Raw genomic sequence first — 130,835 nt, 5'->3', positions numbered from 1 at the left:
TCGCTGCTGGTGTGTGAGTGCTCCGCGGCTCCGTGCGGGTGCCCCTGCGCCCGGGTGGGTCGGGCAGGCTCTGGCGGCCACAGCTACGCACGTGTGGAGGAAACCGGGTTGTTGGCACCGGCGGGGCTGCGCTGCCTTCATCTCCTGGTCTTGCCGCTGCATAACGTGAGACCCAACGAATGGGTTGGGGCTGGCTGCATCCCGGAGCCCTGTGTCCAACAGCGTCTGCGTGCGGCTGGATCGGTCCCTCCTGGGTCTGGTGAAGAGCTAAAAGCTGCAGCTTTCTACTTTTTAACCACGAAATGACGCTCCCGAAGACTATGTTTGCTCCGCAGCTTACCAAGGATATGTGATTCCATCCCTGTTCCTGTGGAGCGTGGGTACACTTTGTGTGCGCTGCCTGATGGAAATAGAAGTGCTCTGATACAGAAGCCGAGGCAAACTCACTCTGGGGCCGAGTGTTCTCTCTTGCTGGACCTGCCCGGTGGAAGCAGTGCTGCTTCTCGTGTGGATTGTGATTTCCTTCCGTGGGTTTGGCAGTAGCGACGGCTCCTCTTTGCTGGATGCGGAGTGTAACCTAGTGTGAAGGAGGTGGAATTGTTCCAGAGAGGCTGTGGCAGCCCCATCCCTGGCAGTGTCCCCTGGAACTGACGTTGTTCCAGCCCCTGCCACGGGCAGGGACACCTTCCACTAGAGCAGCTTGCTCCAAGCCCCTGTGTCCAACCTGCCCTTGAGCACTGCCAGGGATGGGGCAGCTGCAGCTTCTCTGGGCACCCTGTGCCAGCGCCTCAGCACCCTCATGGGGAGAACTTCTGCCCAATGCCTGGCCTAAAACTACCCTCTATTTGCATAGCACACAGCAGAAACTAAGCACCTGGGACAGATGCTTGTGTTTACTGCAGCAATAATCACAAGCTTGGGTTTAGCTGAAAATAAATGCATTTTTCCTGCTGCTGCATTGGCCATGATCTGTGTGCATAAGATATGGACAGAGGGTCCAGGGTTAAGAACAGATGTGCATCTCATTGAAACATAAATGCCACTCCAAGAAATGAAGCTTTTTCTTCATGAATTTGGGCTGTTGGTGACTGTTGAGGGTTTGGGTGTTGTGAACAGGGTTAGTCCAACCCGGAGGAACAATGAATGACCAGGATGCACTAGGGCTGGCAGGGAGGAGAGAAGAATCCCTTCTTTTGTGTCCCCTGTGCCTGTGGGATGGAGGGGTGGCTATTCATGCCATCAGCCATTCCAGAGCCATCGAGGAGACCCAGAACAATAAGCCCTCTATGGCCTCTTCTCTGAGTAAAGCACCATCCTTGCAGCCTTACCAGTTTCAAGCTTCAGATTTTGGTTGCTCTGCTCCAGAATTGCCTGATCATGCAGATGACGTGGCATGGACTTGTCACTGGTGCCATCAGTTACTCTGCAGATGAGATGTACCACAACCTGCAATGTTCCTCAGTGAGAGCAGCCCAAGAGGAGCAGCTGGTTGGGGTTGTACCAGGTACCAGCCACTCACCACAACACTTTCTGCATCAAAGGCTCTGTTCAAACAGGGCCCTTCAGTCACTTAACTCCATCCAGCTCCACTGTAGCACTTCACAAGAGGTGGATTTACCAGTGGGAGGAACTAAACCTGTTCAGGCACTTGTGGATGCGCCAGTGCAGGGCTGGACCAGGAGGCTGCTTTCTCACCTGCCCATTCTTGTTACACAAAATCCCCTTCTTGTCAGTCTTGGTGCAGTAAGGCCACACACACGTTCCAGTAGCTATCCATTGTATGTTTCAGGATAGATTTCTTACATTAAAATCACAAAAGTGACTGAATTTGCATAACCTGCCAGAGGGGAGATTGAGATGAGCTCTTAGGCAGATGCTCTTCTCTATGAGGGTGCTGAGGCTCTGGCCCAGAGTGCCCAGAGAAGCTGTGGCTGCCCCATCCCTGGCAGTGTTCAAGGCCAGGTTGGACACAGGGGCTTGGAGCAAGCTGCTCTAGTGGAAGGTGTCCCTGCCCATGGCAGGCAGTTGGAACTGGATGCAGTTTAAGGTCCCTTCCAGCCCAAACCAGTCTGTGACTGATTCTATGAACGTTAATCTTAATGCATCCTTTGGAAAGGGACTTACAAAAGGAACATCGAGAACTAGACAGAAAAACCCCACCACCAGGTGACTACCTCCAAAAAAAGGAACGTTCAAGTGGCAGTCAGGATTTCATCTGTCTTGCTCAGGAATCCACACCACCACATGTGAAATCACTGGAGCTCAGAATGGCTAAGTTCCCCTCCCGGTTTATGACACTGAATGCTAAGCATAACAAAAGAACCTTACACCCTGCAAGTTTAGTGCAGTCACCTCCCCTTTACACCCAGTGACAGCTTCCTTGAGACAACACAACTCCTGTGTAAAGGGGTCTCTACACAGATACCATTTCCCCTACCTTTTCTTACAGCTTTACCTGTAAAGTTATCACACCAAGGGTAAGCGGTGATTCCTTTGCTGTAACTAACGAAAGCAGGGCAGTTCTGTCCAGGACTGCCTGCCTAGGACTACAGCATTACTTTGCAATAACACTTAACACCAAGACAGTGGATTATTTCTAAGCAGTTACTGAACAGTGAAGAGACTGAGCAGTTTATTTGACATAGTTGCAGGCCACAGTATAATTGGAGTAATTTGGATTACGTTGGCCAAAGCATACATACAGTCTTCAACGCTGCTTTACACCACAATCAGCATTGGCCGTGTACATTCAGTGTCGGCTCAGTTATCGTGCTTAAGCTCCTTGATCTTATGCTTATGGCGCTCGATTTCTTTCTGCAGCCGCTCTATCTCTTTCTGGTGGTGATCAATCTCCTCCTCATGGTGCTTCCGCAGGGCAGAGATCTGCTCCCTCTCTTTCTCCCTGCAAGGAAAGGGCGGCCCACGCTGCAGCACCCGCACCCGGCGGTGGCTGCGGCCGAGGCCCAGGGCCCTGCTCACCTGAAGTACCGCTCCTCCTCCGCCGCCTGCTTCTTCCCGAAGGCCCCGCCGGCCTCACGGATGGCGCCGCCGCCGCCGCCGCCCTTCCCGGCGCCTTTGCCCAGCTCACCCAGCTGCGGGGAGAGAGGCGGTGAGCGGGGCACGGCGGGGAGGGGCGCACCGGGAGCCCCCAACCCGCCCGCCGCTCCCCCACCTGGTCAGCGCCCGAGCCCGAGCTCCAGCGCTGCTGCTGCAGCACCAGGGCCCCGCGCAGGCCGCCCCGCGCCGCTGCTGCCGCCGCCGCCATCGCCCGCTGCCCTTGGAGCGCCGCGCGGACGGGACCCGCCCCCCCTCCCGCCGCTGCGTCACGGCGCGCGCCTGCGCAGACACCGCCTCCGCCTCCTCCTCGTACCTCCCGGCTGCGGTGCTGCTGGCCGGGGCGGAGCGCACGGAACGCGGCCGGGAAGAGGCGGCTCCTCCCCCACCCCGGACCGGGCCGCTCCGCTCCGTCCGTTCAGGAGGCACCGGGGGCGGGGAGCGAGGAGAGCGGAGTCTGCCGCTAATAGCCCTGCGCCGCGGTCACGTGCCGAGGGCCTCCCGCCCCTTCCCTCGCCGTAGTCACGTGCGGTCGCGTTGCGTCGCGTCACGTGGCGGTGGCGGCAATGGCGGCGGCGGCTGGGGAGCCCGGGGCGGGCGGCGCCGCGGAGGAGGCGTTCCTCACCTTCTACAGCGAGGTACTGGGACCCGTGCCGCGGCCTCGGCCCACCCCTTACCCCCCCTTCCTGCTCCGACACCCGGCCTGTGCGGCCCCGCCGCACCGAGCGGGGCCCTGCCTCTGCCGGGGCGGGCCTTGGGGCCGCGGGAGGGCGGTGGGTGGAGGGAAGAGAAGGGGGCGAGCTGCCGGGGCCGGCGGGCGTTCGAGGCGGAGCTGTTCTCGCTTCCTTCTGGAGCAGCCCCTGTGGTGCCCGGGGAAGGAGCGGAGCGCTCAGCGCCTATGGGAGCCCTCCCGGAGCTTTCCTCCACCGTGCGCCGCTGCTCGGCCTTTTACCGGGACGAGCTCTTCCGTCAGCCCGGGCTCTCTGGGCAGCGCTGGGAGGTGTCCGCCGAGCCCGCCCGCAGAACGTGGTGCCGGTTGTTGGGTGCTTGTTTGTCTAAATAAAGGTGAACGCTGAGTGTTAAAAGCACGGTTTGGTTTGGTAATGCTGCAACCTGAACAGGGCTACGTAAGCTGTGCCAGAGTGAAGTGGGCTTGGGTACGTGCGCCAGTGTCACTTAAGGTGTTCAATAGGATATATCCCATTACAGTGGGTTGAAAGCAGTGGCAAAGTAGATTTCCAAGGAATCGGGATGACAGCGATGGTGTAGGAGCAAAGTGAGGGGCAAAGCCGCAGCTGTAGTAGAAACAGGCACAAGTGCTTTTCTACAGTTAAAATATAATGTTAAAAACACTGTCTTGCTGTCAAATTGGCTAAAAACTGTGCTCTGCTGGTGCGTGAGTAAAATGCATGCTTCAGATGCGCAAGGGGGTTGTGATTTGTAGCACACAACAGTGATGAGTGGTGTAGTAATCACTGGGGAAGGCAGGTAAGCATGTCGCGCTGGTCAGTTGATGTCAGCCTCTCTTGTTCTTCAGGTAAAGCAAATTGAAAAACGAGACTCGGTTTTAACATCCAAAAACCAAATCGACCGGCTCACCCGACCTGGATCTTCCTATTTCAACCTGAACCCTTTTGAGGTTGGTTTGAATGCTTTATCCTCCCTTCTGACTCGGTGTCCCGACTTCCCCATTTCCTGGGTACTTATGTCAGTGGAAAGACTGAAGGTAAAGACAGGAAGAAGTTCTCTGGGTGTAGGTTACAGCGCAGGAGCTTTCAGAAGGCAGGAGGATGATGTGTATGTTTGTCACTGGTTTACATTGGCTGCAAATTATACTCTTTTGACTCATTTCCCTCATGCAACAGCACAGGAAGGTTTGGGAGATCAGTGCTAGGGAGCCTGAATGAGAGCACAGCAGCTACAGGTGGCATGTTCTGAGCACTCGACTCAGCACTTCCAGTTCTGCCTTTTGTTTTGGATGCTCATAGGATAAGAGGAGGAGTCTGGCTGCTCACACTAGTGAGCAACCTTTGAGGAGTCACTGGAACAAGGGTAATTCCCTTGCCCATCACACTCTTTTGGTTCCAGTTGCAGTCAGTGACAAAGTCTCAATGAGTATGAAAGCCTGAGGAAGAGGGTAAATAAACTAACCTGGCATTCTTCTGGAGCTGGCTTTTCCTGCGTGCATTCCTGCTTGAGATCATCCTCATCTGCCTTCTTAAAACCTCAGGTGCTTTGTAGTCCCAGTTTAGGGCTGGTCAGCCACATCAATCAGCACATTCACCTTGACCATGTCCAGTTCTGTGTAGATCTTAGTACATGACCTGGGGGGTAAATCAGGAAAGCCATTTAGAAGTAGACTGTAGCTTTTGTTCCTGTCATAACAGCACGTGTTTGCATTGAGCAGGCTCACTTGTTGCATAGGACTTCTGTTCAACAAATAAATTCACAAAAGAGCTCCAAAACTCTGCCACATCCCTAAAGATGTGTAGACAAAGATCTGAGCTCATTCATGGAGACCAAACAGTAAAACTCTCCTGCCTTCTTTCAAAATGATAACATGAAGATGTTCTGCCCAAAGGGTCAGCTGTGAAGGATCTGACAGGATCAAAGGCACCCTGTGCTTCAGTTTCTGCCAGGCTAAGCATTGCTACAGGACTAGTTGGAGGCTTAGAGCAATTGTGGCTATTCAGGGATGGCAGCTGTCCACATGAGACTTGAGTGTGGAAAGGACGCTGGCATAGTCAGAGGAGTCTGTGCACACACAAGCAGTGTCCCAGATGTGGTGTCTGATTGAAAATCTGGTCTACTGGATGAAAACTCAGGTCCTGAAGCAGTTCCCTGATGGGGGAAGCTTTCTGGTGTCAAGTCTGTGCACCAGGAGCCAGGTGTTTAGAGCTTGCTCTCAGAACATGAAACATGGGGAGTATCATCGAACTCTTATCCTCTTATGGTCTCTTTTAGGTCCTGCAGATGGATCCTGAAGCCACAGATGAAGAGATAAAGAAAAGATTCCGGCAGGTATTTGGCTTTTGCACTTGGAGCCTCTGGAAGGAAACTTGAAGCTCTGTAGAGATTATTGTGCAGCTGTGCCTGGGGACAAGGCAGATGGTGGTAAAGCTGTGTCTGGGTAGAGGAGTAGCTGTTTTGGGAAGAAGTGCCTAAAACAGTCTTTGTATCAACAAGAGGAGAGCTGCAGAAGTGTCCCTTTGCCTGTGAAGTGTGTGGTGGGGCTATTGCAAACCAGATTATTGAACTTCAGCTCAAAGAGAAGGTCAGGATCTCTCGGAAGAGCTGACAAAAGGTATTTTTCTCAAATACATGGATTTGGATCCAGAAGTGTATTTGCTTTGAGGTTTCTTTAAGAACTGCAGTGGTCAGTTTTGGTGGCTGAGTTACCTGGAGCAGGTAGAAACAGGGAGAACGGAATGGAATCGTGTATTGATGAACTCTACCACCTCAATACGGAGTGTGGAACAGCCAACAGGAGGAAAAAGACATTGGCACAGCAAATCATGGAGTAAATGAGCAGTATGCTGCTGTTTGGTACCAGAAGCAAACCTTTGCCCTGTGAACTAGAAAGCGCCATCTGTAGGGTTCAGGAAGTCATCACTTTGCATTCTTCAGCCCTGCTGCAATGTCGGTTGCCACACTGTGGCTGGTTTTGAACCAGGAAAGATGCAGACAAACTTGAGAGGCCACATAGCAACAGCGAAACTCGGGAGTCTGGAAAACAAGCCATATGGAGAAGGTTTGAAGAGGAAGGTAGAGGATGTGCTTTCCAGACCAGTTAGGATGTCCTAGGGATTGTAGTGAGCAATGTCCTGCCTCTCTCTTGGATAGAGAGTACAGGAAGGAGTTTTCTTGACTTTCAGTAAAGGAGCCTAAGGAAAAACTTAATCAGTTTGATATTTGAACAGCCTTGGGGATACTGGAGACCTTCTTAGGATGCTGATTAAAAGGTTAACTTGGGTTGAGGATGATCTTTGTAGGTTTGTTGCTTCTTAAGACCAAGGATACGAGATTTGGGTGACCAAGGGGTTCCTGTCAACCCCAAGCACTGCAGCTGAAGGATGTTCATGTTCTGGACATCTCAGCCAGCCTGTTTATTATGGGGATTGTGTTTGATTTATAAGCTTTTACTGATGCATACCGGTGCATGTTGTCAGCTGGCTTGTCTGTGTACAAAGGAACGTGATCCCCTGTGATTCCTTCTATGTCAGACTATTCCCTCATCCCACAAAAATCTCTGAAATGCTCTCCCATCTTTTACAACGATCTTGATAGCAAGATCCTTTCTCTTGCAGTTGTCAATATTGGTGCATCCAGACAAAAACCAAGATGATGCAGATAGAGCCCAGAAGGCGTTTGAAGGTAATGCTCTCACCCTTTCCTCGGGCTGCTGTACGGCAGTAGCTGGACAGCTATTTCTGTGTAGCTGGTGTTGGGGTTTATTAGGGGTGGAGGCCCTGCTGAGGGGCAGAACTGCTGTAGAGGCTCTTTACATGAGGCAGGAGCCGAGGTGTGGGGTGGCATTTCAGCACCAAGTGTCACTAGGTGGCGATAATGGCACTGTCAGCTGGCACCGGGGACAGCCGCATCCCTGGGTCTTCGAGGTTGTGCAAGAGAAACTTTAATCTGGGCATTAGATTTTATTCCAAGACCATATGGCAGAAGTAATGCCATGGGTTTAGGTGTCTGCTTTGCATTAGGCACCTTAAACTTACATAATTCCCTAGGACTACATCACTTGGTAGGACTGATGCTTTCACCCTGCCAGCTCCAAAGGTGTGTGACAGTTTCTGTCCCTACTGTACCCCAAAACTCAGTTAATGGTGATATCACATACCCAGATGTATTTAAAGAAAGCCATACACAAAACCCCCCAAAACCTGACCAAACGAGACCCCCCAAACTCTAGGAGGCAAAAGTTGTACGGTCAAGAAGTAGCAATCTTGTGGTGCTTTGTGAATGGGATTACTGGTGCTATTAATGCTGATGCTTTTTGCTAGCTGTAGATAAAGCGTACAAGTTGCTGCTAGATCAGGAGCAGAAGAAGAGAGCCTTGGATGTGATCCAGGCAGGAAAAGAATATGTGGAACACACTGTAAGTATTCCATAGGAACATCCAGGAGTGGGGGTGAGGGGTAACCAGTCATTTCTCCTTTACTTTTTGGTACATTAGGCCATTAAAAGATGAGCTGAGCAAAGCTGTGCAGGTGGCCTCTGAGCTCTTGCTGGCATGAACAAAACGTGCTTTGTCCAAGACTGCTGTTGAGCTCAGTGCAAGATAATGCAGTGAAATTCAGTACTTGAAATAATTAGGTCAGACCACAGGATCTGACCTACATATGGGGTTTTTTCAGGTCTGTAAATGGATGATGCAGTTCAGCTGTCTGTAGGTGGAAGAAAATAAGTGGTGACAGCAAGAGAAGTTGGGGGGAAATGACCTATAAGATAAGGAGCTTGGATTGCATTAGCCAAGAAGTTAGTTGAGTGATGTGGGTGGACTAAAACACAACAAGCTTGAGAAAGCAGATGATAAGGGAGCAGTCAGATACTCTAAACCAAGGAACACTTCATTTTCTGCTTCTTGTTGTTAGTCTTTTGACTATTACAGACCAAAAGAGACTTCCTCCTGGTTTGGATGGTGTGTATTGGATTTAAAAATAACTTAAGAACAAAGCCCACCAGAGGGATTGGGTTGAATAAATAGTGTCTATTGTGGTATTTTTAATGACTACAGTTCATGTGGTAGTGATCTCATATGTGTTTATGTGGATCTAGGACCAGGAGGTTTTGGTCTAAAACGAAGTACTGATCCACATCAAGAAATCACTGTCATCCAGAGAGCTTCCCACACAGTGGAGCAGGGATGCAGAACTATTTGGGCACAGTTCTGCAAGCCCTATAAAACCTTTTGTCTCTCACTTCTGTTCCTAATCTGTAGGTGAAAGAAAAAAAGAAGCAGTTGAAGAAGGATGGGAAACCAGCCACTGTAGAAGAGGATGATCCTGAAGTTGTAAGTCATTTACTGGGCAGAGAAACTGGGGAGGACAAAATCTGTTTCAAGAGTACCATGTGTTGGGTAATACCTGTATATGTTAGAAAATAATGTAACTGTAGTGTAAAGAGTAAATCTATCCTGAGATTACATAGATCAAAATACCATGTTCTTTGGAGCAAGTCTTCATGGCTTGTGCACCATGCTGTCTTTTTGTGTTGAATTTCTTGTATTTTGAATGCAGGAACTGTGGTGTTCTTGATGCCAGTATAGAACCCACTGCAGCGAGTCTAAACATGCTGTTAGTGGTGTTTTGCAGTAAGAGCTGTTCTGGCTGTTTCTTCTAAATAGCACTTGAGGATAGATGTGCTGTTAGGCCACAAATCACGTTTCATATAAAAGGCATGACCTAAAACCTGGTTGTTCTTACCTGAGTTCTAGTCTGAAAAGTTATCCTAGAGGCTTGAACAGAACGACGGATGATTATCACACACTGACAGCGCTGGTCTTGCCATTGCCATCTTTCTCTTTTCCCTCTTGATTTCACCACAGTAATCCCATCACAATTGTACTTTCCATTGATGTTTAGAAATCTCTTGCTGTTCTTTAATAATGAAGTTTAAGTATACTGATATTCCCTACTGGAAAGCCAGTGCCTTTTACAGCCCATCAAGATGATCTGCTGGGAAGTTACTGAACAGTGACCGATTTGCCTTTCTCATATCTCACTGCTACTGACTACTCTCAAGGCAGAATATGGGCGTTTATGAGCATATGGTTCACCTCCTTTTTATGCTTCTTACATTCTTATGTAAAGCAGTCTTCTCTACCTGTGTTAGTGGGCATTATTGTAAGGCTGGGTTTGTGTTCCGCAGTTCAAACAAGCCGTATACAAGCAGACGATGAAGCTCTTTGCTGAACTGGAAATTAAGAGGAAAGAAAGAGAAGCGAAAGAAATGCACGAAAGGTATGAGCAGCATTCTGCTTGTGCAGTTCAGGCTCTTCCCCCTTCATGCTTCCTCAGGGAAGATAAGGAATCACAGAGTCTTGGAAAAGTCTAAGTCTGGGAGGTAGTTGCAGGGCACTGCTTTTGATGGCAGGTGAGCATTCATTCTTGCCTTGCATGCTCAGGTGTTTATTCACTTCTCACAGCGTGTGTTCTCAACACTTACTTATCACTAGCTATAAAGGAGTCCAACTTGTTCTACTGAGCAAAAGAAGCTGACTCCCTAGTTGAGTACATGTGTGCTGTCAGTGGTGCCAAACCACCGTCTCTGCTCCTGTTCTTCCATGCTGTTTGCTGTCTCAGGGCTGTGTATTTGTCTCTTCTGATCTGAGAAGCGCTTTAATCTGCCAGGAAATCGGAAGAGCTGCCCAAGGTGTTTTGAAAGCAATTCCGTGTTTCTTTAAAGCAGATGTTGTGGGTTCAGAACTTCTTTGTGGTTTCCCTTCCAGGAAGCGGCAGAGGGAAGAGGAAATAGAGGCACAAGAGAAAGCTAAACGAGAGCGAGAATGGCAGAAGAACTTTGAGGTAATCAGCCAGGGAGGGGAGGAAAGAGTGCACCAGAGACCTTTCCTCATTGTGTCTTTGTGTCAAAGCTTGGGGCAAGGAGAGGGAGAGAAGGCAGAGGTTTCCCTTCTCTCTCCTCTCTGACTTACAGCTGCAGCACTAGGGGAGCCATCTCAAGGATGTGAGGCCAGAGTAAGAAGATGGCACGTTCTGTGCTGACAGATTAGGAAAATCCCCTGGAGATGAGGTTTCTTGTTTCCTTTGCACACCAGAGGACTCAGTAGGCTGTAGTGGGGACGGCACAACCCAAGCTGCTTGCTTCTGAAACAAGAAACCAGCATGGGGCTTGCACTGGTGCTTGTGGTGTAAACTCAGTTGTAGTTTCACTGGGCTGTCTTCACAGTGTGTGTCCCAGCAGCTGGGGCGCTACATGCTGCATAAGGGGGACATTGCTGTTATGATCTCTTATACATAGCAGACATTCTCTGGCTCTTGGACTTCTTAACTCTCTGCCTCCTCCCTGTTGTTCCCAGGAAAGCCGGGATGGTCGTGTGGACAGCTGGAGGAATTTCCAGGCCAATACAAAGGGGAAGAAAGAGAAGAAAAACAGGACCTTCCTGAGACCTCCCAAAGTAAAAATGGAGCAACGGGAATGATCCTGGCACTGCCCAGGCGCAGCTCCTCAGTCCCCTCCCTGCTTTTAAGGACTCATTGGCACCTAGAGTAAGAATTGCTTTTCAGTTGAGTTTGGTTTCAGTATAATTATTGGTCGAAGTATTTTTTTTGTACTCTGTCCATTTGAACTAGGGCCATAGTAGGAAGTCAGCCAGGACCCCGCTACATGTAGAGCACTTGGCTTAGGAGGTCCCCACCATTATTGCTGTCCTGTTTGTCTGCTGCCCTGTAACTCGATGTTTTGTACTTCACACACATTGTGTGTTTCACCACTTCCGTTTCCAGTTTGAGAGCTGAACAAAGCACTGGAAATGCATCCGTGCCTTTCCAGGCATCATCTTTCTCAGCAGGTTCAGCTTCGGAAAGGTCCGAGCTGACTCTGGGAATCTGCTTCCAGCACTATGCAGTGCGTCTGACCTGCAGTTTGAGTCCTGCAGCTCTCACTGAACTGGGTGGTGCTTGGAAAGACGCCTCCCCACACACCCCAAGATCTGATTTCCAACCTAAAATCCCAGCTCTCAGGCTTAGACTTCTGTTAATCTCAGGCCAGCTGGTCCCTTCCTGTAAAGGAAAAATAACTTCTCTTGATTCATAGTTCAGTTGCAGTGGTCTGTATGTAAAATAAATTTTTACCCAAGTTACCAGGGCTGCTTTTTCTTGGAATTACTCCAAACTACAGCTGAAAGGTGTGAATGGAGTGCTGGCCACTGGGGTGCGTGCTGCTGCTCTCCAGCAGGAACGTTGCCCTGGTAAGGACCTGCTCTCATCCCAAAGTCTGTTGCGATGGAACTGTGACTGTGACAGTCCAAGTGGCACCAGGAGGACGGGGGGAGGATCTCCCTTCTCTGGATGCTGCCCGGGTGGATGCTGGTGGGACAGAGTCTGTGCTGAAAGCTAAGCTTCTTGCTGTGCCTCTGGGGAGTGGTGATGGGTTGGGAGGACTTGGGCATCTGTTAGGAGTGTAGCTCCCTAGAGCTATGGGATGAGCTCAGACACAAGTTTGGTTTGTAAACTCCTACTTTGTGTGTGCCCTGAAAGCCTTTAAGGGATTCTCAGCTGTTTAAAGGTGTTGAAAGTGGAGTGTGCTGTGGATTCATGTGCCTGGCAGACTCCTCTGGAGACCTTCCATCTGTCCTAATGGTCGTCCTCATATTTGGGTCCTGTGGGGAGCTGTTTCCATGAAGATACTGCTCTTCTTTCTCCTTGCTGCCGTTAGCCAGCTCCTTTCACTTGGATGTGCTGTCTGTGTACCCTCATCTTTAAAGGAGCACAATCCTTTGTGCTGCTCTGTGTCTCAGGCAAGGTCTCTCTGGAAAGATTGGTTCTGCTGCCCCTACATCTTCTGGTGTCTCAACTCTTAAGTTTTGATTAATTGCCTTCTATTTCTGCCTGCTGGGGAGGAGCAACGCCATCGAGCTGTGTTACCACACAGATTGCTGCAGGAAAAGCAGCTCCCAAGGAAGGTTCTGCTGCCTGACAGCGCCCAGGACTGAGGCGATCTGCTGAAAGGTGGCTGGTGCTCTCAACACGCCTTTGTTTCTTCTTTTCTTCTCATGTACTGGTCCGTGTGACCAGATGTAAAATGGAACATCCTTCTCTAGTAAAAGTAAGGTATTTGGTGTTTTATACATTAACTAGTTCTTGGAGCAGTAGGATACAGTTCCTATTTTCTATGTAAGCAAAGGAATGCAGTTTTGTCACCTTACTTGGTGCTGAGGCACAGAGAAGCTGTGGCTGCCCCATCCCTGGCAGTGTTCAAGGTCAGGTTGGACACAGGGGCTTGGAGCAAGCTGCTCTAGTGAAGGTGTCTCTGCCCATGGTAGGGGATTGGAACTGGATGAGCTTTGAGGTCCCTTCTAACCCAAACCAGTCTGGGATTCTATTTGTCCTGCCATGCATCACCTGCTAGTTAGAGAGCTTGAGCTGACTGATGGAACTCACCTTCCAGTAGCTCTTCAGATAGCTCAGGATGAGTTCTGTGAGAACTTGCAGTGTTTGTAAGACCCATGTTATGCTTTGGGTTCTGCCTCTCGATGCTGTGTGTGTATGAGCCTTTGGGCCATGGTGGGGCCTGCCCCAGGCTCTCTTGCAGTGTCTGTGGCCAGAGCCCTGTAGCTCCCATGGGACCTGCTGTGTTGGTGTTGTTTCTTGCCCCGGGCATGACTAGGTTAAGGCAGCAGAATATGTAGCTTAGGACAAGGCTGTTTCATTCCCAGTTTAGCTGTTCCTGTTTCCTTTCCTTCTGTCCTGCCTCTGATACGCTTCTGTGTCTGATGATGCAGTGTTTGTCCTGTCTTATCTACTCGGCCAAGGGCTGCAAAGCTTCCCATCGGCCAGCCAGGCTGCAGCAGCAGGAGGGAAATACCCAGCCTTTGCTAGAGGTTCCTCTGTTCCCCTGGAGGGGACCTGGGAAGCTTTGATCCCTCAGCCCGTGGTGGCAGCTCTCTTGCCAGTGCCGCTCCCGTTCTGCACCTCCCTTTTGAGCTGCACACCCTGGTTTAGGTGCAGCATTTTCAGCCTCTGCTGAGAAAGGCCACAGTAGAGCCGGTGCAGCTTTGCTGTAGGGTGGGGAATTGGGGTATGTGTCTGGCAGCCTTAGATGGGGCACTAGAGGACGTGCCAACAGCCTCCTAGCAGCAGCGCAGGTTGTACCTGCTCTCATGGGCTCTCACAGGCTTTCACCACCCAGCTGTGACTGTGAGGCCCTTGGGGGCTGTCTCGGAAACCTTGCAGAAACCAGTGCCAGTTTTTACCAGCAAAGAAAAGCCAACGTTTCCTTGTCGAGCAGCCCTTGTGTAACACGGGTGACTCAGGTGGATGTTATGTGGTACCACAGCAGGCATCTGGGGAAATCCCACCTGAGAGCAGAACTAGGGCAGAGCTGGGGCTGCGGCAGGCAGAGCAGCAGGTCCCCGTGTGCCCACCCACCCTGTCTTTCCAGGCTGAAGAAGCACAACTGAGGGGGGTTATGATGCTGCAGAGAGGGCAGGAAACTGCCTGCCCCAGCCCAGAATGACTCACGCAGCAAAGTGGTCTCATCCTGACGCTTTGCCCTGCGGCAGCCAAGGGGAAGTCTTCACCTTCAATAGCAGCAGTTGAACAAGGACTTGATGCTGTGCTGGCTCCCAGTCCTAGTGTCTGGAAAGAAACGAGAAGCCCAGAGGATGGATCTGCTGAAGGTGCTGACCCCCTTACCAAGCCCACACCACCCCTGCCTGGCCAGGGAATGCCCCTGCCCTGGAGCTGCTGCAGGCAGGGCCTGCGAGGCTCGGGGTAACAGGAGCAGGATGAGCCCCTGGCCAGGACAGAAGCCTCTGCTGCTCAAGGAAGGGCCTCGGGAGCTGGTGTCAAGCTCCAGGGTGCAGCCGGGGCAGGTCTGAGCCGTGTTGCAAGTGCCAAGAGGGAAGTGAGTCACATGGAGCGAGCGGCACCCTCCTTCCGCACGAGCCTGCTCCTGGGCAGAGGCTCCGGTGGCTCCGCTTGCGGAGCGGGTGCTGTGTCCCCAAGGTAAGAGACTTCTTCCCCTTTGCTTGCTCTCCCTCCCCGTGCTCCACAGGCTCCTTCTGCTCCTCGGTGTCTCAGGACATGAGCAGGCTGCACGTCCCTCCTGGATCCGTCAGAGCCATCTCGTGGTCCCCGTTGGGGTGCGCTGGGAGGATGCGTGTGTGCTCACTCCCCGCGCTCAGGAAGCGGGGATGAGTCAGGCTGGCACTACCATTGCCTTTGGGGCTGTGTGGATGGGGACTGCCCTCATCAAGGTCCCATCTCACCATGCTGGGTGGCAAGAACAGCTTTGGACACTGCAGAGTGGGGTGAGGAGCCCTGCTTTAGACCTTCAGGCAATGCTCGGAGCCTCTCCAGGAGCCCTCATCCTGCTCGTGCATGGCCCTGGTCAGGCAGGTACCTTACCCCTCTGCCAGGAGGTAACTTGCAGCGGGAGCAGTGCCCTGGCCATGGGGGCTTCATGAAGCCTTTCTCCTCCAGCAGAGCCACCACAGCCGGGGCTGTGAACACAAGTCCTGATGCAGTGGTCCATGGAGCTCACCTTCTGCCCTGTGCAGCGCGGCTGCCAAAGCCAGCCCAGCTCCAGCTGTGCTGTTCCCTGCAGTTCAGGGGGGATGGCACTGTTCACAGCCTTTCCCCATTGCCGTGGCTCTGGAAGTGCAGAATCTGGGCCCTCTTCAGCTTTTCATGTTTTCAATGCAAGAGCTGAAAATGGAGCTGAAGAGGAAGGGAACTCCCCCAGCATTAAGAGGTGGACAAGTGCAAAGCGTGGCAAGAGGCTGGTGTACACAACGCAGGGGCTGTTCTGGGTGCTTCCGTGCATCTCAATAGCTTGAGGCCTCGCTGAGCATTGGAGGCAAAGGTGGAGAATGAGTAAGTTTGGGGAGCAGCGAGGGGGCACTGGGGAGCACCGTCCCGGTCCCGGGGCGAGGTGTCCTGCCTGCAGTGGGAGTGCTTGATTCAGAAAGCAGAGCTTGTGAAAGCACCAGTGAGAGCTTCCAGCCCTGAGGGGTCCATCAGCACCGAGCCTGCCTGGTCCCTGCTGGTGGCTCTGTGGGGTTTACAACAGCTCCCCTGTGCTGGCCGTGGGTAACGTGCGTGGGCCCTGCCCGGCGGAGCTGTCACGGGGCTGAGCAGAGGAAGGATGGACATTTCTGATGGGAGCTCCAACCCAGCCCCAGGGCTTTCATTTCCTCTAAGCACTTGGCTGCAGCAGGACAGGAGCTTTGTTTGGCCATTGCTGCAGGCTTTGCCAGCGCTCCCCTTCCCTCCTGACCTGGCTGCTGTTGACAAAGGCACAAACTGGCTGCCAGCCACCCTCATCAGCACGCTTGTGTTTTGGTTTGGACTGAAGCTCCCTGAAGCACCTGAGGCACAACTGGGGCTCTGTCCAGTCCACAAAGGTCAGGTTCCTTGGCCCATCCTTACAGCAGTTAACAGAGGAGGAGGAAAGAGGGAGGGCACCACTGACAGAGCATCCTCCTCATGAGCTGGGGACACGGGGCACTGATGGTGGGGACAAGGTGGATGGCAGCAATGCTGCTCTGCCAAGATGCTGAGGTTGGCTTGCCTGGCCTCAGGCACCTCAACACAATGGGCTGTGCAGCATCGGGGCAGCCAAAGCGGTGCTGGAAGCCACCCTCTGTCTATGCTGGGAGCTGGATGTCCCCAACCCAGCACTGCTCTGGGCTTCTCTTCCTGGGTCAGCTCCTTTCCAAAGGTGCAGCCGGACTTCCCCAGGACCATTCCAGAGCAATCTGCTGCACCAAGCGGGATGTCCTGCTGCTCCAGGCCCGGAACACCCAGAGGGGCACGGGCACCACAGCCCTGAGCTGCTGCAGGGTCACCCTTGTACCCCACAGCAGCAGCAGTGTGGGGTGTCCAAGGGGGTCGGGAGCCACTTGAGCTGAGCAGGACCCAACCTCCCCCAGCACGAGGCAGCTGCAGTGACAGCACCAGCGCTGTGTGGTGGGAGACCCTGCACTGCCTGCACTGGCTGTATGGAGCTGGGGACCAGGGGACAGCCAGGCTTTGGCTCTGTCAGGCCACGCTGGGGGGACCTGAAGGGTGAGATGAGGCTCCTGCAGTGATTATAGGTCTGTGTGGTGTCTTGGTGTCTGCTCAAGGTCCCAGAGATAAAAAAGGGACTTGGGATGGCTGGATCCTGGGTCTGTTTAGCTCCAGCACAAGTGTGAGTGAGACTCTGCTAGGGAATGGCTCTGTCCATGGGATGTATGAGTTTCCTGGCACTTCCTTTCCTCGAAGTTACTAAGTGAAAGCTCCCGGCTTCTGTCATTCATAGGCTGGAAGGATGCTCAGATGCTGTCTAATCCCAGATCTAACCAGGGACACAAAGTGGATTCCTATTCTGCCTTTAGGAGGAAAATCCCAACTTTGCCCTCTTCTAGGATCACGAGAAGCAGCGGTACTTGGAGGAAGCAGCTTTAAGGGCTTTCCAGATCTTTGCTGCGGTTAATTGCCTTTCCTCTACGGCCTATTTTATTTCTCATTTCCTTTGAGCTGATGTCACCCGTTTCCTCTTCTCTAGTGACTCTGCAGTCAGGCTGCAGTTGCTCCCGTTCTTGGTGTCCTGTTCTTGAGAGCTGCCTGCGTGGAGACCTTCCAGCCCCAGGTCAGAGAAAATAATGCTTGGAAGAAGATCAAGCATCTTCAGTAAAACACCCATCACCGCTCTACTGAAGCTGAAGATGGACAAATCGTGCTGAAGCCTTTCGACTCTGGTAAGCACAAAACCACACTTCATTAGTATAACTCCTCTTGGAATATACTATTGCTGATGGCATAGCTTGTGTTAGCGTGGGTTTTGCACTCTGCAGCCATAAGCTTATAAATCCTCATCGGGAGAGCATGGCCCAGGGTGCAGACTGGGCGCAGAGTCCGCTCCTGGAACCTCTGGTTCTGCATAGAGTGGAGATGATGCTATAAACCACTTGGGATTACCAGCTGGGGTACTGGGGTACTGGTAGTGGCTTGGGCTTGGCTTGGGTTTAGGCTCAAGTTTCCAGGGATTTGGGTAAGGCAGCAGCACTGGCTGCTGCAGCAGAGCACAGGACCCCCACCTTCCAGCCCCACTCTAACCACTGCACCCCTCCTCCTTTCTGCTGGCATGGACAATATTGACCTGCTTTATTCAAAGGGAGAGGCTGAGTGAGATGCCCCAGACCATGCTCCAGTGTCTAGGGTTTAGGACAGCTCACAAGTACATGGGACACGTAAGCCTGAGGTCCTCCGACTGAAGAGGGAAGTGGGAATTGAGTACATTTAGGGGAATGGTGCCACACTCTCTTCTAGCTGCATTCTGTTGAGTATCTGGCTTAAAGCAGGAAGGGAAAAACAACACTCCCGTGATTCCCTGGAGGACCTTGGCACTGGCACTGCACAGCCGCTGCTGCAAACCTGATGAGCTCTACCAAGTGCTGTTGTGGCCAGGAGACACCACGGCCGTCTCCCACAGCCCACCTCTGCCAGAGATTTCTGTCAGACTTAAAACCAGAGCACGTCCTTGCATTCATCTCATGCAGCCCCATAGCTCAAACCCACCTGCAGTGCAGGGCTTGCTTTTCGCTCTCCAGGCCACAGGGTTTCAAACACAGAGCTCCCCATTAGCTTCTCCTACCCCTGCACGGCCTCACCCCCTCCCTGAATGTCTGCATCTGGTAGGTGCCATCCCAAGCTCAGAGATGCAAACCCTTCTTTACCTTAGATGGTCCCGCAGTGGGTGGGAGAGTTGGGCTTAGACACTGACATTCATTTAAGGCCATGTTGTGACAATGACTTTTCCTATCCAGATGAGGGTGTGGAAACATCCATGAGATGACCAGTAGGACCTGCCTTGGGTCCTGTGTGAATCAAAGGCAGAGCAGGGAATGGAGGTGGTCCCCTGCCTCCTCTGGGACCTCTCCTCAGGGATGTGCCAGACCTGTGTGGCCAGACCCCGAGGTGTCATAGCTCAGAGCATCCTCACCTCCTGGGTACCACCCCCAGTTGGCTACTGCCCTCTAGATGTCTCAGCAAGGTGGGAGAGGACAAACACATCTGTCCCCTGGCCAACCACTGGCACTGTCACACCTACTTATTAATTCACAGGGAACCTGCCTCAAAGATTAAAGGCACCCAAACCCCAGTGCTGCCTGAAGGTCCAAGAGCACGTTGTGGATATCCTGAGTTGTTCTTAGGGGACCTGTGAGGGTCAAGGAGGGACAGGCTTGGCAAGATGACTCTTGTCTTCCTCTCTTAACAAGTGGAAAGAGATAGTGAGGGGGTTGCAGAGTCTGCTGAAGAAAGGGAGAGCTTTCCTGAGCTAGAGCTGACTTCCCCATCTGCAGTGGGAAGTTGCAAATGGGGAACCAACAACACATGGACATGAGAAAGAGACTCAGCCCAGGGAGGGTGCGATGGGGGCTCATGCCACTACCGCTGGGGAAGATCCAGAGAGTTTTGAGGCAGGATGGTGCCTTCTCAGGAGGCAGCAAGTCTTTGGGAGGAAATGCTGTAGAGCTGGCAGAGCCAAGGCAAGTACATTGCAACGTGCAGCACTCCAGGAAGGAAGAGGGAGACAAAACCAAGCTGATCTGCAGGGTTGTGTCCATCAGAGGAGAGGTGAGTCCATCAGACAGGGAGTTGGCACCAGGGCCAAGAGCAGGTGTGTACATCCTCTGGATGGTGAAAGCAGCAGCTGGAACTATACAAGAGATTAGACCCAATCCATGTAAGTCTGAGCCAGGAACACATACAGGAGTGGTGAGGTAGGAATTTGGTACGTCCAAACTCAAGCAAGAGTTGAAGAAATGCCAACTGAGGTGGGGACATCTCTTTAGGGACAGTGTCTGTCAGCCTCACCAGTGACACAGGAACTGCTGCTGCTGACACTTGCATCTGCTCCAGAAACAAGGGGAAGGGAGACAAATGGGTTTGATGGCAGCTCAAAATGATGGCATGATAGATAACAGCCAGGATTTGAAGAGAGAGAAACTGTAGGAAAAATCAGTGATGTACCACAAAACACCACCCTTTAGGATTAGTAACTCATTTTGTACATCACTCAGTGAAAAAACTGGGAGGTCTGGTAGTCTATGAAGTGAATGTGAAATCATTGAGTCATAGAATGACTTTGGTTTGTGTTGAAGGGACCTTAAGGCTCCTCCAGTTCCAACCCCTGCCACGGGCAGGGACCCCTTCCACTAGAGCAGCTTGCTCCAAGCCCCTGTGTCCAACCTGGCCTTGAACACTGCCAGGGATGGGGCAGCCACAGCTTCTCTGGGCACCCTGTGCCAGTGCCTCAGCACCCTCACAGGGAAGAGCTTCTGCCTAAGAGCTCATCTCAGTCTCCCCTCTGCCAGGTTAAAGCCGTTCCCCTTGGCCTGGCTCTACAGGCCCTTGTCCAAAGCCCCTCTCCAGGTTTCTTCAAGGCCCCCTTCAGGTGCTTGCAACTAAGGAAGTACAAGTGTAAGCAGGAATATATCAGAAAACACTAGAGAGCAACTCTGGAAATGGCACTAGTTGGATGTTTTTACCAGATATTGTTTCACTTCAGGAATTTCTAGGTTAAAACAAATGTAGGCAAGTTAGAAAGCAGTAGGAACCACAGCGGGGAAACAGGACCCAGAAAACCTGTTTGCTTATAGTCAAAGATTAAGAAGCTTCAGATGGAGCAGACTAACGTGATTTAAATGATCTTATCTAAGAACCCTCAAGCAGAAAAGCCTTTTGAGATTAGACATGTGTGATCTGCGATCCTCACTGCAGCAAACAACACTGCTTGAAGAGAAAAGCTCTCCTGTGTTCTGTTGCGTGTCCTGTCACACAAGCAGGGGTCCTGGGGTCACAGAGAGCTCAAAAGGAAAGGTGGGGTTTGGCTCAGCAATGGCACCTATGAACTCATTTTATGCTGTATGTTTTCAGGTGAGAAGGGAAGCTACAGCAGGGAATTCTACTTCAAACGTGCCCGCTCAGCACCACGATGGCTGGAAAGGATAAAGGCGGTGCTGCAGGTGGTGCTGGTTCCTACATTTCCTGCTACATCGACTCAGAGTTTCGCTACAACCTCTTCACTGTTTTCTACAGCATCATTTTCATTCTGGGCTTTGCTGCCAACTGCTACGTGCTCTGGATTTTCAGCCGCATTTACCCCACCAAGAAACTCAATGAGATCAAGATATTCATGGTGAACCTGACAGTAGCTGACCTGCTCTTCTTGGTTACGATGCCAATGTGGATTGTTTACTATCACCACCGTGGAGACTGGATCATGCCCGAGTTCCTCTGTAACGTGGCTGGCACTCTATTTTTTGTGAACACCTACTCTTCTGTTGCCTTCCTGATGGTCATCACATACAACCGTTACCAAGCTGTGACTAACCCCATTAAAGCTGCTCAGTTTACCACCCAGCGAAGGGGGATCTACTTATCAGCAGCTATCTGGATTATAATCGTGGGCAGCTCTTTGTATTACCTTTTTGACAATAATACTAACAAGGAGGAGGTCAAATCTAGGAATGTCACGCGGTGCTTTGAGCACTATGACTCTTCTGGCAGTGTTTCAGCTGTTCTCGCCATCCACGTCATCATCTGCATCCTCTTCTATATCATTTTCATCTTTATACTAGGCTGGAACATCATCATTATCAGGACCCTGTTCTCCAAACCAACACAGCCACGGAAGAGTGCTCATGTCAAGCAAAGGGCACTCTGGATGGTGTGCACAGTGCTAGCTGTGTTCATCATAAGCTTTGTACCTCATCACCTGGTGCATCTGCCCTGGACCCTGACTGTTCTGGAGCAGTGGAAGAGAGAAAACTGCCAGTTGCGCCAACAGCTCAATGATGCTCACCAGGTGACTTTGTGCCTCTTGAGTACAAACTGTGTGTTGGACCCTATCATTTACTGCTTCCTCACCAAGAAGTTCCAGAAGCATCTTTCAGAAAAACTGAAAAGCATGAAAGGGAGTCGCAAGTGCTCCAGGCAAACCACAGACACAGTGATTGAGGGCACCATTCACCAGGAGGATGCCATTGGGATCTAGCTCAGCCCTGCTCCGACTGCAGATTGAGATGTGTGAGTGAGTCACCCATCTTTTCTCAAGGAGAGGCACTGAGGGACACAGCAGAGCAGCAGGATCTTACATTTCCTTTTTCCCATTAGACAGAAGAATGGATGCTCATTTCTTCTATCACATGCAACTGGCAGAACTGGAGCCTGCAGCAGTCTGGCAGAAAAGCACCTTCTGTCTGGGCTGATGTTCTCATGGGCACCCAGAACAGTTCACATGGTCTGCTTTTATGTGAGAGAAATGTGTCACCAGGTCTGTGCGCTGAGCAGGTAGAAGCTGAGTGCACTGAAATCCCCCCAGCACCGTCCCTGGTCCTCTGCCTGCCCAGCTCCCATGAAGAATCCAGCATCAGAGACTCCTAAAAGACCTGGAAGAACAGAGCTGCTCATCTCGAGTGACTTTTGTAAGCACGGTTCTGTGAAGAGAGTCTGAGCTGTTCTTGAGTGCCTAGAGGGGTTGTAGTCCAAAGAGTTCCTCAAATGCCTTCAAAGAAGAGATCTGCACCTCTGATCCCTTCTTGCCTACTTGCATGGTCTGGTGGGGCCCAGACCTGACGTGCCTGGCAGGAGCTATCACAGACTTTTGCCTCTGCTCCCAGCTCTTGGATCAGTTTAGTAACCCCAGGCTGACTGCATGTGTCCGTGGAAATCCAGTCTCACTTTGGAGGCTCTAGATAACAGAAGGTTATTGTCAGCATGGGCATTATGCTAAGAACAGCTTAAAATGCTTCAATATCTTTGTTCTTGTTTATTTTGATTAGGGCTGTAGCAAGCAACTTTGCCTTAATCCTTCCCCCCAGTCTTTCTATTGCTGCTGTGAAGAAATGAAGCTGAGTAGTTCTTGAGATGCTACCACAAGTGAAGTACCAGGTCATGGCCACCTTCTGAGTGCATCAGAGCTGTGCAGTGATACAGCACACATGACACACACGTAACTCATGTACTCTGACAAGGCTGGAGACCCCTCGCTCAGGGCTGCCTGCAGTCAGTTGGGGCAAAGTGGTTTTCCAAGGGTGCTGAGTTCAGTTACCAATCATGAGACACTGCAGGTTCTTTTTCTAACCCAAATTGCTCAATCCAGCACAGGAAATTGGGCAAGGACGGGAACTTACGTGTTTGCACAACAGTTTTTGGTTCCCTAAACTACAGCAGAGAGTCTGTTTGATGACAGGAGAAGTGCATTGACCTGTGGCACGGATTAATCACGGGCAAGGACAGCAGCCTGCCCACACACACCAGAGAATGTGAAAGATAAGCCCCAGTCTTTCCAAAGATAGATAGGACTAACATCTGTATGAGGCCTTGCCTACATTCAGTGGAGATACGAGTCCTTCAGAGGCATCTCCTGAAGATCCTCAGGCAGCTTATGCTGTCCTGTGCCAACAGGCAAAGGAAATGAGATGATTCTTCCTCTAATGCCATGTGCCAGGGCCAGCCAGGCACTCGAGACCCAGTGCCAGGCAGAGGAAAGAATCCGATCACACTGGATTCCAATGGCAATTCCAATTGGATGCCACAATTTGATCCAATTGCATTTCCCTCCTGGCCCTGGACCCTGCTCCAGTAATGGTCACCCATAAAGATGCCCGGCTGGCACCTCTTGGCAGAGGGAGAACTCCTTGACCGTGCCCCTCAGCCACGAGCAAAGCTTTGCCCTGCATGTGCAGCCATCCGAGCCACGGCACACAGCAAGGGGAATGATTCCTGGAATTCAAATCCCAATTCCTGCTTGCTAAAGGAACCTACCTCTGGATTTCTGCCCTCCCTGGGTAGCACCTTCTGCCTGAGGAGCTCCTGTAGTGGCAGAGGAGGAGCTTTGGAGCGCTCCTCTCCTCCCTTTGCCAGCCGGTGAGCCAGCCGAGCGCGCCTGCTGCACAGCCCCCAGAGCACCGAACAGATGGAGCCTGGCAGGGCTTGGAGGAGATAGGAAGGGATTTTACGTGGGGATCTGGTAAATACGAGATCTTCTGTTCATTCCTGGAAAGCCTGGAACAGAGCTTGCAGCTTAGCTTGCTCGCCGGGGGTAAACAGCATGCTGCACTCCCCAGAAAACAGCTGTGAGGCCAGCGGGGGCTCAGAGAACAAATATAAACCTGTATCGGAGGAAAAGGGTAAGTGGGAGGAAGAAGCCCTGAGGATGCTTCAGGAGATGTGCAGTAATGCGTTCCTAAACACCAGCCTGAGCTTCTGCTTCCGTTCCTGGAATCCCTGTCGGTTTTACCGCGCTGTTGCATGGCTCTGCTTTACCTTGCAATAAAATGGATCCTCAGAAGTTCTTTTAAATAAAGCGTGGTCCTCAAGCGTTTTGTCCTTTAACTTCTCATCTTTCTGCGTTTATACCCAAGGGATGAGCCTTGGTACCGCGCTGCATCCCCAGTGTGAGCAGCAGCGTGCTCTGGGGTGACCCCCCTGCAGTCCTGGTCCGGCTCTGGGGCAACAGCACAAGAGGGACATGGAGCTGTTGGAGCAAGGCCAGAGGAGGCCATGGAGATGCTGCGAGGGCTGGAGCAGCTCTGCTCTGGAGCCAGGCTGAGAGAGCTGGGCTGGGTCAGCCTGGGGAAGAGAAGGCTCCTGAAGGGGAGACCTGAGAGCAGCTCCAGTGCCTGAAGGGGTGCAGGAAACATGGAGAGGGGCTTTGGACAAGGGCCTGTAGGGCCAGGCCAAGGGGAATGGCTTTAACCTGCCAGAGGGGAGACTGAGATGAGCTCTTAGGCAGAAGCTCTTCCCTGTGAGGGTGCTGAGGCGCTGGCCCAGGGTGCCCAGAGAAGCTGTGGCTGCCCCATCCCTGCCGCTGTGCAGTGACTGTTTTAAGGCTTTTCTGCTTGAGGGTTCTTAGATAAGATCATTTAAATCACGTTAGTCTGCTGCACCTGGAGCTTCTTAGACTATAAGCAAACAGGTTTTCTGGGTCCTGTTTCCCCGCTGTGGTTCCTACTGCTTTCTAACTTGCCTACATTTGTTTTAACCTAGACATTCCTGAAGTAAAACAGTATCTGGTAAAAACATCCCACCAGTGCCATTTTTGAAAGCACCTGAAGGGGGTCTTGAAGAAGCCTTGAGGGGCTTTGAGCAAGGGGAATGGCTTTAACCTGCCCGAGGTGAGACTGAGGTGAGCTCTGAGGCAGAAGCTCTTCCCTGTGAGGGTGCTGAGGCGCTGGCCCAGGGTGCCCAGAGCAGCAGTGTCCGCCCCATCCCTGCTTTAAGTGACCCCAACAGCGCTGAGGCAGCAACCGCAGCCCCAACCCCATCGAAGCGCCCGACCCCGAGCCCAGCACGGACGAAGCCCCCTCAGCTCCGCGCCCCGCGGGCCGGCTCGTCACTTCCGCGGCCGAGCGCTGCTTCCGGGCGGCGCTGAGGAGAGGGAGGGGCTGCCATGTCCGCTGCGGGACGCGCTGCCGGGCCCGGCGCCGGAGCCGCCTCTCGGTAAGAGCCCGCCCCGAGCACGGTTGTCCCCGTGGGCGACGAGATGGGGCCCGCGGGCCGGTGGCCCGCGGGCCCCATCTCGCCGCCCACGGGGACTCGCGGGGACCACGCGTGTGCGGAGTGGACGCTCCCGCCCGCGGGCCTGTGGAGCCGATGAGGCCGCAGCGCAGCCGACCCCCGCTTCCCTGCCCGCCTCCCGCTGGTGCCGGTGGCCCAGCCGCTGGTGAGAGACAGCCATGAGGTGCAGAAAGAGCCCCTTGGCGGTGATGAGGGGATGCTTGTGCCCGGGATAAAGAGCTCGGCCTGGGCCCCCCTCCCCGTGGGGTTGTGGGGAGCCCCACTCAAACCGAGCAAGAAAGCGTTTAAACATCTGCAGTGGTTAGTGTTGGATGGGGCTGGTTGCTTGTACCGGAGGTTGTGCATACAAGTTCGAGAGGAGGTGTTTGGTCTGGGTAGAGTCGTGACCAGTTGGGCTTCACAACGTGTGTTGGACCCAGATGAACTCTCCTGGATGCTCCTGGTTCTGGGAATGCTGTGCAGAGCTGCTGAAGCTTCGTGTGAAGGCAGCTCAAGCGCAGTATGGCTTATTTGGTTTGTACTCTGCATGGTATGGCTAAATCGTTTCCAGACGGGAGCTAGTTCTTGGTGTGCCATAGCTGTGGTAATTCACAGAATCAACAGAGCGGTTGGAAAAGACCTTAGGATCATTCAGTTCCAACCCCCTGCCACAGCCAGGGACACCTCACCTAAACCATGACCCCCAAGGCTCTGTGCATCCTGGCCTTGAATGCTGCCAGGGATGGAGCATTCACCCCTGGCAGTGTTCAAGGAGGTGAACGTTCATTCAGATGGAGCATTGTACAGAAAAGTCCTGGTGGACTTTGCTTTCGCTATGGAGCTAAGCTCTGCTTCTGTGAGGCACTCAGTCGGTAGTGTAATAACTTCCAGCTGGTAATTAAAAGCCAACTATACTGATTAAGATAAGATTCCTGTGATTACTGTGATCTGCCTGTGTTGTGTGGTTTCCTTCAGCTTTGTCTGTTGCAGATTATCTTAAGTTCATGATACTGAGTGAGGTTTGTTGAGAATCACAGCAATTCACATGCCTCCAGTCACTGTTTTTGTAATAGCTACTTATAAAAGTGCATATAAAGATAGTGGCTTCCTGCAAAACTGCTGACCTCTGAGCCTGTACCTGTCATGTTTAGGGGTTCCATTTATCACCTTGTGGTGCGATACTTCTTGCTTGTGCAGTTCTGCAGTCTCATTTTTGCCAGGCAAGCAGCAATACGCAGGCACCGTCTGTGTCCAGCAGCCAGCAGAGGTGAAGGTGTCACTGTTTACAAGCCACCTGGATTGTTCTACAGAGTCTTCCTGCAGCGTTTGCCTCCTCCTTGGCTCTTCCATGCAACCCCAGCAGTAGTTGTGGCACCTCAATGACTATTGGGTTGTGCAACAAATGGGATTGAAAACCCCAGTCACCTGCCCATCACAACTGTGTGCAAGAGCTGTAATAATTCCTGAGTAATTGGTGACTTGGGAAGGACTTACAGCTTCTCAGAACTTTGCTCTTTAAATATCCAGACGTTGAATGTGTTTGGAATTCAATATGTTGGAGTACACTTTATTAAATGGGTTTCCTTGTAGTGGGTTGGACTACCTCTAAATATCCAGATGTTGAATGGGTTTGGAATTGAATATGTTGGAGTACACTTTATTAAACGGGTTTCCATGTAATGGGTTGGACTACCTCTATGGCAGTTTAATGTATGATTTCCTAACTTTTGTGTACCAAAGGGTAGTTATATATGACTAAACATAAAACTGGATAAACTATACTGCAATGTTTCAATTGAATTAAGAGCCTGGCAAGTGTGTTCCCCTGTGCAAGTCATGGTGTGCCTGAAGATTCAAAGCTTAAAGCAGATGATCAGTTGAGACCAGCCTACAGGAGCTGTCCACATCCCAGGAGCTTCTTCTGAGGTCTTGAAATTTGTGTTGCTTTTGTTTAGATGCTGACAGTGCTGTTCCTCTGAGAGTCCTTAACTGGAACACAGCATAAAGTAGATGGCAGCTCTAAACCTTGGGGGATGGTTCATATTTCTATAACTATCATACCATCACCTGTACGTCCATTCTGAAGATCCTACAAATCAGTCTCATATTAATGTCCTTTCTGTGACAGGTTTTTTTCTATTCTATTTGAGAGAGTTTAAGAAAATCTTCATTAAACATGATTGATTTTTAAGATGATCAGGACAGGAAAATGCTTATTCTGGACCAGGATCATTTGAAAAAGGAGGTGATTGTTCTTCGGAGCTGAAATTAGAGCAGCAGCTGTCCTCAGAACCACGTGGAGGTATTCTCAGTCACCAGTGTCCCACCAGTTTCTTCATGCTGCTTTCCTGGTAAAGGCACCATTGTTCTCCTCTACCTATTGGGGAAGATGCTGTCACAGAAAACAACCCTGCTGGTTCAAGGCTTTGAAGTTTAACACAGAAGTCTGGTCCCCTTTGCAGTCTGATGTTTTGTTCCATGCCTTTAGAATAGCTCTTGAGATTTCAGAAGCTGTTGCCTTGATTATACTGTGTACTTAAACCCCCGTTTCCTGTCCATTGAGAACTTCTGGGGTGTCAGGAGTGGAGCTGGCCTTTCTACAAGATGAAGGGACTCGGAGATAACTTTTTTCTTCGTTATCTTGAAGTGTTACCTTGGTACTCTGCAGAACTACAAAGACACCTGAGGTTTAATGCTTTCCTACCGTAGTATTTTGTCTTTTGTTAGCTCTCATGCCAAGCCTGCTGCTACATTAACCTTTCTGGATATGAGGAAAAATGAATTCTTCTGGCTTAAAGAAAAGGAAGTTACAAAATACTCACTTTTGCCTGACCTGAAGAAAGCAAAAAAAGTCCCCATGAGTCAATGGTACCACTGCTCTCAGCATTTCCAAACAAGATAGCAAAAGTAGTTTGACAGTTCTGTGAAATGTTAACCTGTGCAGTGGCTTTCCAGGAACTAAATAATTCAACTTTATGCTGAAGAAAAAACAGCACCAAGCTGTTGAGGAAGTTTCTGTGATCTTTGAGTGAAATGACCTTTTTCTATGGATGCTGTTCTAAAAAGCACACGTAACTGGTCTTTACTGAAAGCGTTCTTGCTGAACTGCCACCAGAATCCAGTGTGTGTCATGCAGCTCCTTTTTACAGTTGATGGTAAAGCCTGAAGCAAGGAAGGCACTGGATACCTCCACCTTTCCAGTGTCCTTAGCCAGTATGTCACCTTCCATAGAATCATGGAATGGTTTGGGTTGGAAAGGACCTTAAGGCTCATCCAGTTCCAGCCCCCTGCCTCTGGCAGGGACACCTTCCACTAGAGCAGCTTGCTCCAAGCCCCTGTGTCCAACCTGGCCTTGAACACTGCCAGGGATGGGGCAGTCACAGCTTCTCTGGGCACCCTGTGCCAGCACCTCAGCACCCTCGGAGTAAAGGCTATAGTATGTGCAGCTCTGGTCAATGTGTCTCAAGAGGGAGCAGAGAGAGGCAGAACAGTGACCGTAGGGGATGGAGCAGATGTCTTCTGGAGGGGTGTTGGAAGTTGGGACTCTGATTTGGAGAGAGATTGTAACCAAGGTGTACAAAATCCTGGAGGCAGGGGATGTGCTGAGAGCAGAGCTGCTCGCCCAATCCTGCTGTACCAGGACTGATGGCACTCAGAAACTCACTGGAGACGGCTGTGAGCCAGCCACGTTCTCCTTGTGACAGGTCATGAACTGCCCTGGGTGGCTGTGGGAGCTTCAGAGAGGGAGTGGACGGTGGGGAACAGGTCTGTGAGTGAGTGCTGGAGGACAAGCAGGGATGTGGCTCCCGGTTGGGGGGGTGGTGGCCAGGCTCCCTTTATCACCACTGGTGGCTTTTCCTGGAGGGACCATTTGTCTGCCCAGCGCTCCCGGCTGGCTCTGCCAGCAGGACTGATGCGGTGTGAAGCAAATGGTGCAGTCAGTCTGCTTGATGAAAAAGCAGCGGGTGTTAGCAAGCAGCTGAGCATCAAACACCAGCATTTAAACCGGGTTTTAAACCCAGTAAAATATCTCAAATATCCAGCACTTCATTCTTTAATTTTTCGAGCAGGTTACTCTAGCAACTGTTGTTGCTAAGACACAAATAGCTACAGATGTGCTCAGAACTGATGGCACTGTGATAAATACCATGGCTCCTCTAATGCAAAATAACAAATTTGCTGGAGTCACAACCTTTTTAATAAAATCCTGGTGCAGGTTGAGAAACTGAAGCAGTTTCTCTGCTAGAACTGTGGATTAATTTCCTGGTACTATTTACATGACTTTTTGATATGTATTTAGGGTGCTGAGGCGCTGGCACAGGGTGCCCAGAGAAGCTGTGGCTGCCCCATCCCTGGCAGCGCTCAAGGCCAGGTTGGACTGGGGAGCAAGCTGCTGTAGTGGAAGGTGACCCTGCCCATGGCAGGGTTTGGAACTGGATGAGCTTTAAGGTTCTTTCCAACCCAAACCAGGCTGGGATGCTATGATGGAGTTTTCTACTTTGCTTCCATTTGCATAAATTCCTGTGATGTGTTTTGTAGCTAGAAGGTTAATGGCAGTTTGTGCCATATTAGCTCTAGCTAGAAGAGATTGCTGACTTCTTTCTGGGCTCAGTGGGAGTTGTTTTTCTCAAGTATGAAGTTGTTATTTCCAAATCTTCCTTTTGTGCAAACAGTTCTTTTCCCCATTAAAAAAATCCCTGCTGTGATTCAAAATCCAATTGAAAAGGATTGTGTAAGGACTGGGCAGCCAGTGCATGGTCTATGTGAAGCGACTGCCCAGAGCCGTGCTGGTGACAGCCCTTCAAGGATTCCTATTAATGAAACAGGCATTGCTTAGGGTAGGATGTATTTGTGCTACCACATGTTATGTCAGTAATTTTCTCACTTTATAAATACTTTTTTTAATATTTTCATTTCCATTTTAAGATTATGACATTTTAATCAAACCCTGGTTTTCCATCCCATCAGGACTGTGCTTGTTATAGCCTCTCGTACCTACAATTAGGACATCCCCTCTGCCTCCCACCAAACTTTCCATAGAATCATAGAATTACAGAATGGCTTGGGTTGGAAAGGGGCTTAAGATCATCCAGTTCCAACCCCCTGCCATGGGCAGGGCCGCATCACACTACACCATGTCGCCCAAGGCTCTGTCCAACCTGCCCTTGAACACTGCCAGGGATGGAGCATTCACAACCTCCCTGGGCAACCCATTCCAGCGCCTCACCACCCTTACAGTAAAGAAGGGAAGAGGGCCTGCAGGGGGAGCAGACAGCAAACCCACAGAGATTTATCCTTCGCTATTCTCCACGGTGTTTTGAGACTATCCATGTGTTGTGCGTGTGTATCTGGGGGTGTGAGATGTGCAGAGGATAGCAGGTAAATTTTTGCTGGGAGGTGCACTGGATTTGTTCCGATGGGAGATGAGCAGACTGGTGAGCAGCACAGCTTTCATTCATTAACTCTATCCCATTTTCTTGGTTTTAAACAGCTGCTCTTTGCTGCTGGAAAAGGAACTGAGGAGAGAGCTGTGCTACAAAGGGGGTGGATGTAACAGGCAAAGCTTGAAGATGGATGTGAGAAGGAATTTTTCACAGTTGTTCTGGAGAGCAAGACTGTTGTCTGAGTTGGTTGTTGTGTAATAAAGTAGGGTTTGAAGTTAGAAACCTGAGTTCCTTTTCCCTCTTACCTCATTTGTCTGTTCAAACACTGGAGTAACACACCTCTTCAGTTCCGCTTGGCTGTCAGGTACTGCATGAGCAGCCATAACAAGTAGGCCATTTATAAATGAACATGTGAATGCAGTAGGAAGGAAATCATGCATTGTGATACCTGCAGGAATTTGTGAGAGCAAGTGATTTGTCTTAAATATTTTGTTCCTTAATGGAGGAGAGAAGCTGGATGAGCCCCTCCTCTCCTGCTCACCACTGTCTGTCTCTTTGCACATCACTGGGTGGCATGAGTGTTTTAAAAACTGTGATTCCCTTCTCTTTAAAGTATCTTTAAAGCTTTTGGAGTTTGTAGTCAGCCTCGCCAGATAGAACATTTTACACACCCAGGAATCTATTTACTCCCTCGTTTTGTTGCATCATTGTGATGGTACAACCTTATGAAGAATTTCCATTAACTCGGTTTTGCCTGAAGGAAGGAAAAATGCAGCTTTAGTATAAAAACTGTTCAGTTCCTGACAGCTCCTTAAGGGGCTGGTTTATTGCACAGCCCAACTGGGACCCAAGCTGATGCTATCATTTCGTGTCAGCTTTAATTAAGCTGTTTCAAAACTGGGAGATTCTTCCAAACTTCAGGGAATGCCTGGTTTTGCCAAACCCTCACGAGAGATCCCTGCAGGAGCCGGCAGCAGGCTGGCTCTCGCTGGAGTCACAGCTTTGCCTATGATGGATACCAGGTCTGAAGTATATCAGCAGCTTGGCTGATGAAACATTATCACAGTTGGATGTAGGAATGCTGAGATATGGAGGAGGATAAAACTGTGGAGGGACTTTGCTGTGGAGTGAGGGGGTTCTATGCATTCGCCTGCTCACATCCTGGTGTGGGGGGCAAAGGTTGCTGCCACCATGGGGAGATTGTCAGTAGCGTTCTTTGCCTGAAGATTAGACCTTCAGTTATAAACCTGCAGAATAAAAAGCAGTCGGTGCTGTGCAGTGCACAGCAATGTCACAGTGTGCATCTTTTCACTCTTTATTTCTTTATGTGTTTTTAATTAAATTGAAAACCAAGAAGGGACTGGGGAATCCACCACTTCCCACCGTGCCAAGTTGTGCTCTTCCCTGAACGAAGCGGTTTGTCACGTGCGGAGTGGCACAGGGTAAAAGCACATTGCAAGGAAAAACCCAGCTCTGGTTGGGGGGATGCCATAGGTCGCTTTGGCTGCGCTCTCTGATCCCGTGTGCGTGGGATAGATTAGCATGAAATGCTCCGCTGGAAGCATTAGACTCTTCTGCTGGTGCTTAATTCACATATTCTTTGCTATTCATGGTAAGGTGCTGGTCCTTGAGTGAAAAGGAGTGGTGATAACTGCATAGGTGACATTATTATGCATACAAAACATTATAGGTACTGCTGCAAGAGACAATTAAAAATGTTTTTGTAAATACTTTGGCAACAAAAGGGTGGCTAAGGACACTCTCCAACCTTTATTGGATGTGGGGGGAATTGTAGTGACAACGAGGAAAAAAACGTGGTACTTAATGCCTTCTTTCACTCTGTCTTTAATAGTAAGACTAGTTGTTCTTGGGATACCTGTGCCCCTGTGCTGGGAGACAGGGATGGGGAGTAGAATGAAGCCCCCATATGGTCAGTGACCTGCTACATCACTGAGACACACAGAGTCTAGGGCTGCATGGGGTCCACCCAAGGGTGCTGGGGGAGCTGGAGGTGCTCACCGAGCCACGTTCCATCACTGATCAGCAGTTATGGCTCACTGGGGAGGTCCCAGTTCACTGGAGGTTACCAAATGTGATGCCCATTTACAGGAAGTGCTGGAAGGAGGCAACTTCAGGCCTGTTAGCATGACCTCAGTGCCCCCTGTACTGGGCACTGGTGAGGCTGCACCTCGAATCCTGTGCTCAGTTCTGTGCCCCTCACTACAAGAGAGACATTGAGGTGCTGGAGCAGGGCCAGAGAAGGGTACTGGAGCTGGTGCAGGGCCTGGAGCACAAGTGTGATGGGGAGCAGCTGAGGGACCTGGGGGGTTCAGTCTGGAGAAGAGAAGGCTCAGGGGGGACCTGATGGCTCCCTACAACTGCCTGAGAGGAGGATGGAGCCAGGAGGGGCTGGGCTCTGCTCCCAAGGAGCAAGGGGTGGGACAAGAGGAAACGGCCTCAAGCTGCACCAGGGCAGGTTTAGATGGAGCTGAGGAAGAATTCCTGCCCCAAAGGGTGCTCAGGCATTGGAACAGGCTGCCCAGGGCAGGGCTGCAGTCACCGGCCCTGCAAGTGTTCACACATGGTGGAGACGAGGCCTCAGTGCCATGGGGTAGTGGTGGCCTTGGCAGTGCTGGGGAACGGTTGGACTTTGTGATCCTAAAGGTCTTTTCCAACCTAAATGATTCTATTATTTTATTTTCACTTTCTGTATAACACCTATAATTTAGTTAACCAAAGCTTTGTTCTTGGGGAAAGTGGCTATTTGAAAGTAATGTAATCCCCTATTCAAACAGGCTTTTTTTCTACTCAGTATAATTACTGCTCATTACCCAAACTATTCTGTGATCCTATGATTCATTCATTTGCTTCCAGGTGCTCCAGGATGCCCTACTCATTTGGGAAGAGAGTTTTGTCACAAGTGTAACTAACGTGTTCTGGGAATCTTCTTGTCTTTCTAATTATTTAAGTCCTTCTCAAAACTAAAACTGCTGCTCAGAGCTTTTAAACAGAGCATAGAATGGGAAGTTACTGCTGTATGGATCAAAGTGTGATGTGAGACCTTCTTCGTAGAATCAGACTGGTAACAAGAAACAGGACAGGACCCATTGGTACCTATTTCATATATTCTTGCTGTTGGCCGTTGTACTTTACACTGCTCTTCATGATCTTTGACTGCCAGGGTTTCTTTCCAGCCTTGATTTTTCTCTGTTATACCTGCAAGTTTAAAGGAAACAAGCTTTGATTTGTAAAATAAATGCAATTAAAAGTGATGAGGGGGAAACCTGGAATACTAACAGTAGTACTTTGTATTGTAGACTGCTTTGTGTGCGGTGTGAGTAGGGTCATTTCAAAAGCGCTGTTGAATAGAGTTCTTGTGACTTCAGTTGATTTACAGTTGAGGGAATACAGGTAAGTCTTTGGTTAGGGGAGGCAGCTGTTAGGGGAGGAGAACATTTAACCCTCAATGAAATTTTACCCTGGCATATGTGGCATGCCAGACCCTGACCTGTCATCGAATAAGGGAGAAGGAATCCTTTGTGTTTTCCTGGTTAATAGGGCATTATCCCAGCTGCAAAGCATCCCTGCGCTCGGCACGTGGGGCTGGCTGCAGGCTGCCTACACGTGCAGGGAGCTTAAGTAGGTCTGGAAGGGCCAGGATGGGAAAGAGCAAGTGCTTTTAGGGCACCAGAGAGTTGAGTTCTTCAGTCACTTTGCATGGGGACAGTCTCATGATGTGTTGGTGAATGCTCCAGACAGGTTGGGAAAACAAAGAGGTGAAGAGCCTCTGCATTCCCACTGAAGTTTACAGCCCAACTTCTGTGGCTGTGGAGGCAGGAATAGGTTGAACCTCAGCACAAAACGTCACTGTATTTGATTTCTTACAAACCACAAAGTGTTGTTGAGCATGTCTCCCTTGCTGCTTCTCTGTTAAAACCTCGGAAGTCCAGTCAGTAACTGGTAAGAAAATTGTGGGAAGTACTCTATGATCAGCCCTCCAAGCTCTGTGTTATGGATAGATCCTCTGCTGATCTTCTCCCCATACACAGTGATTGATTTCCAAAAGGGGGGTTGGAACTGGGTGATCTTTAAGGTCCCTTCCAACCCAAACTGTTCTGTGATGATGTGATTTCTCCTGGTTTCTGTAACCCATTGAATTTGTCCTCTGTGTGCAGTAGTGTACATGTGTGCATGTGGAAGAGCCAGCTCTGCTGGGCTGGGAGGGGAGGCTCCTGCTGGCCTTTGGTGCAGTGGAGATGGGGCTTGGCTGAAGCGGTCAGGGTTGGTTTTAATGAACTGGGTGAGAAATGAGAGGGTGAAAGGGGAGCAGCAGGGTCCCACTGTTGGTGAGCACTAGTTGGGTGAGGGGGAAGCAGTGGAGGACATGGACCTTTCTCTTTTGCCTAGCAAGCTGCAAAACTGAATCAGGTTGTGCAAGTAATCTGCAAAATTCCCTTTTCCTGTTTTTAAAACGCAGGGGATAGCAGCTCCGGTGTTAGGATGTGGGATCCCTCTGCTCAGCACTACTGGGGTACCTTAGCTTCCAACATAAAAATGCTTTTATAAATGTTCATCAAACTTCTCCTTCTGAAGGGTGCACTTGAAGCAACCACCTTGCTCGGTGACTTTGGCAATGAGCACTCCTGCATCTGAATGCATTTAGGTGTAGAGGCTTGTCCTGGTTTTTTTTTTGTTCGTTATATAAATGTTCTAAATTAAAACAGGTTAGATTGAATCACGCTGTTTACTGACCTACTAGACCAGGCTTGATCATTTAAAGTGTGTTTCAAATCACGGGGCACATGTCTGATTGATACTTTAGCTTCTGGAGTCAGTGTGGCACAAGTAAATGATGCAGAAATGTGCCACGTGCGTAAAAAAATCTGGCTCTTGGAAGCTTAAAGCTAAATCCCTTGTTTATGAAATCTTTCCATATATGAATTTTGTCTTTTATTTGGGAGATGGCAACATGAGTTTGGAAAGCTGGTGGGTGGAATATGTAACAATTAATGTTCTCTGATAGCCTAAATGATAAGCCCCCCAAAAAAGTACATAAAGCTATGAACACCTTTTTTTGACAGGCTTTGAAGACTGCCAAGAACACACGATTCGACTCATTTAAGCATTAAAATAGTAATACCCATGGAAGAGCCTCAAGACTTACCCGAACAACCAGTAAGTACATTTGAAAAGGCTAAAAATGAGCATTGGTGATCTCCCAAATGCAGTGTAGCGTTACTGTGATTAAGAATGGAAAATAAGGCTTATTCTGAGTATATTTATCTAGAGGTAAAGAATCATTTTGCTCTTAGTAAAATGTGTTGTGCACTTAATTTACTACAATTTTACAGGCAATAGTAAGAAAAGGAATAGTTATGTGTGCTTGAACTCTGTAATGTTGCTGTGTCAAATAATTACTTGTTATGCTCAGAAAACCAGACTGTTTCAAGCCTGTTGTAGAGAAATGAAAATTCACTATTTCAATGACAGAAGCAGCATGTTACAGTGTGAATAGTCTGTAATTCTTCTTGGGCTTGGGACGTTGAAAAGATGCTATGATCCATCAGCTCCACAGGGGGAAAGCATTTTAGTTCTTTATTTAACAGTGAGTTTGAGCAGGGAAGCGTGTCTTAGGCTAAAAGCTGTTGTCCAAACATCTTACCTCTTCGTGATCCTGCCTGTGTTATCAGTAGCTGATAACATCACCTTGCAGGAGCTTCATAGAGCTGTTACTAATACAGTATGATACGAAGTTAAATTTGTATGTCTAAAACATGACAGCCCAGGAATTAAACGATAAAGTTTGTATTAATGTAATAGTCCCAAATTAAACTTGATGTGAACTCCGCAAGCAGTTGCCACGTTACCATGAGAGTGAAGCTGATTTTCATTTTGGAGACCTGTTCACCCGCACACGAACCAGAGTAAAACACTGAGGGCAAGTGGGCAACATCCTCATTGAAAAGATTCTGATGCTTTTTGCATGTGAGAATTTGGTGTTCTTCAGTTAACCAGTTAGAAAACACATTGTAATGGCACTGAATGAAATGGGAATGGAAATTTCCAGTTGTTCAAAAGATTGTGTGACACAACACGCAGGTTATGGGCAAGAGTCAGTGTGCACAAAATGTGAAGCAAATCAGCAAAACCAGAACAGTTGAACTCCAGATACATACAGGATTTAAAACTGAATTGAATGTGTGTATTAAGAAAGGAAGTATCTTGTAATTACATCCTTACATGGAGAAAACTGTCTTTATACAGGGCATGAGAGACAGGGTGCAGCTAATGTTTGGTGCGTGAAAGCACCCTCTGTAAGAGATTCTGCTGTAATTTTCAGCTGAAGATCTTCTTGGTAATTCCTTTTAACTATCTTATGCCAGTCAGTCATTCTGAGACATAATGTGAGACTACTGATCACAACTAGTAAGTGAGGTGGTATTTTTAGTGGCACATTCTTGCAGGAAGAAATAAAAAGAACAACCACTGGGGTTTGGTTTTTTTGTAGTGAGACCATTCTTAAACCAAGTGAATTTTCCTCATAAAAGAACAAGAGCAAAGTGAAGTCAGCTTTGCAAAAACCCTGTCAGGCTTGTAGCCCACTCTTGATACTGTATTAGCTCAGTGCAAGGTTTTCGGTGTTTAGCCACTGCTGGGGGGGATCTGCTGCACAGGTTCTCTCAAGGACAGCTCTCCTCACTTGTGCCTGAACCTTTGTGTCTTCACAGGTGAAAAAAGCCAAGATGCAGGAATCCAGAGAACAAAGTTTGAGGTATGTAATGTTCAGTTTGATTTAGTGTGGGACTGTTGTTGCTGTTCTTTTATCATTAGAAGTTTCCATTTTAGAAGCTTGCATGCTGTTTTCTCTTTCAAGGCAAATAGGAGTCAATTTTGTATTTGCTGTAATTTTGAGTTCCCAGTTACAAAACATAAACTGACACTTTGGTATTCAGCTACAAAGAGTCTTCATTGCATCCTCAAGCATCCTGTTTTTCACAGAATCTGATGGGACTGTCATTTTCTGCACATAACATGCATTGATTCTGGTGAGAATCAGGATATTTTAGTAATATGTATGCTATGATTCTCAGCAGAACTCTGTGGGTTACTGATCTGAGAAGTTAAACCCTCTCAAATCAATAGCCTATTCTATTTAAAGCCATTCTCTGGTACTATTTTTAGTCTCAGAGGTGCTTCCTGATGTATATCATATTTAGGAATTTATCAGTATTCTTACATATTCTGAGAATAGCTGCATTTGGGTTTGTTCTGTTCCTGTGAGTAGTCCCAAATACTGTGGAGAGCAATTTCTTTTTTGACAAAGGCCTGTAGGGACAGGACAAGGGGAATGGCTTTAAGCTGCCAGAGGGGAGATTGGGATGAGCTCTTAGGCAGAAGTCTGTCTAGCTGGTAGGAGGTGAGATGAACCAAGTCGTAGGAGGATTTTTTCTCTCTGTTGGCTGCAGAGGAGCTGAGGGCAGCACAAGCAGGTCTGAACGTGCCAGAGTGAATGGTGGTGATTCTGCTTCAGTGTATTCCCAGCTTCAGTGCACCCCTGCAGCCCCCCACTACCAGACATTGCAGTGCAAATCCAGTACAGTTTAAGGTCTAAATTAGAGCTGCAAATCTCTCTCTTAGGATCTTTGTGTGAAATAGCAAAGAGTGCAGAGCTAGTTTCTGTTGAGAGCCAGTTTGCCTCAGTTAGGAAGGCCAAATCTTGAGTTACAATGCCCAAGGATGTTCATTTAAGAGTTCATAATGCTCACGATTAGCCTTTGTTTGTCCTGACAGTCATGTGAGCAATGCAGAAGTCAGCGATGAGAAACCTGAATCTTCAAGCCTTGGTTCAAACCTTCCCATGTCCAGTGAGAGTAAGTATCTTCCAGAGTGCTTCTGGTCCCACTGTCTTTACTCCTTTCTTTCAGTGGCCTTGTTACTTTGCTTCAGGAAACACAAGATTTGGGCAGAACTGAAATCAAAGTTTTCTCATGACAGTTGCAAAAGATGATGGTAGCAACTAGTAAAGAGAAAAGCACTGTTACAAAGAGAGAAGTGGTATTGACTGAATCATCCACCTGCTGTGAACTGGCAATAAAACCGTTTTGTGCTGGCTTAACAGTGCTTTTTTTGAACCTTTGCTTTGAAAAAGGTATTCAAATATTAAAGATATTCACTAAGAAACCTTTGTAAATCCTTTTGTATTGTTTAAAGTGTACTGTGCATGCTGATATTCTATTGGCTTTATTTGTTGGGCTTTGAAACCACCTATGTAATGACACAAACTGTTTCTTTTTTCAGTTATGACATGCACTGATTATATCCCAAGGTCATCAAATGACTATACCTCACAAATGTATTCTGCAAAGTAAGTCAAACATTCTTCACTGAGTTCTATAACTCTCCTTTCTTTCTGAAGCGTTTTTGGGCTGCTGTAAATCACACTTTCATATGTGCTGGCAACAGATACTCGTTGCTGCGGACACTGAAGCTGACCCAAGTCACTCTTTGGGTTCCGTGGCTGTTGTTTAATGATCACAAGGCTAAGTAAGCCCCTTCAAGTAATTAACAATGCAACTTGTTGAATAATGCCCATAATATTTGGGGAACAAACAAATTGGACATAAATTAAGGGGAATGTAGGATTTTCTCATCATTCACCACGTTTGGAGATCTTAAAAGTTCTTCCCATTGCAGCACAAGAGGCACGATAAGTGAAGCTAATTGCTCTTGCCTGTTGCAGTGGGGAGTTTGTTCTTCCCCTCAGCCCTGGAGTAAGCACTGGTACTTTGGCATTGTGATTGGGAGAGCTTCCCCTGGTGTCACAGCAAGAACCAGGCGGTGTCTGTAAATCCAAGAGCCTGCCCTTCTGGGAAACACAAGTGGGTTATTACACCAAAGCACAGATCAGTGTGTATTGTTTCTGCTTTCTGAAGCATTTTTTTTAGTATATCTTCTGGTTTTTAGGCTGAGAGATGCATCACATAAATAGCTCTTTTTAACTTCTGTTCTTTCCATTTAATAAGGCCATATGCACATATCCTTTCTGTACCTGTATCGGAAACCATGAGCCCTTACCCTGGTCAGCCTCAGTACCAAGCACTGCAGCAGTCTCAGCCCTACACCATCTACCCCCAGACCACCCAAACCTACGGACTACCTCCTTTTGGTAAGAAGTAACTTCTCAAAGACTTCTCAGGGCCTGCAGTTCTTGTCTCCTCTCTCATGAAAAAGATGTTGTTAAGCTTAACCAGGTGTGCTGGAGAGAAGAGTCTGTAGGAAAGCATGTGCCTGACTTGAACTGTAGATCAGTACTGATCTCTAGATGGGATTCATAGGATGTTATTTATTACAAAGCTCTTTTCCTGGCCATTAATTTAGGTGCCTCCCCATGAACTGTGTCAGATGGGATCATAATGTTCTCTAGATGTGTATAGCTGTGTTTGTGCAGTTTCATTGTCAGGGAAATCCCACAAGAGCTCATGCTACAGCATCTCTGTAGGATGAAGGTGTTTTTCCTTTCCTTTTTGCTGACCAGGATTAAGGCTTTTTTGTTGTTTCACCTGTCACCAAATACAGATTTCATGCTAAAAAGTCTCCAAGTTTGCTGGGCAAATAAGTTGACTTAAGTTGCTCTAATACTTGAGCCCTTTAATAGCCTCTCCAGTTTTTGCAGATGCTTGAAGGGTAAGAGTGCTGTAAGTGACCAGCTGAAATACTGTATCATGATCTCAAAAATGTACAGTGGCAGAGACTGTTCTGCCCCTTAGCATCAAGCACTGATGGATTTGGGGGTAACATCCCCTTCCATGCAGGTAACCTGGGAGAGCACCTGGGTGCTATCGTGAGCAGCATGGCAGTGGCTGAGCCACAGGTGTCTGTCTTCTCAGGGCTTGTGGTCACGCTGTAGAACTGAATGAACAGAACCTCTGTCAGATTTACCTGTAGTGCTAGAATCTTCATGCCTTGAAGTGTAAAAGGATGCTGGCATGAGATCCTCAGTCCCTCCTGCCATGGGCTTGGGATTTCTAGTAGATGAGGACATAGTTGACTCTGTGTTACGTGTCCTGGGGTGCCAAGGTTCTCTGCCTGAGCTCACTTCATTCCTCCAGGAGCGCTTTGCCCTGAAAGCTGAACGAGTATGGAGAAGCCTGATGCTGTATCCATACTCCAGTCTTCAGTTACCAGTGCAGTTTGTTTGCTGGCTTTCTAGACACTGCCTTCCTTATTTTTTTGTCTGATTGTAGTGTTGTGTATTGTCACGATGGTCTGTTACCTACATTCCTGGCAGTGTCAAGGCCAGGCTGGATGGGGCTTGGAGCAAACTGCTCTAATGGAAGGTGTCCCTGCCCGTGGCAGGGGGTTGGAACTGGATGAGCTTTAAGGTCCCTTCCAACACAAACCAAACCACTCTGTGATTCTACAAACCCTGTGTTATGGTTGCTGGAACATCCTGCTGTTCCCTGGGTGCCTGCACTTTGGTTTCAGTGCCTTGTTGCACTGTTTCAGCTGTATCTGAACAGTGGCTGGTGGTTTTGTTGACTTCATTTATTTGGTGTTTATTGATAGTTTGCTGTGGACAGTGCATGGGGGCTGCTTTGGAAGTGCTCAGGTGTGTTACTGTGTAGTGTGGTTGGGTTTCTTTAAGGCAAATCTGTGTGCATATGTGAAATGCTCTCTTGAAGTGTTAGGCCAAGATGTTTGAAAAGGTGTTTTAGACTTAATTCTAAAATTAGGGGAGTAGGAAGGATGTGGGGAGGTTTGTTAATGTTTCGTGTATGTGATGTTTGGTGGTGGTGGTAGTGGTGGCTGTACTGGGGGGATGTGTTTTGGGTTGTTTTATCCCAAGGTTCTGGAATTCAAGGGTGCTTCCCTACTTAGTGTAATACTCTGAATGTAACAGGAGAATTTCTCCTTAAGACCAAGGCAAGAGGTCATCATTTCTGTTGACTTCAGAGGAACTTCTTTCTGTTAAACATCTTTTGAAACGTGATCAATTACTGAAATGTCTTGGTATGGATGTTGAGGTCTGTTATTAAATACCAGTATTTTTAGTCTGAATTTAAGTGTTAGGAGAATGTTAGAAGTCATCTTATGAGTAATGGAAATCATACTGGAGTAGTACCTGCTTGATCATACTGAGAAGATGGATGAGATGAACAATGGAGGGTAAAGGACTGAGCATGCACAGTGCAGAGGGAGTGATACAGTTTGTTCCTGCTCACAATGTCCATGAGCAGGTGAGGACTTGGACAGCCTGATCAGATGTTTTACCATTATGGAAGGGCCTGTTCCAGAGCTTTGCCTGACTTTCTACTGTGTATTTGTTTCCATGCCAAAAAAGAAGGAGGCATCATGGATTATCTAGCTGGAACAAAACAGGTGTATTTGAAGTATGAAGTCCAAGCAAGTTGACAAGTGTAGTCTTGAGAACACTTGGGTCATGATGCTGCTTTCAGAGAAGTGATGACCCATGTTCTTGCCAATTTGTCACCTTTCCTTGTAGTGTGGTACTTTTTGGATGGTTTTTAGTGTATTGTTCTGCATGGGACATACTTGTGATCTAGAGAGGTTTCATTAAAGAAGCAGTAAAATGAGAGTAGTGACATACGAGCTGCTTATATGTGGCTGTATGTTGGTGGTAGAAGCAGTGTGGATGTGATGGTTTACATTAACTCAGGAAACTACAGGTGATGGGCTATCCTCTGGGGCCTTTCCACGTACACAGATGTCTCCTGCTGCTGCCATTGCACACAGAGGGGTCTTGTTTCCCCCTCTCTGTCGCCTTCAAGACTGTGCTGTCTTATTATCACTGTCTTGCAGAATGAGAGGGACAGATGTGTGCCACTATGCCAAGAGTGTGCCTTGCTGTATGGAAGTAGAACTTGTCTGTACTGAGAGATGACAGAGACAGTCATGGAAAGCAGGGGCTGAAGGATGCTTTACCACACAGCCTGAATCAGTTCCTGCACTCGCATCCAACCACCCCTGCAAGCACATCTGCTGTGTGTGTCTGACCTGTTGTTAACTCCTCATGCATTAGAGGTGGTTTGTGTTTCATTGTCAGGCACTTCTGTGTGTTCTGGGACCCTTTCATTATGTTGCTGTTGGCTCCTTGTCCATCTATCTTGCATTGTAAGGAACTGTTCGTTACTGTTCCCTCTAAAAACTCCTCACCTATTTGAAGATCATGGCACTCCCTTTCCAGACTAAACAAATACAGCTTTTCCCACTCTCCTTAGAGCGTTTGTTTCCCATATGTTTTATTCTGGACTTTCTTAAATCAGCCCTTCCCTTTTGTTTGCTAACATGGTTCTAGAGGTTTGAAACAGCAATGAAGACACAGCTTTGAAGACTCAAAACCCTGGTGTGCTGTACAGATAGGTGAATGACTTAATTTGACTCATAGGTGACAGTTTGAGATCAGGTATGTAAATAAATCAAAGAGCCACTGAAGAGTTTCATTCTGACAAAGCAGCAGCATGGAGTGAGCTGCACTTGCCCAGCTCTAGAGCATCTCCCATGTCTTCTGGGTAAGAAGTGGAGCTCATAGCCTGAGGCTTATCCTGCTACATACACTGTGTGAAAGGCTGCAGGTGGTTTTCGAGGTCTTGATGCTGGTGTTGGGGGGGTTTAAGGAGAAGGGTGGTCTTTCTGCTGGCCCTGAACTTTGTGTCTAGCTCCACACGTCCTTTGTCCCTCTGCTTTGCACACTTCTGCTTGTTTTTACATAGATCTTCTCAACTGATTCCTGCTTTCTAACCAGGGCCAGGGACAAATGCCTTTGACTTTGACTCTAGGTCTGGAAACACTTAAACAAAAGCCTGAGGAGCCCTGAAGAACCAGGCCTGAGCTGAGCTGCTTCAGTAGGACACTGTTTTTACCCTGTCAGTGCAGTAGACTAGACCCTAACACGGCACCTGAGCTGGACCCACAGTGCTGATGTGTGCCTTGAACAGAGGAACTACAGTGGTTTGCTGGCTCTGTGCTCTGCCCAGTATTGTTACCAAGGCTTTCCAGAACAGCAGGAAATCTAGATGAAACATTTAGACGGTTTTTTTTCCCTTGTTTTAAGCTCTATTTTTGCTGTTGTCAGTCTGTGGAAGCTACTGACTTGTGGCTTGTTTTAACATACTCAACCCAAAGCCCAGCGAAGCAGTGGAAGCGTTGTCCTTGACCTTGATAGATACCAGCTCAGCCTCAGCGTGTACAGCTGAGGTCCTTTGCAGGGCTGTGCACCAAAGAGGGATCAGCAGGTTCCTTACACTGATGAGCGGTTCATCCTTCTGTGACACTACCAGATTTTTAGTTGCAAGCTTTGGAAATTGGTCTTGTTGGTGCTTCTAATTTTCTCTTTTCCAGGCTTTTTGTCAGCAGGTCTAACCCATGCACAGCCTGACAGTCAGAAATTCAACATTTCTCATGTGTCATTTGTTACTTGCTTTTGTGATGAGCAAAAATCTGCATCTGAGGTCGCAGCATGCTCTTTGGTGCCAGCAGATCTGTTTGTAACTGGTCCAATTTATCTGATTCAGGTGCACTGTGGCCAGGTATGAAACCTGAAAGTGGTTTAATTCAGACTGCATCTACAAGTCAGCACAGTGTTCTTACCTGCACTACAGGGTTAACCACAAGCCAGCCCAGCCCAGCACATTATTCTTATTCCATTGAAGGTAACTTGGCATGGTTTTTATCTGCATCTCTCTCCACCTAATTGAGTCCAGATACCACAACTAGAGAGGCTTGCACGTTTGTCCTTGCTTTGTGCATGCTTCTTTATGCTTTGCCTCTTTTTTTGTGTGTGTGTATGTGTTTGGGTTTGTGTTTGCTACGTACCTCTGTATGCACCAGGCTGGCTTGTTGGTGCCATGCTGATGGACTTAACAGGGTGAAAAGCAAATGGGAAGGGGAGATGAGACTAAATGTTGTGTTCTTGCATGCCTTTATTGCAAATGCTCTTGCAGCTAAAACTCTTTATGGTGGGCTTTAGCTTGACATCAGGAACTAAAGTGTGTCACACACACTGCCCAGGTTGGTAGATCTGGTAGAAAGTGAATTTCTCACTATAGGAAAAGCCTTCAAATATTCCAACTGCTGGAAGTGCCACATCAGAGAAGGCAGGTGCTGAATTTCACCAGCTTCCAAAGCAGTTGTTAGGAGTAAATGTGCCACTTGGTTGAGTAATGGAACATTGTTGCTTATGGCAAATATGTGCAAATTGACATGGGGGGTTTAGGTGGGATTTTTGCCATTTTATTTGGGTGATGAATTGTGAAAGTTTGTCTCTGTAGTTTTTTAAAAAGCATTTCAAGAATTCTTTATTTCTTGTGTGATGTTTTCATAGAATAACTCAGGGACTTCAGGAGAATTTTAGTTCAGCCCCAAAGAAGAGTTGACTGTGAGTTCAGAACCAGGTTACTCAGGGCTTTGTCCACTTGGGTCTCAAAAGCCTCTGAGGATGGAGGTTTCTCCAGTTCCAGTGCCTGGCTGTCAGCACAAAAGAGAACCCTTTTCTCTGTTGTCAACCTGGGGCATCCCCTGTTTCCCATTGTGACTGTTCCTCTCCTCCTCCTGCTTGTGCCCCTGCAAAAGCAGCCTGGCTCTGTCTTCTCCATCACTTCCATGCAGGTAGGAGCAGGCTGCTGGCAGGTCCCCCAAAGCCATCTCTTCTGCAGGCTGGGCTGTCCTGCTCCCCCTGCTGCCCCTCACAGGGTGCATGTTCCAGCTCCCGGAGTGTTTTGGTGCCTCTTTGCCAGACCCACTGAATTTTATCAACATGTTTGCTGTGCTTGAGGCCCCAGACCCAATGCAGTGTCCAGATGTGATCTAATGAGTGCCAAGTGCACTTAGTGATTGAGCATTTGCTTGCTGTGCTTGGCCATGGTGGTACATCACAGAGGTGCTTGAAAGCACTGGGAGTGACAGGGGAGGAATGGCTGCTTCTTGCCTCACCTCTTCCTGCCCTGGGGGAGCAGGGCAGCCAAGTGAGACATGAAATGCACTCATTGCCATTTCCCAGCACAAGAATGGGCTTGAAGCATCTTTGAAAACAACTGAAGCAAAACCAAATAGGATGAATAAGGCAGGGGAGGTAGAGATACAAGGTCTGAAATGAGGTCTGGATGTTGGGAAGAAAGAAGAGAGTTACAGCATCTTCAAGGCAGTATTTGGGTTTGCTGAGGCCATGAAGCGGTTGGTCCCTTCTGGCACATCCATGCCAAAGGTTTTTGCATGGTTTTTGCCTATTCACAGGTAAAGGATCTGACCCCCAGTGCAGAAAGAACGTTAGTCTCTGTGGTGGGAGCTGTTTGTAAGGATCTGATGTGTAGCACTGGGTAGAGAAAGGGTAATAAAGAAACATTGGAAGGAGACCAGGGTTAAGCTAAAGATGAAATTCATACACAGGGAACCTGTTTTTACCAGAATCCCAGCACTTGGAATCTTTTTTTCCATGGTTTCTTGTGTTCTTTATCTCAGGTCAGCCACAGCCTCTTCAGAGCACTACAGATGAGAATGGCTTTCTGTGTGCTCTCTGTGACCATCTTGAGAGAGGTGGTACAATAGTGTCTTCCATGTAGCTCATCTGCAGAGAAGAGGCTCTTCTCTGGAGAGCTGCTCTTCACAGTGCCCTGGGAAGTGCCATTCTCTTTAGCTGTAACAGCCTTGATTGTTCCTGTAACCTGGATAGGTGGAAGGAGTTTTATTAGGAAACTAACCCCTATTCTCCAACAGTTGCTTATGAGGAGTATTTGTGATGGGTACCTGACTCTCACAACTGTGCTCCTAGTAGCTGCACAGCTACTGTAGGTACTTGAGTGTCTTCATTACTGTTATTGCTGCTCAGTGCAGCTTGTCTTCCATTTTCTAAGTCTTCTCTTCCGTATTCTCTCCCATCTGGATTTGAACACTGCTGCTCCTTCCTATGTGGGGATTCCCAGGGGCTACCTTTGTTTCTGCTTCTAGGAAGATGCCACCCTTCTCCTTGCTCACCTCTTGTAGATGCTCTGTATTTCTGCACCTCTTTCAAGGTCTGTTCCTTTTGGTTTTCATCTTTTTTTGAGGCGTATTTTGGATCCATTCCTTTTTGCTGGAGCTGTTCACCAGGAAGCATGTGCGCTTGACATAACACACTGTACATTAAGAGTTCATGGTGGGGTCTGTTTCCTTGGGTAGAAAGACTGAAGCCTTCAGAAGCTCGAGTTCTTCAGGCTTGGGGTGAATTCCCCATGGGTGTCATCTGCAGAAAGGGAGGGATTTTGTCAGTGATGGTAAAGTAGAGGCAAGACTGTGGATTTCTGCAAGTGTTTTCATAAACATCTGAAAGTGAGTTTTGGTTTTATTTGCGTGCAGAGAAAGAAGGTTTAGCAAAAGAGAATATTTCTTGGTGGCACCCGCTTTAGTACACCCTGATGTTGCTCATGCTAATTTCATTCTGTGTTTTCACTAATCCTCGAGGGCCCCAAACCCCCACGTGGAGTGGTGTTCAATGGAGTGTAAAACCACACAATCTACTAAATGACTGGTGTTCCCAGAGCAGCCTCTTCTGGGTTTTGGAAGAACTGAATGCAGTGACAGAAAGGCTTAAAATTCATACTCCCAAATACCTGTCTCTGATAATTTGACCTGTAAGCTGTTGACAAATCATTGCAGAAAGCCTCATCTGTAGTGTCCCAGGGATTTGGGGAAATACGCTGCTTTCCTTAGTAGGAAACACCCTTTTTATACTATTGGAACTATTGTTACTGTTTCCTTCAATTTCCTGTTCTAATGAGACAAAATATGTTGAGTCAAATGCAGAGAGAATTTATCAGAGCTCGTTTAAAGACATTCACATTCATTTCACTGATTCATCCTGATTCATCTTCGTCTGCTACTATTGAACATCAGAAGGTGGTTGTTGTCTTCTCCAAACTTCTAGTCAAGATATGAAGCCATTTTAATGATGCTCCAATTGCTTGGCAGGGGTGGAGGAAAGGGTTCTGAAACCCCTGGGTTTGCAGGTGTATTGGCTCTCCTTCCCTCTAAGCCCAGTTGAAAGGTTACTGGTTTCAAAGTACACCCCACTTCTTTTATGGCTGTTACAAGCAGAGTGCTGCTGGGAGCACAGATGCTTGCACATAGTAAGTACTTCTTTCACAGCTTGGATTGGTCTCGTCTCTTGTGCTTTCCTAGAAGCATTTAATGCAGTAATTCTTCATTTTACAGCATCAACTACCAATGCCAGTCCAGTCTCTACATCCTCAACTGTTGTCAATATTTCCACGTCAGCAGTAGCCAGCATCTCACAGGTAAAACTTCTTCCTTATCATGTTTATGTGCAGCATCAGTAAAATTAAATTAGCGGAAATTAAAGTCCTCAAGCACAGCTTCAGGTGCTCAGTGATCTCAACAAGTAAATACTCTTCATAAATGGATACCTGTAGTCACAGCATGCAAAACAGTTGCTTGCTGAAGACAGGGCATGAGTAAAGGCAGTTTATCCTGCAGCTCTTGTGTCTGGTATTGCACACTCAGCCAGTACCAAGACCACTTTCTGTTGCTGTCAGTACATCTGGTATCAGAAAATAAAACCCAAGACTAAACCACAAATAGCAGAGCACAGAGAGAGGGGAGTGACACCGCAGTATCCACTTGATACTGCCCTGTTACTGTCACATCATTCATAATGAATTCATTTGTGAAGAATGTGGAGAAAGAGGAGTGCCTGTCACTGCTCGCAGACCTGCCTGTGCCCTTGGGAACTCTGAGCTCTCAACCCTTTTTGGGGATATCTTAGATATGCAGAAAGAGCTAGTATGAAGTCTGACTGCTCTTGCAGGGATTTCTTTTTCACAGGCACATTCTAGCATAAAACTCATCTTAATATAGAACGTTTTCTGAAAGAAGTCACCTGTCACAACTCATCCTTTCCTCTAACAGGACTATCCCACCTACACAATCCTTGGCCAAAGTCAGTACCAGACGTGTTACCCGAGTTCTGGCTTTGGAGTGGTGACACCAGCAGAGAGCAACACAGAGACCACTGCGTTAGCCACAGCCACGTACCCAGCCGAGAAGCCAAGCGCCATGGTGCCTACACGGGCGGTGCAGAGACATTCCTCTGGTAATGGCTGGATCTTTAGCAGGGTGCCTGCAGAGTACCTGACATAAACAGTGCAGAGTGCACACATGGGGAAAGCTTTTTGTCCAAAAGGTAATTGCAGCACCTTTGCATGCTGGCCTGGACAGACAGGATATTTGCCTTCTGTTGTCAGACTGGTCTCACTGGTGTGCAGGGTTTAAGAGCTTAGGTATAGGAAGACATATAACTATGACAATTCAGGAGACACCCAGTACATGCTCTGGATGCCCTAGAGAGAGGGAATTCCAGGGGTGACTTGAAGAGTTGTCAACAGCAGCTACCTGGGGACTGTTGATTGACATGTGTTGGGGCTGGGTGTTCACTGCAGGGCAGTGGATGATACCCACTCTCAAAGCTCCTGTTAGCTCCAGGATCTCTGAACCTGAATGCTGCAGCCAGGTATTCAGATTGCGTGACAGCCATGGCATAGATGCTAGTCCCATGATGGGACTCCCACATGCCTTGTCAAGAGCTGTAGTTTGGCCATCACCTCTCAATGAGTTGTTGCTGATGTGCTGAGAAACACATCCTTTCTTTCCTTCTGCTTTATCGTGTAAAGTGGTTTTGAAATGACAGCTGACCACACTGTGATGTGTTATCACAGCTTCTTGCCCTCTTTCAGGAAGCAGTTGCCCTCTAGTTGTGGTGAGCAACATCAGATTTACCCATGAGAATGTTTCTTAGTTGATATTGCAACTCTATGGAATTGACCTGTTATTTCAAGGCACTGGCCAGGGAATGACCCAATTGTTAATGTTTTCTTGCCATTTTCTTAGCTCTGAAATTCTCCAAGGTTAACATTTTGCATGAATTTCCAAAGGAATTCCTGTGTCTTGTCTTGAAAGACCCAGACTGAATTCAGGCTTTCTCAAGCCCCCTTTGCCCTCTGCCTTCTCACTACAGTTCTGGTCCTATTTGTGAATTAATCAGGCAGAGGTCTGGGATGTTACCTCTTCTGCCTGAACTCTTAGTAAAGGATTCAGAGGGTATCTCCCATCATGGCAGTAACATTCTGCACATCAAAACATTGATTTTTATGTTTTTTTTTATGGTGGTGCTCTACCATTTCCCTGGGAAGGGTGCTCTTACCAGTAGCAGAATAGGCTCCATCATGTATCTCCATCAGCCATGGCCATGGTGCTTGGCCATATCTGTGCTTCCTGGACCAATTCGTCCCTGTTATCCTTTACTAATTCTCAGATAGGGCAATGGAGCTGCGGTGTGTTTCCCAGCACGCTGTGCATTTGTGTGTGATTACCACACTCCAGGTAACTCTCTGCTCTGGCTATTATTTAACTGGTAGTCAAAGGCTTTCAGTGGCACAGGAGCAAATAGTGTGGAGGGGGTAACAGCATGTGTTGTATAGTGCTGCTTGCTCCAAAAGGTGTTTGACCAGGAAATCTGAGAGGGAGAAGCATCTTGAAATACTTTCCTTTGTACACTCATTCCAGACTGAGGGATTCTGGTGTTCTCTCAAGAAGTATTAAAAGAAACCATTGAGGAATAAAGCAGATCCATGGTTGTGAGACACCTGAGGGGTTACAGGCCTTGGGGTGGAGGGTGCTCTGTCCTTGGCTTTGTGCTGCAGGCAGAATGCAGTAAGTAGCTTGGTCCTAGTGTACTGAATGGAGGAAACAGAGCTGCTTTGAAATGATGGGACAAAGAACTCATGTTTTATGTTCTACTAAGGGTTCAACTACTACTGCATCAATAAAGCAAGGTAACGTCTTCCTTTCGCAAAGGTTTGTGGCCAAATATTATCAGCTTTATGTTGGTGTTTTGTTTTGAGAGATGGGGGGTGAGACCTCTGTGATTTCTTTCTTCTAGGAGATGCATCCACAAGTCCTTCATTATCAAGAGCAACAGCAAGTAAAGAGTTAGATGAGCAGGCAAGAAAAAACATCCCTGGGAAGAACAGGGGAAAGAGGAAAGCAGATACTTCTTCCTCACAGGACAGTGAACTGGAGGTAAATAGTAATCTTGTTTTCTATAGGTAGCATTGCAGAATAGTGTGGTGGTAAAAGTCCTCTTTCTTTCATTCTGTCTCCATGGCAATTTTCCATCTGCCATTACTGAGAACAATTTGTCTCCATCATCTTCTCAGTTCCCTTTTAATTAGCTGTGGTCTGCTTGTCTCCTCTTTGGTGAGATGAATCATCACAGCTCCCTCAGCCTCTTCTCTAGGCTGCTGACCATCTCGACAGCCTTTTGCTGGCTGCTCTGGTTTCCTCACATAAGTCTTGAACGGGGGCTGCCATCTGGGGTGACCTTCCTAGTGCCAAGTAGGGTGAGACAGCACCTTCCTTCTATCAGCCAGGCACACTTGGCAGTTCATCTTATCACACAGAGAGTGCTGCTGGCTCATACTGCACTTGCACCCTCCAGCTCCTCCCAGCTAGGACCCATAGAAGGGGTTATTCTACCTCACATGCAGATTCTTCAGTTACTGAACTTCTAGTTCCTGTTAGTCCAGTTCTCCAGTTTATCAGAGTCCTTCTATATGAAACTGCTATTCCTCATGGCAGCTGATCCTACTTATTTATCATAACAGAGGTGTTTCTGATAAACACCAAAGTCATTTACTAGGTGCTCTCCAGATCACAGGCAGTAAACTGCCCTAGCAGGGCTCTAAAGTTCATTAGAACTCTGATTTGGTTTTATAACTATAAAAGCAAGAAAAGCTTTTGGAAACAGTTTTGACCAAGAGAGCCTTACTCTTGAAGTGTGTTGGTGCGCTCTAGCAGTATATAAACTCCACCGCAATAAGCTGAAAGTTTAATGCGTTCAGCCTGTGACATGAATACTGTTGTTCATACCTGTTAAAAGCATGCAGCAACTAACCACAGAATTAACCCTAAAACTTGCTGCTCCATTGTAGCTCAGTGCTTGGGGTATCTCAGCTCTAACCTGCTTTTGTTCTCTGTGCAGCGAGTGTTTCTCTGGGACCTGGATGAGACCATCATAATCTTCCATTCGCTTCTCACAGGGTCTTATGCTCAAAAATATGGCAAGGTAATAATTGTCTTCTCTGTGGAAGAAAGAGTGTATCTGTCGTGTACAATTAAATATTGATCTTTGCAAAAGGAACAGATCATGATAATTTGGTTGAAATGTATGAGGTGATACTTTTGTTGGGGAAAGAGCACTAAACTCTGAGCTTTACACAGAGCTAGGACACAGACATCACAGTCTTTAAAAGTCAGACTGTTACCATCATTGGGAATCGTTGAGGTCACAGTACATAATGAAAGGAAGGACATTTTCTCCTTTAAAATGTATTGAAGATCTTGCAAATGTTTTGTTTGTGTTGCCTCTGACAATGCAGCAGTCCCTGGTGTGCAGTGCATTGCTGTGCAGTGCTTTGCTGTGCAGTGCTGCAGTGCTTTGCTGTGCAGTGCTGCAGTGCTTTATTACACTTTGGGTCAATGTATGAAATATTAAATATTAGAGAAATTGTAGTTTACACCATTGAATGCAGATGGAATTACATCAGGCTTGATAGGCAGTGGAAACACTGTGCAGTGTAACTGGTGGAAGATTGATCCCAATTTACTCCTGCCTGTAACCACAGTGAATTTACCTCTTTCTGCTTTGCCAGGACCCAACTATAGTGATTGGCTCAGGTCTGTCAATGGAGGAGATGATTTTTGAAGTAGCTGACACCCACTTGTTTTTCAATGACTTGGAGGTACGTGGCAAATGGTTTTGAAAGGCAAAGCTCTACATTTCCTGGTTAGAGCTGCACTGCACCCTTTGTGAGGGCTCTTGTGCTTCCAAGCCACTTAGTGCTGAAACACAACAGTCTGCAAACCTGAAGTGGTTCTAGGCACAACCAAATCAGAGGTGGACTCCTTTAGCTGAGACAGGCATTCTGCAGATTTCTAGTTTCATGAGCTCTCATAGCTCTCTGGTGGGTTTCTACTTGGTCCTGTATAAATAAGAGGAGTGATTTCTGCTTTGCCTTCTATTTGCACGCCGGACTGGTAAGCACTTTGCTGTCACAGATTCTGTTTTGAAAGGAAGAGCAGAGATGTGGGGGAAAAAGTGACCTTGAGAATGTCAGATCTCAGGGGCTTTGACTAAGCCAAGGACAGAGCACAGCTTGTGCATCTCAACCAGTGTCTCAGGACATTACACTGGCAGCATAACAAGTGTGAAGGACACGCTTCCATAGGCATGCTGCACGTGAGGAGGTCCCACAGCACCTTCCATCTGTCCTTCCTGCAAGCTCTCTCTGCTGCTTCTCATTCCTATCCTGCCTCAAGGACTTCTGATCAACTCCCATCCTCTTTCATGCACAGTATTCTTTGCCAAATTAAATACATCTCACTGTTCCACACCACTTCCACTGAAGGCTGAATATGAACAGTGAACGGTTAATCTTAGGTGCATCACTGATGCACATCATGGAAAAATGATGGGTTTGTTGATGCAAATAGAAACTTAAATGAAGTTTAAGTGACTGTGACTGCTTGCAAAGGTGGTAATGACAGTTACCTCCCTGCCCCAGAAAGAAACAAAGCATCCAATACAGGCTTGGTTTAGATCACATGTTCTTTAACCTGCCAATTTCAGTCTGTTTGTGGATTATGACATGACTTTGTTTCTTAAACAGGAGTGTGACCAGGTACACATAGAAGATGTGGCATCTGATGACAATGGCCAGGATTTAAGGTGGTGTATGATGAATGTCTGAAATGTATAGCTGATGCAGTCTGGTTTTTGTGGGGACTTCAAACCCAAATGAGGTTAGGGGAAGGAGGTCAGCATTGTGCGAGGGCTGACACTTGGCAAATGGTGTTTGTTTGCTGGGGGGGGTTTCTTTGAAGACCTACAAAACATGAAGGCTTTCAGAATTATAGTGTGAATTATATTGTCCACTGCTGAATGTTGCCTGTGTGCTCAGTGATGGAGAACCAACACTCCAGACCTCATGATCTTGAGCTTTGACAGTCTCATTTACATCCATCTGTGAGCTGACTGTGCAGGCTGTCAGAGGGGTGAGGGTATGAGAGCTGGGTGGGCTCATGGAAAGGTCTGAGAAGTGCCTGTCTGTCAGGGAGAGAGAAATACAGGGCAAGTGGTGAAGCAGAGCTCCTCTTCAAGGTGCTTTTCTAGCTGCTGCCATCAAGCCTGCCTCCCCCAGGAAAGCTGCAGTGATTCTGCTGCTGAGGCAGAACACGTCTCACATCTGCTTTTCTGAAACAGCAACTACAATTTCTCCACGGATGGCTTCAGTGGCTCAGGCAGTAACACAAACCACAGCTCCTCAGTTGGTGTCCAGGGAGGAGTGGACTGGATGCGAAAACTGGCCTTCCGCTACCGCAGGGTGCGAGAGATCTATGACAAGTACAAGACCAATGTTGGAGGTGAGTGTTCACCTACACCAGTATCTGAGCACTCAACCTGTGGTGGCTTCTCCCATTGCCTTGAAACAGTCTCAGCTTCCAGGTGCCCTCAGTGCTGTTATTTACTGCAGAAGAGGCAGTTGAACTCTGGGCTGCCCCTCTCTGTGTTGGACTTGCCCACTCAGCTGGGAAAACCTGTGGCTCTTGCCTTGCAGGCCTTCTGAGCCCGCAGAAGAGGGAGGCTCTGCAGCAGCTAAGGACTGATATAGAAGTGCTAACAGATTCCTGGCTGGAAACTGCACTAAAGTCCCTGCTACTCATACAGTCCAGGTATGGAAACTGGAAATGTGTATATTGCTTTCTCAGCCCTTTCTCTCACTCTGATTGGTGTTGAGTGCTGTGTTGCAGCAGTGCCTGTGTGTAATACTGCTGACGTTTGTCACAGGTACTGACAAGCAAAAGGAGTGAGAGCAGGCATTCCACTCCTTGGGGTTTTTCTGCTGCATCATGTGTTGTTGGGATGATCCCCATAATAGGACTGTGCTCACAGAATTCCATTTCTGCCAGAGAATTCCTGGTTTAAACAAAAAGCAACCAAACCAAACCCACAAATCAAGCCTCTTGAAGGCAGGACAGTGAAGCACGTGGCACTTTGGGAAGCTGAGCAAGCTGCTCAGGGTGGCCCTGGCACCACTGCCCATAGATGGGCTTTTACAAGTGTTTTTTCTTCTTTCAGGAAAAACTGTGAGAACATCCTGATCACAACCACCCAGCTGGTGCCAGCTCTTGCCAAAGTTCTCCTCTATGGATTGGGAGAGGTGTTTCCCATTGAAAATATTTATAGTGCTACAAAAATAGGTAAGGGGTTGTGCTGGTGCCTGGCACTGGGCTGTCTGCTGTGGATTTTTATATAGGAAACACAGTTCCTGCAGCTGAGCAGCCCCCTTGGCTGCTGTGGTCCCTCTGGCCATGTAAAAGTGATGGCTTCTGGCCTCACAAGCTGAACTGGGTGTTACCTGCTTCCCAGTAAGATGAGAATGTGTTTCTGTGCTGGGAAGAAGGGACCTGTTCAGGCTTCGCCTGTTCCCTGCCTGAGGCTCATGATAGTGGGATTCCTTTGGCAGGTAAAGAGAGCTGTTTTGAGAGGATCGTGTCACGGTTTGGAAAGAAAGTCACCTATGTGGTGATTGGAGATGGGCGAGATGAAGAGGTGGCAGCTAAGCAGGTGAGTTCTGACTGCAGAGCTGGGATGTGGGTCCATGCAAAGGGAAGTTTGCAGTTGTTTTCTGCAGGGACCCTCTTTCTAGGGCTGAACTCTTCAGGCCAAGGGGAAACTGCCTTTGACGCAAGAGAGATCTTACTGCGTTAAGAGGGGGAATTCTGTGGCTTGGGGGTTTAAAGTTTGCGTTTTACTGTTGTTTAGCATTGTGTATAACATTGTCCCTGTAAGACAGTATCTTGATGTGGCATGTCTTGATCATGGAGCTATTAGTTGGGATAAATGCAGTTTCTCAGAAGCACAGAGGGCGTCTGTCATCGGCCAGATCGATACAGAGCATCTCCCATTGGTCCGAGTGACAAACAAGGAGCAAACTGGTTGTTCAGTCCTGCCAACTAAAGGCAGTGAAGCACACAGGTTGATGTCAGGACATCACCTCTGCAGGCTCCACATGCCTGCCACGTGCCAGAGTTGTCACTTCCCAGGAAAGGCTTTCCAGGGTAAAGCAGCAGCTGGGGTTTCCATCAGGAGCATGCCAAGCAGCTGCTAGCGCTGGTACCTGTCATAAATAGATGTGCTAACAAGATCAGGCTTCAGATACACACCATGCAGCTGAGATCCTTCCTGAATGTGGTGTGTCACAACCTCGCATTGCACAACCCTGCAGCTGAACCTTGCCTGCTTCCACCTCGCTGTGAAATCAGCCCAGTAAAGCTGCCTTTGTCGTCTCTTACAGCACAACATGCCTTTCTGGAGGATCACAAACCACGCAGACCTCGTGTCCCTTCACCAAGCCCTGGAGCTAGACTTCCTGTAGGAAGCCGGAGCAAAGGTGTGACTGCAGCTCCTGCAAGCCCTCTCCAGCACTGGGGAGGCAGAAACCTCGTACATTTGGGGACTCACTTTTCAGCTTGATGAAGAAAACATACCCAAGGAGAACTGTGCAGCACAACGCGGCCCCAGGGCACGACCTCAGGAGCAGGGGCCTTGCCAAGTACAGAGGTGTCCTATGAGGAAGCTCTGGACTCAGCAGAGCTGGAGCTCGTCTGAAGAAGAGACTCACAGAAGCCAGCTGAGCTCCTCTAGCAGGTAGTCTCCGGAGGGAGAGGGTGAGCCAACACAAGTGCTTGTAGGAGCTTTCTCCCTTCTGTTCAGCTTAGTTGTAGAACCCAAGTAACCACAAAACCTTATTTTTATAGAGAAATCCTGATGGCAGAGCTGAAGCTCCCTTGTTCCAATGAGAGCTGTGGGCCTTTCATAGGAAATACTAATGAAAATGGCAAAAATACCTCCACTGCTGTGAAATGTGTCCTCTCTCCTTCCCTGGGTGTTCAAAGCAGTTAATTTATTACAGTGTCCTCATGTTATTTCCTCAGTGTGGGATTACTGGAAAATAGAGAAGGGGAATGGTCCTGGGCTACGTGGGTCCTTGTAGAGGAAGGTCCTGGTGTTGAGTTGATCCTGATGGCTTCCAGTCAATGTGTGCTCAAGCCTGTTAACCAGCAGCAGATCGCTGGATTCCATCCGTGACCCAGGCCATAGATCCCACAGATTTTCCCTGAACCAGGAATACAACTGCCTGTGAACGTTAGGTACAGCACAACAGCACTGCAGACTGCTCCGGTGGGAACAGCCCTCATCTGGACTAGGAATAGTTTGAGAGGACTGAATCCTGATGGGTGTTACGAAGAAGGGAATGGTTATTAACCTTCACCTCCACTTTCCTGACTTCATTGTGAGAAGAGGTTCCTTTTAGTAGAATCTGATTCCATTTTCTTGTATTCTTCTTTGTCTAATGACATAGTTAGAAACAAACCCCTTGTTAAAAGGGACTTGCTTTTGGAAGACACTGTGCCTCAGCAGCCTGGAGCCCGTTGGCTTTGGGAATGATGGCTCGTTGGAAAGAGGCTGGAGTCCGTGCCCTGCAGTGCCAGGAACCACGAACTGTGCCAGGTCAGGCTAGGTTCAGTGGTTTCTGCCTCCTCCCTGTACCGCCAGGCCACCAACCCAGGCAGTGCTGGGGGGTCCCTGCGTAGAGAAGTCTGCTCTGTCCCACCACACACCTCTGCTGAGCCCAAACCCCTCCAGACCTCCAGTCCCCAGCCCAGCATCACCCTCCTGGGACACACAGGGCCAGGGCTGACCCCACGGCGCTGCAGGGAGGATGCTGTACCACAGCCATGGGTGCTGCGTTTGCTGCAGACCTTCCATGGCATTAGTGACTGAGGAGCGATTTCCATCAGTGCTGGGGACCATCATGGAGATGTGCCTGGAGCAGGGGGTTTGGATCCCTGGCGTTCAGGGGCTGCACACAGAGGTGTCACCGGGGTTCAGATGTCCCAGCCTCCAGTTTTGCTTCCTGGTTTTTGATCAGAGGAGATTCTCTTGGTGGTCACAAGAGGGCTCTGCTTTCCATCCAGCTCCTTGCTAGCTGTTGGCCTCGTGCTCTGATCTCAGGTGGACGCTCTGGGTCTGTTATTTCCCCAGGAACTCTGCTTTAGGACCATGCCCCTTGTCTAGGACCTGCCTGTGAGCAACCTGCCCTCCGGTCCCATTAGAGGAGCCAGTTCGTGCTGTGGGTGTTACTGAGCAGCTCAGAGGAGGGGATGGAGCAGGCTGGGTTGAGGAGAAGCCAGGAGCCCATGGGAGATGTTCTTCCATCTGCCACACACAGCACATGGGGAGCTCAGGCGTGTCCCCATGGTGTGTGCTGGGGTTCCACAGCAGCCTGGGCCCCGTGCAGAGCAAGCAGAGACGCTGCAGGGCTGCAGCTCCGTTGTGGCCGGGTCCACAAAGAGACCTGGGGGTCTCTCCCTCAGCCGGAGTGCATCCTGTGGGAAATGTGCTGTGCCAAGGAGCAGCCCCATTCTCCCAGGGGCTGAAACGGTACCGAGGGTCAGGACTCACCCGTAGTCAGAGGCTGTGCTGGATCCTGCAGGTCCCCAGCCCTTCCAGAGCCCTCCTGGAGCTGTCCCAGCCTGGTGGGAGCACGCTGGCTCCTGCAGTTGAACTTTGGGATTAAACCCTGTGCCTTAACCTCCCACCACCCGGCTCCCCAGGGCCTGCAGCAGGCTGCAGAGGGGGTGCTGCCCCCCCCCCCCCCCAGGCTCACCTTCAGCTGCCTTGACTTCAAACTGCTTTAAGGAAATGCTAAGATTTCAGCAGCCTTTTCCCTGAGTGTGGAATGGCTGCAGCCAGGGATGCTCCACACTGGTCTTTGAATGTATGTGAAGTCCTTGTCTAACCGGAGGCTGTTGGTACGTTCTGTGTTCATGTCTAATACAGGCTGCCCTGGCTCTTTTAAGGGTTCCCATCTCGTGTGGGTCCAGAGCAGCAGCTCTGTCCCTCTGGGTTTTCCTGTCTCTGTGCTCTTCTGTTCCCCCTGACCTGGTACCAAAGCCAGTGCAGGGGCAGCAGCAGTGCTGTGCCCCCCCCATGTGCTGCTGCCTCCCCTCCAGCTTCACCACTGAGGCTTAACCCCCCCTGCCCCGCTCTATTCTCTGCCTCCAGGGATGAGCTGGGAGCAGCAGGGCCCCAGTGCAGCCCCTGCTGCACTCCCAGCCCCGCTGCAGCGGGACAGGGACGAGCCCTGGGCACCGCTGGCTGCGGAGCCGTTGCCTGTTCGTGGTCTGCAATGGGAACTGTCCTGTGAACTGGAAAACAAATAAAGTCTTTATTTTCTATAGTCACTGCTCCAGCCTCTTCTGTCCCCTGCACCCCCAGGGCTGGGCTTGGGGGCACCGGCATCATTAAGGGGGGGGTTCCTATGGGAGGCAATGGTGGAGGCACCCAGAGGTACCGGCTCTGCTGTGGTGGCTGTGGGGGGGCTCACGGTGCTTGGATAGTCCTGCACAAACACCAGCAATGAGCCCTCCTCCCAGCCGCTGCTGCCGTGCCCCTGGCCTTGGCCTCGGGCTCATCTTGCCATAGGAGCAGCAGTGAAGGGAGCTGCCTCCCCCAGCCCTGCCCCAGTGTGTGTGGGGGGGGGTCCCTCCTGGGACAGGGTCCTGCCGGGAGGGTGGGTGATGGGGAGCAGCCAGGATGTGCTGGGCCCTGCTCAGGTGGTGGCACGGAGCCGGGGGCAGCCCCAGAGGGGAAGCAGCGACCACATCGCACCCCTACAGCTGAGACCTGGCCGTGGCCACCTCCAGCCTGGCCCCAGCATCAGAGGCACGGGCCAGGGAGCGGGAACACAGCAAAGGGACCCCGAGGTGTCTGTGCTGAGCCGCCCTGCGGCTGCTGTCCCTGCCACCTGATCCCTTCCCTGTCCCTCCCTGAGCGCAGAGATAATGATAACGGGCAGTCTTTGACCGCGACAGCAAAGCAGGAGGCAGGTCCTGGTTGGGGACAGGAAGCTCAAGCGGGGGCTTGGCTCCCGCAGCAGCGGCACGCACAGAACTCACCCTTGCCTTGTTTTGGGTTGTTTTTTTTTTTTCAAAAAGCTAATAAATAGAAAGAAAAGCTACAAGGCAGCACAGCCACATGGCCCGAACCCAAGGGCACAGCCAGGGGAGATGTGGGGCCCCCCCCGGCTGCCCAAAACAGCCCTGGGGGAACAGAACCAGGAGCAGGATGAACAAATCCTGGGCAAGTCACTCTGGAGGAACAGGCCTCAGGCAGCAGACTCCGCAGCAGCAGCCCCATTCAGGAAGTGCTGCCCCACGGGCCAGGAGATGGAGAACTGGGTCTGGACCAGCCACCGCATCCGCCTGTTCACGAGGTCTGGCTCCGAGGACGACGGGAGCTCCATCCCACCGCTCGTCCCGTTGGCATCCACCTCGTCAAAGCCGCGGTCCTCCTGTGCCCGCAGGCTGGGGTGCAGCCACTTGTAGTAGGTGACCCTCAGCGCCAGCCCCAGCAGGTAGCAGGGCAGGGCTGCCGAGACCACCGGGATGAGGTAGGAGTGCTCCTCAGAGGGGGAGCGGCACCAGAGCCAGGAGAGGGCCAGCAGCGTGCTGTCCACCAGGATGAAGCTGTGGTAGATGATGCTGCGGTGCAGCGTCCTCCCCGGGGACACGTTGAACCAGCTGAAGTAGAGGATCACGGCCACCATGGCCCGGTAGAGCTGCTCGGGGCCGGGTGACTCCATGAAGTCCGTGCCCTGCAGGCTCACCCAGAGGAACATGGCCAGCCACACGAGTGGGAAGTGCACAGCCACAGCATAGGGCCAGAGCAGGGAAAAGAGGGCGACCGTCAGGATGCGGGGGCAGATGAGGAAGAGGTTCCACAGGAAGTAGACGATGGAGGAGCTCACGCTCAGCTCGTACTTATCCTGCAAGAAGGAGCGCAGGGACTGGTGATAGTCCAGCAGAGACCAGGTCACACACAGGAACGTGACGCAGAGCCCCAGTCCTGCAAGCACAGTGGTGCAGATGTTGAGGGCAGATTGAGCGGGGTCCGGCTCAGCTCAAGCCACCCCCCATGCCCAGCATTGCTAAAATGAGCTTCCCACCAGCTCCAAAGCAGCTCCTGCAGTGGGGGCAGAGCCTCAGCACCTGTGGCTCCCCATGGTGGAGGCAGAACCTGGCCTCTCCCAAGGGATGGGGAAGCAGCAATGGGGCCGAGCAGCTCCGCAGAGCCCAGTCCCGGCCAGGGCAGCCCCCAGCACACACGGGCACACAACGAATGCCAGCTCCCCTTCCACTGCAGTGACACTCCCCGCCTCAGCACCCTCAGAGCACCTCCTTGGTGCCCTGCGCTCCCCCCTCTGCCCATGCCCATATCCACATCCACATCCACTCAGCATCCCCAGCGGGCTCCCGAGTTCCCCCCCTGCAGGGCATGCAGGGGAAGGTCCACGGAGCTCCCTCAGCTTCAACCCAGCCACCCCAGCCCATCCCGTCTGCCCCATTCAACCGCTCTGACCCCCAGCCTGCAGCCCCCCAGCCCCTCACCCTGGAAGGGCTCTGCCTTGTTGGTCTGCAGGATAACGCAGAGGAGCAGGGTGAGCTGCGGGGTGTTCTCCAGGAAGGTCTCGAAGAGGCGCAGCATGCTGATGTCGTGGCACAGGAAAGCCATGTGGCTCTGCTCCTCGCCGGCCTCCTCCTTCGCCCTGCACACCTTCCAGCCCACCTTCAGCGCATGGAGGCACCTGAGCCGGAGAAGGGCAGCGCTGAGGGGCTGCGGGCTGCGAGCGCTGCAGGACCCGGAGGACGGCTCCAAACACCCCCGTTCCTGCCCAAACCCCTCCCCGCCCCTTCCCAGGCAGCGGCCACAGCGCTGAGGGGAGCATCGGGCTCGGCAGGAAGCCGGCACAGCGGGGAGAGCCCGGGACGGGACGGGGCTCCGGGGCGTTCCCGGCTCCAAGGCGCTGGCACAGCGGGGAGAGCCCGGAACGGTTCGGGATGGGGCTCCGGGGCGTTCGGGGCTCCAAGGCGCCGGCACAGCGGGGAGAGCCCGGGACGGGACGGGGCTCCGGGGCGCTCCCGGCTCCAAAGCTCCGGCCTCAGGAGCTGGAGCAGAGCCGGGGCTTTGGGACGCAGCCGGCGCCAAGCGGGGCCGGGCCGCACCGGGGACCTCCACCCTCATCCCCCGGTGTCGGGGACCCCCCCCCGGAAGGGGCAGGGAGCGGAGGGGTCCCGGGGGACGCGGTACCTGCAGAGGAAGCCGAGCTGGAGGAGGTGCAGGGCAGCGAGCAGCGGCGGGGGCGCGGCGGGGCGCAGGGCGGGCGGGTCGGAGCGCAACCAGAGCCAGCTGCAGGCCTGGGTGAGGACCGAGCCCGCGGCGCGCAGCGCCAGCACCAGCGCGGCCAGGCCGGGCCGCCCGCCCCGCGCGTACCCCGCCGCCACCCACCCGTCCGCGCACACGTCCAGCGCCGCCGCCGCCGTCCCCGCGGCCGCCAGCACGAGCTGCAGCGGCCCGAACGCCCGCGCCATCGGCGGCACCGGCACCCGCAGCGCCCCCGGCGCGGCTCCGCCCAGCACCGCCCCCCGGGACCCGCCCTGCTCGCGCTCCGGGCGGTACCGGGGCAAACCCCGGCGGCAGCGCCCGCTCCGGTGCCCGCGGCACTGATGGACCCGGCGCGCTGCGGCTGCCCTGGCAGCGCCCATCCCGTTCGCATCCCTGCCCTGCCACCCGCGGCCCTGCCCGGCGAGCTGCGTGTCACGGGTAACACGGGTGTCCCTTCCCTTCCCTGCGCCAGCGCTGGGCTGGGGCCCTCGAGGTTCATGGAGAAGCTGGCACAGCCCCGGTAAACCACGTGTGTGTGGTTCAGGGTGCGAGCAGGGAAGGGGGCAAGGGCAGCAGGCAATGCCCAGCGGAAGCAAGAACCCAAGTGCAGACAAAGCGGGAGAACACGAAGGGAAAAGCTGTTTATGCTCTGCAATTTTAATTTAAAAGATAATAATAATGTGTGGGGTTTGTTCATCAAGAAGTCTGGGGGGAGGGAGGCACTCTGTGGCTGTCGTTATGTGAAACAATACTGCTTGATGACTCTGTACCTGTTGTACTCTGTAGGTAACGGGGGGGAGGTCAGTTGTAGTGTTGCACAGGATTGTGAGAGAGGAAAGGGGGGCCGGGTGGCTCGAAGCAGTGTCTTGTTGCAACGCTTGAGGGGAGGAGGCTGTGACGGTGAGCAGGCTGGCAGCGGACGCTTCTCGAAGCCTCTGGGAGCTTCTCGAAACTTCCCGAAGCTTCTCGGTAGTGAGACCCCTGCAACAAAGGGAACCAATGGGGAAGAGCCACGTCAACATCCGAGTGGGGCGCGGCGACAGGATTGGCTGGGGCCTTGAACCGGAGAAGATAAAGGACCGCCTCCCAGGGACCGCCTGTGCGTGTCTTGGGCTGAGCGGAGGAGTCCCTGGCGCAGCCAGGGCTGTTTTATCTGCTATCGCTTACTCAGGTTAATAAAGCTTATACTTTAAACCGAAATTGGCTACAGTATTGATAACAATCCAGCTTCTTCCTCCGGAGCCTCACCTTGGGCACCGACACGTGGAATTCCCAGCCCAAGCTTGCCGAAGCTCATCCTCTGGCACAGGAAGAGCCAATCCCACCGCAGCCACGGGTGAGGCAGCTGCTGTACGAGGCCACCAAAACACGACTTCTCCGGGTACCAGTCGTGGTCTTCCCTGAGGAGAAGCGGGCGCTGATGTGAGGAACCCACCAGAGTGAAGTCCATGACTGATGCTGGTCCTCCTCTGATTTATGAGCTCACCTCGGAAGCGCCAGCGAAGGAAGACGGTTTCCTTGTGCAGGTCAGCCTGGCACAAGGTTTTGTGACGGTCCCTGCCCCATCCTTGTACCTGAAGCTTTTCTGGACAATTTAAAATCAGTATCACAGAGCTTTTAGTAAAAGCCACCAATTCCATCTTGGTTTCCAAGTGGATTCTCAGTGCCAAAACATTCACAATTACCGATTCATGCGCCTCGTCAACTTGAGCTCTCTCTCCATTTCCCCTTCCTCTCAGTCACTGCACCGCTTGCTGGAGACTGATGAGCCCTAAGAGCAAGCAGGAAAAGAAGGGCCAATCGCCAACAAGGGCAGAGGCAGAGCTACTGGTTCCAACACACTCCTCGTAACGTGGAAAATCAAGCTCCCTGATGGCACAGACGTGATCGATGTGGCAGGACTCCTCACACGGGGCCAGATCATAGCTGACAGAGTTGAACTCATAGTACTGCTGCAGGGAGTATGGATCATGCTGGATCCTCTCCAGCACTGTCTGCATGGAGTGCGCAGAGCCATCTGGGACCTGGAAGGCCTCTGTCAGCCGGTACTCTTCCTCCCACACTGGGGACTTTTCCTCCATCAAGTTGGCATGAGTTAGGTTCAAGTAGTAAGTCACCATGTCCTGCAGAGGGAGAAAAACAGAACGAGGACAAATCAGGAGAGGGTCGGTCCTGGAGTGAAACATGGGATAGGATGGCCTGGGTGGCAGCACCAAACCCCTGCCCAGCTGGGGACAGGCACCTCAGAGCTCACCACAAAGGCATCCTGTTTGTACAGGGATGGCTCTTCTCTGCTCCACTTTTTCCTGCACACATCAGGACACTGAGCCTGGCCTGTTATTTACTGCCAGCCAGGGCTGGAGGAGTGCTACTGACTCAGGGAGGTCATTTTGTCAGCTGTGAATCAACTGAAGATTCACAGCTTCTGTTCTCAGCCTCTGCCCCACTACCTCCCTAGCCTTCCACAGCTTATTTTAGCGTTCATGTCTTATGCCATAAACAGCATCTACAGAGCTGCTTTACCCATTGCAAAGAAAGGCACGGACACCCCATCCTCTACAAATAAGAGACACAGGGAGCAGAAGCTGCCCCTACAATCCACCTCAATTCAGATCCATTACAAATGAATCCATTCCGCAAGGAGGGAGGCCTAAATCATTTTCTAGATGGTTAAAAGTTTTTGGAGGGGGTTTTGACAAGTGTGTGTCTTCAAAGAGCAGTTCTGCAATCCATGTTACCCGGCCAGCAAACCAAGTGCCAAAGGAAACTAGCTAAAAGGCATGAAGAACACGACCAAACCTGTCCTGTGCTGCCCTGGGGAGCTGGTCCCAGGTTGGCTGGGGTCACCCTGCCTTTACTCACTGATGCTCTTGCTAAATCCTTGTGCTACACAAGAGACAAGCATCTTAGTTGAGGTCCTCTCCCACATAGCTGCTTGGCTCCTGTAGTCCTGCCTCTTAAAACCACGTGGAGGAATTGAAGTACCGCCCTAGGACAGCAGTGTGCAGCACATAGGGATCCCCTACCAACACCTGAAGGGTGTCTGGGTCGTAGTCGATCACCCGAATCCCAGGGTTGTTGGCTCCATTCTTCACTCCAGGCAGTGTTGTTTTCCAGGGGGTCACTCCAGGTGCCAGGAACATGACATTGATTGGAGAACCTGAACAGAAGGGCAAAACAACCCATGAATGGGAGACCTTGGGTAGTGCCACACACACCCTGTCCGCACTGCAGTGAGCGCCCTGCTGCAAACAGCAGCTCTGCCACCAGCCTGAGTCACACCACCACATACACAAAGATTAGCACCTGGAATGGCACCAGGGACTGAACATGGGACTGCTGCAGATGAGAGCTTTCCACTGCTGCCAAAGACTCATGCAGCGAGGGCTGAGGCGGAAGAGAACCGTGCTCAGCAAAGGAGACCAGAGCAGCACCTGTAACCCCAACACAGACTCGTAACTGAACCCTTAAGTCCTGGCTGATGTCCAAACCCCATCAATAGGGGGGCAAGAAGCTGCAAGGCACTGAGGGGAAACAACAAAGTCTGCTCCTTCCTCTTTGGAGGAGGACTGGAGGTGGAGATCAAAACCACTGCTGTCTCTCGTTGAGCAAAGCATTTCACAAGCCTTTTCTGGCTTCTCAGCTGCATTCAGCCTAACAGCCACGGACAACTCCAACCAGAACCGGTACCTGTATCACTGTAGAACATCCGGAAGGTGTCCGTGTGGTGGTGCCCAAAGAACTGAGCAGCGATGACCCTGTGGTGCTTCTGCACCATTTGCAGGTATCGCTCATTAAAGCCACTCCGGAACCAGGCTTTGCCTCGCTTCTTCTCGAAGAAGCCAGGAGGGACGTGGCCCACGATGTACACCTACAAAGGCAAGAGCTGCACTGAAGGCAAAGCCCACGCATCCCACTGCCCTGCTGTGACCGCGCAGAGGGGAGAGCCGGAGCAGGATGAGCTGCCAGGCTGGGAGAAGCCCTCTACGGAGTTTATGGATTTCTTTCAATACCATTTCATATGGATTTCTTTCAATACCATTTCATCTGCTCTAGAGGCGTTGGTCAGCGTTTCCTCCAGCCACCGGAACTGCCCCGCAGGATCCTCCTCACCAGCAGTCTCATTGTTCTGGTCATAGTACAGATTGGTGTTGAGGACAACCATTCGCCCCCTTGTCCTTGAGCCAGGCAGCTTCTCGCTGTAGAAACCTCCTGAAAAATGCAATCAAGAGGGCAAGAGCTGCAGCTCTGCTCACGCTGCTTGCTACGGCCCCAGAGCCCTTTGTTTCCATCCCTCTCAGATCCCCTTGGCAGAGTCACCATCCCCACACAGGGCCAGCAGTGCTGTGACCACTCCAGGATGGGGATTTGGAGCAACTCCTCCCCTCGTGTGCCTCTTGTCACGTCGATGGCTCTCGAGGTGAAGGAGCACCAGGAGCTGGGCAGCTCAGGAAGCCACAGTGCTGCTAACACCAGCAGCTTCCTTAGGAGATCCTTCTTCATCCCACTGCATCCTCTGGAGGGACACTTGCCAGTAACTTGCGAAAATGAGTCACTGCTAAAGCACACATTTATTTTCTCTCAAGCAAGAGAGCTCAGTGCCAGAAATCAGCATCAAACAGGGCCCTTTCTCCACACATACTCTATAAGTACTATTGCTCTGAGCATAGAAGCAGGGAAAACCATTCATGGCTTTCTCCTAACCACCCGTACCCCCCAGAGTCCTGTCAACATCAGTTAGTGGTACCCAACCTGCTCTGAAGAGAGTAATGGAAGCATTGTTTAGCCAGGGACGCCACAGTTCAGCTGTTTGGCTGTAGATCCTGTGGTCCTTCCCTGGAAACTGGTTCTTGGGATGGAAGTCATGATTGCCCAGCGCCGCGTAGACTTTGGTATCTAGAGGCAGAGAAAAGGAGGTGCAGAGCAATCCATGCTTGCCTCAGCACTAAAGCTCCCTGAGGTACTCACAGGCTTGGAAAGAACCACCTGACTTGAGGGCTTTGCAAACAGCCACCTGGTTGCATTGTCTGCAAAGACCACCCCTCCTTGGGACAAGCTATGGCTTTGCAGGTGAATTCATGAGCTCTCACCACCAATAATGCTCCTTCCCCCACTGCTGACACGGATTAAGCTCAAGGAAATCTTGCAGCCTTTTCTGTCCCAATGACTAACGACAGAAGCGTTCCTTTCCCTCTCTTCTGAGCTCACCTGAACCACTGAGCACGCCCCAGACGCCTCAATTCAGACATGCCTCACGCCATACAGCAACCAGGGAGGGAACAAACAAGTCCCAGCAACCACAGCCCTTCCGTGCCTTTCCCCTCCCCAATTCTGTCATTTCTCCACCCTGGTAAGCTCTTCCCATCAGGCTTTGTACCCCTCTGCCCTTCTCATCCCCTCAGATCCCACCTGGAAACGTCTCCCTTATAAGAGAAGTCAGTTTCTCTATTATGTGCAGAACCTTTTCTTCTCCGAGCTTCTCATTGGGCACGTGAGGAGTATCATCTCTGGAAGAACAAAAGCACAGTCACTGTCTGTGACTAACAGGGCATAAGCTTCACGCGATGAGCCAGACAGAGAAACGTGCTTACTTCTCTTTGTGCCTCCTAGAAAATAAAGGTGCATAGTTGAAGCTTTTGGGGGCAGGAACCACCACCATAGGGACTGGCCAAGGCACTGCAGCCTGTTTCCAAGGAATTATTCAAAGTGAAAACAGGTTCCACGTTATTCTGCCTTGAAAACCCTACACGTAAGCATAGGAAGTGGAGGCTCACTCTGCCTTGGTGCGCTTAACAGACACTAAAGCTGGCAAGAAACACTGCGAGAAACAGCATTTTGTAATCTCAGGTGAGCATCTGCTTGGCAGTAGTGAAGCAAAGCTGGTAACGCAGCTCTTTGAACAGCAGAACACCAACTCTCATTCAGCTGTACACCAATGTGCACAGCATGGGAAATAAGCAGGAGGAGTTGGAAACGTGTTAAGTGAGGAGACTATGATCTGGTGGCAATTCCAGAGACGTGGTGGGACAGCTCACATGGCTGGAATATAGTCATGGAGGGCTATGTCCTCTTCAGGAAAGACAGGCCAGCCAGGAGGGGTGGTGGGGTTGCTCTTTGTGTGCGGGAGCAGCTACGATGCACTGAGTTCTGTCCAGGGACAGAAGATGAGCGAGTTGAGAGTCTGTGGGTGAGAATGAAGGGGCAGGCTGGCAGGGGGGATACTGTTGTGGGTGTCTGTTACAGACCACCAGAGCAGGGTGAGGAAGTTGATGAGGCAACTGAGAACGGCCTCACAGTCACAGGCCGTGGTCGTCGTGGGGGATTTTAACTTCCCTGATGTTTGCTGGAAGGACCACTCAGCAACCCAGGAGGTTCCTCCAGTGTATGGATGATAACTTCCTCCTGCAAATGGTGGATGAGGCAACCAGGAGAGGAGCGCTGCTGGATCTCATCCTCACTAACAAGGAGGATCTGGTCGAAGCAGGAAGGGTTGAGGGCTGCCTTGGTTGCAGCAACCACGAGATGGTGGAGTTCAGGATCTTGTGTGGTAGGACCAGTAGAACAGCAATAGAATTGCAACCCTGGACTTTAGCAGGGCAAACTTTGGCCTTTTCAAGCAATTGCTAGGGGAAATCCCATGGGCAAGGCTGTTTGAAGGTAAAGGGGCCCAAGATAGTTGGTTGACATTCAAGGATTGCGTTTTCTGAGCTCAAGATCGGAGCATCCCGACACGTAGGAAGTCAAGGAAGAGGGCCAGGAGACCTGTGTGGCTAAATAGGGAATTGCTGGGTATGCTCAAGTGGAAGAGGAGAGTTCACAGGTCATGGAAGGAGGGGCTGGCCACTTGGGAGGAATATAAGGCTGCTGCTAGAGGATGTAGGAAGGCAGCTAGGAGGACTAAGGCCTCCTTAGAATTAAACCTGGCGAGAAGGGTCAAGGACAGCAAAAAGAGCTTTTTCAAATACATGGCAGATAAAACTAACACCAGAGGCAATGTAGGCCCACTGATGAACGGGATGGGTGCCCTGGTGACAGAAGATACAGAGATGGCAGAGTTACTGAATGCCTTCTTTGTCTACTCTGCTGCAGGCAGTCCTGAAGAGCCCTGTACCCCTGAGACCTTAGATGAAGTCAGGGCAACGGAGCGGTTTGCCTTAGTCGATGAGGAATGGGTTAGAGACCAGTTGAGCAATCTGGACATCCATAAATTCATGGGTCCAGATGGGATGCACCCGCGGGTGCTGAGGGAACTGGCGGAAGTCATTGCTAGACCACTCTCCATCATCTTTACCAAGTCTTGGGAAACGGGAGAGGTGCCTGAGGACTGGAGGAAAGCAAATGTCACTGCAGTCTTCAGAAAGGGCAAGAAGGAGGACCCGGGTAACTATAGACCGGTCAGCCTCGCCTCCATCCCTGGGAAAGTGATGGAACACCTTATCCTTGGTGCCATCTTAAGGCATATCAAGGATAAGAGGGTTATGAGGGGCAGTCAGCATGGCTTCACCAAGGGGAAATCATGCTTGACCAATCTCTTAGCCTTTTATGAGGAAATAACACGGTGGATGGATGATGGCAGAGCGGTGGATGTGGTCTACCTTGACTTCAGCAAAGCATTTGACACAGTCTCCCACGGCATCCTCACAGCTAAATTGAGGAAGTGTGGACTGGATGATCAGGTAGTGAGGTGGACTGTGAAGTGGCTGAAGGAGAGAAGCCAGAGAGTTGTAGTCTATGGGGCAGAGTCTAGTTGGAGGCCTGTAACTAGTGGAGTGCCTCAAGGGTCAGTACTGGGACCGGTATTATTTAATATATTCATCAACGATTTAGATGAGGGAATTGAGTGTACTATCAGCAAGTTTGCTGATGACACTAAGCTGGGAGGAGTGGCTGACACGCCAGAAGGCTGTGCTGCCATCCAGCGAGACCTGGATAGGCTGGAGAGTTGGGCAGGGAGTAACTTGATGAAATACAACAAGGGAAAGCGTAGAGTCCTGCATCTGGGCAGGAACAACCCCAGGTTCCAGTATAGGTTGGGGAACGACCTGTTAGAGAGCAGTGTAGGGGAGAGGGACCTGGGGGTCCTAGTGGACAACAGGATGACCATGAGCCAACACTGTGCCCTTGTGGCCAATGACATCCTGGGGTGTATTAGAAGGGGGGTGGTTAGCAGGACGAGAGAGGTCCTCCTTCCCCTCTACTCTGCCCTGGTAAGACCCCATCTGGAATATTGTGTCCAGTTCTGGGCCCCTCAGTTCAAGAAGGACAGGGAGCTGCTGGAGAGAGTCCAGCACAGGGCAACAAAGATGATTAAGGGAGTGGAGCATCTCCCTTATGAGGAAAGACTGAGGGAGCTGGGTCTCTATAGTTTAGAGGAGACTGAGGGGTGACCTTATTAGTGTATATAAATATATAAAGGGGGAGTGTCACGAGGATGGAGCCAGGCTCTACTCAGTGGCAAACAATGACAGGACAAGGGGTAATGGGTACAAACTGGAACACAAGAGGTTCCACTTAAACTTGAGAAGAAACTTCTTCTCAGTGAGGGTGACGGAACACTGGAACAGGCTGCCCAGGGAGGTTGTGGAGTCTCCTTCCCTGGAGACATTCCAAACCCGCCTGAACGCATTCCTGTGTAATGTTCCTGCTCCAGCAGGGGGATTGGACTAGATGATCTGTTGAGGTCCCTTCCAATCTCTAGCATACTGTGATACTGTGTAACTGAACCAAGGGAATGCCTCCACCAAGGCAGGGATCAAGGTCTGCCTCAGAGTCTGCCTTCTCACTGACATGCTTATGGCGCCTGCAGCAGACCCTGGGCTGTTAACAAGCCCATCGAATGATGTCCAACAACGGGGTGAACGAGTCTGAAGGAAAAAGAAGACTCAACATGAAGTCATAAGGCTCTAGAACTGCTTCTAAGTAGGAACAAGCACCCGCAGAGGCAGAAAACACGGGGTTAGAAAACAGCCCTGCAGACTGGGGCTGGAGGTGACAGCAGGTCACAGCCTGGCATACAATAGGGGACGCCCTTCTGCAGACCACTTGGAGGAGACCTGAGGTTCTTGGTGCTCCTAAATCAGAACAGCCCCTAGGTCACACGAGTCTCCCGGGTGCCTTCGAGGAGCTGCGGGGGCGGCCGGGCACAGATCCCCCTCCCAGCCCCGTCCCCTTCCCGTCCTCACCCGGTCCAGAGCACGAAGTCCGGGCGCTGCAGGAGGCTCCTCATAGCGCGCACGGCGGAGGCGAGCAGGCGCCAGGGCGCATCGCAGAGGTAAGTGCCCCAGGGTCCTCCGGCGGGTCCGGCCCGGGAGCCTCCCGACGGGCACATCTGCCCTGCGCCCGCCGCCGGGTCGTAGTCGGGGTCCCAGTGGAGGTCGGTGATGTGCCAGAACCGCCCTGCCGCCGCCGGGACACGCCGGGGCTCAGCGGGGCCGGGATACGGGGTGCTGCCACCGGCCACCGCTCGGGACCCCCCGCCCGGCCTCCCCTTACCTGAGAGGGCGGCGGCCAGCGGGCAGAGCAGGAGGAGCGCGGCGGAGCGCATGGTACCCAGGCAGCTCCAAGCTGTGCCGGCGAGCAAGGAGCAGCCACCCAGTACTACTCGCTCTACCAATCAGAGATGCTCTGCGATGCTCTGCCCCGCCCCGTCCCGCCCCGCCCCGTCCCGCCCCTCTCGGTCCCGCCGTGTGCGCTGCCGAGCGGGGTTACGTCACTCAAGATGGCGCCGTGCACCTCCCATTTGCCTCCCGCTATTGGAGGGAGCCGAAGACGGAGCGCTGCGATTGGCTGCGGCAGCGGAGCGGGACCTACACGTTGGACGGAAGCCAGCGGACGGGAGTGCGGGCGCAGCCATGATGTGGAGCGGGCACGGTGCTGGAGGCGGGGGCGGGGAGCTCCCGGCCTTGAATCGGGACAAGGCGGGGCGGGGGGGGGGTTATGTCCGCAGTCCACACAGGGTGTGCTGTGATGGCGGCGGGGGTGCGGGGCCACCGCTACCCGTTCACGCGCTCCCTTTCCCCCCCTCAGGTGCTCTCGACAGCGGCTACGGCAGCGTGGGCGCCGCGAGGTCCGCGGGCGGCTTCAACTCCCCCGCCGGCGGCGGCTTCAGCTCCCCGGCCGGCAGCCAGGCGGAGAAGAAGCAGGTAGGCCGGGGCAGGGCCTTGGGGCAGGGCCGGGGCCGCGGGGTCCCCTCGGCGCTGACGGCCCTGCCGCCCCTTGCAGCGGCTCCGCTCGCAGAACATCGTGCCCTGCACCGTGTCGCAGCTGCTGGCGGCGGAGCAGGTCGAGGAGACCTTCCGGATCGGCGACGTGGAGATCGCCCAGGTGAGCCCCTGCGGAGGGAGGGAGGGAGGGCGGGCGGGCCCCGGGGCTCCCCGGGTGAACAGAGGAGCCTGCTCCGCCACAGGTCACCATCGTGGGGATCATCCGGCATGCGGAGAAGGCACCGACGAACATCCTGTACAAGGTGGACGACATGACGGCGGCCCCGATGGATGTCAGGCAGTGGGTCGACACCGACGTAAGGCTCGGATGCGTTACAGATGTGCTTCAGTGAAAGCTTTTTGGGAGCAGTGAAGGGAGGGAAGCTATGGGGTCGGGAGCCCATAAGGATCATCATGTCCAATTCCCTGCTTCTCCCAGGATATTTGAGCAAAAAGATGTGGATGCATTTAAGGGGGTGATGTATCTGAAATCCACAGGAGATGCTGCTGGAGCAGAGATCACTGGTGTGCTGTGACCTTTCTGTTTTCTAATTCACATGTAATTCTATGTTGAATCACTGTGTATAACAGAGTGTAGTAGCTGAAGTGGAACCATTACTTCACAGCTGAACTGAGAGATGTGTGCTCAGGACTCCCATGGAAATACAGAGAGCGAACAGAGATTTGCATAGAATCCTGGAATGGTTTGGGTTGGAAGGGGCTTTAAAGTGCATCCGGTTCCAACCCCCTGCCATGGGCAGGGACACCTTCAAAGCACATGTATGGTGGCTCCAATGAACAAGTATTCTGTTCTCTTTTATTTATTACGCTTATCTAACTGCTCTTCCTGGCTGTGCCATTTGTGTTTGCTTGAGATAAGCCTCCTTTCCTAAGCCATCTATTAGGACGTATAACTATGAATGAGAAACACCCCCCCTTTCTCCTTTTCCTCTCTGTCAGGAAGTGGGTAGCGAGAATGTGGTGGTACCTCCAGGAACTTATGTCAAAGTTGCTGGTCATCTTCGGTCTTTCCAGGTAAGATCATGTCACCCATGGCTGGGTACCAGGTCCTGAGGCTGGAGCAGTGGCCTGATGATCTGGCTCAGTGTTAGCGGGTTTCCTTTAGAATGTCCACTTCATTGTGGTCCTTGCTCATCCTCTCATTGCACTCCAGTGAACAAGTATTTTGTTCTCTTTTATGTGTGGCTATGTTTAGGTAGCTGCTCTTCCTAGGCATGCCATTTGTCTTTGTCTCTACCACCACCAGGGGGGGTTCTGGCACTTTCCTGCTGCTATGGTATTAGTTTTCGTTCCTTCCTTTCTTCTTTTTCCTCCCTGAAAGAATAAGAAAAGTTTGGTGGCGTTTAAGATCATGCCTCTGGAAAACATGAACGAGTTCACCACACACATGGTAGAGATTGTCAATGCACATATGATCCTCAGGAGAAATCTTATGGTATGTGTTTGAAGATCCTCATTTGCTCTTGGCCCTGACTGGCTCACTGGTTGTCTGCCAGAGAGAGGGACCTCTTGGTTTGTTGGGGAAGTTGTAGACCACTTGTGGGGCTGGGAAGCTTAAAGCTGGTGGAGCAGTGAAGGTGTAACAGGAATCCTGGCTTCCTTGGAGAGAGCGATTGTGTTGCAGTCTGTTTCCAGTGGTTTCTTTGGGGTGTCTGTTTGTAATTACTGCAGTAACAGCGAGTCTTTTAACCAGCCTCACCACAGCAGTTTTACTCTTGTATTTCAGTCAGCATCAAAAGCACCTCAGTCCTTCGGCACTGGGATGGGTAACGTGGGGGGCTATGGAGGAGGTGGCAGCCTGCCAGTGAACGGGCTCACAGCGCACCAGACTCAGGTAGGTGCCAACAGCTCCGCAGTGGAGGCTGCTGCAGTGATGTAGGACAAAGCTCAGTGACTCCTTAAAGGTGGATGGTTCTTCCCCAGCCTTGTTCTCCATCCACGATAAGAGCAGCTCAGCTGTGTGCTAATGGTGGTTCTTGCTTTTCCAGGTGCTGAACTTGATTAAAAGCTGCCCTGTCCCAGAAGGTATGAGTCTTCAAGAGCTGAAGGTTCAGCTCCACAACGTCAGCATGTCAACCATCAAGTAAGTCTATAGAAACAAAGGATGTTCTGGAAATGCAGGGAGTCCTTCCTGGAGTCGGGTCGAAGGAGGCAGGGAGGGAAATAGTGAGCAAGCCCTGATCCTTGCTTGTGGAACAGCGCTGGTAATTTCAGGTGTTCCCAGTAGGACGCAGTAGTGAGCTTAGAATGAGCCAGTGGCACTTGAAGGGGTGATAAAGTGCTTTGCTCCCCACAGCTCAGTAGCAAACCAACAGCACCAGGAGTGCTTCAGTGTCTCAGCAGTAGTTTCTCCTGTTCAAGGCCTACCTTACTCTCTGCACGCTGCTCAAAGCTTGGGAATAGGCTGTTTCTGTTCTCCTTTGCTGTCTCTTACAACTTCTTCCTGAGGCTTAGGAAATCAGTAGAGGGGCTTGATAAGAGTTAGTCAGCAATTGTTGGGTTGTTTTTTTCCTTCAAGGCAAGCTGTTGAATTCCTTAGCAGCGAGGGACACATCTACTCCACTGTGGACGATGATCACTACAAGTCAACGGATGCTGAGTGAAGCTGCTTCCAACTGGATTTAGTTCTAAGCAAATGCTCGTCCGTGATTCAAGTTATCCTGCTGAGTTTTGCGACATGGAAGGTGGTTTTTGCCCTTTCTAGCCTCTGAAAGTCCCAGTTATTCTGAGCACCTCCTCCTTGGAAATCAAGGATAAGCAAAACGTGTAGGATTCTATTAAGTGGAGTCAGTTATATGCAGTGACTGAAAGCATGGACAGATATGGAAGACTGAACTCTTCAAAGCTTCGGAGCCTTCAGTTTGTGTTTGACTTCTTAGAGGATGCCTGTGTTAGAAAGAACCTCTTTCAAACCTTGTTCTTTTGTTTCTAGAGCTGTTTTTGCTGACTCAGCTTTCATTCCATTTCCTTCACAAAGTGGGTAGCCCAGAGTAAGATTCCAGTGAGGTACAGTAATCATGATTTGATTTTTCCCTGGTTTACTTTATACATTTAGATCTATATTTGTACTATGAGGTGATCTGGTTACTAGAGCTTTTGAACATTTCCAGTAAACTTCTAACTTTGGTAGCCCTGTCTGTGTGTGGCTTCAGCGGCTTTTCTTCCCTAAAGAACACTATCTGCCTTGCCAGAACCTACCCATATGGGTAAAACCCAGCTCCTGCTTTTGGAGTTTTTTTAGTTCTTTTTTCCTTAGTTTTTGAAGTAAATGGCTTTAAAGTAAATGTCTGGACAAATAACTTGTTAGTACTAGCGAAGAAAGTGCCACTTACCAGTGTTACAAATAGAATCATAGAACAGTTCGGGTTGGAAAGGACCTTCAGATCATCCAGTTCCAACCCCCTGCCATGGGCACGGACACCTCACACTAAACCATCTCACCCAAGGCTTTGTCCAGCCTGGCCTTGAACACTGCCAGGGATGGAGCTGGGATCATTTCTGCCACCAAAGGCATTTTAGCTGAAGGTCACATTAACCGCATGGCCTGGAACAGGTTTTTCTTCTTTATCTTTGAAGCATAACATTAAGTCAGGAACCAGCAGGGTTCTTGCTGATGATGTGTCAGGGTGGAGATAACGGGGAGCCCAGAGAAGCTGTGGCTTGCCCCATCCCTGGCAGTGCTCAAGGCCAGGTTGGATGGGAGTCGAGCCAAGTTGGAATGAATGAGCTCCTCTCTGCAGCACTGGGATTCTGCCCTAGGCGCTGAGTGAGGAATAACTGAAAAATCAAAGCTCTCCACTGGGAGAGGGGAAAGAACCCAGCAATTTGATCTGAAGTGAAATCCATGATTTATTTTCCAGCTCTGATTGGAAAGGAGTGCAGTGCGTGATACAGGAGTGACACCCCTGCCTGCTTTCGGGATAAAGCTCTCCCCTCAGCAGCTGCTCTTCTCCATTAATGCACATCAGGACCATGAGGTCTTTGTCTCTGCCACTTCCCTGGGGCTTTTGCCAAATTTCCAGGGAAAGAAAACTTGAACTTTGGTCCTTATTTGGGTTTCAGGTTATATTTTTGCATCCAATGCCATTAGGGCAGCTCATTGGCCCCTTTCTAGGTGCCAAGAGCCTGAAAGAGTGCCACAAGCATGCCTGCAAGCAGGAGGGGGCTCCACAGGACAGACATTGCTTCCAGCTCCAAGTGCAGTTCAACCTAAGTGAGAAACCCCGCAAAACCCAAAGCCACAGCATTCTTACAGTGTTTCTACAACCTTGGTGTAGAAATGGCTGCCCTCGAGAAAAACGCAGCTTCTGCCTTAGAGAAGAGGGTTTCTGAGAGGCAACTGCAAAGCCGTGGTGCTGGGTGCACTGGGGCACAGCTTGTGCTGTGTTAAAGGGCCTTGTCATGATTCCACCTCTCCCCACGTGCCACAGATGTGCTGGCCCCATCACATACCCGCCTGGAAGCACCCCCTAATCCCAGCCCAGGCCCCCTTGTCAGCAGAGCAGAGCATGGTCCATGTCCCAGGGCCTGTGCTGGCATCTCAGTGGCCACCCAGCACCATGCTGCTCTGGTGCTGTTGGAGAGTCCCACAGGTGACAGCCGAGGGCACAGCGGAACAAGGGGACTCATCCTGTGCCCGGGGCTGGCCCATGCAGGCTGCTTTGCCTTTGAGGAACGTGGGCACTGCTCTGCAAGGACTGAGACAACTGAGGGCTCTGCTGTGCATCCCCAGGGCTGGAGTTAGCCTCTGCAAGCAGCCAATGGCACACAAGGTCTCGGGGTGGTTGGAGGCTCGGTGGCTTTCACAGGGTGCAGGACTAGAAGGGGAAAATTGCCTGCATTTTGTGCACTGGCTTTTGGATGGCGTCGTCGATGGTTTCGTAATCGTGCTCAGAGCTGTCACTTCCTGGGTCTGGAAGGGAAGAGAAAGCAGAGGCTGTGGACAGGAACCTGCACACCACAAACCTCATGGGGGACCCCCCGACCTGCTCTGCCAACCTCCCCCGTCTGAGCTGCACGCGGATATGATGAGGGCTGAGGATGCAGGGGGAGAAGGGCCTCTCGTGATGCTCTGCTACCACAAACACCAGCCTCTGGGGCCACAGCTCCTGTGATCTGGGGGGTGGAGGTCCACGGCTTGCGGCGGTGTTTACTGCCCCATCGCCCTTGAGGTTGAGCCTTGCTGCCCTTCATCATGGTCCCTGTGTGGGACAATGGGGCTGGGTGGCCTCCCCATGTGCCCCTGTGTTTGTGGGACAGGAGGATGGGGGAGACCCTGAGGACACAGGGGTTGGGCAACGACTTGTGGGTTCCCTCCTGCATCTGGGACAAGGGGATGGGGAGGTGCAGCCCCCACGGGGGCCCAGCTGGCTGTTGGGGTGCGGACATCACCTGAGCATCCCTGCCCAGGTCCGCATGAGGACAGCCCCAGGGACTGGTGGCCAGCAGCACCCCCAGTTAAACACAACCCACTGATGTTGGGGGGGAGGCCTCATCCTCCTGCCTGGGCAGCGCATCTCTGTGCTGAGCCCCATGGGGGGGACCAGGAGGTGTCACACGCTATGAAGCACATGGTGTGAGGTGAGAAGCCAAAATCCTGGAGTCTCTCAAGGTGGATTTAAGTAATGAGAATCAAGATGTGGGTATGTCTGTCAGATTTCAATAAAAATAAAAGTTATATAAATGCCTAGCGGTTGTCCTGGCTCCCCTGAATGCCTCATGAGCAAAGCCTCACTTGAGAGCATCAGCCTCCATCCATCAGGCTGGGGACATGGGAGCAGGTAACCAGTCTGTCGGTCATGTAAAAGGTACATGTGCACCCGTGGTGTCAATAGCCACGGGCTGCAGCGCTTTCAGACACCTCGGATTCAGCGTGGGACCACACCACCCCTCCTGGCCACTGCCCCAGCCTGAAGTAGGGTGCTCGTGCTCCACAGACATGAGATGCAGGCGCTGCAAGGTGAGAGGCTGGCTCAGAGCATCTCACACCTGAGACTTGGGTCTGTACAACAAACGTGCTCACATGCGTACATCACCCGGCTCACCTGCATCCCCGGGGCATCCCCGCTGTCCACACAGGCTGGAAGCGCTCCTCTGGGGCAGCACTGGAGGAGCCGCGCAGGCACCCATCAGCGCGGGGCCAGGGGATTGGGGTGCCGAAGAGGGGGGGTTCCCCCTTGGTGCCATCCCCGCCTGCACTGGCTTGGGGGGCCGGGGGGGCGGCGGGGCCTCGCTGCGGGGCAGCTGTGCCAGCAAGCGGTAGTAGAAGTCCTCGGTGAGCTCCTGCACGGGGGCGCAGTGGGGCGCGGGGCGCACGGGGCCCTGGCGCAGCAGGACGGAGCAGTCCATCCACCGCGGCGGCACCTCGAAGCCCTGCTCGGGCTCCTCGCAGAAGCTGCCCACGAGGACGGGCAGGTGCAGGCGCGCCTCGAGGCGCAGGGCGGGCAGGGTGCCCAGCGCGTCCCCCGCCAGCGCCGGGTCCGGGGCCACCACGCGCACGTCGCAGGGCAGCGCCCGCCGCTCCAGCAGCTCCTCGAGCCCGTACCTCCTGCTGCCACGTGCCTCCTCCACGAAGCTGCCGCCCAGGTCCAGCGGCAGCAGCAGCTCCTCGCCTTCCTCCTCCTCCTCCTCCTCGTCGCCGCTGTGGCGGTGGCAGCGCAGGCGGGTGCCGGGGCCGTGCCCCTGCAGCCCCATGGCCTCCAGGCGGTCGCCGACGCTGAGTGGGGGCACGTGGAGGCCTCGTCCCTCGCAGTCCTGCGTCACCACCACGCGCAGGGCCCGGCCCGGGCACACGGCGGCCGCCAGCTCCTGCACCCCCGTGAACTGGCGCGGCCGCATCCGGAGCTGGCCCCGGTAGGTGCTGGCGAGCAGGAAATGGCGGCGCCTGCCCGGGGCCGAGGCCAGCACTCGCCATGAGCCGGAGCAGCCGTGGAGCTGCAGCCGCTGCCCCTGGCGCAGCCGCGGCACCCAGGAGCTCTGGAAGACGGCGGGGCCGGCCGGGCCCTCCAGGATCTCGGCCTGGACCGGCAGCACGTGCGCCATGGCCAGCACCTCGCTCAGCAGCAGCGGCTGGGAGAAGCGGGCGTGCTGCGCCTCGGCCGTGACGTCCTCCACGTCCACCTCCAGCGTGGAGGGGATCTTCACCACGTCCCTGCGCACTGCGGGAGCGCAGCTCTCACCGGCCCCGTGTGGGAGAGGAGCCCAGCACAGGCACCCCCTCTGCGGTCCCAGCACCAAGCTGGTGTAGGCTCCTGACCCTGCAGCACCTCCAGCGCAACCCCACAGCGTCCCAGCACAACCCCAACCATAGCATCCCATCCAACCCCACAGCGTCCCAACACAACCCCAACCATAGCATCCTATCCAACCCCACAGCGCCCCAGCACAACCCCAACCATAGCATCCTATCCAACCCCACAGCGTCCCAGCACAACCCCAACCATAGCATCCCATCCAACCCCACAGCGTCCCAACACAACCCCAACCATAGCATCCTATCCAACCCCACAGCGTCCCAACACAACCCCAACCATAGCATCCTATCCAACCCCACAGCGTCCCAACACAACCCCAACCATAGCATCCTATCCAACCCCACAGCGCCCCAGCACAACCCCACAGCATCCCAGCACAACCTCACAGCGTCCCAGCACAACCTCACAGCGTCCCAGCACAACCCCAACCATAGCATCCTATCCAACCCCACAGCGTCCCAGCACAACCCCACAGCGCCCCAGCACAACCCCACTGCGTCCCAGCACAACCCCACAGCGTCCCAGCACAACCCCACAGCGCCCCAGCACAACCCCACAGCGTCCCAACACAACCCCAACCATAGCATCCCATCCAACCCCACAGCATCCCATCCAACCCCACAGCATCCCAGCACAACCCCACAGCGTCCCAGCACAACCCCACAGCGTCCCAGCACAACCCCACAGCGTCCCAGCACAACCCCACAGCGTCCCAGCACAACCCCACAGCGTCCCAGCACAACCCCACAGCGTCCCAGCACAACCCCACAGCGTCCCAGCACAACCCCACAGCGTCCCATCCAACCCCAACCACAGCATCCATCCCAACCCCACAGCATCCCAATCCAACCCCACCATAGCATCCCAATCCAACCCCACCACAACATCCCATCCAACCCCACCACAGCATCCCAATCCAACCCCACCACAACATCCCATCCAACCCCACCACAGCATCCCATCCAACCCCACCACAGCATCCCATCCAACCCCAACCACAGCATCCCATCCAACCCCAACCACAGCATCCATCCCAACCCCACAGCATCCCAATCCAACCCCACCACAGCATCCCATCCAACCCCACCGCATCCATCCCACAGCGCTCCCTGCCCTGACCCAGGGGCACCCCCCACCCCGACCCCCCCATGCCCACCCCACCCGCTGCCCTGCTCACTCACGGTCCATAGCAGCGTGCACCTCATAGACGGGGCGCAGGATCAGCGCTCGGGGGCCCAGGGCTCGGCACAGCACCGGCTGTGACTGCCCCTTGCCCAGTGCCTGCTGCAGCGTCAGCCCCCGGTCCCTGCCGCCCTCTGGGACGGGTCCCGACGGTGCCGGCTGGAACACGCCTGGGGGCGATGGGGCTGAGCCCATGGGCGCTGCAGAGGGGAAGGGGCACCCCTGGGGTGCGGGATGGGGCAGGGCAGCCCCGCTCACCCTTAAAGGTCGGTGGCAGCTCCGTGGTCTGCCCCGTGCCCACATCCTCACAGATGACCTTCTGCAGCGCCACGGCTGTCACCTTGAGCAGGTCGCCCGTGGACAAGCAGCATTCGTTGCCCGAGATCTCGTACACGGACCCTATGGGGGGAGAAAAGGGGGGGGTCCTCAAAGGAAACGCCTCCTCCAGCGCTCCATAGAACCACAGAGAGGTTTGGGTTGGAAGGGGCCTCAAAGCTCATCCAGCTCCAGCGCAGAGCTGGCGAGTGGAGGCTGGGAGAGGAGCCCGAGAAGGGGCCATGACCGGCAGCGGTTCTGTTTGGCATCTTGGGAACCCAGCCAAAGCTTTGCCACCGAAAACCACAAGCAGCGAGACCTCCAGTGACAGCAGGAAACCCAGAAACAGCACCAGGGGTCAAGGAACAGCATCGGTGTAGGACACGGCGCCTGCAGGGTGCCACAGGGGTTCATCCCCAGGGTCCAGCACCGCTCACCGGCAGCCGAAGGAGCACACAGCCGGGCTGGCTGAGGGGGCTCTCTTGGGCTGATGTGTGTTTCCAAGGAATCAGGAATACCTGGAAGCTTGTACAGCCCGTGTCCTGGGAAGCTTCCAGTGCTGGGAGCTGCGCAGGATTGCGATGGGGTAAAGAGCAGTGCAGAAGAGCACAGCAGGAGCGGCTGGAGGCTGAACCGATGCCCCTCGGAGGGGAAACGCAGCAGGAAAGGTTCAGGGCTTGCTCACAGTCGGGGCACAGGAACTCCTCAGGCTACGCTCTCACCTCTCAGCACCCTCCAACACCAGCAATGCCCCCTGGTGCCTTTAAATCTCTGCCTTCACTGAGCTGCTACCAAACCTTCCGTGCACCCCAAACCTCTCTGGGATGAACCTCGGACAAAGCCCTTGCTGTGCAAAGCAGAAAGCACCACCAGCCTCACCAGGACTGCAGCAAGGGCAGGACAGGGGGTCTGCTGCCGGTGCAGCAGCGGCATTATTGCTCATTTAGCAACACTAAGATGTCATTGAGGCCACCAGAAGCCTGTGGGAAAGCTGAGCATCCACCTCAAGTGAGCAGTGAGGCCACCCCAACCACTTCTGCTCTTCAAAAGCCACGGCAGCCAAGGCTTCTCCTCCACCTAAGATGCCTCCAGGGACATGGTGCAGGAGGAAGCAGGATGCTCAGACCAGGCTCTGTGCCCTTGCTGGTCTCCTCCCCTTGGGGCCAGGGATAATGGTTCCTCAGGTACACTCCATCCCTGCCAGACCTGCTGCCAGCAGGTGATTCACTGCCTGGGATGAGGGCAGTGCAGGAAGTGAAGGACCAGCCTGGACGGGGTTTGGTGCCCCAAAAGCATAACTGAAAGCAGCTGTAGCTTAAACACAGTGTCTGGTGGTGGCACGGGACCCTGTGCCTCTCTGGTGGCAGGGCACAGGGAGGTGGCACAGCCTTGGGGCACCCTTTGGAGGCAGGGGGCACCCAGCACTCACCTTGGAAGTAGACACCGGAGCAAATCCTGAGGATGCGGGGCAGGGTGGTGGGGTCCAGGGAGCAGATGTATTCCTGGAGGGAGAGGGGCTCCATGGCCGTGCTGCTGGGTGCTCCAGGGCGCTCTGCAGAGATGGGAACTGTGTGGGAAGCAGATCTGAGCTTTGCTTTCACTTCTGCCCACTTTTCACTTCTGTTTCTAGCAGCGGAGACTTCCCTTTCTGGCCACAGAGCTGCGCCAGCAGCACCTCTGCAGCCTGCACGGCCTGACCTATGCGCTGCGGGTCAGTCCTCTTCCTGACTCCATCACGGCTTGGGATCCCCCCGTCCCGGCCCTGCTGGTGATGTGGATGAAGGCACCAGGCCCCAGCTCTGCCGGGTCGTGTCCCACCCAGGCTGTCCCCATCACACATTTCCCATGGACCCTCCTGCCCTGCTGGGGCCAGACAGCGATGGTGCTGTGCGACAGGTCTGGGTAGACCGCTGCGGAGGAAGCAAAGGGCTGTGTCCAAACATCCCTCTCCCTTTACAGACACACCGGCACCTCCATCCCGGCTCACCTCTGGGCTTTCAGACCCCACTCACCCCCATAACAAACATCACGTCCTGGCTGTGCTCAGCGTGTCAGGAGAGGGGAGTCACTGGTTCTGGTCACTGCAGCCATGGGAAAGGCAAACCCAGATTCCCATGTCTCCAGGACAGGAGAAGAGACATCCCCATCCTTCAACAAAGCATCCGACCATGGTCCCTGCAGCCACCAGCTCCATGGGTTCTGAGAGCTGCTGCTGCTGCTCATCTCTGTAAGGGTTTTCCTTCAGCTTGCCCTATGAGTCACACTGCCCTGAAGCTGCAGCCTAGGAGTGGGAGCAGGATGGGACAACATGGAAATGAAACTCGGGAGATGCAGGAAGAGAGCTCTTTCTGCTTTGCCTCCAGCTGCAGAAGTGGCTGCGCTGACTGGAATTGGTGCTTCCCATCACTCGGTGCAGGCTGACAGGGAGTGCAGGCACATGGAGACTCCCCCTGCACGAGGCGCCTGCAGCACGCCACGCCGGGTGTCACAGCCGCAGGGACATCTAGAGAACATCTAGAGGACAAACTGACACTCGGAGCTGCACTACCCTTACCACCAGGGCAAGTCAGAGAGGTCAAAGTCTTGACAACCTACAAGGATGGAGCAGAGGGTGAGAGCTCAGCTCAAAAGCCCACTGGCTCCTGCCTGGAAGAGGCTTCTAGGAGCAAGGCACCAGGCTGCTGAGCTCCAGCAGCTAAGAGCCAGGGATGGGCCATGGAGAACAAGAGCCAAGGTGGAAGCAGCATCCCTTCAGGGATGGGAAAGGGCTGCAAGAGAAGGGGAGTGAGGAGAGGCAGAGAGATGCTGAAGACAGCTCACTGCAGGCCATAAGGCTGAGCTTTGGGGGTGACGATGCCCATGTTCCTCTGCTGGGAGCTTAGCCTTGAGCCCGAGTACATCAGGGGATGAGCCAGGGAGGCTGCTGCTTTGCAGGGCTTCGGGAGGCTTGGGATGCCTGTGGGACAGCAGGGCAGCTGGGGGAGGAAGAGGCAGCGAACCTGTCCAAGCCTTGAGCTGAGGAAGGGCTGGGATGTTTTCACTTCCTCCTGCTCGCTGCCAGGCAGGTGCCCTCGAGGGCAGGGCCAGTGAAACCCTCGGAGCTGTGGCTTCGGTTCAAGTGCTCAGTGAAACCAGCCCGGCCCCTTCCACCAAGAGCCCTCGGTTCCCCTCAGCAGCGCTCCCCACACGCTGTGGGAAGAGCTTTCCTTTCCCATGAGTGGTTTTGTTTCATACCCTCGTGAGGCTCCAACACGGGTGATGAGGATGGGGAGCAGCAGGAGCAGGGGAGTTGCACCAGAGGAAGTTGCTCATGCAGTGAGCCAGGAAACGATGCAGTTGCCTTTTCCCCTCCGGTTGTGCATTTGCCCAAGAGGAACAAAACACACCTACCATTAACAGCACGGAGAAGAGGAGGTGAAAAGCCTGTTGGAAAGGGTTTGCAGAAATTCAGATGCTCAACCAGGTACAAGCAAGGGCCTTGACCAGGATTCTGGCCAGCAGCAGCCAACTGTAAAGCCTGCATCTTGGTGTAAGTGGTTGTGTTCTGCACACTGAGTAACTGAGATAAAGTTGTGAAGAGGTAACAAGAAAAACATAAAAACTCTCTAACAGATGGGCCCAGTGATAGCTAATGAGGAAACTGCTAGCTAGAAACTCACTTGTCATGTTACTATCAGCTTTGCTTTTTGCCTTTTGCAAAAGACAGGCTAGGCAGACATAGCCCTTTTACTAGAGACTGGTTATTCGTGCAATTGGTTATTCTGCTCCCCTCTTCCATCCCCCTCCCCAAAAAACAAACCCCAAACCCCACCACCCAACGGGAAGCAATGAGCACACAGCAAACAATTCATGTAAGTTACACAAAGCTGCTCCTGAGCAGCTGATTCAGCAGAAACAAGGGAAGAGCTGTTAAGTTCTGGGGGTGAGGGAAGCTCTTGCTGCAGTTCACCAGCATGGCTGGAGTATTCCTGCACTGCTGCCTCCCAGGTGACTCAAAGCACTTGGTATGATCAGAGGCGTGCACGCTGTGGCTGCTCACTCACCTGCTCCGTGCTGGAAGCTTTTCCTGCTCTCCTAAAAGGGCCCAGGGAAAACTCACCTCCTCTCCAAGAAGCCCTTGTTTCAGGCAGGTCTCTAACACAGAGGTACCTTAGTGCACAGCACACTGGGAACAGAACAACTTGCATCAGTGTGTTACTAGCTCCTGGGATACCTGCTGGGTACTGCAGCCTTCTAAAACCAAGATTGAAGAGGGGTTACAATGACAATCCAGGTAATGCTGTAAGGACAAATGGGCCTGGAAAACACTACCACTATAGCTCAGTTAGCTGCAGACTTTACCTCTTTGGTCTGCATTCCACATCACAGAGAGTGCTTTAGATTATCATGCAAGCAGACTCCTTTCCTTTAACACAGGAAATTAACTGCTAACCACACCAACACTTAGAATATCAGACCACAAAGCTAACTACTTGACCTGTACCAACTATTTTTACCTACGCACATCAGCAGCTTGTACACCTTGTGAAGATTCAGCCTCCTGCTGACACAGGAATGAAACTGCCCAGCGGATATTGCTGCATTGAGAAGTACTCATCTGCAGCCTAAACAGCTCAACCCTCCCCTGCAGGCACCTTTAACCAAGTCCCAGTTTACTGGTTTTCACTGCAGCTCTCCCCAGTGAGTCTGGGACAAGCTGCAGACCCACTGTGACAAAGGACGGTGCATTCAGATCCAAGGTTCCTCTATATGCCATAGGCAACAAACTGGGCAATAAGAAGAGCAAAACTGGGCTCTAAATAACTTTTGTGGAGGGAGGATTATGGCAGAAGCTGGTAGAACTTCACCCACAAAACAAAGGCAACTGCTGTTTAAAATCCACTCTTAAGTGCCCCTCTTGTGCACTGCAGCACCAGGCAGCAAAGCAGGTCACGAGCAGAGGAGCTGGAGCAGCTTTAAGAGCTGCAGCCTGAGCCAGCCACATGAACAAGACCTGCAGTGACAGCAGCACTTGGCCATAGCACAAATCCATCCCATAAGCCACAGAATAAAGGTACAGCCTCAGCTGCGGGAGCGCGGGCTGGGAACGAACACACTACACTCTCCAAGCTGGCAAAATCTGCATTTAATTTACAACATAGTAAAGGTTACAGGTAAAAAGCTCAACAGAAAGTGTGAAAAGGCCTATTACATATTACACAAGTGTACAAACATCTGTACAAAGCCCCTAGATGTTACACCGTCCCCTCCTGTACCAGCTGTGTCCCCTAAGCTCTACAATAATGAGAGCTTGTTCAAACCCAGAGAGGAGAGGAGCTTGAAAAGCAATGAGCAGTAAAGCTTCCCTTTTCAAGAAAAACCTTGCAAAGAACAAAACAAAAACCACCCATCCAAAAAGAAAAACCAAACCAAACCAAGAAGAAAACCTGCTCGACTTTTCACTTGCCCTAACTAGCCTTACCCTAAAGAGTTGCCTTCATAAAGCAGACTGGCTGGAAAAAGACAATTCTACGTACCAGGAAGAAGCAAACCTAAAGGGAGAAAGATTCTCAGTCCACACGGAGTGTCTGGAAGCAGAATGAGGACTGAATCAGTCACAGCAGCACAACTATCCTGCAGAGTTCCTGTGCTCACCCATCTAACAGCCTGAGCTAGATGGTGCAGGGAGGGGGACAAACCAGTCTCTGAAGCCATCCCTCTTGGGAACGGGGTAGCTCCCAGCTCATTTTTAGCTCAGGAACATGATAGCAATCACTCTTCAGACACAGAAGTCACACTGATTTTGGAGCATGTGTCCAAACCAGGTCCCATGCACACAGCACACCAGAAGCACTGTCACACTGCTCCAGCAACCACCAGATGTGCACACCTCAACTTGGCCAGGTAGCCACAGTACTGTATGGAATGAAGAGCTGGGCACACTCTGTCATTGTGGTGGAGAAATCCCAAAACAACAGAGGAATGTCACCACAAAGCTGAACTGCATTATCCAATGTAAAAACAATCCAGGCAAAACAGAGCTCTGGCCTTACCTGGTATAAAGAGAAGATACTGTGTCTCAATACGTGTGAATCAGGTGGTGAAACCTAAACTTGAGGATCTGAAGTGTCAGAGCTACAATCCAAATCAAGCTTATTTTATTCAATAGGAGAAAGTGAAGTAGTCAAAAAAATGTACTATGATAAAACCAACTCGTGCAGTGTTTTATTCAAGGTGAGGCAGATTCTCTACTCAGAACTGATATTCTAGCTCTAAGCAGCACTGTGTTCTCATCCCTTGAACCAAGGGATGTGGCCAAACCAGCAGATTGTGGTTTTAGTTGTTAAACATGCTGATGGTTGGTCATTTTTGTGTGTCTCTTGTTGCATCTCACACATGCTCTAAGCTCACAACTTCCATTTGCAAATACAAATGGAACTACCTAAGTTAAAAGGGCCACCAAGTTCAAAAGGAACTGGTTTCCTCTGGGTTAACTCCACCTTAAGTGATCACAGGGAGTGAGATCAACCTGACTTGGTTATTTATAGGCAGTGCCTACCCACCTTTCAAACGCTCTGAGGCTTCCCATGCCCGGTAGCACCAACACAAGCTCCCATCCACCCACATGTGCACCCCTTTAGTCCTCCAAATACTGGGCCACAGCTTGGGAAACCCATCTATTTTTGTCCATTAACTCCATGTCCTCATGAACTAATGGGATGCTGTAGTGTTTGAGGTGGAAAAAACCCCAAAGCTGTAGCTGAACTAAAGTAATACAAAAAAAAACCCCAACAATGTCCCACACATTGGTGGGTTTGGAAAATGTACAAAAGAAAAGCTGACCTATATTTTGCAAGTTTTAGAACTCCTGTTAATGAGATTTTGAAAGGCTTGGCCCCACAACCATTCACTTCTGACAGAGCTGACCTGCTACGTGCAAGTCCAGTGGCAACAACATGACTTGTAGTGAGCACACCGCCTCCAAACATGGATTTGCAGGGTCATGCCATAAATGAGAATAAAGTTGTGTGATGCTGCCCCTTCAACCTCTGGATCAAAACTGAGAGTAAAGACCTCTGGGGACAGTAATGGCGAAGAAAAGGCTGCCAGATATTTTTGTTCAAAAGGAGATGGGAGCTGTAATTCTTTTTTTTCCTTTAACAGACATATAAAAACGTTTGAAGACAGATCTTTAAAGGATGTTTCACTTCTTCAATCTTGGTATTACATCTGGTTAGGACATTGAAATCTTAAAAAGATGATACTGCACAGCAACAGTTTCTGGAGTTCATGACTCCCACCCTCACTCCACAAACTCCAGCTCAGATCAGCAGGGAAGGGGTTGGCTTCTTGCCTGGCCATGCCTCCTTTGCATATTTCTTCTTCTTGGGTTCATTCACAGCTTCGGGATTAAAGACAGCAGGGTTTGGAGCTGGGTTCATGTTGACTGTTGAGGGTGCAACAGGAGTCAAGTCCACATCTGGGGCGAGATTGGGGTAGGGCATTGGCAGGCCACCAATGAGTGCTGTCCCATGGCCACCGTGCGACTGGGACCCTGCCTCATTGTGGGTTGGAGGTAGACCCCCGTACAATCCTCCGCTGTAGGGGAAGTTTTGCATCCGTCGTGATGCAGAATCATCTGTGGTCAGGGAGCCTGCGTTCTCCAACCGCTTCTTCTGGAGACGGAAGCATTTTAACATTAGTCAGAATACATGAAATAAGCAAGCTGTAGAAACTGGCCCCCAAAAGGCACCTTGACCAGCCATGCAAAGTGGTTACAGACCATGTTCCAGTAGATTTCTTCTGGGTTTCTCTGAAAACCACTTAATAATAAACTCTTAAAGGTGCACAATGCAGGAAGGGGTGACAGGAGCTGAACTTAGATCAGGTCTGAGCACTTCTTTATCTCCTATACACACCTGGCAGTCTTGAGCTTGTCCTAAACACAAGACTGAGGAGGTCTTTAGTCAGTAACACAGACCCTCCTCCCCCCAGTAACAAACTGGAACTCCCAGATCACCTGGGTGATTTTGTCTGCAGGAGATCATCTGGATCTCCTGCAGCCTGGGGTTTATGTAGAATTACCCTTTTCCACACACATTATTTCATGCATACCAGCAACAAGTGAAGTCACTATCACACTGTTGCTTAGCTACTCTGAAGCTTTACAAATATTCAAGTTAAATATAGCACAGGCAACACACTTTAGTCTTGGAGCAACAGCTAAACCCTGCTAGTTCTAGTAGACAACCTTAGGAAATCTTCAGCCCTTACAGGATTTAAACAACCTCTCTTTTTTACTTTCTATTTTCCACGCTTCCCATAACTTTAACCAATGCCTAGAACCACTGTACTGGAATTCTGGGAAGTGTCTCTTTTTGTGAGGGAAAAATTACTGCCATTGCTCCCACGTGTTACTAAAGAGCAAAAGCTGGATTTGAAGGGAAACAGTCAAATCTACTAAAGACTACAATTGTGAAACATGAACACGACTTGCTAACACTAAAACACTTCTCACCACAGAGCATTATGTTCTCAAGGTATAAGTCATAAAATGAGTTCATGTAATCAATCATGAGTTCATCAATGCAATGCATTCATTAGAAAATTGAGTTACTCTGTACCTTAACAGGGACTACTGCTGTCTGTACCATGTTCCTGAAACGTCCAACAGAAGGGTCCACATCCTCTGCAAAAGCAAGAACAGCAATGCCTTCAGTAAGAATACAGGAAGAGACAGAGCATCTGTCAGGTAAAGGAGCCTACTGAGGAACTAGTACATGGAGTTTCTCCAAGCCAGTCCTCTAGTGATGCTCAGGAAGCACAAGCATGCCCAGATGAAGAGAGGAGACAGGAGGACACCTAGTGGCTTTGGCTCCAGGTGGGCTCATGAGATATGCTGGTAAGAAAAGCTTTCAACTGCAGTGGAGAACAGAGAGGTGAATGTATGGATGAGTGGCTTTCTCTGATCACACTGGAGTTCTGGGCTGAAAACTGCAGCTGACAAGCCCCTGCACATGCTCAAAGGCACAGCAGCCATCCCCAGAAGTCCTTGGGGGAACCTTGAAAGAGGAGTTGAAGGAATTCAAGGTACAGGCTCCAAAACTCTGAAAACATTATCCTTTTTGTAATGCAGAAGACTGCTGTTTACATTAGGATGTTTTGAGCACTGAACTGCATAACCTTCTAAATCAAAATGGTTTTTCTGGCTGGTGTTGAATTAAGTCAAAGACTTAAGTGAGACGTGTGGCAGCTTCTCAAAAATAGCAGATCCCAAACATCGACTGCCAAACTTCTCTTCTTATCCATATGCAGCCAGGAGGAATCCCTATGAGAACACTGGAAAGGGGGCCTTAAGGGCATCAACTAAAGACTAAAGCAAACTACTTACCCGGATTGATGATTTCATCGTCATCACTGAATGTCACTCTGGAGTTCTTCCGTTTTCTCTTTGGTCTCTGAATATCCAAGTTCCCTTCCTCAATGGTTAGTGTGGAAATTCTTTTGTTGTGGGCCGTATTAAACTCTGTCAGGTTCTAGTGATAAAAATGGAGATGAAATAGTTTAAGCAAGTAGCGTATGAAGTTTCATTTAACCATGCAATTGTGCGTATCAGAAAACCACAGCACAATGTTTAGTTTCAACTTTAGAACCATAGGAAGAAAGAGTGCTCCAGTACTGCAATAGGCTGCTCAGAAAGGTTATGGTATCTGCCTGCGAATACTCAGAACATGACTGACCATGATCCTGGGGCAACCTGCTGTAGGTGACCTTGCTTAGCTGGAGGACTGGACTAGATGATCCTGAGAGTTTCTTTCCAACCTCAACAATCCTGTGAATGCCACATGTGCTGCTTTTTCCTTTTTCTCTAGTTAACTGCAGGAAACAGGGCAGCATTCAGTTACTGGGAAATCATCCTTGACCTGGGGTAGCTGGGGAGAGAGTAACTCCCCGGAGAGCCATTGTGAGCAGACCACTGGAAGAGGATTATTAGGTCAGTGGATTCTGGGAAGCTGCATGATCACAGCAGAATGAGACACTTTGTGTGTATCTGCCAGCAGAACACACCTTAGACCACCTTCAAGGCCAAGAAACGAAGAGCCTGAACCTAAGCAAACAAAAGCGGAACGCTATCTGTTTAGCTAGAAACACCATCGAGGTAGAGTGTGACACTGCACTCACGTCAAGTTCTGTCTCCTCCTCTGGCAGGCCCAGCAAGCCCTTCAGCTCTTCATCTTCGCTGCCCATTTTCTCATCTCCCTTAACTGCCGATGGAAGCGTCTGAGGCTTCTCCCGCAGCGTGTATGCCCGTGTAGAAGCACCAAATGAAACCGTGGAGTCAATGGGTATCTGTTGGGGTTTGTGAGGTTCCAAACGGATATGACCCAAGAATGTGCCATGTGCTGAGAACATCAAAATGCAAAACAGGCTGTTAGTTATCAGCTTGGGCTCAAAATATTCAAGTTCAAGTCTTGAGAAATTCAGAAACTACAGGGTTCCTCTGAGATACAAGTCCCTGAGGTACTCTGAAAACAGAAGCTATGCACATACCACCCATCGTCTCATGAACTAAGGTAACACGCATGAGAAGTCCCCAAAAAGTCATGGAAACAAAGTACAAACACCATTTACTTTTTGGATTCTTACAGGTCCCAAGATACCATGTCTGGAATCAGTACCTCAGTGGAAAAAACAGGTTTTAGATCTTGGGAAACCACCCTCAGTAAAGAAAACCTCATGAAATCCTGAAGGGAAGGCAAAGTCACCTTCCTCTTTTCCCTTAGCCTCTTAAGTCTAGAAATGTTCTTTTAAACACCAAGTGAAGCAGATGGAAGCTCACTGGAGCAATCACTTCTTTGCTCCAAACCCATTACAATCTCTCCCTAGGATGCCATCTCAGAGTACAGTCATCTATCCACACAGCGAAACAACACCACCAAAGGAAAAAGTGTCTCAGATTCAGGAATGCTTAAGCACTGAAATATTGTGCTTCTAGCTGGTTAAATGTCACATTACTTACTGCTGTTTAGATCTATGAGGAAAACCCTCTTGAGATGTTTGTGATAGACCAAGGCAGCATGGACCCGAGAGCAAGACTGGTGGTCAATGGTAAAATCGCACAGATCAGGATTTCTCCCAAAGAGATAGTATTTCTTCTCATCAATGATGAGTTTCTGAGGTAGAATATCAAACAGAGAAGTGTATTAGACTCCTATCACCTTGTGGGTCTTCCTGAAAAAATTCAAGCACATGAATAAACAGAGCAAGTTCTAAACACAGCATCAACAGCTCATCAATATTTCAGTTTTGCCTGACACTTAAACACAGAAACTCAAATCTTCTCTTTGTAAAAACAGAGCAGCTGAATATGGAAAAGTCCCAGCGTTCTCAGCTTCCAAAGCACTCCTCTGCTACGTTAAGTCTTCTGCTGCCATACTGGACTGAATTAATTTGCCTTCAGGCAGATGGGTATTCCCACAAAGGGCTGATATAGGCACCAGGACTGTGGGACGAGGAAGGATCTCCCACTCTGGCAGTAGCATTCACGTCACTCAGTTGTTAGCTCCTAGTTTTGGTCAGCTGGAGATCCAATGCGTCAGACTAGTTACAGGTAGCTGGTTTGGGGGGTTTTCAAGCTATCAGAAAGACTGACACTATGAGCACCTAAATTCTGTAGCACTACAAAGTCATGCAGAAAATGAGACAGCTTGGAATAAGACACAGTATTTCTATTCCTCTGCCTTATCTCCAAGCAAAAAAAACCCACATGAACTACATTTTCTACTACATTTTCTTAAAGCTCATCCAGTTCCAACCCCTGCCACAGGCAGGGACCCCTTCCATAGAGCAGCTTGCTCCAACCTGGCCTTGAACACTGCCAGGGATGGGGCAGCCACAGCTTCTCTGGGCACCCTGTGCCAGCGCCTCAGCACCCTCACAGGGAAGAGCTTCTGCCTAAGAGCTCATCTCAGTCTCCCCTCTGCCAGGTTAAAGCCATTCCCTTTGTCTTTGACTTGGCAGCATTCAAGAGATTTTGCAAATACAGAAGTGAATTAATACATTGGAAATATTGTCACAAATCAACAGGGGAAAATAATTCTATTGCCTTTACTCCAAGATAAGTTTCCATATTTTTCTGTGCCTCTGAGTTATAACCCAGTGTCTTCCTTTACACACTGAGCTTAAACACTTCATGGCTTGTTTTAATGTAGCACTTTTCAGACCCAGCAATCACATGGTGTACCACAGACCTCAGCACAAGGCCTCCGATACGGATGGCTTGGTTAGTATCAAGTGCTCAGTAATCCAGGAAGATTTAATAAAGTTCTTACCATAAAACTGAAAAGCTATTTGCCACATGTACCAAATAGGGAAAGAGATGGATCACATTCAATGCTGTTCATGTGTTGCACAGCTCCCAAACATGAGCACAGCTCACTGTTTGATGTAAACACTGCAGTCTAGAGGACTCAAGCTGTCACCAGTACAGTGTGTAAGGCCACAAGGCAGCCACACAAGCACCCATGGATGCTGCATGGAACAGTGCACTAGGACTTCCCTGCCAAGCCAGCCTGGGCCTCAGAAAAGCTTTGGCCAGCAGAGCCTCAGAGCCTGACACCACCAGCACAATACACCTCCTGACTGACATTTATCAACACCAACTTTGCCCATCCATTACCAAAAGCAACGGTGCACCCTCAGCTTCCATATGGCATTTTGCTGCTTTCTTTTTCAGTCCTGAGCAGGACTTCTGTGACAGACATTTGCTAAGCACCAGAGGATTCATTTAGCAGAGAAGTCCATGTAAACCCTTTCATCCTAAAGCTCCCTCTCCAAGCTCAAGAATCCAAAGGAAATATGACAAGAGAAAATCCATCTTACAGAATCAGTCTCCCAGGTGGGAAGGCTGCATTATGTCTGGCCACTTGCCACACACCAAAACCCCCAAAGTCACAAAGCCATTTGGCTTTGCTCACTGAATTTCATTACATGGCCTGAAAGGAAGACTGGAAAACCCAATGCCAAGTACAACCCGCACCCAGCTGGTGCTGCTGGCATGGCAGTGAGAAGGCTGAGCTGCAGCCTACTGCAGCTCTCTGATCTCTCAAACTGATTCTGAACACGCATCAGTTTCAGAACTGGAGAAGCAGAATCCATGGGCTATGGATTGAAGACAAATGCAAAGGGTCTGAATGCTACAGTGCCTAGAAAGAGTCAGTTAAGGCCAGCCCTGATGCAGTCCCAGTACTCTGTAAGCGTCTTGTAGGGAACAAAATGTCAAGTTTAATCCAAAATTAAGTTTGGAAGCATTTTACTTTAACTCTCTCTCTTATTAAGACAGGTTTAACCTTCAGGAAGCCAACTGTCACTGTCTGCTACCTGAGCAGGGCAGTTTTGTACCCCTGCGCAGTGCATCTAATCAGAAGATAACTGATGGAATTCCCTTCCTTCTGAAGTTTCAGAGTAAAATAAACTGATGTGAACATCATGAACACGAGAGAGAAGCTAAATGCTCATGAGGAAGTGTTGAAAATGCTGGGAAATGTTCTATTGCTGACGCCTATGTACATGATCTACCCAATACACACAAACCCTATTTTCATACCTCAATGAGTTTGTCTCCTTTGACCACATCCAGATGTAAGCCAGGTGGTGGCTTCCCTGCCCTGGAAAAGAAAGGAAAATATAGCATCAAAACACTTCATAGAACATTTATTAGGGTTAGAGCTAATATTCTATTAGAGCTACAGCTCAAACCTACACAAATGTAAGCAGGATTATTTGGGGGAAAAATACGAAAATCTCCTCATTTTCTCCTCCCTGCAGATGCCTTTGGCCAACACATAACTCATCATTTTTTACAAACCCGTGCAGGTTGATGGCAGGCATTTATGATTCCCTCTGCTCTTAGAAGCATTAAAATAATTCCCACCAAGCTTTCAGTTGTAAGAAATACACTTCAAAAAGCTCATGGTTCAAACTTGGCGATTACAGACTTATCCTGAACACAAAACAATTGCACTGTGTTTTAGGAGTATTTTATGGAAGCTTTCTGATGAGAGACGTGGCTGCTTCGACTGAACAAAGCATTCCATTTGTATTAAAGCATTTGCCTAAGTTCACCTTGGCACTATGTATGTTTTCTTGTTACAATGCAGTTCCGCACAGAACTCGATTCTACTGGTTCCCACTGGTTCCCTTGGTTACTTACTCAGGAGCAAAGTCTCCATGGAATACAGTGAAATTTGGAAATTGTGTACAAAAAATTAATTCCTGAGAGCAGGGCCCATAAATATTCTATTAGAGAGAACTACAGGGTTTATGGCATCAAAAACTGAGATGAAACAGCACCGAATTAAATAGGAAAATGAATATTAAGGAGTGAGGAACAATGCACTGACTATTTGGTAAGATTATTCCTACTTTTTCAGAGAACAGGTATGTTGGAAGTGTAGACATCAGAGGAAGGAAAGACACGACTGTAACCTTTATGCCTACCAGAAAGCTGCTCCACAGCCTTGTTATTCTGACAGTTGATTTCCATCCTACATTTCTGATCAAACCCTTTCATTGCCATCCTATATTTTTCGCTCTTTCCCTTCAGCTGTAAGGGAGGGCTCCCCAGTACCATGCCTCTTTAAAAATCCTCTACCCAGTGAAAAGCAGTGTTGGTTTTATTTTATTAGACAGCTTAAGCTCTGTTCTGGCCCACACTAAGGTCCCTGTTTCCCTAAGGCATCTGGTTCGGTTTGACTCGAGCTTTATTAAGCACAGGTAACAGACTCTCTATTTTCATCAGTGCCTTCTCCAACAGCACTGACTCAGTCATACCCAGTTGAAAGAGAAAATCTGAGCTGTAGCTATGAAAGACATGGACAGGACAGCTTGAATTCTGTTGTGTTATAGTTTAAAATGAGGTCAATTATTTAAGTTTCTAAATGTGGATTCAAAAGCCTAAATTTAGCTACTTCCTAAAAATCTTGGCCTGTGTGCCTATTGTATGCATCTCCATGCCCAACTTCAAGGACAAGGTGGCACTTCCAGAACTCTAAAGCTCATCCCCTCCAGAAATCTGTGTACAATCCCAGCCAGGAATAGCCTGTTGTTGGCTCAAAGCAACTGAAATCATTGTTACCTTTAAAACACCCTACTTCAAATGTGTGTATGTTCCAGAACAACCTCCCAACTCCTGGTGCGTCGAGAGAGGGAGTAAAGGAAGATTCACCATCCCAAACACAGGTTAGACCACAGTGGTCATTAAACATCTGAGGGTCACCCCCAAAACTACACCCCGGATCATCTGTACCACACAGGAATGACTTTTACTCACTAAAATCAGCTCAAAAGCAAAGCAAAAATCTTCGTAACACCAGGGTATGTCATTGTTATCTGAACACATCTTCCAATGTCATGGTTTGGCTCAATTTTGATCCACAGTATCGGCAACACCTTTATTTCCATTTCAAATGCACAGCCCATGCCTTTGCCAACACTTAGGGAGGAATTACAGTGGATGCATACACAAGTGCTGGCACAAACAAGCACTATGAAGACAACATTCCTCATTTGTCATTGTCTCGAGCTAGTTTAACTGTTGGAAGCACAAGAAAAGAAAGAATAATGCGTTTTATGGACTCTGAAGAAGTACCTTCTAACAGAACAAAAACTAAATCAAAGGCAGAACTTCAACCCTGGAAATTGAACTGATTGAAAACCTTGAATTTCAGAGTGGAAGTCTTTTCTGGAAACTGGATACTAAACCACTAATCACGTTAGGAAAGATGGGTACGATGATTAAGGCAAACCTCAAAAATATGGGCAATTTAAAGGCAAGGGAAAAAAGCTATTTCTGTTGATTACATTTAAGATCCATTTCTCGTACAACTGGTGTTTGCAGTCCCCAAACCAGATCTGCTTAGAGGCAGAAAACCAGATAAATAGACTCTGATCTTGATTTTAATATAGGCTGATGACATTGAAGCTAATTCACTACAGAAGAAGCTGCAACTGACCACAAAGCCCCTCTGCAAGTCCATGGTTTTGGTCACCCAAAGCTCTCTGTACCAGGATCTATACTGCTACCTAAACAGAAGACTTCTGGGTGCTGCGCAAGACACCAAAGATCCTGCAAGATACGTATACACTGAGACTTTCTGGAAGTCAGAGCTTCAAATAACAATACTACTGGTCCAGGCCTGCTGCTGGGAAAGACCCATCACCCAGTATCAATACTGATTCAATTCCATAGCAGTTTTTCAATTCAATATCATACCTGCGTCCTCTCTGGGCTGCTCTGAAAGAAGCAAACACGTTAAAACTGTGAGCCAGACTCTGCAATTCAGCAGATCCACCCCAAGTCACAGAAAGCTTTAACAGGAAATTGAATCTACTTTTTTTTTGCAGATTAGAAAAATAAACCAGAAATAAATGGATTTTAAGACACAACAGCAAAAGGATATTCAGGCTGCAAAAAAGCAACTTGCCAAAAATCTGAGAAATGTCAGCATAAACCAGAGCCTGGCACCTGAACACAACCTCCCACTCCTGGGTGTGAAACCCTAGCCTGGATCATCCCCCTAACGCCCCTTTGCCCTCATGTCTCCATCATTCAGCACAACAGGATGTGCTTCAGACCCAAATCAGGTCAGCACCAGCCCAGTGAAGCTATGCAAGACATGCCCTGTCTGCAGTAGAAACCAGAATATATGTAACTAAAGAGGCCTTCACAGAGGCAGGTGTAACAATCCTCTCTTTAGGTGGTATTTATTTAGGAATCCTTCTGCAATAGCACGCAAGTAACTGCAACTGAGCACTGCAAAAGTTCTACTTCTCCAGCTGGTCAACCTACAGCTTGCAAAAGCAGAAGTAATTCAGATTTACCACTGAATATAATGCAAGTTGTGCACACTGTTGTACAAAATATATCTATCTAAAGAGGTATTTCAAGTATCAGGCTGAACACCCAGAATCGGGTTTTATCTACTCTATCATGCCATCATTTTATGGAGCACCATCTTGTCTCACAGAGATGCTTCTTACTGGGTACGTTCAGCACAAATGATCTACTAAAACACATGAGCAATTCCTCCTCGTGAGAGGGTGAGATGGTTTTACCAGCTAAAGCAGGCACTCCTAAACCAGGTTAAATTATAAGGCAGATTCACTGAGCATCCATTCACTGAGCACCATCGTCGCAGCACGGAGAGGCAGGGGATCTGTGGTAAACCTCAGATGACTGTGCAATTAAAGCCTGCAATTGTGCATGCACATACAGAGCCAGCTCCCACCAATGCTTCACTTTTCAGTCATAACGTTGTCTCATTTTCTATGTCATTTAAAACACAACTGCACAACCCCCGGACAATCAATGCTCCAACCCCCAAAGACGACGGCACAGCAGAGATCTATTTAGTACTGCATCAAACAAATCAAAGCAAACGCTGCCCAGGTAACCTAACCCAAGGCGCTGCCTGCAGCAGGAGCAGCTGATTTCTAGAGATCCCCTCCAACTACGGCTCGAAACCAACCATACTCATGGTCCTGACCCTGCTGCTCCCACACGCCGCTCTGCCCCGGGGTTTTAATGCAATAACCTCCCCCCCCCGGCCAGCCTCAAGCCGATGGATCTCTCGTGCTGCACACACAGCTCGAGCACAACGCTGAATTTGCGCTCCATCACCCGTTCTGTTGAAGCCGCAGCATCGCCGGGAGCAGCCTAAAGCCGCGGTAGCCGCTGGACGCGGCCTGCTCCCGGCTCCGCCAGCGACAGCACCGGCCCCGCGGAGACGGGAGCGCAGGCCCGGGCCCTTCCCGCCCCACGCCCCGGCCCCACAGCCACTCCCCCGGCCCGGCGCGGCCGGCAGCCCGCGGCAAACGCAGACGCGATGGGCCCGGTGCGGCAGCCACAGTCTCTGCCCCGGTGCCGGTCCCGGCTCCGTCCCGCCGCTCACCAGCTGGGGCACTCGAAGAGCGAGAGGCCTCCGCCACCGGCGGGGTTCGCGTTCGCCGCCATCTTGTGTCTGCCCCATTCAGGCGCGCCCGGGGCACGACGGGAGGCGGGAGGAGAGGCGCGATCCCAGCGTGCACTGCGCGGCGAGAGGCGCTGAGGGGAAGGGCGCGGGAGCGGAGCGGGTCCGAGGGGACCGGGAGCGGCTCCGGGACTCGGTGTGCAATGAACGGCCGAGAAACGGGGCTGCAAGTGACGCGGGGGACATGGTGCGGGACAGCGGAGTGCTCAGGGACGGGTTGGACAGCGCTTGGAGCAAGCTGCTCTAGTGGAAGGTGTCGCTGCCCGTAGCAGGGGTTGGAGGTGGAGGAGCTTTAAGGTCCCTTCAACCCAAACCATTCCAGGATTCTAGGATCATTCCCATTTCTCCAGTATCCCCACGGAGAGCCCTTTCCCAGAGGCCTCATCCCCTGGCTGGCTCCCACAGCCAGCACCAGAGCCAGGTCCCAGCTGCTCCGAGTGGTAGGAAACACAGCCGAGCGCCAGGATGCTGCAGCAGCAGCCATGGCAGGTCTGGTGGTTCTTCATGATCAGGAACATAGCCAAGACTGCTAAAAATAGCTCCTGCAGCAGCCCTACTGCTAGGTTCAGTGATGGAAAGAAAGAGGAGAAAGTATCAAGCCATTACAGCCATGCTGAGTCCAGCGAGCTGGACTCGTGTCCTCAATGCCAGTTGTTAGAGGACCAAAACAGGCCCAAGAAAGGATGGATCCTACAAATACTGTACCCAGGCTCCTTTGTAAGATATGGAGGTGTGACATCCAGAGGACTGTCCCAGTGCAGCAGGCAGCACAAAAAGCCCCAGGCTCTGCTATATAGGAGGAGTTATTTTGAATCAGGAGCAGAACCACACACTGGTTCCTTGCTTTCAAGTCTGATTTCACTGGACAGGCTCAGCAAAGACTCCAATTTGCAGCAACAGGCAAACAGTCAAAGTTGACCCAACACTGATCTAGGCATCAGATTCATGTTTCTGCCCTCAACTGTTGCACAGGAGCTTTGTGTGTGTCCAAGTGAAAGCAATTCACTTGTTTCATTCTTCACAATGAGAGACCACAGACCTGAAGCTGGTGGAAAGACAGCTGTAACATGTAAAGTCTTCTACCCTGCTTACAGAGGGAACCACAAACGAGTGCCAGTGTCCAAACTGCAAGAGACAGAAGCTCCAAGATAGGCTTTTAAAAGTGTTTATTGACGGTTATTCGATGGAATGACGGCGCAATAGTGCAAACCACTGTGGAAGTGGGAGAACGCGCTCCCTTCCCAGCTTTCACATTTACTTTATTATACAGGAGACATGGAATAAGGATTAAATACAAAATGGGTCAGTATGCTGCATTTACCGCACTCCATTGGGCTTTGGGCAGATTAGTGTTCCCTCAGTGCATGTCAGCTCAGAGCTACATTGAAGGGGGGAGTGGCTGCTAGATCCTGTCCAGCTCGGGTAGCAAGACAGCTGGAACCAGCACTCTTTTCCATTGCACACACATCCTCAGCCTGAAAAGCACCTCATCTCACTCAGCCAGTTTCTACACTTTCTGGTTCATAAAGAGTGGAAAAGACCAGGTGTTCACAAGCCCCACATAGTATTTACTAGTGCACTACAAGTGAGCTTCAAGAGCACTTCTTCAGAAGCAAGATTTCAGCTAATACTCGTCTATCCTGTAAACTCAGGTGCCCACTTCCTCATCTTTGTGTGATTTTCTCCCTGGAAGCTTCTAAAACCACTTAGGAGTGAACAGCTAAAACTTCGTATTTCTAGTGCTTGAGAGTCAGCATTGGAAGATATTTACCTGTCCAACAATAAACCACCAGCTAGTGTCTCTAAGGAAGTTGCAGTGTTAGATTAAAAGTCAAAGAAGATCCTGTCCTCAAATGAGGCATTTTGGAAAAGAACAACCCCAACCACGCTCAAAAAAATTCACCACCACAATTACAAGCCTCAAAGGTGAACTGACCAGCACCCAGTGGTTCCAGCTATCACCCATGCATACTTCTTGCCTTTCCAATTGGCAACAACACCTCTTGAAGAGAATCTAGAGCCACAGCCACTTGGAGACTAATAAAACCATGGGGCAGATCCTGGAGACTTTAGAAACTGCTGGATTAAGGTGATGTGAATCGGTGGTGTGCCATCATTGAATGTCATTCTTATTCCAGTCCAACAAAGTTACCTATACATATAAAATGTTAATGTTGTGCCACTCGTCAACAAGAAGACATCTCCAATTATCGATCACACTTCAGCATACAGTTGGGACAGGGAGTAATACATTACAGAAAGCAAACCCACAAGATTTTAGTTACATAAAACAATATAATTTGTATATAAACTGATAAATACCGTCTCCATGGCTCACTAATTCCAAATACTAGTTATCTGCACATTAGTTGCTAATATCTATGACTAGAAGTAGTTCCAGCTTGTGCTCTCTCAGGGTGGTCAATTCAATTTTGAGACTTGACAGCCTGCTCGCTCTGAGGGAGGGGAAAAGATCTCAGCAATGAGATTAGGTTCCATGGGAAGATTTCATCCTGTTGCCTGCCAGATAATGAATCCTATGATTACAGAAGTCACAGCAAGACCAAGAATCAGGATGCAGATCTTCTTACGGGATTTCTTCTAATAAAAGGAAAAACAAGAAAAGCCACTGACACCAGAAGCAGATGACAAGAGGAAAAAGCAGGTCTATCAGTTAATGGTGCTAACTTTGGTGAACTAGAGCACTAGATGCCCATGCTTACTCAAGAGAAGTAACCAGTGTAGTCTGAACACTTTTACTTAACCTACAGATAAATGCCTTAGTTTTAGGAGCATGTGGTCTAAGAGATGCAGTTAAGTCAGAATGTGACAAGTTCTGCTTCTCTAAAGGAAAATGCCAGCTTTATTGCATGTTGGCTACAAAAAGAGAACGTGACATCACCTACCACTTTTCATCCTATTAGACGAGAGTACAGCTTCAAAGAAAGCCAAACATCTTCAGTAGTTTTCTCATACAATCTTCTCTTGGTCACTTGGGGTTGGTATAGAAATAGTATTGCATTTCTACAGTTTAAATCACAGAGTGGTTTGGGTTGTCTGGTGTGCTGCAAACCTCTATATGTGTCTTGCTATGCCTGTCCTATTACTGCTCAACTATACACTGACAATACAGAATTTACCTGATAATAGGCAGCTCTCTGTAACTGCTCACTGGCTCTCTCCACATGGACTTCTGCACTTTCCACATTTGCCTCTATGCTATCTATGGAAAAATAAAGAACTCAATGTAAAACACTTCAGACCTTCAGTGTTTAAGAAAATCAATCAGAAATGCAAGCCTTTTTATGCAAAATACTAGAAAATTTAATCTATGTAGGCAAAACATGCAATGGAACTAAGAAGAGACTTCCCCTTACCCAAACACACTTACCAATCATATCTCCTTGGTCATGAATCATCATGGCTAAATCCTTAAATATCTGATTGACATCCAAAATGTCTGCCTGAAGATAACAGTTTAACAAGTTACAACAAACACTGGTTCCAATGTTTTTAAGCCTCATTCTTAGTACCTCTTCTGATCATTGCTCAAAGCATCAGAACAGATGCCATCACTCACTGACTGAGGTGACTTGATGCTGCTATCTGTGGAAGCTGGGATTAACACAGGAGCCTACAATATTCCTGCCACTGGATATTGGATTCATCCCACTAGCAATTAGCACAGTATGGAATTGAGATGAACATTGTACCATGAGTTGCTTCTACCATCTGAAGGACCACCAGTCAACACTGAAGGAAAATATACCTATTCTCCTTCCACAGGGGCAGGGAGATTGATCTTGGCATCAATCCTCTCTACAAGGAACTCTGTTCCTCCACCTTCAGATCTCCTCAGCCCATCCCATTAGTTAGCACTGCATGACCTCTTTGGCTTATCTCCCAATACTGTTAACTATGCAGGATCTACTGGTCACCTCTAATTGCCTGATTGCTGTTTCTCTTTCTTTAATGAGTTCAAGGTCCTGTTCAGTTATTGCCACATCTTCTTCCTGAGACTGCATTTGATTCCAATCTTCACCACTGGAAAGAGATGGAAAGAAATTACAACTCTTTCTCTGTGCACAGGGACTTCCACCCTCCCTTTGTAAGTAAAGCAGCAGCGAGTTGAAACTTGAAAGGTTTCCTACAGAACAACCCCCAGATTCCTGGTCCTGCAACTGTATAGAGACAGCACTCATCTGTGACAACATTTGCAGAGGGATGAGACATGTGAGCTAGGTCTCTTGTTGAAGGATTTATACAGACAGGGCCAGCAGATTTCATCCCAGTTTTCTCAAACACACATACAGTAGAAACAGGCACAGTGATCACAGAAGCTTCTGGAGCGTCCTCTTTACCACACTGTAGAGCTGACACAACATTTTACAAACTTAGCTATCTACTATGACAGACACTGTTACTGTCTGAAAGGTGACTATTTTCCTCAGGGCAATAATCACACAAGCGACATTTAAGGAGGATAAAATCCTGTTGTGTGCAGTTAATTTTGTACGTTGTGTATTACAAGTGCTGTAATAATTGCATTTCAAATCTTTCTGCTTTGCATTCAGTTAGCAGAGCCTGGCCCAGGTTACACTGACATATCTTGCATCAAAACCTTAGTCATTTGTATAGTTAAAAGTATAACATCAAAGGACAAGAAGTTGTTACCTATCAAATGAAACGAGCTGTTCTTCTCTGAACCGCTCATCTGCCTGGAAGAGATAAAGGAGTTGTGAGTCTCACAGACTACCAAGACCCCTTGTAAAATCAACAGGAGTATCTTGAAAACAAAGGCATAAACTGTGCAGAGAGTTCTCCAAGAACACCACTGTCCCTTTAGCTTCCAGATTTAAGTTAGTTAAGATTAGATCTAGACTCACCTTTACATTTAGTTTTTAAATTCAGATTATCTCTGCAAATCAGAGGCAACTGCGCAATCAGAAGCAGCGAGTCCCTTCACTCAGATGTTGTTTGCCACATCTGTTCTCAACATGTAGCAAAAGATTTAGAGCATAAGCCAAAGGATAAATGTGCTCCCTGGTAGAAATTCGGAAGCACACCTAACAGAGCCCCAAGGCAAAGGGAGAGAAATGCTTTCACTGGCCTTTTTATTATGAGGATTTAGTAGCTACAGGGATTTGTGAAAACATAACAGGGAGAAGGTTTTGAACATACACTGGAGATAGTAGTGAGACAGAAGCTATAAGAAAATAAACATTGTGTGAGACGTAAGGTGTAATTTAAGGTGTGGAAAGCTTCCAACTGACCTCTTAAAAGTTATAATCTAGGGCTGACGTCAAGCAAAAAGCAAGCCTGCGATACTTTGCTATTAACTACACTGTGACTGTGCATCTCATCCTCCACAACATTTCCAACTACCAGGATTCCTTCCCTCCTCTGCTAACATTGACAAGGGGTACACTGAAACGAGTGCCTACTTAAAACATCTTAAATGACAAAACTGATGCACTGAGGCATCAACTACACTCGGCAATGTGCCTGTAGACATGAAGTTGGTACAAGATGGTGAAGTACAAGATCTCTCAGAAGACTTGCTTTATCAATACAGAATTCCTCCAAATACTTACAGAGATTCGGGAGCCAGCTCTTGCCCTTGCTACAGTCTCTTTTTCCTTCTCTGACACTCGTCTCTGGACTGCCTGGAAGTTATTTAAGGCCGCGGAGAAGTCATTCATTAAACGTTCTTTCTGAAGTCTCTGTTGGCGCTAAAGAATTGACATAAAAAGAAGTGTTCAGATACTCCCATTCATGATAATGGAACTGTCAGACTGAGTAAAACACCATCATAACAACAACAAATGCTGGCACTCAAAGTGTCTTTCGGTTCCAGCATTCTGGGGCACTGGAGAGAACAAAAAGCCCACCACATTTTAACTGGTTGTGCCAAATGCTCTATGCCTTACCTAGTGCAGAACAGTTCTGTGTAATCAGGTTCTCTGCTTTCAACCTAGTCTGAAGTCTGACTGAGAGGTCTTCTACACCATTACTTTTATTCAGACCACATCCCAGTAATCTCCCACATTTAATTACATACCTTTTGGATACCTACAATGCCTTTACGCCCCATTCCTTTACTTAGCCAACCTGGTAGTACTTAACTTGCTCTTGTCCTGGTAAGACATCCCCCTTAACTTTCTTACAAATATAGGAAGCCCCACACTTCCAGGATTAATGACAACACCGTGACCACAGTTTTGTAAGCCATCTCTTCCAGCCATGCCAAACTACAAGCCTGCTGATATTTGATCAGAGAACATCCTTAGTCCCAATAACCATTTCAGTTTAGTTGTTCTCCAAATACATTACTTGCAGTACCCTGTTTCATCCTCATTTTACAGAATCAAATTATTCAGCCACTACAGGACATCTGCTTTGAGTGCTGTGACATCCCAGTTACAGGAAACCAGAAGTTGTGAAAAACCTTATCCCAAAGGACACTCTATACTCTCGTCAGTTCTTATGTTTTCCATTAGAGAGATTCCCAACAGGTGTCTCAAATTGCAGCTTTCCAGTATCGGAATCCTTCAACAAGTTTGTATCAATTCAATAGCAATTTCAAAGAAATAAATGTTTTCAATTACTTATTTTTCCAATTCTAAAGTCACTACAGCAGCCTCAGAATACACTGCAGCTTCCATCTGAGCTGTCTGGAAGCAACAGCCTTTCTGCCAGAGGAGATCCTCAGCATGTTGATGCCAGCTCCTGCAGATTTTGACTGGACTGTTCCCACAGGCTTCATTAGGCTTCAAAAGTCGCTGCTGCATTCAGTGCTATGCACGTGATGGGAATTTATTCACCAGGGGGAGATTAACTGAAAAATAACTGCTGAACAATCAGGCAAACCATGGCCATGCATACAACTGGTATAAACCTTTAAATACAGACTAAGACAACATCTGCTGACCCATATCCACAGATCATCCCACAGCAGTATCACAAAGCATGGCAGTGATTCAAAACAGAAGGAAAATGACAACAGCAGAAGACTGTTCCTTCTCTTTCCCATGGGCAGGGGGAACTCAAAAGACCATTTGGCAAGAGAGAAAGTCATAATCAATGCCTTGCTGTATTTTCCTGTATTCAAATATGAGCAAGGTGAGTCAGCTTCTCCCCTCAAATGAATCACATGCAGGGGAAGGCTTTTTGGCATGATCACACTGTCATGCAGTTTGCAAGGAGTTCTTATCCTAAAACGACGCTCACATCACCAGGCACCTTGTGACAGGTTTATTTTTCAGATATGTACTCCGAAAGACATGCTCAGCTCTTCCCAAACATTTAGGGCTTCTTACTCTCATGTGAGCAAGTTTTATACCTATTTGCCACTGGGAAATACTGTTTTCCCAGTGTTGTATAACCACCTGGGATGTACTCGGTTTGTTTCCCTACTTCACCACCATTCTTCACCAGAATGTGCCAGTTCAAGCTTTGTGAGCTGTGCTCTAAGCTAGTTTCCTGAAATGAGCGATTTAAAAGTAGATCCAGCCAAATTCTATGTGCTGACCTGTTCAGAAGCGGACAGAGGAAGCGGTAGAGACCCCAACTCCTTTAGGTATTCATTGGTCTCTTTGGCAAGGCGGTTTGCAGAATGCTGTAGCTGTTGTCTGAAACAGAAGTTCAAAAGCAGTTACACAAGCTTCTGCCTAAAAAGCAGTCTCTGAGCATTTCAATTTCCAGAATAATGACTGAATAGGGGTCCTGAGATCACACATCTTTAGGGTTTTTTTGTCATCCTAATGGATGAGAGATGTACTTTTAGCTTTTACCATTGACTCTGGACTATATTTATAAAAAGATTCAAAGTTCTGTGCTCCCTGCTAACTGGTGTAATTTGGTAGTTTTAAAAAGACTTTTCTCCCATGGCATAAGAGAGAGAAATTCAAGGGAGAGACAACTTTATTCAGTGAACACAATCGGTCTTTCAGAGTGAATTCCTTGTGGTACAGTTGGCAACTAACTGTTCACCTGGCAACCACCATTGGCTCATGTACATTTGATAAAAGTACAGACTGGGAGATACTCAATTCTTACATTTATGTGCCAATTGGTGGTCAGAGAGGAATGATCCAGCTTCTGCTTTGATAAATGCAAGGCTTTCCCTTGAGCCTTTATGTTTCCAACAATTCCAACAGCTGCAGTTCACAGCTATTGTTGCACAGGATCTGGTGCAGCCGCACCTTCCTTTGTACCACATTACAGAGAGACACTAGTGCCCCTGATGTACAAGGTGATGTCTTGACAAAGATGCAGTTTATAAGAAACAGTGCTTCACAGAGAACAGAACCACATATTGTATTTTGCAGCCATATGTGTAAAAGCTAATACTGCAAACTAGAAGACACAAAACACTAAACCAAGAACGCATCTTTTGGTGTTCAATGGATACAAGTGAGTGAAAGTCACCCATTACAGCCCAATAAACATAAAAATGAAAGTATTCAGGCTGCACTATTGTGTAAGTTGACCTGCAGTATGTGAGCCAAATAAACCACCCCTGCATTTTTGTATACAATTTGTATGGCAGCTGATGCTCTGTGGAGTGCAACCGTTCTCACCCTGAAGAGGGCCTTTTTGACAACAAAATTACATGTTTGGTCACTAGCGATTAGTTCTTCAATCTGATTCAATTCAGACTGGGTCAACCAAGCAGCTCAAGCAAACAAATTCTTTTCTCTCCCAACCTGGCCAATCTCATCCTTCAAATGTAGCATATGAACTTCTCCAAAAAACAGCTGTTATAAAAGATGGGGAAGTTGCATATTCCAAGATTGGAGGTACAGTCACATGAAGAGATAATGGAAAAACTTTCAAGTTTCCTTTTATGACTCCAGAAATTATTCTTCTCATCACTTGCTATTTATGCTTTTCAAGTTTGAGAAGATGCACAGGCCTACAGTCTCCCTGTTCAGTCTCTGTAGGAATCAGTCTGGACTATACCTGCTTAATGTCTCCTCTATTGTCCCTCTGCTGACATATTCTTCTGAAAGCACATGTGCCATTTTAGCTGCCATACAAGATTGCTAAACTTTGTAGTGCCTAAATCCATTTGTACTACAGCTACTTTTTCAACTATTATGGGTCTTCCTTCCCATTTTCCTTTGTTGCTCTTACGTGAGGACCAAGTACCTAGTATGGCATTATCTTCATCTAAACCACAAGCAAAGCTACTATGGCTAGTCCTCAAGAGTACAGCTAATGCATGGCTGATGGGCTGCTACCCTTTTAAAATAAGCTACACCATTTCTAACCATTGTTATCCACCAGTTTTGAATGGCTTCTCCAGAATTAACTCCTTAATTCATCTAGTAAACTACTTAATGCATCTAGTCACGTTTGTTTTGTAGGACTTTATTAAACCTATCAAATACAGCATCTCGCCAAAGCAAGTAACCCAGTTCCTCTAAGAATACAGACAGAAATGGAAGAGAACCTATACAAATGTTAGCTTATTTAATACTTACAAGTTCTCCTGAAGCTTGCTGGAATCCTGCTTGGTTCCCAGCTGGCTCATCAAATTCCTTATTTGCGCAGCTGAAGATAAAGAGATCATATGATGAGTTAGTAAGACAAGTTCTAGTGTATTTTATTGCTTCTTTAATGTATTCTTCTAGCTTTCCCTATAGGGCTCCTCTCAATGTTTGACTTACACTGGTAAGACAGCGCTTATGTTCTTTGCTTTAAATGCAGAGTGTATTTTAAACACCCCCATTTAGACATGATCCACTCTAACAGACTAACTTTCAGATAAGAAAGTGATAGCAAGCAATACATACCCTGAAGACAAGTCTGTGGGGCTAAAACCTTGTACATTCATCTTCCTATCAGTTAAACTATATCTGAATTTGCCTACTCATAATAGCCCAAACCTTCCACAACACCGGCATAAACAATCTTTCAAGAGCAGCAGATAGCACTGGTGCACTTCATGGTCAGTTTGCATCAATCTGACATCATGCGGTAGCAAGAAGAGCTGTTCCAGCCCTCTTTCTCCCCTACCTCCCGTTTTCCCACTGTTTTCCTTGTATAGGCACTGGGGATCATGCAAACACACAATGAACCACATCAAACCACTGTGTGCCTGAAAAGCAAGTACCAAGTTCTCTCCCCATTCCCTTTTCCATAGAAGATTACTTTTTTTGACAGCTTAACAAACTGATCTGCTTTATTCTGTGGCTGCACAATGTTTAGCATTACTAAAGATGCTGGGTACAGCACTTGCGACAGCAGTACAAGGTTCCATGGGTGCAAATCGACCATGAAATCATGCTACCCCATCAGCATGGAGAGAAGCAAAGCTGAGGAGGTGCAGCTTATTATAGAAAGGGCAGCAGAACTGAGTTGAAATACCCCATGAGTTTAGTAATTCAGTGATATCATACTGCTGCAATTCCTGTTTTCAGCCTGGAGTAAGCCACTGCAGTTGGCTAAAGGTGTTGCTGAAGAAAATCACATTCATACAATGACCACTTTTAAAGTGATGGCTTGTAACAGTGGCAGTTCAGGAGGGCTGCAATGTGGTTTAATCAGTAAATAGGCAAGAATTACAGCTTTGCACCCAGCAAGAGGGTCTCACTGAGAATTGTAGACTTCTGTTAGCTCATACAATGAAGGATTGTTTAGCAACTCCATATACACTGAGCTGAGGATGCCTTCTAGCAGCAAGACCACAGCTCTGTCACCCACAGCAGGGTCAGAAGAGTTCATCTGTCCATTTAACTTGACTCAGGCACACAGACCATGCTCTGTGTGCAGGTATCACCTTGCACATGGCATTTGCACTACAGTGTCAAGGTACTCGGGGATGTATTTTTTCCTCCACTGGAGGAGATGCTTGTGTGAGTCCCATTTCCATGCCAGGCGCTGGGCTTTTTGCCCTGGTCTGAGCCAGGTTCAGCAGTTCACTGCGTTTAGTCTATCTTAGCCAACAGCAATGCATGAATTGCTGAGCAAAATGAGAGCAAAGTGTCTGGGAGGCCAAAGGACGGGGCTGAAGCTCTTCGTCTTTATTCTTTGGACAGCTGGTGTATGTATCGACAGAGACTTCCCCCTCGGTGAACAGCTTTCAGTCTCCAAACCCTTTCAGTTTTAGACTCTAAAGCCTTCCACATACTGACTATTCTACACTTAAGATCACTTAAAGCATTTCAACCTCTGCTCTAGGTGCTCAGTTCATGCAACTGTCTTGCAAGCAACAGTTTTGCCTGCTCAGGTCACCAGTTTCTGGTGTGTTTTCTGTGAAATGCTAAGTCTACAGTTTCCCAAAAGGAGTGCCCATTGTTTGCTTCCTGTTTTCCTGACAGAGAATGAAAGGAGAAATGAGGACAGGCTTAAGGCTTTGGTATCTCCTCCTAGGCTTGAATGGAAAGCTTTTATAAAACATGTAATAAAGTAAATTACCGTAACATTGAGTCAGATGCGCTGTGTGTTCCCACCCACCCCGATAAAAGCTGAATGGCCATTTGTTCTGTCTGAAGCAGACAGAGCACTGAGATAGGACAGCTGCTGGTCATGAGACAGCGCCAACCTGTCCTATGAGAAAGAGAAGCTGAAGCACTTAGAAGGGGGTTGTGGAAGTCCCACGGAAGGGAAAATCCCCAGACTGCCAGTGGTATTTGAGGGACTCAACGACCAGCCATGCCTGTACCAAGAGGAAATGACCGTGACTGAGCAAAAGCAAAGCAGTTGCAGCAACATTAATAGCGCTGTATAATTGAATCGGAGGAGCTCACTTTCAGAAGAGCCAACATCTTCAACTGACCTCACCCCTAAAACACACGGGTACTTGGACAGTTATTGCCTTTTTTAGCAAAGGCAGTATCTTTAGGAAGGGGTTATGTCAAACACTCGTTTGGAGGGGACTAATTTAGCAAGCAATATTTCAGCAATCAGCAGTAGGATTTTAACCATTAGCTTACAATAGCCAGAACTTTCTCTAATGACAACCATATGACCGAGAAACTGCAGCACCATTTACTGCACCACAGTCTGCTCAGCAGAATGCTTCCCTGCAGGATTTAACCTGCCAGAGAAGAGACTGAGATGAGCTCTTAGGCAGAAGCTCTTCCCTGTGAGGGTGCTGAGGCGCTGGCACAGGGTGCCCCAGAAGCTGTGGCTGCCCCATCCCTGGCAGTGTTCAAGGGGCTTGGAGCAAGCTGCTCTAGTGGAAGGGGTCCTTGGGTTGGCACTGGACGAGCTTTAAGGTCCCTTCCAACCCAAACCAGGCCGCATTCATGTAACATGAACCCTGTCAGCGCAGTTAACAGGCACTGGACACCGGTTCCATCAGCCTTCAGATCCCTCTGCTCCAGAAGCTTCTCCCCGACACCCCGCACGAGGCGGGTGACAACCTTTGCCTCCCTGCTTCCACCCCGGCCCCTCACACCTCGCTGACGGCTCCTACAGGCCCAGGAGCGGCCGGGCCCTCCCAGGATGACAGGGGGGGCTCCAGCTCCGTCCCACAGGGGAAGGGCGCAGCTCAGCACCACTGACACCGACACCGGGAGCGCAGAACGCGCATCCCCCGGGGCCGGCGGACACTGGTTACAGCGCACGGAGGACGCGGCCCCGCTCCCTGCTGTCCCCCCACCCCCGGGAGGCCCCGGCACTCACTGTACTGCGCGATGCGCTGCACGTTGCCGCTGCATGTCTGGATGATGCCGCCGAAGTCCCTCGGCGGGGAGGCCGGCCCGGGCCGGGCGGTGTCCAGCGGCCCGAGCGACATGGCCGGGAGCAAGCGGCACCGGGCCCGACTCTCACCGCTCCGCGCAGGCGCCACCGCCGCATATCCGTGAGGCGCGGCCGCCGGCGCCTGCGCGCTGCAAGCCCGCGGGCTGCCATGGCAACGGGGCACCGGGAGCTGGCCCGGGTCCCCCAGCTCGGGAAGCACAGGCCACAGCGCCCGGTTTGGGGGTGCGGAGCGGAGCAGGGCAGCCCGTGTGCTGCGTGAATCCTGCTGGAGAGCCGCTGGGATGCAGGGGATGCTCCCGGCTTTCAGAATGACCCAGGATTTGTAATCAGTCCGTTTAAGTTCGTGATGAGTTTGTAAAGAGTGCTGGGACGGGAGCTGTGCAGCGTGTGTCAGTGACATGGACAGCGGGATTGATGCGGAGGGCAGATGGAGATCAGACATTAGGAAGAAGATCTTCCCTGCGAGCATCGTGGAGCAGACGGGAAACTGGAATGGAGGGGAGGTGAAAAGGTTTGTCTGAGCCCGCACAGGACGTCTGTGGCACAGCTCGAAGCAGACCTGTGCCATCTGACTTCTGATTTAGGCTGAATGAAGCCATTCCCCGACAATAGGTGCACGGGTTTGGTGCTGTGCCACTCTAATGGCTGGGCCATGTCCTGTCCCCAGCATGTCCAGCTTCTTGGATCCAGGACGCAGAAAGCATCAATAGGTGCTTGCAGGACCTGGTGAGCGGTTTGGGGTGGGAGATCCCCAGCACACGAGGTCCTGGTGCGGGAGCAGGACCTGGAGCAGGGCTGGTGGACCAGGACAGGCTCTGCTCCAGCGGAAGCGTGGAGAGGGGATGGGGGGACTCATGGGGCACAAAAAGGAGGTTGTAGAAGGAGTTAAAGCAGCAGAAATAGCTTCGGGCAGACGCCGGTGACCCTGTTGCGCTCCCCCCGCGTTCTGCTTCGCAAGGCCTGGGCTGTCGATCTCGCCCGGTGCCACCGGGGGGCAGCAGCGCCCCGCGGGAGCTCCCCGTGCCCCTGAGGGTCTGCCCGTGGGGATCTGCCCATGGGGGTCCCTGCGTGTCCCTGGGTGCTGTTGGGAGGCTGGGACCCTTCCTGCCCGCCTGGCTCCGTTGGGTACCACGGCTGGATAGCGGTGCCTGTGCCACCATCGATGGCCCCTGGGTGACCAGCCCCCAGTGTCCCGCCTCCCCTGGGACAGCCATGCCGGGACAGGGAGGAAAGGCTTCTCACTCCATGTCCCTACAGTGGACACCACAGCCAAGTTCAAAACCCAGCTCTCCGCAGCGCTTTTCCTCCCCTCCACGCTACAGATGCTCCCCTGCCTGCACCCAGCAGCCTCCTGCCGTGCCCCGAGTGCCTGAGCTGGCTGCACACACGGTAGCAGATGCAGGGTTTTGCATACTGAGACGATAAGGAGGGCTTTTTTCAGCTCTGAAAGCTGTTTATTCTTTACAGTGCACTGACACCAGAACGGAAAGTGCCTTTTCCTGAAGCCGGCTATTTATATCAGGCTGCTGTGCTGAGCCTGCCCTTGCAAGGGGGCAGGGAGGGATCCTGAAGCTTTTCTTTTGCTGCCTTGAATTCACCCTGAGCTCCTTCAGACAGGAGCAGATGGAGCAGATCGTGCTGACCATCTCCTGGGGGCACCTTTCCGTGACCCTTTGGAGTTACCAAACGCCACTGAGGGTCTAATTCAGCTTGGACCTCTTTGGCTGTGCAGTCAGTGCTGTTCAGAGCCCTGCATCCTTGCAAAGGCTTTGCAGGAGAAATCAGTCCCTTGTGGCAGTCGTGGTTTTAATGCATGAAGCAGCTGTGCTTGTCCGGAGGGGATGATGCTTGTGATGTGCAGGCAGAAATCAGCAGGTTTAGTCGCATCTTTCCAAACTGCTCAACAGTTCAGCAATCCCTCTATGCACACACTGGAGGTGGGATCTGGAACTAGGTCATCTTAAGGTCCCTTCCGACCCAAACCATTCTAGGATCTGATTCTATGATTTGTCTGCTCCAAGATATCTAAAATGCAGTCTCCGAGCCTGAGCTAGCTCTCTTTCCATGGCAAAGGAGAGAAATAGGCACCTTCAAAACTCATCTCCACGAGATGCCTTTCTTAGGATTTTACCCAGTTTAATTGCTGAGGGATGCTGGCATCTCTGCCTTGCCTTGCCCCAGCAGGCCTGTGGCTCTGTGGGCACTGCTGAGCTCCTCTTCCTTCAGGGACAATGGGATCCTCTTTGGAACCCCACCGGAACTCCAGGGAAGCTAGGACTAGGTTTAATTATTAAAAACACAGCACTGTGTCCCTTTGCAAACAAGGTTTGCTTTTGGCACTGCTCACAATGCAGCACCACAGCCTCACCCAGATTTTCCCAGTGATGGGGTGGCTTTTAGTTGTGGCTCTTAGTAGCCCGGCACAGAAGTCCATGTGCAATACAAAGCCATACACAGGGGTTTGACCTAAACTGAAAGAGTGAAAGAAAACCTCCCTGTCCCCTTCTGATGCCTTGGTGGTGTTGGAGAAAGGTAGAGATGTGCAGAGGGTTTCCCTTATATCCAATCTGAACTTCCCCTGTTTCAGTTTGAACCCATCACCCCTTGTCCTATCGCTGCAATCCCTGATGAAGAGCCCCTCTCCAGCATCCTTGAAGTGTCAGTAAATCAAAGATAATGCTACCATCCAGCAGCACCACAAGCTGGGAGAGGATGGGGCAGACTATGCAACTCTCCATCCATAAACAGAGAGGCAGATGTCAGTGTGGCTCCACACACCAAACACAGCTGAACTAGTGAGGATGGACATGTGGGTCAGAGCCAAGAATGGGAGAAGATCAGAAAACTGAGGTCCCTTCACCCCTGTGGCATTCCAGTGGTCACGAGCAGGTCACGCACTCTTGTAGCAGGCTGAGCTTGCAGAATTCCCTGAAAACGTGAACTCAGTGGCATTTCTGGCAGATCTGGGAAGGAAACAATCTCCCATCCGGAGGCTGCAGGATGCAGCACAGCCCCCTGCACACTGAGAGTGCTGCTGAGCTTCACACACAACCAGCAGCAGGAGCTGGCTGCCTTGTCAAAGCTTTTCTCAACTCACTACAGTGCCCTGCAATCAACTGTCATTTGTATTTGCAGTTGAAACAGGAAAAGCAGGACTTGGTCCATACCTTGGTGGAGCAATTATGAAGCAACCTAACGGCAGAGTGTAACCAGCATCTGAAAACCAGGAGTGTTGTAATGTGCCATAAATGATGCCCCAGAAGAGACCCTCAGCTTTTAAGTGTCCAGAGAAATTCCAGTCTCTGAAGATTTATAGAATCATAGAATAGTTAGGGCTGGAAAAGACCTTAAGATCCTTAAGAAATCCTTAAGAAATATGATTTCCACGTTTGCCTGGCCTAGACCCTGAGCAGCTGCCCTGCCTTTCAGTGCAGCCCTGCCTGGAGCAGACTGAGTGACCTCCAGAGGTCCCTTCCAGCCTAAATCTTTCTGTGATTCTGTGATGAATGATGGAAATACGGAACAACCAGATCTAATTATAGCATTGGAGAAACCCATGACACATCTATGGCTTAAACCAGTGCTGTTCCCTCCTCCATCCCATAAAACTAGAGAGAGGGCAGAAACAAGTGCTCAAAACAATCTACAACACAAAGTGATCCTTGAATGGGGAGAGACTCAGGAGGGAACATCACTGGGGCTATAAAATGGAGAAGGTGACCAAGAAATGGTTGGGAACTGGGACACCCAACACAGTGAGTGGGTGGCAGGTTTAAAATGAAGAGGAGCTTACAGAGCTTAAGCTTCTTATGAAGAGCTTGGTTACATCTTCACAACTGCCTTGTGGATTTCAGTGGCAGAAGGTGTTGCTGAAGTAAAACGTACCTGTGAATTAACAAGTGATTGCAAGTATAGGGTGGGTAGGTCCACAGCAGGGTATTTAACATGGTAAAGACATAACCTGTGGCTCACAACTCCTTGGACCACTCCTTTCTGAAAGCTGTGAAGGAGCATCCTGAGGACCATCAATCCTCCCTGACAACCTAGTCCCAGAGGGCAGGTAGGGCTAGATGGGCTTTTGCCTTGTCCTTCCCTGGCAGTTCTCACTTGAGGTTAAACCCTTTGGCTGCAATGGGCAGCGAGAGTGGGGGCACACGCTCATGGGTCACCCCTCTGCTGGTCACACCACAGGTTCCTGGCATGCAGAGCACTGCTTCTACCTGTGGCTGACAGCCACGCCTAGGGCAGAGGATGGTGGCACATGTGCCATGGTCCTTCCCAGGTTCAGTCGCTCTCCATCGCTGATCTGTGGCTCAAAGCCTTCCTGGATCAAAGACTTCCTGACTCAGAAACAGGATCTTTTCATTAGGGTGGATTTTTTCCCCATGTCTTTTGTCTATCTGATCTTTGAGGCCATGTGTCTCAGCACCTACCACATCCTGTGGCATAAGAGGTGTCCTGGGTCAAACCAAAAGACCTGACAGACACTATCACATCCTGCCCCCAGCGCTGTCCTTAGTAGATGCCTTTACCAGAACACAAACACAAGGCAAACGTGTGATAGTGCATACCTGGCCAGCCTTCCACCCCTTAACTCTGCTGCTATTGAAGCCTCCTAAGACAGACACAAATCTTTATGTGTTTACAGACTCTTCATACTGCCCCTATGTTAGCAGATCCTTCACCAGCTCCCTGCACTGGGCTTTCATCTTTGCTGCTCTGAATCACTGAGTGCTATCAGCAAACTTCACTTGAGAGCACACGTGGTCAAATACAGGGATGGAGAGCAATGTATTGTCTTGCTGTACTTTCACACTTGCATCCTCCCAGAGGCTGCCCCAAGATGTGATTTGCACAAGAATAGCTACAAAATCCACTTGGACTATAGCAGAGGATCCAGCCTAGGTGAGGGAACAAGGTGGTTCTGCCCAGCTATCCCCAGGCAGCAGGGCTGGAGAACCTTGCTTCTATCCCAAGAAGGGTATCTCAGAGGAGAGGTGTTTCCCAGCAGCTCTCTGTAAAGGCAAACTCTCCAGCGAGGAGACACAAGTGGACATAAGTAAGGAGTTCACTTGTGTCCTCAAAGCTCTCAAACTGCTCTGCAGTGCCTGTCAAGATACCAGTGCTTTGGGGCATCACACTGCTGCCCTCCTGCCTGTTGCTGGATGGAGAGGTCAGAGTGAACTAGATGGGAAAAGCAGAGCTCAACGGGCCTGCAGCAGAAATCAGAAGTGGTTTTGGCCTAGGAAATCATAGAGGCTGACCATGATTAACAGTGTCAATTTTGAGGAAATGAAGAGGTAACACCCCTCAGTCACTTCACACCTCTGGAGCCACACCAGCTCCCTTGCTGCAGCTTCAATCAGCAGCCCATTTCCAGCGCACTGGAGCACTGGGACATGCTGCTTTGTTCTGGGGTTCAGCTACTTTTACTATACAGAACAAATGCAGTTGCAGGCTCCTTGCTCCTTACCCACAATCTGCTGACCAAGCCCTCTGCTATTCTGCAGGTGCACAGAGACAGGAAAGCTCTTCTAGGCCTCAACCAGCCCATCACCATAGGGCTCACATCCCAAGCAAGGCTCGCCCACCTGCAACACAAGCCCTGCCATTGACTTTTTGACCAGATTGCACAGGCATCACCACCAAAAGAACAGGACTTTAACAAATGCTCTAGAGTAGGGCAAAGAACAAGGCCAGGGACGCAGACAGGCAACCCAAAGTGGGGTCTAAGCGATGCAGCCACTCCAATACCAGCATCCACAGCCCCATTGCTGCAAGGCAGAAGAAGGACATGTGAAGTCTGCAGAAGGACTGGCTGGGAACCTTTAAAAGGAACAAGCTAAGCTCTGGAAGAGTAGAGCGAAGAATGTCCTGGTTTTAGAGCCCTTGTGCTATAGAAACTGCATCAGAGAGCTCGTGGCAGAGCTGCGCTTGGTCTGGAAGGAGCATAAGGACCACCCCTCATTCGAGCACCTCGGGTCAGGCAGCAGCAGGGCTGCACCAGAGCAGCATCTTCCCGCTAGGATCTCACCCCGAGTGCCGAGGAGCAGCAGCTCATCCTGCCGCCACACTGTGAGGGCTGGAAATAGAACCCTGGCAGCTCGGGTGCTGGCTCAGCCCCAGCGACAGCAGCACACGAACGCACAGCGCGGATGGGTCAGCTTTTATTTGCAAACCGGGCTGTACAATAGCGCTGGGTTGAGGGAGGGGGGGGGGCTGCCAGAGGAGCTGACAGCGGCAGGGGGCAGCAGCAACCCGGAGTTAACAGGAGCCTGGAAACGAGAGACCGCGGTGGAAACAAAACCCCACCGGCTTCTTTCCGTTGACCCTCTCCTGAGTGCGGGAAGGAGAAACCGAGTCATCTTTATCACGTTCGGAAAGGTGTTGGGTTCTCAGTCCTGTGCGTCCAGCACAAAGCTCTCGGGGGGGGGAAGTGACTTTTTGCAGAGCAGCTTGAAAACTAGCCCAGGCTTTGCTTGCTTGCTTTTGGAAGCCAGCATCTTAAAGCTGCAGTACTCTCCATGCATCCTTCCTAGCAGTCCCAAAGCCAAATAACAAAAAGCAGCCCTTCGCAAATAAATAATCATAGGGAAAAAAAAATAAATAAGATTAGAACTGGAATATACAGCTTCGTGGTCTTTATTTGGTTTCAGAGGTGGAAAAAAGTGGAGCCAGACTGCAGCTTTAAGCCTTTATGCCTGAATCAACCTCAAACACTTGGTATATTTTACAGCTGATTGGCTGTACAGGTCAGAGAGCTGAAGTTCCAGAGATGAACATTTAGGCACGTATGCACACCCTTCCCCAAGGCATCCTTTATTCTGCTCAGCCAGTTAGAGAAAAGCCTGCTGCAGGGGAAGTGCCCCCTTTCCGAGCTGGACACACGGGACTGAAGACCTATTTACTGTCACAGTAGAAAGTCCCAACAAATATCTAACCCCACCCCTGTCTGCAAGGGGAAACTGGTTCAAACCATGCACCACGGAGACAATCCTCTCTCAGGGGATCCTTTAACTTCACTGGCACCACAGAATCCTTGAGCAAATCCAGCTCCCAGTGGGGCTGCCCATCGCTGCCTGCACCCAAAGCAGAGGTGCGGAAAGTCGTAAGTCCATTATTTCTACTTAAGCCAGAAATCCCGTTAATGCCATTTGGAGGCAGCTCTACAGCAAGAGCTCTTGATCTGCTCTGTTTGGGATGCACTCTCCCTCCCCAGGAACTCCCACACAGGAAAAAACCACACAGAAGGAAAAAAAAACAAAAAGCAATCCATTGCAAGCCAGTGTCCGATGATTGTCTCTTTGGGGAGGTCAGGAATCCAGGGCAGGGCAAGGCAGGGGAAAGGAGGAGGATGGCAGGTGGAGAAGGAAGTTAGAAACAAACTCAAAACCACCAAGACACAAGGAGGAGCTCAAAGCTCCTCAACAGCTGATGGCACTGGGTTGCTGTTTGCTAACAAAGTCTGAAATGAAGTCAAACTCGTTCTGTCCCAAGAATAGCTCTGGCAGCTCCTGAATCCGGTCCAACCCCAGTTCCAGGACAAGGGATGTCAAGACCTCCTCATCTATGAGATCAGTGTCCATAACGTTCAAGGTCAGCGCTGGTGAGGGCATGTGCTGCATGCCTGGGTGCTGGCTTGGCCCCACTCTGTACTGCTGGGCACCAGCTCCCATGGGCCCATTGCTCATACCCAGGGGATGACCCTGGTACTGGGTGTTGAGTTTTTGTAGGTGCATGCTGGCCATCAGCTGCTGGGTGCCCACCGGCCCCATGTATTGCTGCTGCTGCTGGCTGGGGCTGTTGAACATCATCGCACTCTGCATCTGGTGGTGGCTCATCTGTCCGTTGAGGTTGGGTCTTGGCCTCATCGCACCATCCATGGTGGCCCCTCCATAGGGCATCATCTGACCGGCGGCAGGCAGTGTCCTCAGCACGTGCTGCCCATGCTGCGGGGGTCCCTGCAGCCCGCTCACCCCCATGCGGTAACCCTGCAGCCCGCTGCCACCGTGGCTCATGGACATCATCATGTGCTCGGCCATGGCTCCAGGCCCCTGCAAGGCGACACAAGGCTCAGGGCAAGGCTCCGGCGGACACCACCGCGTCCCGCTCCCGTCCGAGCCGGCTCCGAACGAGGATCCCCACCGCCGCCCCGGGGGGGAAGGCGCCGCTCCGCACCCTTCCCCGGGAGCCGCTTCTGTCTTCCGTCTGCCCGCGGACAAAGCGCGGCCCCGCACCGCCCCGAGGAGCCGGGCTCTGCCCGCTCGGGTACGCACCGATCCGGGGCTCCGGCGGGCAGCAACTCCAGCGGCAGCAGCGAACCTCCGGCTGGAACTCGGCTCCGCTCGTTCTATGCGCGGCGTCCCGGAGCCGGCTCTTATAGAGCCGCGGCAGGGGCGGGCCCGGCCCCCCGCCAGCCATTGGAGCTCGGAGCGGGGCTGCCCAGCCCCGACGGGGCGGTTCGTTGGCTCCGCCGCGGCTCGGCGGCCGCTGCCGGGCTCTGGGAGCCGCGCTCTGTTCTCCCAGCGGAGCCCATCTCGAGGGGGACCGGCTGTCTCCAGCACGAAGGGCACCAGAGCACGAGTCTGAGGGTGTTCAGTCTGGAGAGGGCTCAGGGGGTCCTCACTGCTCTTTACAACTGCCTGAAGGGATGGAGCCAGGAGGTGGTCTCTGCTCCCAAGGAGCAAATGACAGGACAAGAGGAAACGGCCTCAAGCTACTCCAGGGGAGATTTAGACTGGAGATTATGAACAATTCCTTCCCCGAGGGTGCTCAGGCATTGGAACAGGCTGCCCAGGGCAGGGCTGGAGTCACTGTCCCTGCAAGTGTTCACACACTGTGTAATCAAGGCGCTCAATGCCATGGGTTAGTGGTGGCCTTGGCAGTGCTGGGGAACGGTTGGACTTGATGATCTTAAAGGTTTCTTCCAACACAGGTGGTTCTATGATGTTGGCAAATCCCCACAATCAGAGCGCTGGGTTTGGGTGCTCCCCCTGGGATCTGAGGTGCAGACACCTCGGGCAGGCTGGGGAGGAAAGCATCAGACAGCATCCAGTGCCAGGGCCAGCACCCCCAATTTCCCACTGATACCCTGCTGAGGGTGAGCATCCCCCCAAGTCCAAACTCTGCTCCTGAGCAGGGTGCCATGGTCCAGCCGTGCTGTGCCTGGTGTCACCATGCCCACAGATGGTGCGTGCACCATTCTGCTTTTCCATATCAGCATCAACAAGGGCAAGGGACATGGAGGTGGCTGGAACAAGGGATGGTGTCCCCAGCGTGGATCCCTCAGTGTGGTGTGGGCACCATGATTCCTTCAGGGATACTTGGCTGCAGGAAACTTGGGCCATCCCTGTTCCCTACCCCACTTATGTGCCTTGGGGTAAGGATTGGGCCTGGGATGAGTTTCAGGCTGTGGAGCCTCAGCCGATGAAGCAGTTGGATAATTGTTTACTGGAATTACATCATGATTGGGTTTTGACTCCGGAGATTGTGACAAACGCTCCCATAGACCTGCCTGAGAGTGCACACGCAGACGCACACCCAGGCAAGAAACAAGAACAAGAGGAGTGTCTGCCCTCATCTTTGCAGGTGCATCCAGCCATAAAGACCTCTCCCACTTGGAGGTGCGGTGTGTAGAGCAGGTCCTGGGCAGGAGTTCTTGGACAGGAGTAGCAGGTAGGAAGTGGCGTCGCAGTGGAGGGAAGCGTCCACAGATCCACAGCCTCCCTGTTTGCCACCTTCCTGTGCTCTGTGTCATGCAGACTGCTCTTAAAGCAGTAATATCTTACTTTATAGGGACCAGCATAGACTTTGATGCATTTCATTCTGCCCAGCTAAAGACTAGTCCTGGTAGCATCTCTCTCACTGGTCTTTTTGGCCCAGAACAAGCCGTGGTTCCTTGTGCTGAGGTCTCAAGCATGAAGGACTCAAGCTACTGCATCCGTATTTACAAGGCACGGTGAGTGACTCGAGCTGCAGGCCCTCCTCCATGGAGGTGCCATCTGTCACAGGCCCTGCACAGACTGGCCTTTCTGGGGAAGCAGATAAACTGTCTGGGGCTGTCAGCTGGTCAGCACACAAACCACCTCCAGCAGTGTGTCATTCACGGCTTCCTGACGTGGGACAGCCCAATCTGGCTGTACAGGTGTCATCAGCCCGGAGTTATCCAGGGTGGATTACCCAGGCTGGGAATTAATCACACTGCTGCTCCAGTGGCACCGGTTTGGCTCTGCATGACTGGGGATCTGGAATCACCTCCTCTGTGTGTGTGTCCAGGTTAAGGCATCCATGTGGGTGGGCCTTAGCTCAGGAATCTGACCCCCAGCGTGTTGCAGACCTTCCCTTTTCCCTCTTAGGAGGGTGCTTGCAGCCTGATGCACAGCGATGCTGTGGCACCTCTCCTTTTACTTAGGTAAGATGTTGCCTCCTCGTATTTGACCCCCGATCATCAGGCACAGCTCCAGTGGCATTACTGTGATAACATCAGGTCCCCAAAGCTCCCAGAGAGGTGGCACGGGCAGAGACGTGAACGCTTGATCTCGCAATGCTTTGCTTAGGTCAGAACTGGTTCTGCTAATTGCTAATTCCAGTTGCTGATCTACAACCCAAGATCTCAGTTTTGAGGGGAGGGAAGCAAAAAAGACCATTTGTATAAAAAGCTTTGCAGGATGTAGGATGTGCTGATGAATGGAGAGTGGGTTGAGGGTTTCTGGGGGGATTTCCTCTGCCCAAGTGACTCTCACTGTACAATTCATTGTACAACCCACCCACTGCTGTGGGGTGGGACTCATCTCTGCGTGGAGATTGCAGAATGATTGGAGTAATCATGTGAGCTTTGTATTTGGGTGTAGATGGAAGGATCTGAGGAACCCAAAGAGTACTGGGCGCCCAGCTGTGTCAATGCTCGGCCCTGCAGAGCTCCTGCAAGTTTCAAAGCAGATACGAGTGCTTGTCATTGCTGTATCCGAGTCTGGCCATGGCCAGATGCAGGGCAGCAGTGTGCATAAATCACCTTCGCAGCAGCTGAAACTCCTTGGAGCTCTCAGCTGCATCACAGAGGATTCCTGGAGTATTGTTTTACCAGCATCAGGTGAGCTGCTCCTCCTGCACGCTGTTGGCTTTGCAGCAATGGATGAAGATCTTGGGCTGGAGGAGTCCAGATGTGAATCACTAAGGCATTTTGCTCCATCAAGGGTGGAGAATGTCAAGGGCACACAGCGAACAGGAGGATCAGCTATAAAACATCAAGGCAGTCATAACATGGCAGCAGCCATCTCCCATCTACCTTTCCTCCATAAACCTTGTGTCCTCAGCTCATCTGCCCCTCATCATGTGAAGATGGTACCTACATGGTGGTAAACGTAGTAGTGGTAAATGCTCCATCCCTTGACCTTGGCAATGATCAAGGCGAGTTTGGACAGAGCCTTAGGTGACATGGCCTAGCATGAGGTGTCCCTGCCCATGGCAGGGGGTTGGAACTGCATGATCTTAAGGTTCCTTCCAACCCTAACCATTCTGTGATTCCTTGAATCTACATTCTGGGTATGTGAAGAAGGAAGGGGGCAGTGGGAAGGGTTTGCAGCTCACCCGCTCTGCAGAGGCCATAGTGCTGTAAACACTGAACCAGGAGCAAATTCCAATGGAGTTTCTCCAGTTTGTCTTTAAATAAATCCATCAACAAGCCAAGATGTAGAAGTTGCATTAAATATTAAGCTTCTTGTCATCAAGTATAGCTCTGTCTGACCGGAGTCTCTGGATTGCTCTGAGATGATGGAACCAATGAATCCCAGCCTGGTTTGGGTTGAAGGGACCATAAAGCTCATCCAGTTCCAACCCCCTGCCACGGGCAGGGCCACCTTCCACTGTGTTTGCCATTAACCTGTGTGACTCGGGAGCAGAGGAAGGGCAGGCTGTGCCTCCGCTCAGCTCGCTGGGAGCTGCCAAGACACACGTGCCTTGTGTGCGAGCTCGCTGCACACGTGCCCGGGGATGCACGGCTCCCTGTGTGCACCTACAGCGACTCACCTGCCTGGACCACTACACGGTGCAAAGGTGATGGAGACCAGAGCAGGGCATGGAGGGGTTTGGTGCTTCCTGCCAAGTGGCAGCCAGGCCAGCAGCTGACCCCAGTGCTACTGTGTTCCAACCACTGAGCTGCCTTGCCCGGCTTGTAAACAACTTCTTCTAATGGCCTTTTTCCTCCTCCGGGCCAATCTTGCTCTGTGGGGGTAGATAACATCACTGGAATTCTTCCAGTGTCCTTTGCAAGCGCCTCCCGCTTTGGACTTTGGCTGAGACATGAGCTTCCTCAATTGCTTTCTCTTGTTTGCTTTCCTCTGCCTCGCACCCCTTGCGCTGCCTGCTCCCTGCTCCGTGCTGTACTGTGCTCTCCATCTCTGGGATGGAGCTGAGCCTGGCACAGCCGTGTGCCCCCTGGGATGTCCTCGTGGGGCTGGGGAGGAGGGAGCCTGGGGTCTGGCCTCTCCTCGCTGATGCGGGCAGAGCTGATGTGGGACCTGGCAAGGTCCTGCTCAGAATCCTGGCTCTTTGCCCTGCAGCTTCACCTTGTGCCAGTGCAGCCGCTCTGGGCTCGGACCTGTGCCATGGCAGGCGTTGGCTGCACTTTGACCTCAAAGGGCTAAAAGGCTTCTAGTCCTGAGGCAGAGCCAACCCCAGTTCAGCTGGGTTGGCTCCTGACCCCCAGGCACACACAGCCTGTCCCCACTCTGCCCTCACATCCCACTTACCACCCCGCAGGGGCCTCCCGTGTGGGCTCTGGCCACAGAAAGCCAGCCCTGCCTTGGAGTGAGCAGTACCCAGCCAGGGATGCACAGCCTGAGCCTGGCCCCGAGGGTGCTGCTGGGGGCAGCAGGGGCAGGCAGCTGCCAGACCAGTTTGCCTGCATGGCCTCTGACGTGGTGCGGGGCCAGGCACGTCACCAGCTCCTGCCTCTGCTGCACGTGTCCCCTGTGCTGTCACCCTGCCTGCGCAGCACAGCCAAGGAAACCGGGGCACTGATCCTGTCCTACTGGTCACAGGCTGGGCCACCAGCATGCATGGGCTCAATGGGGGCTTCCTTCCTTCCTTTCCACCTTGGAGTCTTCCAGGTTTCCATGTGGTGTCTGTGGTCCGCATCCTGTGAACCAGCACACCGAGCTGGCTCTAGTGTCAAAGGGATGGTCCACATGCAACATCACAGAATCACAGCATCTCAGGATGGTTTGGGTTGGAAGGGGCCTTACAGCTCCTCCAGCTCCAACCCCTGCCACAGGCAGGGACCCCTTCCACTAGGAGCAGCTTGCTCCAAGCCCCTGTGTCCAACCTGGCCTTGAACACTGACAGGGATGGGGCAGCCACAGCTTCTCTGGGCACCCTGTGCCAGTGCCTCAGCACCCTCATAGCCCCTCATATCACAAGGCTCTGTTCTTGCATGGTCCCTTCAATCCCATGACCATCCTTCACAGGTTCCCCGCATGTCCTTTTCCCTGTTAAAGACAAGGAGTAATCTCTGATGTGAGCCATCCACAGGTCTGCTTCAGGTTAAGAAGCTGCTTTGCCTGAGGCCTGGCTCCCATTGCTGTCTGGGCATATCTTTCTGCCCATGTGGCCTCTCTGCATGTCCTGGTCATTGTGGTCTCCTTCAGGCTGTATTTGAAGCACAAAAGGAGAGAGGCGTGCTGTGGTTTCTTTGGCAAGGAGCCTATTGAGTCAGGCATCATGCGTTAAGGCTACCTCTTCCTGGGGCCCTGTTTGATTCACTGTGTCTCTGCCAGTTCCTCCCATGGAGGCATCCCATGCATGGCAGTGGGACTGGTGGAGACGGGCAGCAGTGAGGCTTTCCTAGCTGAATGACTGCTCCTGGAAGGCACAGCATGGAGTCAGAGAGCTTTTAGGTCATTTCTTCTTATCTCTTGGTGCCTGTGTTGCTGCTGTCTTGAGGCAGATTAGCTGGTGGCGGTTCCTTTGCTCTGCTCAAGTTGCCTCACGCAACTGTCATGTATTGGGAAGTGTGGAGTAGTCAGGGCCGTGGTGGGGATTCTCTGGGGGGGGGGGGGCTGCAGTGTGGAGTTTCTTTCGTTATCATCAGAAATAGTTGTTGCTGTTTATCTGCCTTCTCTTTCCTTCATGTTATGCAACCTCCTTTGCACATGGCAGTGGTTGTTTTCCCTGGGTCGATGGAGCAATGATGCTCTGCCTGGTATTTCCAGACCCTCATGGCTATGACAGTGCTTCTCCAACCTCATTCCTGCCCAAGTGCCTTTTCATTTCCTAACCAGTCTGAGTGTTGAGCAGTGGCCGTGGCAGCCCTGGGAAGTGGTGAGCTCGCAGTGGGCTGTGTGCCTGGTGGCTCCGGTTTGCGTGGCCAGGGGAGGAATGGGGTGGATGACTCAGGGCAACTGAAAGTTCAGTCCTGGGATTGCTCCTGGGATCCAGGTCGCTGGGACCTGTTCCTCAGGTTCCTATTTTTGTTATTCATCGCCTCAGTATTCCTGAAAACAAATCCAGTTGCTGCCACCTGACTGGCATCACACGGCATCAGAGGGTGGAGGGTGTCCATGTACAGTGTGGTCATGGGCAGCGGTGCCAGTCCCATGGCTGCCTGCAGCAGGAGCTGCTCCTCTTGGGCTGTGCCATTGGGAACAGCCCCAGTTCCAGCTGGGGACCAACGTCCTCCGAAACCAGGGCAGAGCATCACAGCCTTTGCTGTCAGAGACTTCCAGGTTCTGTAGCGCGTGGCTGCAGCTTTGGGCATGGAGGCTTGTGCATGGCAGCAGGTAAAGGGCTTTGCTGGGCTTTGTCCGCTTGCTGCATCAGGGGTGAGCTGTGCTGGACCCTGGCTCACGCTGCAGGCTCGTTTCTGAGCAATAAGGAATAAAACCTCCGTGATGACAGAAACACCTCTGTGCACCTCTCACGGAGCAGCCATCCTGCTCCTACCTGCCTGCAGTTCAGTCATCTTGCGTCAGCAGGGTGCCAGTGCCAGCAGGCTCAAGCAGCACTGCTGGCCCGGTGCAGTGGATGTGGGCCAGATGTCTGGAGGTCAGCCAAAGCAGCAGGACCTGTGGCCAAAGGAAGCGCAGATCCCCCATGGACACGTTTCCTTTGTAATAAGGAAAATGGTCTGGATGCTTCAGTGAGTGATGAGTTTATTGGGAGTAACCTGAAAACATGCGCTGCCCGAAAATGTGCGCTCCTGGCCAGTAGCCATTGAAATCCATGGGAGCTTTTGGCATATGTGATGTTAGGAAAACAGCTCGTGTTGCTGCTGCCATTGTCAGGATTAAAGCGCAATTGCCCTTTTTGGGAACACTGATTGCTGAAGGCATCTGTTGTGTAAGGGACAAGCTGGTGAAAGCAGTGGAGTGCCAGGCAGGGAGAGAAACCGTCCTCCTGTTTGCCACAGGCCATGCTGTGTGCTTTTGAAAGGCGTTTGTAGTTCTTGCTCTCATTGTGCTCCTCCTGTCTGGGCTCCAGGAGATGTGGTTTGGGGATAGTTGGTGCTAGTGGGCACAGGGCGAGATGCAGGAGAGCTGCATGGCAAGGAGGTCCCTGGCTTGATGAAGGATGTAGAACTTGGCACCCTGTGCCAGCACCTCAGCACCCTCACAGGGAAGAGCTTGTGCTTAAGAGCTCATCTCAGTCTCCCCTCTGGCAGGTTAAAGCCATTCCCCTTGTCCTGTCCCTACAGGCCCTTGTCCAAAGCCCCTCTCCAGGTTTCCTGTAGCCCCTTTAGGTATTGGAAGACTCTTATAAGGTCCCTTCTGATCTTGAGATCCCTTTGAGCTTCCAAACACCTTCTGTTCTTGTGGGGGATGCCTCAGTGTGTTCTGCTGCTGGTATATTTGCACCCCGCATTACGCAGCTGGACCCACCGTGGGTGTCCATGCCCTTATGCTCTGACCACCGTGACACCCAGCACTGGGTCAGAGAGGTCCCCATGGGCTGTCCCATGCCCACCCCTCCTCGCTGCATCCCTCTGCTCTGGCTGGGTCTGACATATCAGTGCTCATTGTGAACCTGAGCTGTGCCGAGGAGGGGGAACGGGAGATGTTCATGGCATGATGTGGTACCCTCAAGGCCAGGACATGGCATGGCAGGAGGTCAGGTCTATGGGAGATGGCCCGAACTGGTGCGACCGTGGTCAATGCAACGTGTGAGCAATGAATTAACCATGGAAAGTGGGGAAGGGAAGAGTGGGGGCCTCCCCCACGGGCTACTTTGGTGGGGTTGAAAGAATGAGCAAGTTTTGAAGCTGGTGACAGCAAAGAGCAGGAAGAGGAGACGTGAGGGGTTATAAATATCTGTCTCTCAAGGGGCGAAGCAGCGAGATACGAGTTTCCATGAGCCGGCTCCTGGAGGTGACACCCTCTTCCCTCTCTCGCGTGGTTGTGCTCCAGATAACAGAAACCACTGCTGATTTCCTGAACTCGCTATCTTTGTCATAAAAAAAAAACACAACCCCAAACAGCAGCAGTTTATAAATAAGGCTTAGAAAAAAAACCACCAGAGCTGCTATTCTAAGAAGCAACGCAACCGGCAGCTTTCCCAGCGCAGCGCTCGGGTTCTGGTTCACAACAGACTCCAGCCACTTCAGAGAGAGCCCTGAAACCTTCGGCAAGGAGGAAAGGAAAGCGGGGCTGGGCTGCAGAGGGGGCAGTGGAAGAGCTCTGTGGAGGGACAGGCCAAAAGGAGCAGGTTCCCTGCTTCTGCTGGCCCCGGGCCGGGCTCACCTCTTCCACCCAGGCTTCACCCGCATCCTGGCAGGAGCCTATGGGCACAGCTACCTGCTAGAGCAGGGACCACATGGCTTCTTACTCGCTCTGCTTTTGCAACCCTGGGCTATATACTGATATCCAGGGCTAGATACTGATATCAATGGATCATACCCCACTTGGCACCATGTTGGGGCCAGACACGGAAGAAACTATCAGCAAGACAGCAGGAGTTGAAATGAATGCAGGGATGCCTGCTTCCCGCAGGGAAAGACCTGGGGTGCAGGAGCTGCTGCTGAAAGCACGGTCGGACCCATGCAGGCCAGGCCAGGTTTATGCTGGAGATCTCCAAGCTCAGAGTGTAGCAGGGAAGCAGAGCTCCTGGAAAGCAGGGACCCCCCCATCCCACCCTCCCACCCCCTGAGCCGGGTTCGAACAGGGGAAGTTCAGGTTAGATATAACACAGAAGTTCTTTACTGTGAGGGTGCTGAGGCACTGGCACAGGGTGCCCAGAGAAGCTGTGAATGCTCCATCCCTGGCAGTGCTCAAGGCCAGGTTGGACAGAGCCATTGGGTGACATGGTCTAGTGTGAGGTGTCCCTGCCCATGGCAGGCGTTGGAACTGGATGATGTTAAGGTCCTTTCCAACCCAAACCATCCCATGATTCTATGATCAGAAAGGAATGAAGCCTGGCAGAGTCCCACCTCGCCTTAAGACAGTCCCTGCTCTTGGGGCACGAACTGATCCTTTCCAACACATGGCCAGCTCCGGCTGTGCAATCTCTGGGCTTTTGCAAGCTACAGTATTGACAGAACAAGCAGTTAAACAAACACTGTCTTCTGCTGTAACGTTTGTCAGTGGAGGCCACAAACCACAGGCAGCTTGGCCTGGCTCCAGAGGAGAGACCTGCGTAAATATTCCCATGTTAGCAGTTATCTTCAAGATGCAGCCTCAGCCTTGGTCTTTCCCAGTGAAGACGGAGGGGTGATGGCTCACAGGCAAAGGCAGAGCATCTCTGCACACTGCCAGTGGAAGCTGGGGCCATGGAAACCTGTTCCCTGTGCTCCAGGGCTTCGTCTTCCGCAGCTCCCAAAGCCAAGCAGACCTTTCCTGACAACAGCTATGCACGGAGAGAGGGGCAGCGGGCTAAAGGAGGGTGTATGGCGTATCTGCTGGCAGCCCCTGTGGGCTCAGCTATGAGGAATGCCACTGGCAAAATGGCAAAACCCATGCCAGTTCTGCGTTCCGTCACATCAGAAACCTTTCCTACGTTCCCTGCTGGGATACTGGAACCATCAGCTCCCTGCAGCCAAGACTGTTGATGGGTTCTGCTCATCCAGAAAAAGGCCCTGGATACAGAGCTGTAGCACAGATGTTTCATGTATTGTGTCTATAAAGTAAAACGTTCTTTGGTGTAGTCCTTCTTGGTTACCTTGTTGATGCCCCTGACACTACAGATGGATAGGATGGGATGAGTGGGGATAGTGCAGATGGACTTGGTCATCTGCCACCTCCTTTCTCGGAAGCAGGACAAGATGCTGAACCCTCAGGGCTTCCTGTGGTCACCTTTTCAGAGGCACCATGCAACCCTGGGTGCTCCCCTGGAGAGGAGTGGCTACTCGTTGTGAATGACCCTTCATAACGGACCGTTCATGAGGAGGAAGTCCTCAGCCAGAGCAGATAACGGAGGGTGGCTCAGATTCAAGCAGCCTTGGTCCCCACCAGAGTTTGTGCAGTTCTCCCATATCTCCAGCTGATGAAGGTGTGCAATGGCTGAGCACAGGACTCTGTACCACAGTTCAGTTGCCCTGTGGACTAAGGCACCAGCGTCAGGAGTTGCACAGCTGCATATGTTGAGATGCCCCAGTGTTGAGCCTTTACCTCCCAGAGATCCATCAGGTTGCAGTATGGGAACAGAAACCTTGGCTTGCCTCGCAGGGATACAGCAGGGCTAGAAGCACTGGTGGTTGCTGGCGTGGAGGAGGATGCAGGTCTCCATGCACAGTGCTGCCCGCATCGCTGAGCCGTGTTGTGTCACCCTTCTCCAAGGGAAGCAGGTTATGAAAGAGAGGAGCCGTTAAGAGTCCCCTTCACTTGGCTGGCACCCTGGTTGCATGGGTTTTTTGTTCCTGGTTCCTTTCCTGCCGAACAAGAGCGTTTTGTTAGGTTTTCTTTTCTCTCCCATCTTTGGTGATCCCGGGAATGTGTTTCCTTCCCTGCCACGTGGCCTGCACCAGCTCCGGGCTCCAATGCCATTGAAAACTGCACGTAAAGAAGGTTGAAGACTGTAGCCTTCCAGAAATGAAACTCCTTGGACCTGTCCTGATGGGCTTTGAGCGCTGTCTGATTTCACATGAGCATGGGAGGCTCTTGGGGTTCACTCCTGGGGTATCAC

At 50.6% G+C, this 130,835-nt stretch overlaps 11 protein-coding genes, 1 long non-coding RNA gene and 1 other non-coding gene across 16 annotated transcripts; 4 read left to right on the top strand and 9 right to left on the bottom strand.

Moving 5' to 3' along the window:
- Positions 1–2,618: 2,618 nt before the first annotated feature.
- On the bottom strand, positions 2,619–3,322 carry ATP5IF1 (ATP synthase inhibitory factor subunit 1). The gene is made up of 3 exons (XM_061449732.1): positions 3,173–3,322; positions 2,980–3,092; positions 2,619–2,902 (listed from the first exon to the last, which is right to left on the bottom strand). Exons 1-3 carry the CDS (start codon positions 3,263–3,265, stop codon positions 2,761–2,763), a joined length of 348 nt encoding a protein of 115 aa, XP_061305716.1. The 5' UTR covers positions 3,266–3,322; the 3' UTR covers positions 2,619–2,760.
- Positions 3,323–3,585: 263 nt separating this feature from the next.
- DNAJC8 (DnaJ heat shock protein family (Hsp40) member C8) lies at positions 3,586–11,884 on the top strand. The gene is made up of 9 exons (XM_061449917.1): positions 3,586–3,692; positions 4,592–4,693; positions 6,019–6,075; positions 7,362–7,428; positions 8,067–8,161; positions 9,005–9,076; positions 9,934–10,025; positions 10,514–10,589; positions 11,102–11,884. The coding sequence occupies exons 1-9, from the start codon at positions 3,621–3,623 to the stop codon at positions 11,222–11,224; spliced, it is 756 nt and encodes a 251-aa protein (XP_061305901.1). The 5' UTR covers positions 3,586–3,620; the 3' UTR covers positions 11,225–11,884.
- Positions 11,885–16,931: 5,047 nt separating this feature from the next.
- PTAFR (platelet activating factor receptor) lies at positions 16,932–22,429 on the top strand. Its single transcript, XM_061449916.1, has 2 exons — positions 16,932–17,488; positions 20,670–22,429. The coding sequence occupies exon 2, from the start codon at positions 20,728–20,730 to the stop codon at positions 21,787–21,789; it is 1,062 nt and encodes a 353-aa protein (XP_061305900.1). The 5' UTR covers positions 16,932–17,488; positions 20,670–20,727; the 3' UTR covers positions 21,790–22,429.
- A 2,686-nt stretch (positions 22,430–25,115) lies between these two features.
- Positions 25,116–56,656, top strand: EYA3 (EYA transcriptional coactivator and phosphatase 3). Of its 3 annotated transcripts, XM_061449996.1 has the most exons (18): positions 25,116–25,238; positions 35,761–35,854; positions 37,408–37,451; positions 38,471–38,550; positions 38,978–39,044; positions 39,703–39,845; positions 44,212–44,349; positions 47,882–47,964; positions 48,596–48,779; positions 50,625–50,764; positions 51,726–51,809; positions 52,396–52,485; positions 53,413–53,471; positions 54,006–54,166; positions 54,361–54,475; positions 54,882–55,003; positions 55,270–55,370; positions 56,101–56,656. In XM_061449996.1, exons 2-18 carry the CDS (start codon positions 35,822–35,824, stop codon positions 56,179–56,181), a joined length of 1,725 nt encoding a protein of 574 aa, XP_061305980.1. In that variant the 5' UTR covers positions 25,116–25,238; positions 35,761–35,821; the 3' UTR covers positions 56,182–56,656. The 3 variants fall into 3 exon arrangements, with proteins under 3 accessions (XP_061305980.1, XP_061305981.1, XP_061305982.1); XM_061449997.1 differs by lacking the exon at positions 44,212–44,349; XM_061449998.1 differs by lacking the exons at positions 44,212–44,349; positions 47,882–47,964; positions 48,596–48,779.
- A 150-nt stretch (positions 56,657–56,806) lies between these two features.
- On the bottom strand, positions 56,807–57,526 carry LOC133267596 (uncharacterized). Its single transcript, XR_009742807.1, has 2 exons — positions 56,974–57,526; positions 56,807–56,939 (listed from the first exon to the last, which is right to left on the bottom strand). It is a non-coding gene; the product is annotated as an uncharacterized LOC133267596 (long non-coding RNA).
- Positions 57,527–59,910: 2,384 nt separating this feature from the next.
- Positions 59,911–62,249, bottom strand: XKR8 (XK related 8). Its single transcript, XM_061449730.1, has 3 exons — positions 61,959–62,249; positions 61,259–61,455; positions 59,911–60,716 (listed from the first exon to the last, which is right to left on the bottom strand). The coding sequence occupies exons 1-3, from the start codon at positions 62,237–62,239 to the stop codon at positions 59,977–59,979; spliced, it is 1,218 nt and encodes a 405-aa protein (XP_061305714.1). The 5' UTR covers positions 62,240–62,249; the 3' UTR covers positions 59,911–59,976.
- Positions 62,250–63,554: 1,305 nt separating this feature from the next.
- SMPDL3B (sphingomyelin phosphodiesterase acid like 3B) lies at positions 63,555–71,577 on the bottom strand. Its single transcript, XM_061449915.1, has 8 exons — positions 71,526–71,577; positions 71,216–71,429; positions 67,443–67,540; positions 66,786–66,929; positions 66,073–66,245; positions 65,724–65,904; positions 65,060–65,193; positions 63,555–64,156 (listed from the first exon to the last, which is right to left on the bottom strand). The coding sequence occupies exons 1-8, from the start codon at positions 71,575–71,577 to the stop codon at positions 63,773–63,775; spliced, it is 1,380 nt and encodes a 459-aa protein (XP_061305899.1). The 3' UTR covers positions 63,555–63,772.
- Positions 71,578–71,884: 307 nt separating this feature from the next.
- RPA2 (replication protein A2) lies at positions 71,885–75,393 on the top strand. The gene is made up of 9 exons (XM_061449914.1): positions 71,885–71,903; positions 72,060–72,175; positions 72,255–72,356; positions 72,439–72,552; positions 73,196–73,270; positions 73,578–73,691; positions 73,983–74,090; positions 74,245–74,339; positions 74,775–75,393. The coding sequence occupies exons 1-9, from the start codon at positions 71,885–71,887 to the stop codon at positions 74,857–74,859; spliced, it is 828 nt and encodes a 275-aa protein (XP_061305898.1). The 3' UTR covers positions 74,860–75,393.
- Positions 75,394–76,923: 1,530 nt separating this feature from the next.
- On the bottom strand, positions 76,924–82,537 carry THEMIS2 (thymocyte selection associated family member 2). Its single transcript, XM_061449736.1, has 5 exons — positions 82,436–82,537; positions 80,912–81,090; positions 80,691–80,850; positions 78,301–79,413; positions 76,924–77,168 (listed from the first exon to the last, which is right to left on the bottom strand). Exons 1-5 carry the CDS (start codon positions 82,527–82,529, stop codon positions 77,074–77,076), a joined length of 1,641 nt encoding a protein of 546 aa, XP_061305720.1. The 5' UTR covers positions 82,530–82,537; the 3' UTR covers positions 76,924–77,073.
- A 4,585-nt stretch (positions 82,538–87,122) lies between these two features.
- Positions 87,123–99,066, bottom strand: PPP1R8 (protein phosphatase 1 regulatory subunit 8). Of its 2 annotated transcripts, XM_061449911.1 has the most exons (7): positions 98,937–99,066; positions 94,592–94,652; positions 92,006–92,159; positions 91,168–91,388; positions 90,377–90,521; positions 89,610–89,674; positions 87,123–88,661 (listed from the first exon to the last, which is right to left on the bottom strand). In XM_061449911.1, the coding sequence occupies exons 1-7, from the start codon at positions 98,996–98,998 to the stop codon at positions 88,308–88,310; spliced, it is 1,062 nt and encodes a 353-aa protein (XP_061305895.1). In that variant the 5' UTR covers positions 98,999–99,066; the 3' UTR covers positions 87,123–88,307. The 2 variants fall into 2 exon arrangements, with proteins under 2 accessions (XP_061305895.1, XP_061305896.1); XM_061449912.1 differs by lacking the exons at positions 91,168–91,388; positions 92,006–92,159; positions 94,592–94,652; positions 98,937–99,066 and adding an exon at positions 90,726–90,892.
- LOC133267603 (small Cajal body-specific RNA 1) lies at positions 93,120–93,285 on the bottom strand. The gene has a single exon (XR_009742810.1). It is a non-coding gene; the product is annotated as a small Cajal body-specific RNA 1 (non-coding RNA).
- Positions 99,067–100,163: 1,097 nt separating the features above from the next.
- STX12 (syntaxin 12) lies at positions 100,164–111,808 on the bottom strand. Its single transcript, XM_061449913.1, has 9 exons — positions 111,651–111,808; positions 108,503–108,572; positions 106,546–106,645; positions 104,609–104,746; positions 103,689–103,732; positions 102,953–103,058; positions 102,406–102,478; positions 102,155–102,237; positions 100,164–101,615 (listed from the first exon to the last, which is right to left on the bottom strand). The coding sequence occupies exons 1-9, from the start codon at positions 111,760–111,762 to the stop codon at positions 101,523–101,525; spliced, it is 819 nt and encodes a 272-aa protein (XP_061305897.1). The 5' UTR covers positions 111,763–111,808; the 3' UTR covers positions 100,164–101,522.
- A 6,546-nt stretch (positions 111,809–118,354) lies between these two features.
- On the bottom strand, positions 118,355–120,090 carry LOC133267563 (cbp/p300-interacting transactivator 3). Its single transcript, XM_061449910.1, has 2 exons — positions 120,005–120,090; positions 118,355–119,782 (listed from the first exon to the last, which is right to left on the bottom strand). Exon 2 carries the CDS (start codon positions 119,768–119,770, stop codon positions 119,153–119,155), a length of 618 nt encoding a protein of 205 aa, XP_061305894.1. The 5' UTR covers positions 119,771–119,782; positions 120,005–120,090; the 3' UTR covers positions 118,355–119,152.
- Between the last annotated feature and the right edge of the window lie 10,745 nt (positions 120,091–130,835).

This window comes from Pezoporus flaviventris, unplaced genomic scaffold, assembly GCF_033815535.1.
Source record: "Pezoporus flaviventris isolate CSIRO_AGI_PZ_B2104156 unplaced genomic scaffold, CSIRO_AGI_Pfla_v1 ptg000008l, whole genome shotgun sequence".
Classification (NCBI taxonomy): domain Eukaryota; kingdom Metazoa; phylum Chordata; class Aves; order Psittaciformes; family Psittacidae; genus Pezoporus; species Pezoporus flaviventris.
This window is presented reverse-complemented; position numbering and strand designations above follow the sequence as displayed.

Excerpts from the sequence above, each read along its gene's own strand:
- PPP1R8 (XM_061449911.1), bottom strand. The coding sequence starts at position 98,998 with ATGGCGGCGAACGCGAACCCCGCCGGTGGCGGAGGCCTCTCGCTCTTC. Across the intron at positions 89,675-90,376 it reads CGATGAAATCATCAATCCGG|AGGATGTGGACCCTTCTGTT; the intron begins GTAAGTAGTTTG and ends TTGCTTTTGCAG. Across the intron at positions 88,662-89,609 it reads CAGCAGTAGTCCCTGTTAAG|AAGAAGCGGTTGGAGAACGC; the intron begins GTACAGAGTAAC and ends TTCCGTCTCCAG.
- SMPDL3B (XM_061449915.1), bottom strand. The coding sequence starts at position 71,577 with ATGCGCTCCGCCGCGCTCCTCCTGCTCTGCCCGCTGGCCGCCGCCCTC. Across the intron at positions 71,430-71,525 it reads GCTGGCCGCCGCCCTCTCAG|GGCGGTTCTGGCACATCACC; the intron begins GTAAGGGGAGGC and ends CGGCGGCGGCAG. Across the intron at positions 65,194-65,723 it reads GATGTTCTACAGTGATACAG|GTTCTCCAATCAATGTCATG; the intron begins GTACCGGTTCTG and ends CCTTCTGTTCAG.
- EYA3 (XM_061449996.1), top strand. The coding sequence starts at position 35,822 with ATGGAAGAGCCTCAAGACTTACCCGAACAACCA. Across the intron at positions 35,855-37,407 it reads AAGACTTACCCGAACAACCA|GTGAAAAAAGCCAAGATGCA; the intron begins GTAAGTACATTT and ends GTGTCTTCACAG. Across the intron at positions 39,045-39,702 it reads TCACAAATGTATTCTGCAAA|GCCATATGCACATATCCTTT; the intron begins GTAAGTCAAACA and ends CCATTTAATAAG.
- XKR8 (XM_061449730.1), bottom strand. The coding sequence starts at position 62,239 with ATGGCGCGGGCGTTCGGGCCGCTGCAGCTCGTGCTGGCGGCCGCGGGG. Across the intron at positions 61,456-61,958 it reads CAGCTCGGCTTCCTCTGCAG|GTGCCTCCATGCGCTGAAGG; the intron begins GTACCGCGTCCC and ends TCTCCGGCTCAG. Across the intron at positions 60,717-61,258 it reads CAAGGCAGAGCCCTTCCAGG|GACTGGGGCTCTGCGTCACG; the intron begins GTGAGGGGCTGG and ends CTGTGCTTGCAG.
- DNAJC8 (XM_061449917.1), top strand. The coding sequence starts at position 3,621 with ATGGCGGCGGCGGCTGGGGAGCCCGGGGCGGGCGGCGCCGCGGAGGAG. Across the intron at positions 8,162-9,004 it reads AAGAATATGTGGAACACACT|GTGAAAGAAAAAAAGAAGCA; the intron begins GTAAGTATTCCA and ends CCTAATCTGTAG. Across the intron at positions 9,077-9,933 it reads AAGAGGATGATCCTGAAGTT|TTCAAACAAGCCGTATACAA; the intron begins GTAAGTCATTTA and ends TGTGTTCCGCAG.
- LOC133267563 (XM_061449910.1), bottom strand. The coding sequence starts at position 119,770 with ATGGCCGAGCACATGATGATGTCCATGAGCCACGGTGGCAGCGGGCTG.
- RPA2 (XM_061449914.1), top strand. Across the intron at positions 72,176-72,254 it reads GCCAGGCGGAGAAGAAGCAG|CGGCTCCGCTCGCAGAACAT; the intron begins GTAGGCCGGGGC and ends CGCCCCTTGCAG. Across the intron at positions 74,340-74,774 it reads GTCAGCATGTCAACCATCAA|GCAAGCTGTTGAATTCCTTA; the intron begins GTAAGTCTATAG and ends TTTTCCTTCAAG.
- THEMIS2 (XM_061449736.1), bottom strand. The coding sequence starts at position 82,529 with ATGGAGCCCCTCTCCCTCCAGGAATACATCTGCTCCCTGGACCCCACC. Across the intron at positions 81,091-82,435 it reads CTCCGGTGTCTACTTCCAAG|GGTCCGTGTACGAGATCTCG; the intron begins GTGAGTGCTGGG and ends CTCCCCCCATAG. Across the intron at positions 80,851-80,911 it reads CCCCATCCCGCACCCCAGGG|CCGGCACCGTCGGGACCCGT; the intron begins GTGCCCCTTCCC and ends GGCGTGTTCCAG.
- STX12 (XM_061449913.1), bottom strand. The coding sequence starts at position 111,762 with ATGTCGCTCGGGCCGCTGGACACCGCCCGGCCCGGGCCGGCCTCCCCG. Across the intron at positions 103,059-103,688 it reads CAGCTCGTTTCATTTGATAG|TGGTGAAGATTGGAATCAAA; the intron begins GTAACAACTTCT and ends ATCTCTTTCCAG. Across the intron at positions 102,479-102,952 it reads CAGCAATCAGGCAATTAGAG|GCAGACATTTTGGATGTCAA; the intron begins GTGACCAGTAGA and ends TGTTATCTTCAG.
- PTAFR (XM_061449916.1), top strand. The coding sequence starts at position 20,728 with ATGGCTGGAAAGGATAAAGGCGGTGCTGCAGGTGGTGCTGGTTCCTAC.
- ATP5IF1 (XM_061449732.1), bottom strand. The coding sequence starts at position 3,265 with ATGGCGGCGGCGGCAGCAGCGGCGCGGGGCGGCCTGCGCGGGGCCCTG. Across the intron at positions 3,093-3,172 it reads CGGGCTCGGGCGCTGACCAG|CTGGGTGAGCTGGGCAAAGG; the intron begins GTGGGGGAGCGG and ends CTCTCCCCGCAG. Across the intron at positions 2,903-2,979 it reads GAGGAGGAGCGGTACTTCAG|GGAGAAAGAGAGGGAGCAGA; the intron begins GTGAGCAGGGCC and ends CTTTCCTTGCAG.